Consider the following 112,244-nt stretch of genomic DNA (forward strand, 5'->3'; position numbering starts at 1 on the left):
CAGATTGCCCAAGGGACACAAACTAGATATACCACTTAGACCCACTGTGGCAATTCCAGGAACTCCATCTCATGAAGTTCTTTTGCCACTTTAACAAAAACTGAAACATCTTATCAGCATATCCAAACACTCCATACAATCACCCACAGGAATTCCTAGACAATATCAAGAACATAAACATAGACAAGGATGAAGCCATGGTCTCAATTGATTTAACAGCACTATTCATTTCAATTGACAGAACTCAGAATGATCCAAGTAGTTGGACCGTTCCGTATCACCTGTCCTTCGTGGAGAAATTTATGAAGTAAAACACCTTTGACCACAAGTCCATCAGGAAGTGATTAGCACGTAGTGTCCTTGAGGCCCTTCGGGAAAAGGAGAGGGTGGACCCTGTCGAGCAATTCCCTGGGCAGACTGTCAAAGCCATTTGGCAGAATGCCTCATCGCCAGAACTTTCCAACAAGCATCAAGACATGGCTTGGCTGGTGGTGACTAGGGCTCTACCTGTGAGATCCTTTATGCATGCTCGGACTTTCTGTTGCACCGTACATTGCCCTCGAAGCTGCTGTGGAGGGGATGAGACTGTCACACACCTCCTTCTGGAATGAGCCTACGCAAAGGAAGTCTGGAGAAGAATGCAGTGGTGTTTGTCGAAGTTCGTCCCGAGCAGCTCCGTGACGTAGGACTCCATGCTCTATGGTCTGTTCCCCGGGACGCACACCGAGATGAACATTAACTGTGCCTGGAGGATTATCAACTCGGTCAAAGACATTCTTTGGTCTGTCCGAAACCTGTTGATCTTCCAGTTAAGGAGCTGATCCCGACTGAGTATTGTGGACTGGCACATTCCAAGGTCCCAGATTGGTGGTGCCATCAAGGCCTGATGGGGAAAGACCATCGTGTAACATCTGCCTGCCAAAGAAGAACAGGGGTCCACTCAATAAGTGGGCTCCACTGAAGCCTCAGCTAAATATATGGATAGTAAATGTACAGACTTGTATATATGAATGATTAATTTCGATCTCTGTATGTAAAGAAATGCAAGGTGCGCCTATGAATGGCACCACCAATTGTACAGATCATCAAAATATTTTATGAATAAAGTATAAAAAAACTCTAGCCAGAGAGACAACAGGCAATCTTCTGGACAAACACAAACTACTAGACCTGTGCTTGGCGACACACATCACATTCAACAGCCAAATAAATGAACAGATCAACGGAACACCTACAGGCGCACCCATCTCTGGGCTCATAGTAGAGGCAATGATGCAAAGACTGCCCTCCCACAAATCCGATCCAAACTCTGGAACAGAGACATAAACGACACTTTTGTAATTATTAAAAGAGAAAGCTAGAACACACACTGGATTTTCAACACCATGCCCACAGTTATCAGATTTACAAGAGAGGATTCTTGGAAATCAACTCCCATTCCTGAATGTGATGGTAGAAAGAATGGTGAATGCACAAGAGTATACAGAAACGCCACACATGGACCAGATCCTGAACTAAAACCACCACCACCCAAACACACACAACAGAAGCTGCATTAGGACATTATTCAAACTGACGAAGACACTGCAGCAGTCCCAACCTTTGAAGAAAAGATGACGACCACCTGAACAGATCATTTGGAGATGCCGGTGTTGACCAGGTGTACTGGAAGTTTTTTTAAAAAAATCACACAACACAGGTTATAGTTCAAAAGGCTTATCTGGAAGCACTAGGTTTTGAAGCGCTGCTCCTTCATCAGGTGGTTGTGGGGTATAAGATCATAAGACACAGAATGTATTGCAAAAGTTTACAGTGTGATGTAACTGAAATTATGTATTGAAAAAGACCTGTGTTGTTAGTTAAGTCTCTCATCGTTTAAAATGACCATGTTGGTTTTAGTTCTTTCCTATGTAAATCTCAGAACTTTTTTAAAAGTTATATCCTCAAGTGAACTTTAGCAATTGGTGCCATGTCAGCCCAGATAATGCATTTAAGGTGAGAAATCCCTGTGTGAGACTGTCTGTGCCACAATGGTCAGACTGATTCTAATCTTAAAAACAGACTTACAGAATCGTACATGGATTCGTGCAGTTTTTGAGCAAAATAAAATGTAACTCTGCAAGTACAAATTCACCCCACAAACCTATGTATGTATGTATATGTGAGTGTGCCACGATCCGCCAACCCCCAACACACACCCACATGCACTTAAGTTTGTGGGATGAATTTATACTTGCAGAATTACATTTTACTTTGCTCAAAAATTGCTTGAATTCATGTAAACGTATTATCTGGGCTGACATGACACCAATTGTTAAAGTTTACTTGAGAATGTAACTTTTAAAAACATTTTGTGATTTACATATGAAAGAACTGAAACCAACACAGTCATTCTAAAAGATGAGAGACTTAACAAACAACCCATGTCTTTTTCAATACATAATTTCAGTTACATCACACTGTAAACTTTTGTTATAAATTTTGTGTCTTATGATCTTATACTCCACAACTACCTGAAGGAGCAGCACTCCGAAAGCTAGTGGTTCCAAATAAACCTGTTGGACTATAACCTGGTGTTGTGCGATTTTTTTAAACTTTGTACACCTCTACAGAGTTACAAAATTCTGTCAAAGGTAATCACCAACCGGGTCAGGTCTGCTCTGGGGTCGGTGATTCACCCTGACCAAACCTGTGCTGTTCCGGGTAGGAAGATCGCTGAAAGTCTTGCACTCCTCAAGGATACAATCGCCTACGTACAGGACAAAGGGTTGGACACCTTGCCTGATCAGCCTGGACCAGGAGAAAGCCTTTGACAGGATATCACATACGTATATGAGAGATGTTCTCTCCAAACTGGGCTTTGCAGAGGGAATCTGCAATTGGATCAGACTGCTCTACACCAACATCGTCAGTGCAGTCTCAATCAATGGATGGGAATCAGATAGCTTCCCAGTCAGAGCTGAAGTCAGGTAGGGCTGCCCTCTCTCTCCTGCCTTGTTTGTGTGCTGCATAGAGCCATTTGCTGAGTCCATCAGGAAGGATGCGAGCCTGAGAGATGTGACTATTCCTGGCAGCGGGGGCCTGCAGGTCAAGGCCTTCTTGTACATGGATGACGTCGCCATTTTCTGCTCGGATCCGCTGTCCGTACACAGACTCAGGTGTATATGTGACCAGTTCGAATGGGCCTCGGGGGCCAAGATAAACTGAGGCAAGAGCGAGACCATGCTCTTCAGGAACTGAGCCGACCAATCCTCAATCCCCTTCACCGTCAGGTCCGACCACCTGAAGGTGCTGGGCATTTGGTTCAGGGGGGGCTGGGCATGTGCCAAGTCTTGGGAGGATCGTATCAGCAAAGTGAGGCAGAAACTGGGCAGATGGAAGCTACGGTCGCTCTCCATCGCGGGAAAAAACCTGGTCATCAGGTGTAAGGCACTCATTGCTGTTATACGTGGCACAGGTCTGACCTATTCCCAGAACCTGAGCCGCTGCAGTCACCCGGGCCAACTTCCAATTTATATGGAGATCAAACATGGACCGGGTCCGAAGAGACTCGACGTATAAAGATCGGGGCAACGGGGAAAAAAATACACCCAATGCCACCCTCATCCTGATGGCCACCTTTGTGTGTGGCTGCATCAAGCTGTGCGTGGATCCCCGGTACGCAAACACCAAGTATCACTATGTACTGAGGTTCTATATGTCCCTGGTGTTGCGAAGGATGGGCCTGGCCTCGCTGACGCAGAATGCTCCGAGTAGTTGGACCATTCCGTATCATCTGTCCTTCGTAAAGAGATTTATGAGGAAAAACACCTTTGACCACAAGTCCATCAGGAAGTGTGTCCTTGAGACCCTTCAGGAAAAGGAGAGGGCGGACCCTATCGAGCAATTCCCTGAGCAGACTGTCAAAGTCATTTGGCAGAATGCCTCATTGCCAGACCTTTCCAACAAGCACCAAGACATGGCTTGGCTGGTGGTGAGAAGGGCTCTGCCTGTGAGGTCCTTTATGCACGTCTGGACTCTCAGCCGCACCGCACGCTGCCTTCGAAGTGGCTGCGGGGGAGGGAGGGGCGGAATGAGACTGTCACACACCTCCTTCTGGAATGTGCCTACGCAGAAGAAGTCTGGAGAGGAATGCAGTGGTGTTTGTTGAGGTTCATCCCAAACAGCTCCGTGACACGGGACTCTGTGCTCTATGGTCTGTTCCCTGGGATGCACACCGAGATGAACATCAACTGCGCCTGGAGCATCATCAACTCGGTGAGGGACGCTCTCTGGGTGGGCCGAAACCTGTTGATCTTCCAGCTGAAGGAATTGACTCCAACTGAGTGTTGCAGACTGGCACATTCCAAGGTCCAGGATTACATGTTGAGGGACACGCTGAAGCTCGGGACAGCTGCCGCCAAAGCGGGGTGGGAAAAGACCACCGTGTAACGTCTGCCTGCCTAAGCACAGGGGTCTGACGCAGTAAGGGGGCTCCGCTGAACCCCCCTGCTAAATATGTGGATAGTAATTGTACAGACCTGTATATATGAATGATTACTGTCTCTGTTTGCAAAGAAATGGAATGTTTACGTATGTATGGCATGACCAATTGTACAGATCAAAATATTTTGTGAATAAAGTATATTTTTGAAATTAAAAAAATCACCTTTACAGAGTTTTCACCAAGAATGAATATTCCCGCAATGGATATCATACACTATAACAAACAACAGACACCAGCAACCAGAAGCAGCAGGAACGGAAATAAATAAATTCCACAAGACATAGTACCGCAGCATTTCACTGGAAGCTCAAAAACCCTGAAGATGTCACCGAGACAGGGGACAACATGTCTGCAAATCAACTTCCCAGCTCAGCCACAACCACGGCAGGTCTATGACTGCTACAGCAAGTCTAGCACATTCCAGTGCAATATCTTCTGACTCTGGTTTTGGGATGTGGTGAGGAGAAAAATCAAAACTCAAATTAGCATTTATTACTAGAGGAATAAAGTACGAAAGAAGGGAATTAGCTGTAACTGTACAAAGTATTAGTGAGGTGGCAACTGGGATATTTTATACTGTTTTGGTCCCTCTATTTGAGAAAGGATGTAATTGCATTGGAGGCAATTCGGAGGAGATTCACATACTGATTCCAGAGGTGAAGGACTTGTCTTATGAAAAGTAATTTGACATTTCCACAATGGAGTTTTGAAAATTAGAGATCGAATTCAGGTAACGAGATACTAAAGAGGGTTGACAAAGTAGACATAGGCAGGATGTTTGCTCTTGTTGGAAGTCAAGAAAGTAGAGTGGAGGCCAAGATGAGATCAACCATTGTAGTGAATGCCAGTGTAATTCTGAGGGGCAGAATTGCCTATTTCTACCCCTAGGTCTTAGATTCAAGTCACAGAGTCAGAGAGATGTATAGCGCAGATATAGATCCTTCAGTCTAACCTGTCCATGCCAACCAGATATCCTAAATTTATCTAGTCCCATTTGTCAGCACTTGACCCATATCCCTCTAACCCCTTCTGACGCATCTACCCATCCAGATGCCTTTTAAAGGTTGTAATTGTACCAGCCTCCACCACTTCCTCTAGCAGCTCATTCCATACACACACACACACCACCTTTTGCCTGAAAAGGTTGCCCCCGATCCCTTTTAAATCTTTCCCCTCTCACCCTAAACTTATGCACTCGAGATCTGGATTATCCCACCCAGAGAAAAGATCTGTCTATTTACCCTATCCATGCCCCTCATGATTTTATAAGCCTCTAAGATCACCCTTTAGCCTCTGCGCTCTTGGGAAATCAGCTCCAGTCTATTCAGCCTCTCCCTATAGCTCAAACCCTCCAATTCTGGCAACATTATTGTAAATCTTTTCTGAACTCTTTCAAGTTTCACAACATCATTCCTATCGAAGGGAGATCAGAAATGCTCATAGTATTTTAAAAGTGGCCTAACCAGTATCCTGTACATTCATAACAAGACCTCCCAACTAATAAACTCAATGTTCTGACCAATAAAGGAAAGCATACTAAATGCCTCCTTTACTATCCTATCTACCTGTGACTCCACTTTCAAGAAACTATGAACCTGCATTCCAAGGTCTCTTTGTTTATCAATAGTTCCCAGAACATTGTCATTAAATGTACAAGTTCTGCCCTAATTTGCCTTTCCAAAATGCAGTACCTCACCTTTATTTAAATTAAACTCCATCTGCCATTCCTTGGCCCATTGGCCCATCTGATCAAGATCCCACTGAACTCTTAGGTCACATTCTTTGCTGTCCACTACACCTTCAATTTTGGTGTCATCTCCAAACTTACTACTACACCTCCTATCTTCAGATCCAAATCATTTACATAAATGAGGAAAATTGTGGACCCAGCACTGAGCCTTGTGGCACACCACTGGACACAGGCCTCCAGTCTGAAAAGCAACCTTCCACAATCTTCTATCTTCGAGCCAGTTCTATATCCAAACAGCTAGTTCTCCCTGCATTCCATGTGACCTAACCTTGTTAACCAGTGTACCATGAGAAACCTTGTTGAATGCCGTAGTTTTTCAAACAATTTTTGGAAAATAGAACATGTGATTTGTTCAATTTAAATGGCAACCAATTAATTCTAAACCCAATTGCATACCCTTACAAATCACACTGACCAATTAAAGAATTTAAATGGCTGAATTTGTCAATAATTTAAGTTTTGGAAGATATTCAAATCATCTGGTTCACCGTAGTAAGTTATTTGTCTAAAAACTCACATTGTGACTATTTCTTGTTTTATCATTCAAGGAGCTAAGTATTATATTTAATTATTAATGTTTGTCACTGACATTATTCACTTCAATTTGTTTGATAAATCGTGTTGCAATTTAAGCAATAAAATTAGATTCAATGTTTCACAACCAAACAGAAATACTGAAACAAGACTATGTGACTGGCACAAAATGAACTCCAAGAATTACTTCCTAAGACGGTGATAGAATATAGACTATTTACAAATTCTATGATCTGATCTTCATACCTGGGACTTTTGTGCACCGAAATGTTTTTAAGAGGGGAAAAAGGACTGATTTAAAATGGCCACAACAATCACATCAATACCTTAATAAGAATTTTCACAAACTGGCAATGGAACTTTGTCTACAAACAGTAAACCTAAAAATAACTTCCACAAATAGAATGCACAAAAAGAACCCTGTGTTTAAAGAAGCTGCTCAAAGCAGAAAAGAGGTGAATTTGGGATTGCAGAATTTAAATTGGAGAAAAGTCTCTCCTTCCCTCTATCTCTCTATTTCTCAAAGAGGAAAAGTACTCAGTGACAAGATAGATTAAATGCAATGTCAGAGCAATGAAGGCTCAAAGGACAAATGAAACATTCATACTTAAGTTGCAAAACATGGAAACAGACCCTTTGGTCCAACTCAACCATGCCAACCAATTATCTGAAATTAATCTAGCCCATTTAGTCATAGAGATATACAGCAGGGAAACAGACCCTTCAGTCCAACTCGTCCATGCCGACCAAATATCCCAACCTAATTTAGTCCCATTTGCTCGCACTTGGCCTATAGCCCTTTAAACCCTTCCTATTCATATACCTATCCAAATGCCTTTCAAATGTTGCAATTGTACCAACCTCCACCACTTCCTCTGGTAGCTCATTCCATTTACCCACCACCCTCTGTGTGCAAAGGTTGCCCCTTAGGTACCTTTTATAACTTTCCCCTCTCACCCTAAACCTATGTCCTCTAGTTCTGGACTGCCACCACCCCAGGGAAGAGACTTTATCTATTCATCTTATCCATGCCCCTCATGATTTTATAAACCTCTACAAGCTCACCCCTCACCCTTCAATGCTCCAGGAAAAATAGCCCCAGCCTATTCAGCCTCTCCCTGTAACTCAAATCCTTGGAAATCTTTTCTAAACCCTTTCAAGTTTCACAATATCCTACCAATAGGAAGGAGACTATAATTGCATGCAATATTCCAAAAATGGCCTAACCAACATCCTATACAGCCACAACATGACCTCCTAACTCCTATACTCACTGCTCTGACCAATAAACGAAAGCATACCAAATGCCTTCTTCACTACCCTATCTACCTACAACTCCACTTTCAAGGAACTATGAATCTGCACTCCAAGGTCTCTTTGTTCAGTAACACTTCAGAGGACCTTATCATTCAGTGTATAAGTCCTGCTAAGATTTGCTTTCCCAAAATGCAGCACCTCGCATTTATCTAAATTAAACTCCATCTGCCACTCCTCAGCCCATGAAATCAAGATCCCCTTGCAATCTGAGGTAACCTTCTTTGCTATCCACTACACCTCCAATTTTGGTGTCATCTGCAAACTTACTAACTATTCCTTCTATGTACAGATCCAAATCATTTATATAAATGACAAAAAATAGAGGATCCAGCACCGATCCTTGTGTCACTCCACTGGTCATAGTTCTCCAGTCAGAAAAACAACCCCCCATCACCACCCTGTTTTCTACCTGCGAGCCAGTTCTGTATCGAAATAGCTAGTTCTCCCTGTATTCCATGAGATTTAACCTTGCTAACCAGTGTCCCATGGTGAACCATGTCGGATCTGAAAATGTGTTGCTGGAAAAGCGCAGCAGGTCAGGCAGCATCCAAGGAACAGGAAATTCGACGTTTCGGGCATAAACCCTTCTTCAGGAATGAGGAAAGTGTGTCCAGCAGGCCAAGATAAAAGGTAGGGAGGAGGGGCGATGGAAATGTGATAGGTGGAAGGAGGTCAAGGTGGGGCTGATAGGCCGGAGTGGGGTGGGGGCGGAGAAGTCAGGAAGAAGATTGCAGGTTAGGAGGGCGGTGCTGAGTTCGAGGGATTCGACTGAGACAAGGTGGGGGGAGGGGAAATGAGGAAACTGGAGAAATCGGAGTTCATCCCTTGTGGTTGGAGGGTTCCCAGGCGGAAGATGAGGTGCTCTTCCTCCAACCGTCGTGTTGTTATGGTCTGGCGATGGAGGAGTCCAAGGACCTGCATGTCCTTGGTGGAGTGGGAGGGAGAGTTAAAGTGTTGAGCCACGGGGTGGTTGGGTTGGTTGGTCCGGATGTCCCAGAGGTGTTCTCTGAAACGTTCCGCAAGTAGGCGGCCCGTCTCCCCAATATAGAGGAGGCCACATCGGGTGCAGCGGATGCAATAGATGATGTGTGTGGAGGTGCAGGTGAATTTGTGGCGGAAATGAAAGGATCCCTTGGGGCCTTGGAGAGATGTAAGGGAGGAGGTGTGGGCGCAAGTTTTGCATTTCTTGCGGTTGCAGGGGAAGGTGCCGGGATTGGAGGTTGGGTTGGTGGGGGTGTGTGGACCTGACGAGGGAGTCACGAAGGGAGTGGTCTTTTCGGAACGCTGATAGGGGAGGGGCGGAAATATATCCCTGGTGGTGGGGTCCATTTGGAGGTGGCGGAAAAGACGATGGATGATACACTGTATATGGAGGTTGGTGGGGCGGTAGGTGAGAACCAGTGGGGTTCTGTCCTGGTGGCGGTTGGAGGGGCGGGGCTCAAGGGCGGAGGAGCGGGAAGTGGAGGAGATGCGGTGGAGGGCATCATCGATCACGTGTGGGGGGAATCTGCGGTCCTTGAAGAAGGAGGCCATCTGGGCTGGAATTTGTCTTCCTGGGAGCAGATGCAGCGGAGACGAAGAAATTGGGAATATGGGATGGCGTTTTTACAGGGGGCAGGGTGGGAGAAGGTGTAGTCCAGGTAGCTGTGGGAGTCAGTCGGTTTATAGTAAATGTCCGTGTTGATTCGGTCGCCCGAGATAGAAATGGAAAAGTCTAGGAAGGGGAGGGAGGAGTCTGAGACGGTCCAGGTGAATTTGAGGTTGGGGTGGAAGGTATTGGTAAAGTGGATGATCTGTTCAACCTCCTCATGGGAGCACGAGGCAGCGCCAATACAGTCATCGATGTAGCGGAGGAAAAGGTGGGGGGTGGTGCCAGTGTAGTTGCGGAAGATGGACTGTTCCACATATCCTACGAAGAGGCAGGCATAGCTGGGGCCCATGCAGGTGCCCAGGGCAACTCCTTTGGTTTGGAGGAAGTGGAAGGATTGGAAAGAGAAGTTGTTCAGGGTGAGGACCAGTTCAGTCAGTCGAAGGAGGGTGTCAGTGGAAGGGTACTGGTTGGTACGGCGGGAAAGGAAGAAGCGGAGGGCTTTGAGTCCTTCGTGATGGGGGATGGAGGTGTACAGGGACTGGATGTCCATGGTGAAGATAAGGTGTTGGGGACCGGGGAAGCGAAAATCACGGAGGAGGTGGAGGGCATGGGTGGTGTCCCGAACGTAGGTGGGGAGTTCTTGGACTAAGGGGGACAGGACCGTGTCGAGGTATGCAGAGATGAGTTCGGTGGGGCAGGAGCAGGCTGAGACAATGGGTCGTCCGGGGCAGTCAGGTTTGTGGATTTTGGGCAGGAGGTAGAAACGGGAGGTGCGGGGTTGTGGGACTATGAGGTTGGAGACTGTGGATGGGAGATCCCTTGGGGTGATGAGGTTATGGATGGTCTGGGAGATGATGGTTTGGTGGTGGGAGGTGGGGTCATGGTCAAGGGGGCAGTAGGAGGTGGTGTCCACGAGCTGGCATTTGGCCTCAGCGGTGTAAAGGTCAGTGCGCCAAACTACTACCGCGCCTCCCTTGTCTGCCGGTTTGATGGTGAGGTTGGGGTTGGAGCGGAGGGCTGCACATTCTGAGGGTGAGAGGTTGGAGTGGGTAAGAGGGGTGAACAGGTTGAGGCGGTTAATGTCGCGGCGGCAGTTGGCTATAAAGAGATAGAGGGCGGGTAAGAGGCCAGCATGGGGCGTCCAGGTGGATGGGGTGTGTTGGAGGCAGGAGAAGGGGTCGTCAGAGGGTGGGCGAGAATCTTGGTTGTGAAAGTAGACACGGAGGCGAAGGCGGCGGAAGAATTGTTCAATGTCTCGCCGCGTGTTGAACTCGTTAATCCGAGAGCATAGGGGTATGAAGGTGAGGCCTCTGCTGAGGACTGAGCTTTCATCCTCAGAGAGGGGGAGGTCATATACAGCGTATCATCTGCCGTCATTTCCGCCACCTCCAAACGGACCCCACCACCAGGGATATATTTCCCTCCCCTCCCCTATCAACGTTCCGCAAAGACCACTCCCTCCGTGACTCCCTCGTCAGGTCCACACCCCCCACCAACCCAACCTCCACTCCCTGCACTTTCCCCTGCAACCGCAAGAAATGCAAAACTTGCGCCCACACCTCCTCCCTTACTTCTCTCCAAGGCCCCAAGGGATCCTTCCATATCCGCCACAAATTCACCTGCACTTCCACACACATCATCTATTGCATCCGCTGCACCCGATGTGGCCTCCTCTATATTGGGGAGACAGGCCGCCAACTTGCGGAACGTTTCAGAGAACACCTCTGGGACACCCGGACCAACCAACCCAACCACCCCGTGGCTCAACACTTTAACTCTCCCTCCCACTCCACCAAGGACATGCAGGTCCTTGGGCTCCTCCATCGCCAGACCATAACAACACGACGGTTGGAGGAAGAGCACCTCGTCCTCCACCTGGGAACCCTCCAACCACAAGGGATGAACTCAGATTTCTCCAGTTTCCTCATTTCCCCTCCCCCCACCTTGTCTCAGTCGAATCCCTCGAACTCAGCACTGCCTTCCTAACCTGCAATCTTCTTCCTGACCTCTCTGCCCCCACCCCACTCCGGCCTATCACCCTCACCTTGACCTCCTTCCACCTATCACATTTCCATCGCCCCTCCCCCAAGTCCCTCCTCCCTACCTTTTATCTTGGCCTGCTGGACACACTTTCCTCATTCCTGAAGAAGGGCTTATGCCCGAAACGTCGAATTTCCTGTTCCTTGGATGCTGCCTGACCGGCTGCACTTTTCCAGCAACACATTTTCAGCTCTGATCTCCAGCATCTGCAGACCTCACTTTCTCCTCGAAGATTTTAACCTACTGCAGAACCATGTCGGATGCCTTACTGAAGTCCATATAGATCAGATCCATGCTCTGTCCTCAATCCTCTTTGTTACTTCCCATAAACAAAGCTATTTTGACAATCCCTACTCAGCCCTTGCCTTTCAAATACTAGTAAATCCTGCCCCTCAGGATTCCCTCCAACAACTCACCCACCACTGATGTCAGGCTCACCAGCCTATAGTTCCGTGGCTGGTCCTTACCACCTTTCTTACCACGTTAGCCAACCCCCAGTCTTCCAGCACCTAACCTGTGACTATCGATGATACAAACATCTCAGTAATGGGCCCAACAGTTACTTCCCTAGCTTCCCACAGAACTCCAGGTTACACCTAATCAGGTCTTGAAGATTTATCCACTTTTATACATTTCAAGACATCCAGCACTTCCTTCTCGGTTATATGGACATTTTCAAGATGTCACCATCTATTTCCTTACATTCTGTAACTTCCATGTCCTTTGCCACAATAAATGCTGATGCAAAATACTTGTTTCGTATCTCTCCCATCTTCTGCAGCTTCACACAAAGGCTGCTTTGCTGATCTTTGAGGGGCCCTATTCTCTCCCTAGTTACCCTTCATCCTTAATGTATTTGTAACAACCCTTTGGATTCTCCTTAACCCTATTTGCCAAAGCTATCTCATGTTCCCTTTCTGCCCTCCTGATTTCTCTCTCAAGTATACTCCTACTGCCTTTATACTCTTCTAAAGGATTCACTCAGTCTATTCTGTCTATACTTGACATATGCTTCCTTCTTGTTCTTAACCAAACCTTCAATTTCTCTAGTCATCAAGTACTCCCTACACCTACCAGCCCTTCCTTTCACGTTTACAGAAATTTATTGTCTCTGGACTCTCGTTATCTCATTCTGAAGGCTTCCCATTTTCAAGCCATCCCTTTACCTGCGAACGTGTGTCCCCTATCAGCTTTTGAAAGTTCTTGCTTAATACTGTCAAAATTAGCCTTCCTCCCATTTGGAACTTCAACTTTTAGGTTTGGTCTATCCTTTCCCATCACTATTTTAAAACTAATAGAATTACGGTCACTGGCCCCAAAGTGTTCCCCTACTGACACCTCAGTCACCAGCTCTGCTTTATTTCCCAAGAGTTGGTCAAATTTTGCACCTTTTCATCCACATACTAAATCAGAAAATGTTCTTGTACACACCTAATTTCCTCTCCCTCTAAACCTTTAATGCTATGGAAGTCCCAGCCTATGTTTGGAAAGTTAAATTCCCCTATCATAACCACCCTATTATTCTCACAAATAACTGAGATCTCCATACACATTTGTTTCTCAATTTCCCTCTGACTTTTAGGGGTCTATAATACATTCCCAATAAGGTGATCATCCTTTCTTATTTCTCAGTTCCACCCAAATAGCTTTCCTGGATGTATTTCTGGGAATATCCTAAGTATAGCTGTAACACTATCCCTTATCAAAAATGCCACTCCCCCTCCTCTCTTGCCTCTTTCTATCCTTCCTGTAGCAATCGTATCCTGGAACATTAAGCTGCCAGTCTTGTTCATGTTTCTGTAATTGCTAAGATATCCCAGTCCAATGTTCCTAACCATGCCGAGTTCAGCTGCCTTGCCTGTTAGGCCTCTTGCATTGAAGTACGTGCAATTTAATTTATCAGTCCTACCTTGTTCTCTGCTTTGTCCCTGACTGTTTGACTCACTTCTTTTCTCAATTGTACCAGTCTCGGATTGATCTCTTTCCTCACTATCTCCCTGGGCCCCACCTCTTCACCTTAGAGACTTAAATCCTCTCAAGCAGCTTTAGCAAATCTGCTTACCAGAATATTAGTCCCCTTCCAATTCAGGTGCAACCCATCCTTCTTCTACAGGTCACTTCTACCCCTGAAGAGATTCCAATGATCCAAAAAAGTGAATCCTTCTCCCATACATAAACTCCTTAGCCAGCATTCATCTGCTCTATCTTCCTATTCGTATCCTCAATAGCTCATTGTACTGGGAGTAGTTCAGATATTACTACCCTTGAGAACCTCCTTTTTAAATTCCTGCCTAATTTTCTATATTCTCCCTTCTATATTTCATCATTTTCCCTTCCTATGTCATTGGTTCTGGTATGTACAATGACCTCCTGCTGGGCCCTCTCCCCTCGGAACATTCTGCATGCTCTCTGAGACATCCTTGATCCTGGTACCAGGGAGGTAACACACCATTCTGATTTTTCGCTACTGGCTGCAGAAAATTGTGTCTCTGCCTCTGACTAGACAGTCCCATAACACAAATGATTGCTTGGAACAAGTTAGTGAGACATGATTTCTCACAAACAACATATAGAGCCTGTCCCTCAGAATCCCCTCCAACAGCAACACTGAGATCAGGCTCATCAGTCTACATTGCTCTGGCTTTTAGTAATCCAAAACACCAATTAAACAACCACAGCCCAAGGTTAAAACTTAATTTACAACTCAAAACACACTAAAGACTTAAAACTCTATATTCATTTCATGTTTCTCTAGTACTGCACACAATCCCTTTTTAACTTTGCACTTCTGTATTCCAATACTTAATATTGCATGTTTGTTTATTTTCCTTAGGGTTAGCATATAATAAGATTGCTCTTTCATACAGGAAAATCTTGCAATTGACTCCTCAGTGCGACAATAGAAATTAATCAATTACATTTTGTGCATAATTAATGACTAGATTAAATGTCACAAGTAAAGATATGGATGTATAACTAGAGAAGCTGCTCCTTTCCAGATGGCTGAGATGTGGTGTCATCGAATGCACAAGGAACCAAATGAACATCAATCCCAGAAATCAACCATTCCCCAACAAATGCAATGGATCAGGAGAAAATACTGCTGCACTAATCCTGACCATGATAACAATATTTGGATGAGGTTGGGGAAGAGACACAGGATGAAGAAGCAACAACTTCCACCATTACAAGACCTGAAACATTTAAGACTGTGTATGCAGCATGCATTTAGGGACAGAAGACAACAGGACAGAACACAGAATCACAGAGGGATTACAGCACAGGAGGCCATTCGACCAATGGTTTTGATACTAGCTGTCAAATGAGCATCATTATCTAATGCCAATCTGTTATTTTTCTCCTCCCATATGTCTGCACTTCATTTCTATCTATATAGATATCCAATATCCTCTTGAATATTTCAATTAAGCCTGCCTCCATCATACCTCCAGGCAGTGCATGCCTTTGCCTAAATACTCGCTGCATGGAAACGCTTTTCTCACATCACATTGCTAATGTTGCAACCATTTTATATCTGCACCCTCTACTTCTTGTTGCTTTTAGAAGTGGAAACAGTTTCTCCTCCACATTCTACATCACGTTCATAATATTGAATAACTCTAACAGATCTCTTAATCTTCACTACTCCAAAGAGAACAAATTATCCCAATTTCTTCAATTTATCCTCTTAAATGAAGTTTGTCATCTTTCCTATAATGTGGCACACACAAGTGTGCACTATATTCCAGTGAGGTCTAACACGTATCATGTACAAGTTTAACATAATCTTCGCTATCAGTTATTGTACTCTAAGCCCCAATTAGTAAAGCCCAAAATACTGTACGCATTATTAACTGCTCTCTTCACCGATCCTGAAACCTTGAATGATCTATGCACATTTACACCCATGTCCTTCTGTACCTTCATGTCCTTTAGATTTGTACCATCTATTTTCTGGTCTTCCAACATTCTTCCTATCAAAATGCATCACTTCATATTTCTCTATATTGAACTTCATCTGTCACTCCTCTGTCCACTTCAATTTATCCTCCGTACTTAAGGGGTAACTTTTTCACGCAGAAAGTGGTGGGTGTATGGAATATGCTGCCAGAGGAAGTGGTGGAGGCTGGTACAATTGCAACATTTAAAAGGCATTTGGGTGGGTATATGAATAGGAAGGGTTGAGAGGATATGGGCCAAGTGCCGGCAAATGGGACTAGATCAGGTTGAGATATCTGGTCGGCATGGACATGAGCATGTTTCCATGCTGTACATCTCTATGACTAAATGGGACTAGATTAATTTTGGATATCTGGTTGGCATGGTTGAGTTGGATCAAAGGGTCTGTTTCCATGCTTTGCCACTCAAGTACCCATGTTTCATTTGTCCTCAGCTTCCAATGCTCCCAAATTTTGTGTCTCTGCAAATTTTGAAACTTTCTCCTACACACAAAAATCTAGATCATTTATATTAGGAAAATCGAACATCTCAATACCAGCCCCATGGGAACGCTACAACTTCCTCCAGCCTGATAAATGACTATTACACTCAATTCTGAACAGTCACTGACCCCAAAACATCAACTCTCCACAGATGCTGCCAGACTTCTGAATCTTTCTAGCAATTTCTGTTTTTGTTTCTGATTTCCAGCATCCATAGTTCTTTGTTTTCTTTTTACTATTACACCCTGTTTCCAATCACTCAACCAATTTAGTATTCATGTTGCTTTCCTCCAATTGCCAATAACCTTCCAGTCTGTTGTATAACACTGCATCAAACATCTTCTGGAAGTCCATGTATACCACATCACCCTCAAGCCTACTCCTTAAAACAATTCCAGCACGTTAGTCAACCATGTCTTCCCCTTCAGAAATCCATGCTGATTCTTCCGAGTGAACCCACCATTTCCATATGACTATGAATTCTAAACAAGCTAAGTGGTTTAGGAAGCTTCCCTACAATTAAAGTTAAACTGACTAATCTGACAGAGCAGAACATATTTTCTGCTCGAGTGGTAATTTTCTTAATAGATCACTAGATGGTTTTTAGGTAAATTACAGCTGTAAATAATAGTGCATGAACTATTTTTAAGAATGATGTGGAGTTGGACTGGGGTGGACAAAGTTAAAAAGCACAACACCAGCTTAAAGTCCAACAGGTTTATTTGCAAGTACTAGCTTTCAGAACACTGCTCCTTCATCAGGTAACTAGTTGGGCAAGATCATAAGACACAGCATTTATAGCAAAAGATCACAGTGTCATGCAATTAAAATGATACATTGAACAAACCCGGACTGCTATTAAGTCTATCAATTATAAAGGATAAAATTACGACACATCTAGATAGCAGTAACAGGATAGGTCGGAGTCAGTATGGATTTATGAAAGGGAAGTCATGCTTGACTAATCTTTTGGAATTTTTTGAGGATGTAACTCTAAAGATGGACAAGGGAGATCCAGTGGATGTAGTGTACCTGGACTTTCAGAAAGCCTTTGATAAAGTCCCACATAGGAGGTCAGTGAGCAAAATTAGGGCGCATGGTACTGGGGGCAAAGTACTGACTTGGATTGGAAATTGGTTGGCTGACAGGAAACAAAGATTAGTGATAAACGGCACCCTTTCGGAATGGCAGGCGGTGACCAGTGGGGTACCGCAGGGAGCAGTGTTGGGACCGCAGCTTTTTACAATATATATTAATGATATAGAAGATGGTATTAATAGTAACATTAGCAAATTTGCTGATGATACAAAGCTGGATGGCAGGATGAAATGTGAGGAGGATGTTAGGAGATTACAGGGTAACCTGGACAAGTTAGGTGAGTGGACAGATGCATGGCAGATGCAGTTTAATGTGGATAAATGTATGATTATCCACTTTTGTGGCAAGAACAGGAAGGCAGATTACTACCTAAATGGAGTCAAATTAGGTAAAGCAGTACAAAGAGATCTGGGTGTTCTTGTACACCAGTCAATGAAGGCAAGCATGCAGGTACAGCAGGTAGTGAAGAAAGCTAATAACATGCTGGCCTTCATAACAAGAGGGATTGAGTATAGAAGCAAAGTGGTTCTTCTGCAGCTGTACAGAGCCCTGGTGAGACTGCACCTAGAATATTATGTGCAGTTCTGGTCTCCAAATTTGAGGAAAGATATTCTGGCTGTTGAAGGAGTGCAGCGTGGGTTCACGAGGTCAATTCCTGGAATGGCGGGACTATCTTATGTTGAAAGATTGGAGCGACTAGGCTTGTATACCCTTGAGTTTAGAAGACTGAGAGGGGATCTGATGGAGACGTATAAGATTATTAAAGGATTGGACACTCTGGAGGCAGGAAACATGTTTCCGCTGATGGGTGAGTCCCGAACCAGAGGACACAGCTTAAAAATAAGGGGTAGGCCATTTAGGACAGAGATGAGGAGAAACTTCTTCACCCAGAGAGTGGTGGGTGTGGGGAATGCTCTGCCCCAGAAGGCAGTGGAGGCCCAGTCTCTGGATTCATTTAAGAAAGAGTTGGATAGAGTTCTCAAGGATAGTGGAATCAAGGGTTATGGAGATAAGGTAGGAACAGAATACTGATTGAGGATGATCTGCCATGATCATAATGAAAGGTGGTGCAGGCTCGTCGGGCAGAATGGCCTACTCCTACACCTATTGTCTTTCAACTTTTAAAATGGGTTGTGGGTTTCAGTTCATTAATATGTAAATCCCAGAACTAATTTATCTTGAACGTGACTGATACCTGCAACCCATTCTAAAGATGAAAGACTTAACAGCAATCGAAGTTTGTTCAATATCATTTTAGCTGCACAGATCTTTTGCTATGAATTGAGTCTTCTGACCCTGCCTACTCGTTATCTGATGGAGCAGCATTCTGAAAGATAGCACATCCAAATAAACCTAATGGACTTTAACTCGACATTGTGCGTTTTAATTATATATTTATAAATGCAGGGATGTTTGGAGAAATGAATTTCCACATTTTGTACAAAAGATAAACATACATTTTCTAGCTTGTACATTTTTAGAGCATGAATGTATATTAAAGTTAGCACGTAATAGTAAGAAGCAAACATATCAAAAGACTGGTTGTTGTAGTGGGGTATCAAATGGAGGACAAAATTCATGTAGAAGGTGCGTGCACACAATGTTGAGTGCAGAAAGATCTAAACATCCCAATTTCAAACTCCTCTAATTCGCTTTGGGCTTCACTGTTGAGGGCATTCATACACATCAGCAAAGTCAAACGCAATTCTGAAGAAACAACTTCAAGCCACTTAGCCAATTTCCCCCTCACTTTAATCAGGATATGTTTCAACTCATTTTTAAGCTTCAAATCATGCTCCCAATCAAATAATTAATGTTTCTCTCTCTGAAGACGTTGCCAAGTTTCCGCAGCATTCTATTTTTCGAACAATAGGTTACTAGACTCGAAATGTTAAGTTTTTTTCTCCACAGATGCTGTCAGGTTCCCCTTATAGGACTCAGGTTTTTGTTTTCTTTAATCCTCCAGCACCCACAACTCTATATTTCACCATCTTATTATTTCATATTTCTATCCTTCACTTTACCTACCTTACTTCAACAAAAAAACAAAACCTCATCGATAGGAAATACCTCGAACTAAAGGGTAGTTGTAACACAATCTCTAAATTTGTTATAATAGTGTCACTAACAAACGGTAGGTCTCGCCTCCGGCTTCCAGAATATTCCAAAAGAGGCTACGACACCGGCACGGCCCAGCCAACCAATCAGATTCGAAAACTCCGTCTAACGGCTCTTCATCCGGGTGATTGGTGAAATGGGGGTCCCGCCCACTCCTTGCCCATATTAGGCGCCAGTGGTCACTCTTGATTTCTGATTGGTGAAAGTTGGTTAGTAACAGGGTTCTGATCGATTCGTATTGGAGAGTGAGCGCTCTGCCCTTTTGTCGGGTGGTCTGTGAGGGGGGGGAGAGAGGAGGAAGAAGGCGATCGTCAGGTTCGTTGTTGAGGGGAGCCATGGGAGTGCAAGTGGAGACTATCACCCCCGGAGATGGTATGCAGTACCGAGCAACTAACGCTCTATCACCTCAGGTGGTGACTACTTTATCGCGGACAGGGGTGTGAATGAGAGACCTGGTCTTCTGCGTTTCGTGAGGGTGAGGGGGAGGGGGGTTCGCGGTTGGGCTGTTGTTTTATAATGCAGCAGTAGCCGAATCTAATCAACGCCTTTCTCTCTTAGGGCAAACCTTCCCCAAGACCGGGCAGACCTGCGTTGTTCATTACACAGGTGAGTCGAAGCATGGGCTCCGAGCCTAGAGATAGCGGAATTCGGCGCGGCGCCATGGTGCGTGGGTGGTGAGGGATGAAGGTGGGTCCCCGCGGCCCCTCGGAGAGGGGTGATCCTTACAGGGGCTGGCAATGTGGGTCCTTACCCCCCACACACCCCACCCCCACAGCCTGCTGGGGGTGTTGTGAGTCCCTACCGCGGAGGGCTGGGGAATAGATCCCTGTTGGCGAGCAGGAGGCTAGTGGATCCCTGTCATCGAGGGATCTGGTGGGGTAAAGGATCCTCGTGAGGAGGAACTGCAATAATGATCCTTGTGAAGAGTATTGCAAGAGTGCGGGGGGGTGGTGGTGGTGGTGGTGTGGAGTTATGGTAAACGGGGAATCTAAAGGCGTTTGATAGTTTGAATCTTTGGTGAAAGGGTTACAAGTGGGGCTGCCAGAATGGATTCTAAATTCGGGGGGGAAATAGGACTGAGAGTAGATCCTGCGGATGGGGGTTGTAAGAGTGGATTCTTCTTGGGAGATAAATAGTCTAGAGAAAAAAAGCAAATTACTGCGGATGATGGAACCTGAAACCAAAAGAGAAAATGCTGGAAAAGCTTTGACAAAGAGTCAGTTGGACTCGAAACGTCAGCTCTTTTCTCTCCTTACAGATGCTGCCAGACCTGAGATTTTCCAGCATTTTATCTTTTGGAAGCAGTCTAGAGGCCTGAGGATGGTGCTGTGGGTTTTGATTCCAAGTGGAATAATGTGCAGGGATAAGGAATCCTTGTTAAAATTATACAGGATGTCTTTTGGTAAAACCACACCTACAGTAGTGTCAGCAATTTTGGATGTCATATTAATAAAACAGTATACCTGCATAGGAGGTAATACAGTGAAGGTTCACTACACTTGTCACTGGGATAAAGGGATTGCTGTATGATAGGCTGAAGAAGCTGACTTTAAATTCTGTGGAGTACTAAAGCGTAAGATGCAATGTAATTGAACTATTCAAGATTCTGAATGGGTAAAGTGAATGATAATCAGGGCATCTAAAATGCCAGAGCATAAGAGGCTTTTTTTTGGAACTGAACTTTATCCTTCTCTACCTAGAGGGTTGAGTTTCTATCAATGAATAGTTTTAAACTGGTACAGACAGAATTTTGATCCCTCACTAATTTGGTCTGGGGAGAAGCAAGAGAGTGGAAAGAAAGCTTGAGATCAGCCATGATATGTACTGAATGGCAGAACAGACTTAAAAGGTCTATGATCTTTCCTATGAGAGGGGGTTGCCTCCCCCTGTGGAAGTGGGTCTCTGGAGAGGGTTGGGCTGTTGGAGAGGGTCATTGTTTGGAAGAAGCTCAGCTGTTATGGTTGCCTGTGTGGGTCTGAGTGATATACTGAAGATGAGATTAAGACTTGGTGAGCATTGTGAAGCTGGGTTATGAGCTAATCCTTAGAGCAGCCGAAGGTCGGGTTGACAGCTGAGTAAATTCCTGGTTTGGGATAGTCAGCCTATCTACAAGGATAGTCAGCCTATCCCAGTAATTGTGTGGAGCCTGGGTACGTTATCCTGCAGCAGGTTGGAGAGACTGGCTTTGAGCTGACAAAGGGGTCTTGAGGATCCTTCTGCTGTTTCTCTGGAAAAGCCGTCCTCACCTCAGCCTTAAATGGTCAGCTCTTATCCTGAGGGCGTGCTCGGTGTTCTAGATTCCCTAGCCAGGAGAAACAACATTCAGAAGTTTACCCTGTCAAGCCTTTCCAATATTTATTCCAATTGTTTTGGAAAATGTAGGGGCTGATGGATTCTCAGGGGAATGTAGCACAAACAGCCAAGTTGACTGGCTATAATGCAACGAGGGGTACATTGGCTTCCAAGAGGTCAATTGTGTTAGGGGATTCTGTAGTCCAAGGTACAGGCAGACGTTTCTGTGGCCAGCAGAGAAAAAGCAGAATGGTGTGGTGTTTTCCTGGTGCCAGGATTAAGGATGTCTGAGGGCGCAGAATGTTCTCACGGGGGAGAGGGGCCAGCAGGAGGTCATTGTCCACATTGGAACCAACGACACTGGAAGGGAAAAGGTTGAGACTCTGAAGGGAGATTAGAGAGTTAGGTAGAAATTTTAAAAAGGAGGTCCTCAAGGGTAGTAATATCTGAATTACTCTCCGTGCTATGAGCTAGTGAGGGAAGGAATAGGAGGATAGAGCAGATGAATGCATGGCTGAGGAGCTGGTGTATGGGAGAAGGATTCACATTTTGGATCATTGGAATCTCTTTTGGGGTAGAAGTGACCTGTACAAGAAAGACGGATTGCACCTAAATTGGAAGGGGACTAATATACTGGCAGGGAAATTTGCTCGAACTGTTTGGGAGGATTTAAACTAGTAAGGTGGGAGGGTGGGACCCAGGGAGATAATGAGGAAAGAGATCGATCTGAGACAGTACAGCTGAGAACAGAAGTGAGTCAAACAGGCAAGGCAGGCAGGAACAAGGTAGGACTAATAAATTTAAACTGCATTTATTTCAATGCAAGGGGCCTAACAGGGAAGGCAGATGAACTCGGGGCATGGTTACGAACATGGGACTGGGATATCATGGCAATTACGGAAACATAATGGGCAGGACTGGCAGCTGAATGTTCCAGGATACAAATGCTACAGGAAGGATAGAAAGGGAGGCAAAAGAGGAGGGGGAATGGCCTTTTTGATAAGGGATAGCATTACGGCTGTGCTAAGGGAGGATATTCCTGGAAATACATCCAGGGAAGTTATTTGGGTGGAACTGAGAAATAAGAAAGGGATGATCACTTTATTGGAATGTATTATAGACTCCCTAATAGTCAGTGGGAAATTGAGAAACAAACTTTTTGTAAGGAGATATCAGCTGTCTGTAAGAATAATAGGGTGGTTATGGTAGGGGATTTTAACTTTCCAAACATTGACTGGGACTGCCACAATGTTAAAGGTTCAGATGGAGAGGAATTTCTTAAGTGCGTACAAGACCATTTTCTGATTCAATATGTGGATGTACCTACTAGAAAAGGTGCAAAACTTGACATTCTCTTGAGAAATAAGGCAGGGCAGGTGACTGAGGTGTCAGTGGGGGAGCACTTTGGGGCCAGCGACCATAACTGTATTCGTTTTAAAATAGTGATTGAAAAGGATAGACCAGATCTAAAAGTTGAAGTTCTAAATTGGAGAAAAGCCAATTTTGACAGTATTGGCAAGAACGTTCAAAAGCTGATTGGAGGCAGATGTTTGCAGGTAAAGGGACAGCTGGAAAATGGGAAGCCTTCAGAAATGAGATAGCAAGAATTCAGAGAAAGTATATTCCTGTCAGGGTGAAAGGGAAGGTTGGTAGCTATAGGGAATGCTGGATGACTAAAGAAATTGGATGTTTGGTTAAGAAAAAGAAGGAAGCATATGTCAGGTACAGACAGGATAGATCGAGTGAATCCTTAGAAGTGTATAAAGAAAGTAGGAGTATATTTAAGAGGGAAATCAGGAGGGCAAAACGGGGACATGAGATAGCTTTGGCAAATAGAATTAAGGAGAATCCAAAGGGATTTTACAAGTATATTAAGGACAAAAGGGTGACTAGGGAGAGAATAGGACCCCTCAAAGATTAGCAAGGTGGCCTTTGTGTGGAGCCACAGAAAATGGGGGAGATACTAAATGAGTATTTTGCATCGGTATTTCCTGTGGAAAAGGATATGGAAGATATAGACTGTAGGGAAATAGATGGTGACATCTTGCAAAATGTCCAGATTAGAGGAGGAAGTGTTGGATGTCTTGAAACAGTTCAAGGTGGATAAATCCCCAGGAGCTGATCAGGTGTACACGAGAACTCTGTAGGAAGCTAGAGAAGTGATTGCTGGGCCTCTTGCTGAGATATTTGTATCATTGGTCACAGGTGAGGTGCCTGGAGGTTGGCAAGTGTGCTGCCACTGTTTTTAAGAAAGGTGGTAAAGACATGCCAGGGAACTATCGACCAGTGAGCCTGACCTCAGTGGTGGGCAAGTTGTTGGAGGCAATCCTGCGGGACAGAATGTACGTGTATTTGGAAAGGCAAGAACTGATTCGGGATAGTCAACATGGCTTTGTGCATGGGAAATCATGTCTTACAAACTTGACTGAGTTTTTTTTTGATGAAGTAACAAAGAGGATTGAGGGCAGAACAGTAGATGTGATCTATATTGACTTCAGTAAGGTGTTTGACAAGGTTCCCCATGGGAAACTGATTAGCAAGCTTAGATCTCATGGAATACAGGGAGAACTAGCCATTTGGATACAGAACTGGTTCAAAGGTAGAAGACAGGGTGGTGGGTGGAGGGTTATTTTTCAGACAGGAGGCCTGTGACCAGTGGAATGCCACAAGGATCGGTTCTGGGCCCTCTACATTTTGTCATTTACATAAATGATTTGGAGTAAAAAATGAGGTCTGCAGATGCTGGAGATCACAGCTGCAAATGTGTTGCTGGTCAAAGCACAGCAGGTTAGGCAGCATCTCAGGAATAGAGAATTCGACGTTTCGAGCATAAGCCCTTCATCAGGAATAAGAGAGAGAGAGCCAAGCCGGCTGAGATAAAAGGTAGGGAGGAGGGACTAGGGGGAGGGGCGATGGAGGTGGGATAGGTGGAAGGAGGTCAAGGTGAGGGTGATAGGCCGGAGTGGGGTGGGGGCGGAGAGGTCAGGAAGAGGATTGCAGGTTAGGAGGGAACGGGTCTGTTTGAGAACGTGGCTGAAGAGCTTCTGTGCAGAGGAGATGACCTGGGGGTCTGTGCAGAGGAGATGACCTGGGGGTCTGTGCAGAGGAGATGACCTGGGGGTCTGTGCAGAGGAGATGACCTGGGGAATGATTTGGATGCGAGCATAAGTGGTACAGTTGTAAGTTTGCAGATGACTCCAAAGTTGGAGGTGTAGTGGACAGGTGAAAAGGGTTACTTCAGATTACAACAGGACCTGGACCAGATGGGCCAATGGGCTGAGAAGTGGCAGATGGAATTTAATTCAGATAAATGCACGGTGCTGCATTTTGGGAAAGCAAATCTTAGCAGGACTTATACACTTAATGGTAAGGTCCTAGGGAGTGTTGCTGAACAAAGAGACCTTGGAGTGCAGGTTCATAGCTCCTTGAAAGTAGAGTTGCAGGTAGATAGGATAGTGAAGAAGGCGTTTGTTATGCTTTCCTTTATTGGTCAAAGTATTGAGTACAGGAGTTGGGAGGTCATGTTGTGGCTGTACAGAACATTGGTTAGGCCACTGTTAGAATATTGTGTGAAATTCTGGTCTCCTTCCTATCGGAAAGATGTTGTGAAACTTGAAAGGGTTCAGAAAAGATTTACAAAGATATTGCCAGGGTTGGAGGATCTGAGCTACAGGGAGAGGCTGAACAGGCTGGGGCTGTTTTCCCTGGAGTGTCAGAGGCTGAGGGGTGACCTTATAGAGGTTTACAAAATTGAGGGGCATGGATAGGATAAATAGGCAAAGTCTTTTCCCTGGGGTCGGGGAGTCCAGAACTAGAGGGCATAGGTTTAGGGTGAGAGGGGAAAGGTATAAAAGACCTAAAGGGGCAACTTTTTCACGCAGAGAGTGGTACGTGTATGGAATGAGCTGCCAGAGGATGTGGTGGAGGCTGGTACAATTGCAACATTTAAAAGGCATTTTGATGGGTATATGAATAGGAAGAGTTTGGAGGTATATGGGCCGGGCGCTGGCAGGTGGGACTAGATTGGGTTGGGATATCTGGTCGGCATGGACGAGTTGGACTCAAGGGTCTGTTTTCATGCTGTACATCTCTGACTCTATAACTCTGTTCTGAAATCCATAGTATCTCTTCAAAGTGTTAAGAAAAAAGTTGAATGCGTATGGGAAATGGACTAAGTGAATGAATCTGTTTTGGGATCCAAAACACACGTGCTGAAAGGCCACCATTTGTTATAAAGTTCCATTGCTTAATGCAGTCTATGTACAAATAATTGTACATTCTGCTCTCTTTGAAGCGTAACAGGGCATGGTAAGTGCAGTAGTTCTGTTAGCAAACTGAAAGGCAAAAAACAGATTGCGAGATAAAGTCTTTCATTGGAACTCAAAATCAATTCATTTTTAGAGTATTGTTTTTGCTTAGATTGCGACATTAGTCAGATTTGTGAATTGACAGCTGTTTCTTAGTGTCAGCTGCAATAAATGTTAGAAGCTGACAGAGCAAGCTCGGAGATGGGCAAGATATGTGGATATCAGATATCTGGCCCTAATCCTGCACAAATTAAATGCTGCCATGGTTGTCTTGCCTACAGTTGTGACGTTTCAGCTGCTAAAATGCTAATGGTTTTGTCACTGATTCAAGCAGTTTGTTTTTGTTTCCTCTTTGAGAAATGTTAGTGGATTGCCACTTTATGTTGAAGTAAACTTTTGAACCAGGAAACCTCCCAGTTCAGACAAGACGCCAAGTCCTATACGTGTACCATTCGAATATTACTTTTAGAGAAGCAACACTGACATTCAAAGTGTCTGAAATTCAGGATTAATTGGTCTGTTTAGGACTCTGCAGAATAGAATATTACTTAAACATTTCTGAAACTGGACAACCATTTTGAGGTCAGAAGGATGGAGCCCATGTGACATGATTTCCTTTGATCATTTGATATCATGAGAAAGGGTCATATTGTTCTTTTTCCTGAAACCATAACTTGTTTCCTTTTCGTCACAGGATTGTATAACTTTTGTTACTTCCTCAGGGTGTGACTGGAAAATGTTGCTGATTTTTTTTTTAACGTTTTATCTCTCTTTCCATATCTAAAGTTTACTCTGCTTTTCTGTTTCTCTATTTTCTCAATAGATTTGTTGCAACAAATCAAAATTTTATACAATGATTCCTTTGATCTGAAGCATTTCACATTTTTGCAGTTTCTGTTGTTTGGATCAAATACAATGGAAGTCCAGTACAAATTGATGTTAATCTGAACGATGCTCGTCAGTGAACAACTGACAAATGGTATTTATTGCGCATGTCTGTTGTAGCAAAATATCCCTAGCATTAACAACTCAGATAATCAGAAAAATAGATATGGCTAAGAAGATGTGAGGAAGGATCAATGAAAATGAAATATGCAAAAATCAAAAATGTAATTAAATACAAACAGCAAATGCTACTAAGTGATAGAGGGAATGTTAAGCACTGCATCCACAGACAATCGAGTGCGCTGCTTTCTCCTGCCTGGAACCAAGCTTCTTGATTGAGAGCTGCAGTCACCCAGGCAATTGGGTAGGATTCTGTTGCAGTTCTGAATTGTGCCTGTAAAAGTTGAACAGGTTCTGGAAAGTCAGGAGGTGTTATTGCAGCAAGATTTCTAGTTTCTGGCCACAGCATTTGAGTTGTTCAGTTCGGTTTCTTGTCAGTGGCACCCCCAGGATGTTGTTAGTGTGGTATTAAGTGATGGTAATCCATTGATTGCAATGGTTAGATTATCTATTGGTTGAGCAGCACCATTCATTGGCAGCTTACCCCCCCCCCCCCCCCCCCCCCCCCCCACAAAAAGAGGGGGAAGACTGTCTTCAACTGAGCCCAAGGGTTGCTGCACAATGCTGTTTCTGCAAACTCTGTAACGCTTGGAGCAGAAGGTGGCCATGGGAAGGAATAAGTTAGGCATTGCTGTGACAGCGAGCCCTTTACGTTGTTTTTGCCTGGCTTCCCGGTTGCTGCTGCTCCTCTTTGGACTGTCTTGGACCAGTGATTCCCAAGTAACAATGGGAATGTTACGCTTCACCAGTGAGCCCTTGATGATATCCCTGAAGTGCTTGCTTTGTCTGCCTGGGGCTTACCTGTCATTTTGGAGCTCCATGTGGATTCGTGAGTCCCTTGTCAGTCATGCTGCCCAGCACGTCAATTGATCAAGGGTGGTCCGTGCCTTGATTTGTGGGATGTTGGCCTGATGTGTTAGTGTCTTCCCAGCGGATTCACAGGAGCTTGTGCATGCAGCATTGCTGGAACTGTTCCAGTGCCTTGAGTTGTCAGCTGTAGACAGCCCAAATTTCATCCACAGAAGATGGCAAGAGCCACCACCGCTCTGTCTGCCATGAGCTTGGTATTGGATTTGATGATCTCAGGCAGCCAAAGGCTGTGCTAGTACACTGGATATCATTAATAACTGCTTTGGACAAAAGAACACTCAAAAGGTATTGCAAGTGGGCAGTGTTCTCTAAGGCTTCCCTTAATGATTGGAATTTACTCCACAATGCCAGTCATGCTGGTAACATGCCTTCATCTTGCAGATATTTAGGATGAGACCCATGCTATCACATGCTTATGATCTGGCGTTTGTCCTCTGATATTGTATGTACACAAGCATCAGCTTGATGATATTGGTTAGGGTGACTTTGGTTTTGGCTAGAAGATGGTGGAGTTTCTATAATCTGCTGGTTCTGTAGGTAGCTCCGCTCAAGTGGGGAGCTTGTCACCTGTGAGGTGAAGCATTGCAGTGAGGTAGATTAAGATTTGGGGTGATGATTCAGCCCTGCTCGGCTCCTGTCTGTATGGAGAAAGAGTTGGTGGTGGAGCCATTTGACATTACCACAACGTCCATGTTGGCATGGTGCAGGTGGAGGATATTAACAGACTTTGTGGTGCAGCCAAAGTTAAGAAGGATGCTCCATAATGCTTCCTGGTTGGTATCACAGCATCCAAGGAATAGGAAATTCGACGTTTCGGGCCAGAGCCCTTCATCAGGAATGAGGAGAATGTGCCAGGCAGGCTAAGATAAAAGGTAGGGAGGAGGGACTTGGGGGAGGGGTGATGGAGATGTGATAGGTGGAAGGAGGTCAAAGTGAGGGTGATAGGTTGGAGTGGGGTGGGGGCGGAAAGGTCAGGAAGAAGATTGCAGGTTAGGAGGGCGGTGCTGAGTTGAGGGAACCGACTGAGACAAGGTGGGGGGTGGGGCCTTCCTAGACCTTTCCATTTCTATCTCGGGCGACCGACTCAACACAGACATCTACTATAAACCGACTGACTCCCACAGCTACCTGGACTACACCTCCTCCCGCCCTGCCCCCTGTAAAAACTCCATCCCATATTCCCAATTCCTTCGTCTCCGCCGCATCTGCTCCCAGGAGGACCAGTTCCAATACCGTACAGCCCAGATGGCCTCCTTCTTCAAGGACCGCAGACTCCCCCCAGACGTGATCGACGATGCCCTCCACCGCATCTCCTCCATGCCCCGCTCCTCCAACCACCACCAAGACAGAACCCCACTGGTTCTCACCTACCACCCCACCAACTTCCGCATACAGCGTATCATCCACCGTCATTTCCGCCACCTCCAAATGGACCCCACCACCAGGGATATATTTCCCTCCCCTCCCCTATCAGCGTTCCGCAAAGACCGCTCCCTTCGTGACTCCCTCGTCAGGTCCACACCCCCCACCAACCCAACCTCCACTCCCGGCACCTTCCCCTGCAACCGCAGGAAATGTAAAACTTGCGCCCACACCTCCTCACTCACTTCCCTCCAAGGCCCCAAGGGATCCTTCCATATCCGCCACAAGTTCACCTGCACCTCCACACACATCATCTATTGCATCCGCTGAACCCGATGTGGCCTCCTCTACATTGGGGAGATGGGCCACCTACTTGCGGAACGCTTCAGAGAACACCTCTGGGACGCCCGGACCAACCAACCCAACCACCCCGTGGCTCAACACTTTAACTCTCCCTCCCACTCCACCGAGGACATGCAGGTCCTTGGACTCCTCCATCGGCAGAACATAACACGACGGCTGGAGGAGGAGCGCCTCATCTTCCACCTGGGAACCCTCCAACCACAAGGAATGAACTCGGATTTCTCCAGTTTCCTCATTTCCCCTCCCCCCACCTTGTCTCAGTCGGTTCCCTCAACTCAGCACCGCCCTCCTAACCTGCAATCTTCTTCCTGACCTCTCCGCCCCCACCCCACTCCGGCCTATCACCCTCACCTTGACCTCCTTCCACCTATCACATCTCCATCGCCCCTCCCCCAAGTCCCTCCTCCCTCCCTTTTATCTTAGCCTGCCTGGCACATTCTCCTCATTCCTGATGAAGGGCTCTGGCCCGAAACGTCGAATTTCCTGTTCCTTGGATGCTGCCTAACCTGCTGTGCTTTAACCAGCAACACATTTTCAGCTCTGATCTCACTTTTTACTACTTGATGGTATCACAGGCCTATGTGAGGTCGAAGAAGACCGTGTACATGGGATAAGTTCTTTTCTCTGCATTTCTGCTGCAGCTGTCACGTGGTGAAAATCATTTCCGTTGTGCATTCCGTGGACAAAGCCACTCTGAGACTCTAGGAGGAGTTTCTCAGCCACAGGGAGGACACCGTTGAGGAGGGTCTTGGTGATGACCTTTCCAACGGTTGACAGCATTGGCCAGAATTTGTATAACATGAATGTCACTTGCCACCAATTAGCCCAAACTTTGATTTTGTCTAGGTCTAACTGTATTTGGACATGAACTGTTTCTTATCTGAGGACTCTTAAGTGGTGCTGATCAATGTGGAATCATCAGTGAACATCCCCACTTCTGACCTTATGACATAATGGGTCTGTTCTGAGCAGATGTATGCTCCAATTTCAAAATTGAAAGGATTTGTCCTTTCGTTGATTGTGGGAGAAGATGATGTTCTTGCCTCTATTTATCAGTCTGTTTGGCTGTACACAGTGTGTCACCTAAGGAAAAAGCTGATTTGATTTAGGAAGGATATCGGTTGGATTTCTTAAAAACCATTCATCTACTAACATCAGGATATTGGGCAAGTTAACATTTAACATTTTTCCTTTTGTTGTCTAATTTGTTTAGAATGTGTTTGTTTGTTTGTTTCTGTGATTTAAAAAAAATTCTTGGTTTTCACAGCGTGGGCATAAATTTCAAAGCAGATTGAGGTGTGTGGATTTGACATGAGGCCTTCTTAATAAAGATTTCTGTTTTGCAATTTTGTAGTTAGTCATAGAGATGTACAGTACAGAAACAAGCCCTTCAGTCCAACTTGTTCATGCCTACCAGATATCCTAAATTGATCTAGTCCCATTTGCCAGCATTTGGCCCATACCCCTCCATATATTTCCTATTCATATACCCATCCAGATACCTTTTTAAATGTTGTAATTGTACCTGCCTCCTTCCATACACACACCACCCTCTGCGTGAAAAATTTGCCTTTTGGGACCCTTTTTATATCTTTCTCCTCCCATCCTAAACCTATGCCCTCTAGTTCTGGACTCCCTCAGTCCAGGGAAAAGACTGTCTCTTTTCCCTAACCATGCCGTTCATTTTTTTTTTATAAACCTCAGCATAAAATGTCAAACCCATTAGTCAGGAAGCTGGTAGAAAGGTAGAGTCAAAATTCGATTACAAAGATTGTTTCAATTTTACAAATCCGCTACTATTGGTCCTAGATTTAGTAGCCAATCCAAAAAAAAAGCCTTTATTCATGATGACAAAATTAAGCAGAGAAGACTGTAATAAAGCATGGAAACAGACCCTTCAGTCCTACTTGTCCATGCAATCCATTTCCCCCCAGACTAAAGCATTATAACATTTTCCTGTGTTTGGCTCACATCCCTCTAAAATTTTCTTATTCATGTACCTATACAAATGTGTTTTTAAAATGTTTAACTCTATTTGCATCTACTACTTCCTCTGGCAGTTCATTCCACACATTAATCACTTGTGTGAAAAAATTGCCTCTGGACACTTACAACTATGCCCTCTGGTTTTGAGCTTACCTACCCTAGGAAAAAGACCGTTGCTATTCATCTTACCTATACTCCTCGTGACTTTTAAAACTTCCAAGAACACCCCTCAACCTGCTAAATTCCAGTGGAAAGAAGTCCTAACCTACTCCATTTATACACATTTCAACCACACTATTAACTACATAGCTCTTCCATAAGGTTTCTCCCTGCCTGGCTAATGCTCTGTAAGTGGATTCTAGATAGTCGAAGGTGGAGGACAGGAAAAATAAATTGTGGCTGAAAGAGCTGCTCCTTTTGTTTTGAGGTCTTTTCAGTGTTGGAGCAGTAATTGCTGTTTTATAAGCTGTTTGAAATGTTGGAGGGGAAAAAAAAAGAGAGATTGAAACAACAGCACTTTAAAAAAGAGGAAGACCAGCAAAGGCAGTGACCATGTGGGAAGTGAATCAAATAGAGAAATAAACAAACTTGCACCGCTATGTGACCCAGCAGTGAACCTACACAGCTGACAGTTAAAGTTAAGAGGGGCATGGATAGGATAAACAGACAAGGTCTCTCTGGGGTGGGAGGTCCAAAACTAGAGGGCACAAGTTTGGGGTGAGTGGGAAAAGATTTAAAAGGGACCTCTGGGCAACATTTTCATGCAGACAGTGGTGTGTGTATGGAGTGAGCTGCCAGAGGAAATAGTGGAGACTGGTACAGTAACAATATTTAAATAGCACGCACACAATGTTTTACTGCAACTTTTTGACAGGTCCCACCTTTGCCCTGTAGAGGACAATGTTGGAGAGATTATCTGGGGAAGGGGGTTTAGGGTACACCCCTGTGTAGAACTCCAGGGAAAGTGTGGGAAGAGGGTGGGCAGTCAGTCATTTGGAGACGGTGTCTAGGCTCCCATCAATGTCCAGGACTGTTCTCTACAGCATTTCAGTAAACAGAGTTCACTTTTAATCACTAAACAAAAGACGTGATCGGTGTTAGAAACAATCTTTCTTGTAATTTTTCTGTCAGGACCTTGATCTTTGGATAATCTGAAATTCGGATAATCTGTTTCTGTATAGGTCACAGCTATGATAAATTCTACTTCAGCATTAAGTTTTCAGCTATAACTGATGGACAAATTAAAGAAAAAAAACATGGCGCAGGGCACTTGTCTTAACTGAACCAAGTTTTATATTGCTGTTGTTTTGATCGACCAGTTAATTTACTGACTGGACTCGCTCAATATTTTGCTGGTTACCATTTTCTAACAGGATCACTGAAGGATGGAACAAAGTTTGATTCTTCCCGGGACCGATCTAAACCATTTAAATTTAAAATTGGTCGAAATGAGGTCATCAGGGGCTGGGACGAAGGATTAGCTCAGGTAAAACTGAACTTGAATTCTATCTTTATGCCACCATACTGCCAAGGTTCTGACTCTTGTGGGATTACATTTGCAGAGGTTGTACCCACTCTCCCATGGATTACCCAAACAACAATTCATTAGAGAATGTACACAGTGAGTGCTGTGAGCAATTTCACTGTGGAGCAATACATCAGAGTTTCTTCGTCTTTGCTAAATATATGCATGGTCTCTTTTCCAACAAGAGTTACTGGTTAATGGTTATAACTTGTATCGTAACTTGCAGCAAGTCCTTTTTTCCCTGGTGTCTCTGTGCTCATGACTTTAGTGTCAGTCAAGCAACATCTTGATTTTAAAATTCTTATCTTTGTTTTAACATTCCTCAATGGCCTTGTCTCTTTCTAATCTGTATTTTACTCCAGTCCTGCACCTTCCTGAGATCTCTGGATTCTCCAAATTGAAGATTTAGACCTTTTTTACTTGTTCATCCTTTCGGACACTTTTTTTTTAAAAAACAACCTCTTTCATCAAGTTTTACATGATAATGTTTGACTGTCATTGGATGATATCTGCATGTATGATTTGGTGCAGCATTTTTTTTTTGCAATGCTGGTGTGAAGTGTAAAATGCCCTTTGGCATGTTTCATTTGTGTAAATCAAAAATGTTATAAGGTGAACAGCATTGTCTTCTGCTTTCGTCCTGTTGAACTCTGAGCTAAGGTATAGAGGAAGGTTGTCTTGTCTGCTTCTCACATTTTAGTCATCCTATCACTCTTGGATTGTTGTTGTTCAAAATTAATTGATTTATAGGCAATCCGAACACCTTTTTTTTTACTCCCCTAGAAAGTACTTTGTACCCATACATGGTATCAATTCATACACAAATTGGAACATGATTCAGCATTGTCGTCATCATGGCAATAATGTAAAATGTTTGCTTCATCACTGTGTCTAATGGGAAGTTTAAAACATTTATAGATACTGAGAGAAATCATCTGGCTGTGTTGCCAAAATACAATGCAGGCATTGAATGAAGGTAGGGTCAGGCTTGATGAAAGTCTGTCTGCTCTTCTGCCCACATAATTTGCTGATATCACTGCCTGCCCTCTGATATAATCTGGTCACTTGGATGATGTGCTAAACAGCTGCTGTCTGTCTAGGAACTGTACCTCAGCAAGAATATGTACCTTTTAGAAAGACTTTTCAAACTGAACATCAAACCTGAAACCAATATTTTTGTATAAAATGCAGTTTTGTGATGCTCTCAATAGTGTGAAAATATCAACAATTATTTTTGTATTCTTAAGTGGAAGATTATTGTCCTGAAACATTAGCTCTTCCATCTCCTCTTCGGCATGATAACAACATTGGAGTCTGGAATGTGCGTGACTTACATTTCTTCACAAATGGAGAGTGCTGGCATTTGGTGAGGGAGGGCAGTGGTTTTTGTAAATACTGAACTAAAAGATACTAATTAATCTTAAGTACCAGAACCTGTTCAAAGTACTAGACACTAGATTGCAATTGTCCTAAAGTCAAATGTTTTTCAATGAACTGTTTGTAATCCAGACATATCTCTATATGTTTTGATTAAATTCACCCAAATTTGGCTAACGGGTGCAAGATTGATCATTGTGTAGTTGTTCTGAATTTATCAGTGGCTATTTTCAAACAATGACAGGGAGAACCCAATTCTGTTCAAACAGGTGGTCCCAAATCTGCTTTGTAGAGGGGTTATCGTCTGGAATTAAAAATTATCTTGTTTGTTAGAAATTCTGTGGGATTCCTGCAGTTAATTTAATAGCAGAAGTGCTTAACACAAACTATTTACAGATTAAAATGTTCTATCTATTCACAGAGTATGATTGTGCCCTACACCCTGCCTTGAAACCATGAAGAGAAACTGACTTGCTTTCTCCCTGATATTGATCTTAAATGGCCAAATTCTGAATTTTAGGAATGATGGTGGGAAGCATTTTTCATACAAATGACAGCAGATATTGCAATTTTTTTTCCCCAAAACACTATGAATACCTATATTCTTGTCCAAGTGGTGATAATTCTTTTGATAGGTGTAAATAGATGTGGAACAAAATCAAGTAAATGTGTTTAAGGTGCAGATCGACTAACATCTGATTGTTCAGCATTGATAATCTGATTCAATCTGCATCTAGTGACTGAGTCACAAAGTGTGGCACCGGGAAAACACGCCGAGCAGGCAGCATCTGAGGAGCAGGAGCGTTGATGTTTTGAGCATAAGTTCTTCATGAGGAATGGAAGGGTGGGCCAAGGGGCTGAGATAAATGGGAGAGGGGTGGGGCTGGGTAGGTAGCTAGGAATGCAGTATTTAGTTGAAGATGGAGGTGATGGTGATAGGTTGGAGTGGATAGGTGGGAAGGAAGATGGACAAGTGGGACAGCTCAAGAGGGTGGTGCTGAGTTGGATAGTTGGATCTGGGATAAAGTGGAGGGAGAAAAGATGAGGAAACTGGTGAAATTGACATTGATACCATGTGGTTGGAGAGTCCCAAGGCAGCAGATGAGGTGTTCTTCCTTCAGGCATCATCTTCTGCCTTGGGACCAAATCCTAGCAGCCGACATCTGGAGGAAGAGCTCCTCATCTGCCTTCAGATCCTTCAACCGTCCAACTCGGCACCACCCTCTTGAGCTGTCTCACCTGTGCATCTTCCTTCCCACCTATACACTCCAACCTATCACCGTCAGCCACCTTCATCTACCTATTGCATTCCCAGCTACCTTCCCCAGCCCCCATCCTTCTCCCATTTCTCACAGATTCCGCCCCCTAAGCGTTCCTGATGAAGAGCTTATGCTCGAAATGTCAACTCTCCTCCTCAGATGCTGCCTGACCAGCTGTGCCTTTCTAGCACCACGCTTTTTGACTTTGATCTCCAACATCTGCAGTCCTCATTTTCGCCTCCATGTTTAGTGGCTGTAAGGAGACATGCAATGAGCAGTCACTCTGGGTTTAATGAATAAAATCTGTCTCTCATCTTTTTTTGAGAAAAGTAGAAATTTTTAGAAACAATTCTAGCCCTATGACACATGCATACCTGAGATGTTAAGATTTTAAACATCATATCCTCTTTTGCAGAAACTTGCATTACTTGGAGTGGGGGGGAGCTTTTTGCCTATTTCGATGTTAGGTTTGTGAAAAAAACAATTCTGAAGCTAGGCTGGGGTAGATTTTTATTGCTTTTCATAGAATCACAGTGCAGGAGATTCTCTTTGGCCTTTATGTACATACCATTGTTATTATAATAGAGGGCACTGGTATTTAATTCTTCCTGGTTTTACTGCTTCTAATGTAGTTTCTTAAAACCAATGTAGATTTATGCTCTTATGTTACTTCTCAATTTTAGATGAGTGTTGGACAAAGAGCAAAACTGACCTGCACTTCTGACTATGCTTATGGGGATTCTGGCCACCCTGGGGTCATCCCACCCAATGCTACTTTGATCTTTGATGTAGAGCTCTTGAGACTCGAGTGAAAGCATTACTTGGTAGGTGGAATTGCAATATGGCTGAGAGGTTTTTTTTAATAAAGGTTAGATATTATTATCTGTAACCCAACAAATTTGGGATGCAAAATAACATCTTTTTTATTTTGACAGGTTTGTTTCCTGCTTTTGGCACATACACTTGGGAGAGTTTGAAGATTTGTGCATTGAATGTGCAGAACTTGGTTATAAACACACTACATTTACTTTCCCCATCTACAATCTGCATTTTGTAGGCAACACATTTGCTTCTCTCCTGTTCCTTTTGGGCTGTAACTTAATCTGATGTTAATCCTACAGTGTTTTTCAAAATTGTGCTTTGCTTTCTAAATCTTAAATTGCATGTGATCAAGTATTAATACTAAGGTGCCTGTCATGTCAAAAGGAAAGCTGATCATTTATACCACACCACTTTTAACATTAAATTGTTCAAGCGTAAGATAATAGTTTTCAATTGACTTGGTGCATTAAAACGCCATAAACTGAACGAGAACCAACAACATTGGCCATACAGGTTGCAATCTTCTTAAATTTGCCAATCTTGGAATAGAAGTTGCTGTTGTGATCTGCTTGTATTGTATAAACATTCATGCCAAATAGTCAACACAAACTTATCATTGGGAATTATCCAAAACTGGAGGGTCAAATTGATCCATGGTTAACTAAGAGGTTTATTTGTGGAGGTGGGAGGGAAAGTGGGGTCAGTTTACCTTTGCTAATTCTTGCTTGAGTTGTTTTTTAACACCATGCTTTTCCCTGCTTGCATGCAGGCCCAGTTGCCAAATTTTAACTTTGCATGTTGTTTTCATCAAGACGTCATCCAGATATTTGATTCTACATGTAAGTATCTCAACATGATCGAGGCTTCAATGCTATTTAACTTGGGACAAATGATCATTGTTCTCCTAAATGTTTAAAATCTGGTGCTGGGTAGGGATTGATGCTGATTTTCATCTTTTTATTTTGCGAGGAGAGGATGTGTTAACTTGTACATTTTCCAAAAATCATCAGATGCTAATGGATGATTCTCTCACCTCAGCTGTAGAGGATGCCCAATGATGTTTTTAGTTTAGTTGTGAATCAGGAAGGCAGCAAAATCATTGGAGACTGATAAACTGATGATTAATGTTGGGACCATAGAAATGTAAGTTGTGCTGTTAATACTGGCAGAGGCCCAGCTTTATATCAGTGCAATAGATATACAATACCTGTTGCAGAGTTCACATTAAGCTAGACACTTCTCCCTCTGCCATTCTTGCCTCAGCCATTCTTGGAGGATCAGCCAGTATATCCCTTTTTGTAACAAGTTAATTAGGTGCTAGCAACACATTTGTAAGCAGGACATGCTGATCATCACTACTGTCATCCCATCTCTATCTATTTAGTGTGGCTTATGATACTTTTATTGCATGTAGCTCTGATCAGCAATTCATTTTGGAATTCATGGCTTTTACAATAAAATGCTTTGTGCCAGTTTGTGGTGTGGTGCTTGTTTTTGGATATAAAACCTTGGAAAAAATGAAGTACACGAAAAGGCCAGCTAATGTCTCCACCAGTTGAATAAATAATTCTTCCCTTCTGTTTCCGCTTTCCAGAACCTGGTCCATATCCTTGCATATTAGTGCTTCAAGTACAGATACAGCTTTTTGAATGAGTTGAAGGTTTATGCCTCTGCACCAAACTAGATAATAAATTCTAAATTCCCACTACACCCAAGGTAAAAATGTTTGTTCTTGTCCACTCTAATCCTTCTTGCCAATCAGAAGGATGCAAGTCTTCATTGATTTATTTATTGTCATGTGTACCACAGTACAGTGAAAAGCTTTGTTTATGTGCATAATAAGCAAAAATGTACAGATCAAAAAGCTATAGACAGAGGAATACAGGTTACATTATACAGGGCTTGCCCTAAGCGACATCAGCCTTAGCAAAATCAGCGTTATTTGGCTAGAGAGTCCATTCATCAGTCTAGAGATTGCTGGGAAAGTGTTCCTGAACCTGCTGGTGTGTTCAGGCTTCTGTATCTGCCAGATGGAAGAGATTAGTGGGGTGTTAAGTTATTTTACTCCTGAGGTTCTTACACATTTGATGCAACTGCAACACACCAACTTCTGTGTTGGTTGTTGCAACCAAATTTATTAAGCACAGTACAGGTTTTCTGGAGGAACCTTTAGCAGAGCTTACATGGTCGTGGCCAAAAGTGCTGTCTGAACAAAGGAAATAGTCTGTCAACATCAGTTAGTACTGCCTACAAGACAACCCTCAGCCATCCCCACATAGTCACATGCCACTTAAGATACAATGCAGTGACCTCCCCACCTCCCAGAAGCAATGTAATGCAAATCAGTCCTTAAAACAATTTGCAACAGATTTGACCATTATGTAACTGTAGGGAAGTAGTTACATTCCAACTATAATGTTCTTATTGATTTCTGGATGAAAATGTAAATCTTCCCTGAATGGCAAGGAAATGGTCATGCAAACCTCGTACATTCCACCTATAAGACAAAGACACACCCTGCCTTACCCCCAGGGATTCAGTTTCTTGCATGTCAGTAGAGCAAATTAACTCTTTAGTATCTCAGGGCTGCAATGGGTCTCTGCTGGTATCCTTTTCATGGCAGCAAGCTGTGTAATTGGAGTCCATGGATGGAAGGTTGGCTTCTATGATGGTCTGGGCTGTACACACCAGCTCTGTAGTTTCTTGTAGTCCTGTCCAGTTGCCATACGAAGCTGTTGTGCATCTGGACGTACGGTTTCAATGGTGCATCTATAAAAGTTGTGCATTCTTTATCCAAACCCCTAATCGTTTTGAAAAAAGTCAAACTGATTTATTTAAAATCACTAGCTTTCAGAGTGCTGCTCCTTCATCAGATGAGGTTACTTCAGCCAATATTTGTCGGCAGCATTTTGCTCAGGACAGTCACTCTTGCTCCCCATAACAATATGCCGTCCTCTAAGCTGGTCTCTCCAGGTTCACAAAGATCTTAATTCAAGTTGTGACGGCTCATTTGGTTTCCCCAATTCTTTCAGTTTGGAAAGGACTGGATCCTGCAGTGTCCAGAATCTGACATTGTTAGCTGTTACAGATTCTTCCAGTCTGGGTACCACTGATTGTGTATTTGCAAATGGGAGATGGCTCAATGCATCTGTGTTCACTACTCAGCCTCAGATGGTGTTCTAACTTTATAATTATAAGCACTTAGCTTTGGGCTGCATTCAGTGAGCTCTGAGTGGCATTGTGTTGTCTTTGTTAAGCAGGCCAGGTAAGGGTTTGTGATGTGATGATCATGAATTTGTGTCCATGATGCTATCAGTGGAATCTCCTGACTCCAAATATGATTGCCAGTCCTTTTTTTTTCTATTTGGCCATAATAATGCTTTGCATTATCAAAGTCCTAGATGCATAAGCCATTGATCATTCCTCTCTATTGGGCCACTTACGAGCAAATACCACTCTGATGCCATTTGAAAGGCCTCCTGTGTCAATACCAAATCTTTCTTGGGATCATAGTGTGCTAATGCCTTAGGATTGTAGCTGTTTCTTTACTTCATTGAAAGTTGGGGCTTGTCTGAGACCAACTCCAAGGCTGACCTTTTAGTTTTGAAAGCGTTGATGCAAAGATGCTACAACCGGCTAGGTTTTGTATGAACTTTTTAATAACTTACAAGATCAAGGAATGATATAAGCTCCTGGACAGATGTGGGAGCCCAGGCACCTTTGATCACCTTCACTTTGTCTTCCAATAGGTGTTACCCAGTCTTGTTGACTCTGTAGCTCAAGTAGGTCATTTGGGGAGGTCTGGAATGCACATTTTCTCCTTAAGCCTTTGGAAAATTACTGTAGAACTTGGGTGTAGTCCTAAGTGTTTCTTACTAGTTATCCCTGTTATCAGGATGTCATCTAGGTAAATGGTGACCTGAGGTGGACATTGAAAAATGTTCTTCGTGACTCGGCAAGAAGGTGGCAAGATTTTGTAGGTTTGTTGTGGACACGTCTGCCTAACAGCCAAGGCATGCTGGTGATTTTTGCCATCCCTGGCCAACTTATGTGGTGCAATTTATTAGTTTAAATCTTACAGAACATGTATTTGGCATCCTTCCCACTCCCAAATATTAACAAAGGGAAAAGGTGCAAGTAAACAGCAGCAGGGACACTCCCCTGCAGCACCAACAGCCTCTCCTGAACCACCTGAGGACCAGACCGACACTCAGGATGGAGCGATGAAGAGACTTACCTTGAAATTTGGGGCTGCGATTGAGGAAATCCATGGGGAAATTCATGCCCAGGTCCAACCTATCACATCCATGCTGCAGAAACATGAGCAGGAGATCCAGAGCCTCTGGGAGGCTGGAGGAAGTGGAGGGTTGAACTAAAGCCTCGGAAGCTGCGATGGAGTCCTTATTCAGTTGGATCCAGGTGCTGGAGCGAGAGATGCGGGCCTTGCGAGACCATATCGATGACCTCAAATTGAGGTCGGAGGATAAATCTCCAAATTGTTGGGCTCCCTGGAGGTGAGGAAGGTGAGCAGCCAGTCAGCTTCTTTGAAAGCTGGCTGTCAACGTTTTTGAGCCTTCGTGTTGAGCCCAGCAGGCTTCAGATTGAAAGGGCTTATTGAGTTACAGTGCACAGGTCAGGCCCAGTGCAGCGCTCCGCTTGGTCCGAGTGCACATCCATTCATACAAGGACAAGCAAAAAGTCATAGAAGCTTCCAGATCCCTGGGAAAAGATATGCAGGCACTGCTGCACGGGGGGTCAAAAATCATGTTTTTCCAGGATTTCTCTGCAGCTGTAATTCGAAAGAGGAAGTCCTTTGATGAAGTTAAAAAGAGGCTGAGGAATCTGGGCATCCAGTTCTCCATGAGATACCCCGCAGTACTTCATTTCAGCCACGAGGACTCAGTTTATAATTTGACTCAGTGGATAAGGCTAAAAACTTTGTGGATACTTTAAAATAGACAGATTAACCGTATTCTTCAGGCCAATGTTTGTTCTCTTTTCGATCTTTCCCCATGTTTTCCCTTTTTTTTTCCTTCCTTTCTTTCTCCCTAATAATTTCCTTTTCTCCCCTTTTCCAAAAAGACTTTGGAATAAGTTTTTTTTTAATAACTGGATTTTCTCCTTGGAAATTTTGTGAATGTTCTTTGTTGTGTCTCCCCTTTTTTTTTGTTCTGCTTCTCTTTTAGTCACAGTTAGGGGTGATATGAAGCCTTAATGCCCCCTTGACAGTACAGGAAATACAAGAGGCAGCTAGGCAACTTCAGAGTGGGAAAGTGCCTGACCCTGATGGTCTTGGTGAACTTTATAAGGAGTTTATAGGGATTCGGTCAGGGCTGATGTTGGAGATGTACAATCACTCCTACATGCATGAATGCCTACCACCATCTTTGAGAGAAGCTAATATTTCCTTAATTCTTTAAGAAGGCGAGGGTTCCTGAGGATTGTGCCTCATATAGGCCCATTTCTGTAATAAATTCAGATGTCAAGATTCTGTCCAAGATCCTGGTGCTGAGATTGGAAAGGGTGTTGCCCTATGTTATTAAAGAGGACCAGACAGCCTTTATAAGGGACCGGAGGTCCTCTAATTATATTAGAAGGTTGCTGAATGTGGTCCAAGTTTGTCAGCAACCATCGATTCAGGGGTTAGTGATTTCCTTAGATGCAGGGAAACCATTTGACTGGGTGGAATGGCCATATCTTTTTATGTCTTAGAACAATTTGGGTTGGGTGGGGGCTTTGCTAGGTGAGTGGACGTTTTATATCGCCACCCTCTGGCCGTGGTCATCACCAATGGGGTGAAGTCTGAGAATTTTACGATTGGTCGGGGTAGTCGGCAAGGCTGCCCCCTCTCACCGTTTTGTTGTTTACTTTGGTGATAGAGCCGTGGCAGAGGCCATTCATCAGGACGTCCACATAACCGCTCCGGAAGTGGGATTGAGGGTACACAAGTTTACACTGTATGCAGATGATGTCCTTCTGTTTTTATCGAACCCGATGACCTCTGTATCCCGTTTGATACAAGGTATCAATTCATTTAGGACTATTTCAGGATATAAGATTAACTTTGCAAAATCGGAGGCTATGCCTTTGGGGAACCTTAGGGTCATCTTCAACTTCTGGTACATCCTAAAGTTTCCTTTTAAGATGTCACGGGCAGAGCTCCGGTATGTAGGCATTTTTGTTACCCCCAAGTTTGATCTGTTACTTCGGACTAACTTTGCTCACTTGCTCGACAATATTAGGTGAGATCCCCAGAGATGGGAGGCTGTTCCAATTTCATGGCTGGGCCGAAAATCTCTCGTTAAGATGAATGTTCTTCCTCGTTTGCTTTATCCCATGCATATGCTACCTATAATGTTTCCCAGGTCCACGCTGCGGAAGCTTATGGAGTGGTTTGGTTCCTTTGTCTGGCATCGTGGGCGGCCCCTCATCAAACTTACTAAATTGCAGTTGCCTCAAGGAGGGGGAGGGGTTGATTTCCCTGACATCAGAAGGTATCAATTGAGTTGCCTGCTGTCCTTTGTCTGCGATTGAGTAGGAAACGATCCAAACTCAATATGGTTGGATATTGAGGCCTCCCAAGCAAAGTGCCCTTTTATTAACCTTTATTCATGGATAAGATGAGAACAGTTATGAACCACTGCCAGAATCCCATTGCCCTCCAAGCCCTGACTACTAATGACAATGTGTCAAGAGTGAGGGTTATTTATCCAAAACTTCGCCACATACACCTATAGTTGGGTTCAGACCAGGGATGATGGACTCAGGGTTCAAACTATGGACAGCGAGAGGAGTTTCTAGTTTGGGAGACTTGTTTGAGGGGGTGGTCATGATGTCTTTGGAGCAACTGAGCTGCAAATGTGGGTTGCCCAGCAGAGACCTTTTCTGTTTTATTCAGGTTAGGGATTTCATCCAGAAGAAGACTACGCTTCTCACTAAGCCCTATAAGCCCGATACAGAGAGATTATTGCTACGTTCCCAAGTGCCCTTTAAGTTAGTACCCTCTATCGCCTGCTGGGTGGCAGGGCCTGGCAGGATATTAACCGGTTCTGAGAGGTCTGGGAGCAAGAGCTAGGAGTGGAGATCTTTTAAACGTGCGAGAGTACTCAAAAGATCTCAATCTGTAATAGGACATGCACTACACAGTTAAAAGTTCTGCACCGGGCTCATCTGGCATCTGACCATTGGTGAAGTTTTAAAAAGTGGCAACTTCAGTGTGCTCCAAATGTAAAATAAGTGTAGGTACTCTTACCTGTTGCTTCTGGACATGCCACAGGCTCCATGTTTATTGGAGTGCTGTGGCGGGAGAGATGGGGAGGGTATTGAGAGCTGACGTCAAAGTAGACCCGATATCTCTCCTCTTAGGTCTACCGAATTTACCATCTTTAGACAGGCATAGGAAGAAACTATTTAATATTCTTGCATACTGATGAAAAATATTCTGTTGAATTGGGTGTCCGAGAACCCGCTGGGCTTGTTGGGATGGCAGAAATTAATTATGGAGCACATTCCCTTGGATTTTTTTGTTTACAAACATGGTGCACAACACAACAGACCATTTTTAAGACATGGCAGCCCTACTTGAGTTATTTGGAAGTAGATTTGTCAGTTGTCTTAACTAGGGTGTTTGTTTTACCAGGATGGTTAGATTTGTTTAAGCCCTGGGCCCTGGAGGGGGTCTCCTGAGTTGATATGGGTGTCTCTGGTTTATTGCCTGTGCATGTGCTAGTGACGCAAGGATAGCGAGAGAGAGGAGTTGAACACATGGCTACAGGGATGGTGCAGGAGGGAGGGTTTTGGATTCTTGGATAATTGGGGCTCTTTCTGGGGTAGGTGGGACCTCTACAAGCAGGATGGTCTTCATCTGAACCGGAGGGGTACCAATATCCTGGGGGAATATTTGCTAAGTCTATTGGGGTGGGTTTAAACTAATCCAGCAGGGGGGTGGGAACCAAAACTGTAGTTCGAGTATAGAAAAGGTTGAGAGTAAGGAGGTCCAAAATAGAGTTTCAGGGACACAAGATGGCACCGGCAAGCAAGAAGTTGGTTTGAAGTGTGTCTACTTCAACGCCAGGAGCATCTGGAATAAGGTGGATGAACTTGCAGTAAGGGTAGGTTGTGCCTCACAAACCTTAGAGTTTTTTGAGAAGGTGACCAAACAGTTAGATGAGAGTGAACCAGTTATGTGGTGTAAATGGATTTCAGCAAGGCGTTTGATAAGGTTTGCCACAGTAGGCTATTGTACAAAATGTGGAGGAATGGGATTGTGGGAGATATAGCAGTTTGGATCAGTAATTGGCTTGCTGAAAGATGAGAGGGTGGTGTTTGATGGGAAATGTTCATCCTGGAATCCAGTTACCAGTGGTTAGATTAGACTTACAGTATGGAAACAGGCCCTTCGGCCCAACAAGTCCACACCGACCCGCAACCCACCCATACCCCTAACCTAACACTATGGGCAATTTAGCATGGCCAATTCACCTGACCCGCACATCTTTGTGACTGTGGGAGGAAACCGGAGCACCCGGAGGAAACCCACGCAGACACGGGGAGAACGTGCAAACTCCACACAGTCAGTCGCCTGAGTTGGGAATTGAACCCGGGTCTACAGGCGCTGTGAGGCAGCAGTGCTAACCACTGTGCCACCCACGCTGTAAACCACAAGAGTTGGTGTTGGGCCCACTGCTGTTCCTCATTTTTATAAACTACCTGGATGAGGGTGTAGAAGGCTGGGTTAGTAAATTTGCAGACGACACTAAAGTTGGTGGAGTTGTGTATAGTGACGAAGGATGTTGTAGGTTACAGAGAGATGTAGATAAGCTGCAGAGCTGGGCTGAGGGGTGGCAAATGGAGTTTAATGCGGACAAGTGTGAGATGATTCACTTTGGTCGGAGTAACCGGAATGCAAAGTACTTGGCTACTGGTAAGATTCTTGGTAGTGTTGATGAGCAGAGAGATCTTGGTGTCCAGGAACACAGATCCTTGAAAGTTGCCACCCAGGTTGACAGGGTTATTAAGAAGGCATACAGTGTTTTAGCTTTTATTAATCGAGGGATCAGGTTCTGGAACCAGGAGGTTATGCCACAGCTGTACAAAACTCTGGTTGGCCGCACTTGGAGTATTGTGTACAGTTCTGGTCACCGCATTATAAGAAGGATCTGGAAGCTTTGGAAAGGGTGCAGAGGAGATTTACTAGGATGTTGCCTGGTATGGAGGGAAGGTCTTACGAGGAAAGGCTGAGGGACTTGTATTCATTAGAGAGAAGAAGGTTGAGAGGAGACTTAATAGAGACATATAAGATAATCAGAGGGTTAGATAGGGTGGACAGGTAGAGGCTTTTTCCAAGAATGGTGATAGCGAGCACAAGGGGGCGTAGCTTTAAATTGAGGGGTGATAGATATAGGACAGATGTCAGAGGTAGTTTCTTTACTCGGAGAGTAGTAAGGGTATGGAATGCTTTGCCTGCAATGGTAGTAGATTCACCAACTTTAAGTACATTTTAAGTCGTCATTGGACAAGCATATGAACATAAATGGAATAGTGTAGGTTAGATGGGCTTCAGATTGGTATGACAGATCAGTGCAACATCGAGGGCCGAAGAGCCTGTACTGCGCTTTAATGTTCTACGTCCTATATACAATGCTCCCGTTCCTTTGTTTGGGAGCTTTCCGTCAAGCATAGCAGTTCTGTATTTGTATTTTTCTTTTTCATTTTTTTTTGTTTTGCTTTGCTTTTCTTTTATTTGGTCTTGCTTTGCAGTGTTAGGGTTTATTTTGTATTAGAGGGTAGGTTAGTAGTTGAGAGATAGTAGTTGTATTGTAATTTATGGTTTTTTCTTTATTATACTGATTTGTATTTTTCAATAATTTTATAACAATCAATATGTTTGTAAAGTTTTAAAAAAATTTGCTAATAAATATACAAAAGAAAGTTCTTCATTTGCTGAAAAATTGACAATACTCCAAATGGCAGTCTCGTCTAAGCACTTTATGGTATTAGTTATAGCATACATTCTGACCAGGATTCCCAGAATTATTTGCAAGTAAATGTAGCTTATGCCCAGCTGTGTGAAAGGCAGAACACCTGCCAGCTTTGCATCTAAATCCTCTTTCTGGGGGATTGGGTATTTATCCAGTTCTAAAGCATTTACCATTTGTTTAAAACCCCCACAAAGGTGACTGACCCATTGGGTTTCAAAATTGGTATGATCGGTGCTGCCCATTCCACAAATTGGACTGGTTTGATGATTCTTTCACTTTTAGCCTGATTTCTGCCTCTACCTTTGCCCATAACATAATGGTACTGGGCAGGCCTTGCAATGTGGCCTTTTCTTCTCTGGTAGTCCCTTGATCTTCCTGGAAGATGGACATGAATTTAATTGAAAAATGTTGAGCCAATTTAGGTGAATATCTTGACCAATTTCACCCCATTAGCCTGAGGCCTGGGCCTCTTACTTTAATCATTGAGTCAGCTACCTTTTGTAAGAGACCAGAACTGAAGTTGTACCCATAATCTGTGATGGTTGCTTGACATAGGTTTTCAGCCTAGTTGAGGTATTGCCCAAATTTAATGCTGGAGTCAGAGCAAATTTTGTTACAAATTTGTTCTGTGATCACTGATATGGCTGCACCAGTATCCACCTCATTAAAACCAAATAACTGTTTAACCAGGTGTATACTTTGCTTAGCAACATCCCAATCAGAATCAAACAATTTAACAGTCCCAAAGCAGATGGAAGTGGAATTTCCAGGATATGAACTCTCCTAGATACCAGCCTATGAGTTGTCCTACTTTATTTAGGTCTAGGAGGACTCTTTTACTGTCTCAAGTCTGCATATTGGCAACAACTACACTGGCTTGCTGGCCAAGATCCTGAAGAAAAATGTAACCATTTGCCTGAGGCTTGGCTTTGTTTTAGGGTTTTGTTGTGGGCTGACCTAAGTGAGGCTATGCAATTGCCTGCATTCAAGTGGTGTTCCCCAAGCTCAGTCTGGCTCGTGCAGGTGTCCACTTCCACAAGAATACCTTGTAACTTTTATGTTCCACTTATCATCTTTTCAAATGATAAAGCCAGTTGTAGCCCCTGTTAGGAGTCCAGATAAGTTTCAAGTAGCAGATGTTTTTGAATGGTTACATCATTAACAGTCAGGACCATATGATATGTGGGATTAAACAAAACTACCATGTTTCTGCCAATCATTTTAACCAAATCCCTATTACTGATTCCCATGTTTCCTTAATTGCTAGGTAAAAGCGATAGCATCTTAAAATTAGAGGAGACTTGAGTTCATAATATTCCTTAACTATGTCCATCAATTCTTGAAAGGTTTTAGTATGTGGTGTCTCAGGGAAAATTAGGCTCCTAATGACAGAAAAAGCTGCAACTCCACAGGCTTCCAGGAGAATTATTCATGGTGACAGGAAAAACAATGTTGTTTTCCCAAAAATATGATACATGCTATCTACATGGTGAGCCCAGTCCTTGACAAAGGGGTAAAATAAGCCAAACTTCCCAAACAAAGGTGTGATGTGAGAAAATGTTTATATCAACTCCAAGACTGCTGCAAGCAAGTTTTTTCAGGATATGCTTTCTTCTCGTCACCACTGAAATAGCTCTCCGGAGGCCAGTATCTCATCATCAAGTCACCCTTTATTTACACACCAACAGTCTTTGAGTAGAGCACTGCCTCATACAGAGTCACGCAGCAAAGTGTCAGTATTCTTGACAGTCAACCTTTTATACCAGCCAGGGCTCCCAGATTGGACCAATTTAACAGCCTCGGTCAGCGAACTCATATTCTAAACAGTCAACAGCCCTCGTTGCAGTTACTACAGGGAGTGCTTAGCAGAGGTTAAAGTTTCCAAAACATCAAGATTCAGACACAGCAAAATTAATAACTGAGAAGGGATGAAGTCAATGGAGGATTGAGGGTGTTGTACTTCAAGCATGCAGCATACAAAACAAAGTAAATGAGTGCGTAGGAGCAGATTACTGCAGATGCTGGAATCTGTACTGAAAACAACAAATGCTGGAGATCAGAGCAGAGCAGGCAGCATTCAAGGAGAGCATGGGGGTCAGGCAGCATCCATGGGGAGTGAGGGGGAGATGTGTTTGGTGGTGGCACCCGCCTGGAATTGTCTGAAATGGCATAGAATGATCCTTTGAATGTGGAGGCTGGTGGGATGGAAAGTGAAGACAAAGGGAGCCTAATCTCACTGCTGTGAGTGATGGGAAGGGGCAAGGGTGGAAGCATGGGTGATTGATTGGGCTGTTAATCGCATCTGAACAATCACCGGGTGGGAGAGCACTGTTATGGACGAAGTCGGTCATGTCAGCAGCACTGATTTGGAAGGTGGCATCATCCAAATAGATACAATATAGGTAAAGGAACTGGGAGAATGGGATGGAATCCTTCTAGGACCTGACATATGAAGAATTGTAATGAAGGTAGCTAGGGGAGTCCGTGGCTTTGTAGTGGATGGCAGTGAATAGTTTATTACCCAAAATGGAGAAAGCGGTCAATGAAAGGAAGGGAAGTGTCAGAAATGGATGATGTGAAAGTATTAGAAGGGTGGAAATTGGAGGCAAAATCTAGATAGTTTTCAAGCTCCTGGTAGGAGCATGAAGCAGCAGTGAAACAGTCGTCGATGTACTGAGAAAAGAGTTATGGGAGAAGGCCAGCGTAGGACTGGACCAATGATTTTTCCATATACCCCATAAAGAGGCAGGGCATAACTGGAACCCATGCAGGGGCCCATAGCCACTCCTTTGACTTGGTAGAAGTGAGGTGAATTCAAGGAGAAATTATTCAGTAAGAGAACAAGTCCAGCCAGGCAGAGGGAAGTGGTGGTGGATGGGGAGTGTTCAGGCTTCTGGTCATGGAAGAAGCTGAGAGTTCTTAGACCATCCCTGGTGGGAATGGAAGTATAGAGGGCTTTGATAACCATGGTGAACAGGAGGTAATTAGGGACAGGGAACTGGAAATGGTCAATATGGTGGAGGCATGAGAGAATCACGGGTGTAGGTCAGCAGGGTCTAGGCAAGTGAGTTTGTAGCGCAGATTCAAATTGGCCAGTATGATATAGGGACATGGCTACAAGGGGATCAGGGCTTGGAACTGAATATCCAAAAATACATCTCCTGTTGAAAAGACACTCGGGGAGGTAAAGTTGCCTTACTAGTAAGAAATAAAATTAAAATGATAGCAAGATGTGATGCAGCGTTAGGAGGCATAGAATATGTGTGGGTAGAGTTAAGAAACTGCAAAAGATAAAAGACCGTGAGAGGGTTTGTGTACAGGTCTCATTCCACTAGTCATGATATGGGGAGGAAAATAAATCGGGAGATAGAAAAGCCATATAAGAAGACCATAATCATCAGGTGCAAGTGAACTGTGAAAATCAGGTTGCCTTTGGATCCCAAGAAAAGGAATTTGTGGAATGTCTGAGATTTATTTTGGAGCAGCTTGTAGTACTGCCCACCAGGGAACAGGCAATTTTGGATTTAGTGATGTGTAATGAGGCAGAATTAATAAGAGAGCTGAAGGAGAAGGAGGCCCCTGGGGACAGTGACCATAATATGATAGAATTCATCCTGCAGTTTGAGAGGAAGAAGCTGGAATCAGATGTAAAGGTATTACAATTGAATAAAGGAAACTACAAAGACATAAGTGAGGAGTTGGCCAGAGTTCATCGAAAGGGGAGCTGAACACGGAAGGTGATGAAGCAGCAATGGAGATGTTTCTGTCAATAATTCAGGAGTTGCAGCAGAAATTCATCCCAAGGAAGAGAAAAAAAAACATACTTGGGGAAGACAAGGCATCCATGACTGATGATGGAAGTCAGCATACAATGTGGTGAAGATTAGTGGGAAGCCTTTAAAAACCAGTAGAGGATAATAAAACAAAACAATAAGGGGAGATGAAGATGAAATATGAGAGTAAGCTAGCTAGTAATATTTTAAAATTTGCAAGTGTTTATTTAGATATCTAAAAGACAAGAAAGAGGCAATAGTCAACATTGGACTGCTGGAAAATAAGGCTGGAGAAGTAATGGGATCAACATGATGGTGGAGGAACTGAATAGGTACTTTGCATCAATTTTCACACTGGAAGACATCAGCAACATATCCAAACTTCAAAACAGTTCGGGGCAAAGGTGAGTGTAGTGGCCATCACTAAGGAGAAGGTGCTGGGGGAGCTGAAAGGTCTGAAGGTGGATAAATCACCCATACTGGATAGACCACACTCAAGGATTCTGAAGGATGTAGCTGAAGAGCTAGGAGAGGCAATGGTGGCAATAATTCCGGAATCTCTGGAGTCAGGAGGTGTCCCAGAGGATTGGAAAATGGAAAATATAACAGTCCTGTTAAAGAAGGGAGGGTGGCAGAAGACAGGAAACTATTGGCCATTTAGCCTGATTTCAGTCATTGGTAAGATTTTCGAGTCCATTATTAAGGTTGAGATTAGAGAGTTCTTTGAAGTGCATGGCAAAATAGGGCTGTCAGCAGGGGAGGTCATGCCTGACAAATCAGTTGGAATTCTTTGAGAAGGTAACAAGCAAGCTAGACAGTGGATAGTTAGGAAGCCCAATGCAAGGTTAGTGTTCATTTCAAGACGGCTAGAATATAAGAGAAGACATGAACTGCTGAAGCTGTAGAAGGCTGTGGTGAGACCATATTTAAAATACTGTGAGTAGTTTTGGGCCCTATATCTAAGGAAGGATGTGCTGGTGTTGGACAGAGTTCAGATGAAGTTTATAAGAATGATCAAAGGAATGAAGGATTTGTCATATGATGAGCAATTGGGTACTCTGGGTCTCCACTCAATGGAGTTCAGATTGATATGGGGGGATCAGATTGAAAATGACAGAATACTGAGAGGCCTGGACTAGAATGGACGTATTTCCTCTAAGAAAATGTTTCAATCCAAGAAGATGTTTCCAGTATTAGGATAGAGTAGGATTCAAGGGCACAGTCTGAGAGTGAAGGAATTTATCTTTAGAACTGAGGTGAGGAATTTCTTCAGCCAGAGGGAGGCGAATATATGGAACTCATTGCTGCAGAAGGCAGTGGAGTCCAAGTTATTGAGTGTATTTAAGATAGAGATGGATATGTTCATGATTAGTAAGGGGATCAAGGGTTAGAAGAAGTCAGGACAATGAGGTTGAGGAATATATCGGCCATGACCGAATAGCAGAGCAGACCCAATTGGCTGAATTACCTAATTCTGCTTCTTTATCTTGTGGTTTCTATTATAGCTAACATGGCTCCATAAATTCACCTCAGTTTGTCTACAGATTTACTGTATTTCAATAATTAAAGCTCTTTCATTGTTATCTTTCGCATCACAGGAAGAAGGAATCAAGCATGTTGCAGCCAAATTTGCTACAAAGATAGGTAGAAAACAAGTAGTGCAACAGACATAAAGAGTTTACAAAGATATATAGATAGGTTAGGCAAGTAGATAAAATTTGGTAAATAGAATATAAAATAATCTGAAGTTATCCAATTATATACATAGAACATCACAGCGCAGTACAGGCCCTTTGGCTCTCGATGTTGCTCCGACCTGTCATACCAATCTAAAGTCCATCAGACCTATAGCAGTAGAGATGACCCAGGTAATTATAGACCAGTGAGCCTTATATCTGTTGTAGGAAAGGTTTTGGAAAGGATTATAAGAGATAAGATTTATAATCATCTGGCAGGGAACAGTTTGATTTCAGATAGTCAACGTGGTTTCGTCAAGGGCAGGTTGTGCCTCACAAACCTCATTGAGTTTTTTGAGAAGGTGACCAAGCACGTAGATGAGGGTAGGGCAGTTCACGTGGTTTACATGGACTTCAGTAAAGCCTTTGATAAGGTTCCACATGGTAGACTGATGGAGAAAATGCAGAGGCATGGAATTGAGGGTGATTTAGCAGTTTGGATTAGAAACTGGCTTTCTGAAAGAAGGCAGCGAGTGGTGGTTGATGAAAAATATTCAGCCTGGAGTCCGGTTACTAGTGGTGTGCCACAAGGATCTGTTTTGGGACCACTGCTATTTGTTATTGTTATAAATGACTTAGACGCAGGCATAGGTGGATGAATGAGTAAACTTGCAGATGACACTAAAGTCGGTGGAGTAGTGGACAGTGTGGAAGAATGTTACAGGTTGCAGGGGGACTTGAATAAACTGCAGAATTAGGCTGAGAGGTGGCAAATGGAGTTCAATGCAGCTAAATGTGAGGTGATTCACTTTGGGACGAATAACAGGAAGGCAGAATACTGGGTCAGTGGAAAGATTCTTGATAGTGTGGATGTGCAGAGGGATCTTGGAGTCCATGTACATAGATCCCTGAAAGTTACCATCCAGGTGGATAGTGCTGTTAAGAAGGCATACGATGTGTTCAGTTTCATTCGTAGAAGGATTGAGTTCCGGAACCGCAATATCACACTGCAACTATACAAAACGCTAGTGCAGCCACACTTCGAATATTGTGTACAGTTCTGGTTGCCATATTTCGGGAAGGATGTGGAAGCATTGGAAAAGGTGCAGAGGAGATTTAACAGGATGTTGCCTGCTCTGGAACGAAGGTCTGATGAGGAAAGGCTGAGGGATTTGGGTCTGTTCTCATTGGAAAGAAGACGCTAAGAGGGGATTTGATAGAGATATACAAGATGATCAGAGGATGAGATAGGGTAGACAGTGAGAGTCTTTTTCCTAAGATGATGACAGCTTATATGAGGGGACATAACTACAAATTGAGGGGTGATAGATTGAAGACAGATGTCAAAGGCAGGTTCTTTACTCAGAGAGTGGTAAGAGCGTAGAATGCCCTGCCTGCTAATGTAGTCAACTCAGCCACATGAGGGAGATTTAAACAATCCTTGGATAAGTACATGGATGATCATGGGATAGTGTAGGGGGACGAACTGAGAATAGTTCACAGGTCGGTGCAACATCGAGGGCCGAAGGGCCTGTTCTGTGCTGTATTGTTCTATGTTCTATACTATTCCATGAACGTCCATATGCTTGTCCATTGACGACTTAAATGTCCTTAAAGTTGGCGAATCTACTACCATTGCAGGCAAAGTATTCCATGCCCTTACTACTCTCTGAGTAAAGAAACTACATCTGACATCTGTCCTATGTCTGTCACCCCTCAATTTAAAGCTATGTCCCCTTGTGCTCGCTGTCACCATACTTGGAAAAAGGCTCTCCCTGTCCACCCTTTCTAACCCTCTGATTATCTTATATGTCTCTATTAAGTCACCTCTCAACCATCTTCTCTCTAACTAATACAAGTCCCTCAGACTTTCCTCATAAGACCTTCCTTCCATACCAGGCAACATCCTAGTAAATCTCCTCTGCACCCTTTCCAAAGCTTCCACATCCTTCTTATAATGTGGTGACCAGAACTGTGCACGATACTTCAAATGCGGCTGCACCAGAGCTTTGTACAGCTGCAGCATAACCTCATGGTTCCTGAACTCAATCCCTCTACTAATAAAAGCTAAAACACTGTATGCCTTCTTAACAACCCTGTCAACTTGGGTGGCAACTTTCAAGGATCTGTGTACACTTTGCCAGGAAAAATAAAAAACGGAACATTGTTTATCTGGAGAGAGACCCAGAAAGCTGTGGTGGGCCCTTTTTCTATTCATTTGGGGTGAGGGCATCACCAGTGGGACCAGCATTTATTGTTCATCCCTAATTGCCCAGAGGGCAGTTAAGAGTCACATGTAGGCCAGACCAGGTAAGGATGACAGTTTCCTTCCCTAAAGGACATTAGTGAACCAGGTGGGTTTTTCCTGTCAGTCGGCAAAGGATTCATGGCCATCGTTAGATTCTTAATTCCAAATTTTTACTGAACTCAGATTCCACCACCTGCCATGGCAGAATTTGAACCTGAGTCCCTAAGACAGTAAGGAAAAAATGAAAGAACTGTAGGTGCTGTAAATCAGAAAACAAAAACAGAAATTGCTGGAAAAGCTCAGTAGGTCTGGCAGCATCTGTGGAGAGAAATCAGAGTCAACGTTTCAGGTCAAGTAACCTTTCTTTCAGTTCTGAGGTCATTCAACCTGAAACATTAACTCTGATTTCTCTCCACAAAAACCATCAGATCTGCTGAGCTTTTCCAGCAATTTCTGTTTTGTCCCCAGGACATTACCTGGGTCTTTGGATTAACAGCCCCACAATAATAACACTATTGTTATTATCATCTGTCCTAATAGCCTGGATGTCATTGTATATAGATCACAAGTAGCTAGCATTAATTAGGAAAACAGATAGAATGATAGCCTTTAATGCAAGGAGATTGAGCTTAAAAGAAAACAACTTGAGAAAAATCACAAGCATTAAAAAAACACAATGTTTTTCTTTACTTGTTTTGAACTCTCATTACAACTGTTTAGGGTATTGGAGAGCCTGCTCCTAAAATCCAGCATACAACTTTTGATCTCCCAACCCCAGGAGAGATAGACTGGCATGGAAGGCAGCTGAGAGGTTTACACTGAAGGTAAATGGGGTTCCTTTCAGTTATTGGATCCTCCTTGCCCCTCAAATATATGTAAATATTAGTATTGTGTAAGAAAGGTCTCTGTATGTTTTTGGGAAAGAGTCAAAGTTCACAGTTTTGTTTGGTTGCTTGATATACAACAGTGTAGGACCAAATTGCTTTTGCGACAATGTACTGTATATATGTACAAAAAGATTCTTTTATGAATAAAATATATTTTTGAAATTATGAAAAGCAGCTGTTTTACAGAACTGAATTGCTTTAATGTAATATATACTTGTATATAATGATATTTTATGAATAAAATATAATTTTGAAATTTAAAAGTGACTGAGAGGTCTTTATGCACTGCCACACGCTGCCTTCAGTGGCTGCTCTGGTGAAGAGACTGTCACAAATCTCCTTCTGAAATGTGCCTTTGCAAAGTAAGTCTGGAAAGAGAAGCAGTGGTGTTTATCGAGATTTGTCTGGAGCAGGACTCTGGGCTCTACAGGTTGTTCCCTGGGATTCACACCAAAACAAAGATTGACTTTACCTGGAGGACCACTAACTTTGTGAAAGATGCTTTTTGGTCTGCCCAAAGCACATTGGTCTTCCCATGCAAAGAGTTGACCTCAACTGAACTGCAGATTGGCACATTCCAAATTCCAGGATGCACTAAAGCTAGGGCGGTATCCGCCAAGGCACAGTGGGGAAATGTCACAGGCTAAGGTCTTTTTGTCAAAGTGTCATGAGGGTCTGTTCAGTTACCAGACCCTCTCATTGCCTCAATGTATGTAAGTAGTGGCCTACATGAGTAAAAAATGCCTTTGGTTTTTGCAACAGCAGGAATGTCAAATTCTAATGTTTGTTTTTCTTGATCAGAAATCACATGATTATAGTCTCAAACATGTTTATTTGAAATCACAAGCTTTTGGGGCTAGACTCCAAAAGTTTGTGATTTCAAGTACTGTAAACCTGTTGGACTATAACCCGGTGTCATGTGATTTCTGACTTTGTCCACCCCAGTCCAACACCGGCACCTCCACATCATGTTTTTCTTTATACGCAAAAACTGTACAGAACTGCTTTGGTACCTGTGAATATAGATAATTTTTATTTTAAATCAAGATTTTTTTTGTGCAAGAAAAAATGTTGATGTTTATGGGTTGATAAAACTGGGATGAATGGATGTCATATGATGAAACATTGAGCAGGATGCACTGTTATAGGTGAGAACTTAGAAGAATGAGTGAATCTGTTTTAAGACATAGGGACTCAAAATGGTCACTGGTGGGAGGATGTTTCATCTCGTAGGGAAAATCTAGTAGTGGGGTCAGAGCTTCAAAGTAATGACTCTCTCCCATTTAAGATGAGTAATTTCTTCCTTGAGGTTAAAAATCACACAACACCAGGTTCTAATCCAACAGGTTTATTTGGAAGCACTAGCCTTCGGAGCACTGCTCCTTCATCAGGTAGCTCTTGGACAGGATCATGAGACACAGTATTTATAGCAAACGATTACAGTGTCATGCAACTGAAATGATATATTGAACAAACCTAGATTGCTGTTGCATCTTGCATCTATTAGAATGGGTTGCAGGTTTCGGTTCATTAATATGTAGATCCCAGAACTTCTTTTATCTCTCATTCTCAAGATAACTTAAGGTTTTATGAAAAAAAAGGCAACATCTCAGCTCAGACAATTCTTTAAAGGTGTTAGGCATGAGAGAGGGTTTGCATGAGTGTGTGTGTATGTGAGAGAGAGTGTATATCATGTAGTGGGGTCACCTGCAGTGTGACATGAACCCAAGGTCCTGGTTAAGGCCATCATCATGGGTTCTGAACTTGGCTAACAGCCTCTGCTTGGCCACTGTGCATTGGTATGTATCCCAAAGTCGTCCTTGGAGGACTCTTGTAACGCAGTCTCTCATACACATACACCCCCCCACACTCACTCTCACAGACTTATATTCCATCTGCGTGCAATTCTGGTCTCTTTCCTATTGGAAAGATGTTGTGAAACTTGAAAGGGTTCAGAAAAGATTTACAAGAATGTTGCCAGAGTTGGAGGATCTGAGCTATAAGGAGAGGCTGGGGCTGTTTTCCCTGGAGCTTCGGAGGCTAAGGGGTGACCTTATGGGGGTTTACAAAATTGAGGGGCATGGATAGGGTAAATTGACAAAGTCTTTTCCCTGGGGTCAGGGAGTTCAGAACTAGAGAGCATAGGTTTAGGGTGAGAGGGGAAAGATATAAAAGAGACCTAAGGGGCAACTTTTTCACGCAGAGAGTGATACATGTATGGAATAAGCTGCCAGAGGAAGTGGTGGAAGCTGGTACAATTGCAACATTTAAGAGGCATTTGGATGGGTCTATGACTTGGAAGGGTTTGGAGAGATATGGGCTGGGTGCTGGCAGGTGGGACTAGACTGGGTTGGGATATCTGGTCGGCATGGACGGGTTGGACCGAAGGGTCTGTTTTCCATGCTGTACATCTCTATGACTCTATTACACTCACATACGTGTGCACACACGCACACTTTACCAAGCATGCACACATGCAAACACACACTCTCTCGTGCACTCAAATGCACACATACACACGCATATAAGTCTATGGGATGAATTTGCATTTGCAGATACATTCTATTTTGCTGGAAAAGTGCAGCAGGGCAGGCAGCATCCAAGGAGCAGGAGAATCGACGTTTCAGGCATAAGCCCTTCTTCAGACAGCCAATCTATGTAGTATTTTATAAATTCCTACTTTGGAAATAGAACCACTCTTACTCAAGATTGTGATACAGACAGACTCTAACCTCACACCTTTAATGCATTGTCTGAGCTGAGATGTCACTTTTTAAATAAAACCTTGTTTTCTCGAGAATAGGGCTGAAAAGAAATTCTGGGATTTACATATAAATGAACTGAAACCTGCAACCCATTCAAAAAGATGAAAGACATAACAATGATCTAGGTTTGTTCAATATATCATTTCAGTTGCATGACACTGTGGTCTTTTGCTATTAATTTTATTCTTATGATCCTGCTTCACAGCTACCTGCTGAAGGAGCAGCGCTCCAAAAGCTAGTGCTTCCAAAAGACCTGCTGAACTACAACCTGGTGTTGTGGGATTTTTAACTTTGTCCACCCCAGCCCAACACTGGCACCTGCAGTACCCACTTTTGCCTCCACCATATCATGACTTCCCTGAGGTGGTCATTAATCTTTGAATTTTTCTACCCTAGCAAGCAGAGGTGGCCTGGGTTAATGAATATATTCGAGGCTGAGGTAAGCAAACTTTTCATCTTCAAGGAATTAAAAAGTGGGTGGAGGGGGAGAAATATATGAAATTGGGTATGATCAAATACCCCATTATCTTACTGTATAGTGGGGTAAACCGAAGGATTCAAGGCAATTGAAATGAGCAACAAATGCTGCCACATACAAAAAAACAAATGGCTGGAGAAATTCAGCAGGTCTGACAACATCTGTGCAGAGAAAGCAGGATTAACGTTTGGGGGTCTGCACTGGGTTCACGTTTCCAGCATCCTCAGTTATTTTTGTTAAATGGTGGCACACATCGTTTATAGAAAATTATTTTTTTTCATTTGGAGAGACAAACTAAAACCATGTTTTTATTTGGAAAAAAAAAGGCATGTTTATTCTCCCTGTTTTGAACCCTTGTTTACAAGAATTAAAAATCTGACGAGTTGGGGTAAAGTGTTCCCTAACGTGGCGAGGTCAGGTGACGGAATCTCCAGGGAGGCAACTTCAGTTTCATTTGAAACGTGAGTCCCAGTGGATTCCAGGGGGAAAAGCTGGTTGTTGTTCAGGGAGGGGAGGGAAAGTTCTTTTTGCCTATTGGTCACTCACCAAGTCCTACCTGGCCTAGAGAGGTACTGTAACTGACTTAAAGGTTTTAAATGCTCCCCTCCATCACTAACCCAACCTGATCGAGGGTTGAAAGCTCCTTTTCGAGTTTTACGGACACATTCCGAATGCATGAGTAGTGGAGAATCCACCCTAGCCAATCCCAAGATCTGTTTTTCAATTGTTCTCTTCCTGCTTCCTCCTTGCTCTCTGTCAGTGGATCCGCCTGCTCCCCACGACATTTTCCAGGCGTTCACCCCGGGTTCACAGTTACAGTGGGAGAAGCGAACTGTCTTTCTCAAACTAAACTCTTCTCTGAGGTGAGTTCACTTCTTTCCATTTCTTTGGCCAGGATTGTTTTTATTTTGAATCTGTCTCGTTCTGGCTGAGAGTTTAGTTTCCTTCTCTTGGTAAATTCCTCTCTGGTTTCACCGTCCCTTCCTGAGCGTCAAACTGAAATCTGTGCTCTTTAAACCTAGAATAACATTATTTAAACTGACCAACCAACCTATGGTACGAAATTACTTTTGACCCTCGGATGAAAATTACCAACCAAAGAGAATCTGGCTGCAAAGGGTTGAACTCATAAACCAGTAAATGAAATGGTTAATTGAGAAACATATACGTACTTTGTGGAAGACTTGACATCATATTATGACCCACGCCATGTATATCTGTAAATGTTTCACTCCGGGCTCACCAACAGTCTGTCCCCTCTTTAAACTGCATCGATTTCGGTCGTTTATCTCTTTTTATTCCAGTTTGCAAATATCTGATTAATCGAAATGAAGCGGGGCTGTGAAGCTGGTTTCCACCCTAAGCCCCACTGGATGTATAATACTTTAAAAGTGTTAACAGCTTTTATTTATTTATTAGGCGGGGGCGCAGTCACAGGAACAGGGAGCTTGTCTGGTTCCATACAGTTACACTTTCCCAGTATGTGCTCAATGAAGTGAATTGCAACAGACCACCTTTGTCATTTCACAGAAGGTTACCCACTTCGTTTGGGGACCCAACCCGGACGTTTCCTGGTTTAGATGGTGCGTTTGTAGGGAGGTTATAAATAATCCAGTGCTGCTAATAGGAAAATGGAGGAAATAAGAGTCCTAAAGAAGATTACACCCGAAACGTCCACCTCACTGCCTGGTGCTGCCTGGCTTGCTGTGTTCTTCCAGCCTCCTGTCTGTTTTGGATTCCAGCATCTGCAATTTTTTTGTCTCTAACAGGAAAATGGGAGCAGGTCTAGACTATGAAATCCTGACAGCCGATTCCTCAGCAAATGAGATTCTTGCTTTCTGTATCATAACTGCAATCCACTGCCTGCCTCTGTTTCCTATTATCATTATTGTTCAGTAAAAAATGAGGTCTGCAGATGCTGGAGATCACAGCTGCAAATGTGTTGCTGGTCAAAGCACAGCAGGTTAGGCAGCATCTCAGGAATAGAGAATTCGACGTTTCGAGCATAAGCCCTCTCAGCACCGCCCTCCTAACCTGCAATCCTCTTCCTGACCTCTCCGCCCCCACCCCACTCCGGCCTATCACCCTCACCTTGATCTCCTTCCACCTATCCCACCTCCATCGCCCCTCCCCCTAGTCCCTCCTCCCTACCTTTTATCTCAGCCGGCTTGGCTCTCTCTCTCTTATTCCTGATGAAGGGCTTATGCTCGAAACGTCGAATTCTCTATTCCTGAGATGCTGCCTAACCTGCTGTGCTTTGACCAGCAACACATTTGCAGCTCATTATTGTTCAGTCAACCTGTTCAGAGGTGTTACTACACCCTGGTCGAGAGGTAGTGACCTATCACTGCACCACAAGAATCCTACCATTCCCTGTACATACCTGTCCAGCACAAATCTATTTCAGATTTTATAGCCAATTAAGTTATCATCTACTGTATTAGATTAGTTTACTTAGTGTGGAAACAGACCCTTCGGCTCAACAAGTCCTTACCCACCCGCCGAAGCGCAACCCACCAGACCCATTCCCCTAACACTACGGGCAATTAGTGAGTGTTTCACAATTCCACTATTCTGTATGATGAAGAGTTTCCTAACTTCTCTTTTAAATGGTCCATCTCTGACTGTAATATTATCTCGCCCTGTTCTCAACCTCTACCCCACCAGAAAATGCTTCCCTCTATCTAGGCCATTAATTCTTTTATTTAAAAATAACTAAAAAATATCTATATCAAGGCATCCCTCAATCTTTTACATTGCAGGGGATACGAACCTAATTTGTAACATAATACTGCATTTGTGTTACACTCGAACTGTTTAGATTTGGTGTCCTGAAGAATAATCTGGGTACTATTCTTTGTAGTTAATTTTAGTTTAGGGATGATCGGTAGTGACACATTTTTTAGAATCATACAGCACACGAGACAATTTTGCTCTTTGTAATCCTGCTGGCTCTTTGAAAGAGCTACTCAGTTAGTTCCACACTTAAGCTCTTTTCCCAAGTTCTGCGACTTTTCATTTTCCAAGTATGTCACCTCCCTCCTTGTTGTTTGTCGTTATTTGAATCCATTACACAGTGCACCTTTGAAGCTGTGAGGCCTTGATTTTAAAAAAAATCACTCCACAAAGAATCGCCAGCCCTGAGCTTTAGTTATTTTTGACCCAGAGAGTGGAGGGATGGATCTCTGCTTTCACAGTTTCATGAAAGGACACTCAAAGATACATTTTTGTTCCAAAGTCTTTCATAGTCAATAAATTACATCTGAAGTGTACTTGCTACTGTTACACAGGCACATAGATCTGGAGCCAAATTATTCATGCCAAGGTCCTGTAAACTATAAATGTGGTTCAAGCAATATTGATTGAGGGTTGAATGCATTCACCTGAAGCTAAAAGGAGTTTCAGATTAATGTGGAAAAGCAGTGTCAACAATGCAGAGCATTCAGAATACTACACTGAACAGTCATGCTTTGAGCTCGTGGGGGGGGTTTGAACATATAACCTTTTGCCTCAGATGCCAATGAGTAATATAGCTAATCTAAATTGACAGAACGGTAGCAGGGGAGACTGTGGCACCAGACTAGTAATCCAGTGGCCTGGGCTAATGGCCTGAGAACATGGGTTTAGATGACAGCTGATGAAATTTGAATTTGATTAATAAATCTAGAGTTATGAGCAAGGTTTTGATGACTGTGAAACGATGATACATTGTCTGAAAAATCCACCTGGTTCACTGTGATTTTTTTAGGGGAGGAAATCTGCTGTTCTTGCATTGTCTGTCTCATGTGACTCCAGGTTAATCTTAACTTTCCTCTGAAATGGCCCAGTGAGCCATCCAATTGTACCAAAACAGCTACAGATACCAGAAGGACTGCAGCAGTTCAAGAGGTAGCTCACCACTACCTTCACAAGTCGAGTTAGGAATGGACAACTTGTTTTTTTTTAAGTCACTATAAAATAACTAGGATTAAACAGCTTGTTCAACCAGTTTGACCTCATGAGATGGGACAGAAATTAATGCCGCCCAATCCAATATTTTTGTAATTCACTAAATTCAGGTGACATTCCTAAAGCTTAAGAAGTGATTAACTGGATATTGATGGAAGAGCCATAAAATTTCAAAATATTAGGCATAGGGTTTGATAGTGACTTTTTGTCTACTGAATGACTCATCTAGAGATGACTTAACGTAGCTTCTGGATTGGGTTTGGGTGGAGGGATGGGGGTGGGCGGTGAGTGGGGGCATGTCCCTTTTGACCTCAGGAGAATCATAGAGATGTACAGTACGGAAACAGACCCTTTAGACCAACCTGAGCAAGCTGACTAGATATTCTAAATTAATCGAGTCCCATTTGCCAGCATTTGGCCCATATCCCTCCAAACTCTTCCTATTCATTTACCCAATCAGATGCCTTTTAAATGTTATAATTGTAGCAGCCTCCACCACTTGCTCTGGCAGCTCATTGCATACATGTACCACGCTCTGTATGAAAAAAGTTGCCCCTTAGATCCCTTTTAAATCTTTCCCCTGTCACCTTAAACCTATGTCTTATAGTTGTGAAATCTCCCACCCCGGGGAAAAGGTCTTATCTACTTACCCTATCCATGCCCGTCATGATTTTATTGATGTGCGAGGGGAAATAGCCCCAGCTTATTCAGTCTCTCCCTATAGCTCAAACCCTCCAACCCTGGCAACATCTTTGTAAATTTTTTTCTGAACCCTTTCAGGTTTAACAATGTTTTCCCTATATCAGGGAGACCAGAATTACACACAGTATTCTAAAAGTGGCCAAACCAATGTCCTGTGCAGCTGCAACATGACCTCCCAACTTGGATACTCAATACACTGACCAATAATGGCAAGCATACCAGATGTCATCCTCACTTTCCTATCTACCTGTGGCTCCACCTTTTAAGGAACGATGAACCTCCTGACTAATAATTTGTTGGGGGGGGGGGGGGGGCGCGATGTGGGGAGCTAGAATGCAAATGCCACATAAGCATTAATCTCATTAATTGTCAGATTTACAACATCTCTGACTTTCCATGACAATGTTCCACAGACAGCAAAAGAGTCATATTTGATATACATCTGACAGTTCAATATTCCCTCTGTACACCATTGAAAAGCCAGCTGATTTATTTTGGAACAGAACTTGGAAAAGGTAAAGGATACAATGAATGTGCATCTTTCTCCATCTCTGGCAATTTTTTCTAGAGTCACCAGATGGTGTAACAATTGAAATATAACAACAAAGTTTCAAAATATTTGATCTTGTGGTGGTGAGGTGTTAAATTACCATGTCGGGTTTTCCACAAGAAAATATCAACTGACTGTCTAGGCTGCACACGTTGCCTACAAATGTACATTAATGACGTTTGACCTCTGACCTAGAGTCAGCTTAATGAACTAACCAGTTAGACATATGCAGGATTAATCAATATGATCAATTTACCTTGGTCGAATGAGACACGATAGTCTACACATTTTTCCAATATCATTTGCTGTAATTACTATACCATACTAACTGTAATCTGTTCATTCGCACTGTACTTCAAGTCAGTGGGCTATAACAGATATCAGTCCCTACCAAGGTTGCATAGAGGAATGCCAGAAAGAGATGTAGAGGTGCTGGTGTTGGTCTGGGGTGGACAAAGTTTAAAAATCTCACAACACCAGGTTATAGTCCAACAGATTTTAGAGCGCTGCTCCTTCATCAGGTAGCTGTGAAGCAGGATCATAAAACACAGAATTTATAGCAAAAGACCACAGTGTCTTGCAATTAAACAAACCTAGATTGATGTTAAGTCTTTCATCTTTTAGAATGAGTTGCAGATTTCAGTTCATTAATATGCAAATTGCAGAATTTCTTTAAGTCTCATTCTAGAGATAACTTAAGGTTTTACTTAAAAGAAGGTGACATCTCCGCTCAGACTGGTTCTAATTCCAAAGTAGGAATTTGTAAAATATTACATAGATTGACTGCTTGCATTGACCGCCTGCAGGTTTTGTGCTTTTTAGCAAAAATAGAATGTATCTGAAAATACAGTTGTGCAAGTTCAAATTCACCCCATAGACTTATGAGTGTGTGTGTGAGAGAGAGAGAGAGTGTGTTTGTGTGTGCATGCTTGGTTGAGTGTTTGCGTGAGTGTGATGGAGTATTAGCGTGTGTGAGTGTGTGTCTGAGTCTGACTGACTGAGAGAGAGTGTATAGTGTAGTGGGATCACCTGTAATGTGACATGAACCCAAGGTCCCAGTTGAGGCCCTCCTCAAGGGTACTGAACTTGGCTATCAGTCTCTGCTCAGCCACTCTGCTTTATTTCATAACCCAAAGTCAGCCTCAGAGGATGGTCACCTGAAGATTCAAGGCCAAATGTCCTGACTGCTGAAGTGTTCCCCGACTGGGAAGGAACATCCCTGTCTGGTGATTTGTTCCAGGGTGACCGTTTATCCAGGAAAAGTTAAGAGATGGGCCATATAGAAGTTATAGGTTAAATGTGTGAACCATAGTTAATGCAATTGTTTGTGTAAGTGTGTAAACAAGGACAAGATTGACACAGTATGAAATGGGAGTATGAGACCGGTTAAACAGACTCCGATCAAATAAATCCTCAGCAGAAGAGAATATCTATCCCACAGAAACAAAAGTAGAGATTTGGGACACACTGATCATTATTCTGGACTCCGATGACATTGTGGGAGGTGCCAGTGGATCAGAAACAAACCAATGTGACATCTCCATGTGGACCCCAAAGAATCCCCTTCACCCCAACCCCTGTAACCCCCATTCCAGAAGGCAGTTTGTAGACAATACAAAATTAGGACTGTCCACTTGGATAAGGAAACTCAGCACTAAAAAAGTGGAGTTGGAAATTTTAAAGAAGTCACCATTGTCATACTGAATCATGGGAGGTTGCTCTGTCATTGGAGAGATAAATGGGGCTGAGGGTCACCATGTCTGAGGTAACAGGAGAGATTGAGAAGGAGTGTGCTTCATGGCAACCTCAGCCAATGTGGGCATTGAACCCACACTGTTGGCATTACTCTGCCTCACAAACCAGCCATCCAGGCAATGGAGCTAAATGATCCCTGAGTTGGAGATTGTGTATCTTATTGATTGTGAAAATGGAGATGAGGAAGTCATATGCTAGAAGTAAATTTCAAAAGTTTAGTTGAATGAGCTACTTCAAGGCTGGAGTATCAAATAATTTTATTTGGCTTTGATCAGAGAGGCAACTGTGATCTAATGATTACTGAATGTTGTGATGTTCAGTGAGTTGATCCCTTCTAGAATTTGGAATGAGCTACAAAAGGAGTTGTTTGTGTAGTCGTTAGGGTACTGTGGCCCTAGAGCATTAATTGTAATTTGTTCACTGGGAGATGTTTGTATCTCAGGAGACAACAATGACAAATTGTAAAATGTGTCACTCCCTTTTAGGAGTCTACCTCCTCTTTGTTATTGAACAAAGCCATTTTGATTTACAGTTCAATTATGAAGATGTGACTTAGCTGTTTTGAGTCACTGGGTGGCCGTAGGAAAGAGCTGTTGGGTTGTCAACTCTAATTCAATTAATTCCTGGAGATTTCATCATATAATCTGCTCCAACAGTGCTACATTTAGTGAGTAAATGGATCTACCATGCTGCACGTTGCTGTCCCATGCCTATTTAATACTCAGTTCTCCTGATTTGCTTTTTTGTTGTTTTCTCCCTCTGGTGTAATGGATTGATGAGTCGTAGTCATACAGCACAGAAAGAGGCCCCTTGGTCAATTGTCTCTGTGCCAGTCATCAAGCACCTATCTATTAGAGTCCTGTTTTCCAGCACTTGGCCCCTAGCCTTGTCTTCTATTTGATGGCTCTATGATCACTGAGGAGATGACAGCACTAAGTGTTATAAATGGAGAAAAGAACAAAAAAGAAGTACAGTAGGAACAGGCTCTTTGTGCGCCCCCCCCCACCAAAAAAAAAGCCTGTGCCGATCATCATGCCCTAACTAAACTAAAAAACAAACCTCCTGCCCTTATTCGGTCCGCATCCCTCTCTTCCCTCCCAATCCATGTTACCATCCAGATGTCTCTCAATTGTCACCAATGTACCTGCTTCCAACACCTCTTGTAGCAGTGTGTTCCAGATTCCTAATACTCTCTGCGTGAAAACTTCCCTTGCATGACTCCCTTAAACTCCACCCCACCCCGGTCACCTTGAACCTGTAATTGAAACTTTGACCCTGGGAAAATAGCCTCTGACTTTCCACCCTATCTATGCCTCTCATAATTGTGTAGACCTCTATCAGGTCTCCATCAAGCTGCCATCTTGCTAATGAAAACAATCCTAGTCCTTTTAACCTTTCCACATAGCCAATGCACTCGAGACCAGGCAACATCCTGGTGAACTTCCTCTGCAATCTCTCCAAAGCTTCCATGTCCTTCTGTTAATGTGGCGATCAAACCTGTGCACAGTACTCCAAATGTAACTTAACCAGGGTTTTATATAGCTGCAATGTAGTTTGCCAACTCCTGTACTCCATGCCCTAGCTAATGAAGGCAAGCATGCATCATGCTTTCTTAATCGCTTTGGCCACCTGCGTTATCTGTGACACAATCAAAAAGGGATCAAGCTTCCAATTCAAGATGTACAGAGAGAATAACAGAATAAAAGCATATTAACAAGTACTATGTCCTCATCCTCCCCAGCGATCATAGCCTCATTGCTAATGTCCTGAGTCCATGATGAGCTGAAAATGTGTTGCTGGAAAAGCGCAGCAGGTCAGGCAGCATCTAAGGAACAGGAAATTCGGCGTTTCGGGCATAAGCCCTTCATCAGGAATGAGGAAAGTGTGTCCAGCAGGCTAAGATAAAAGGTAGGGAGGAGGGACTTGAGGGAGGGGCGATGGAGATGTGATAGGTGGAAGGAGGTCAAGGTGTGGGTGATAGGCCGGAGTGGGGTGGGGCCGTCGCTCCTCCGCCAAGTCCCTCCTCCCTACCTTTTATCTTAGCCTGATGGACACACTTTCCTCATTCCTGATGAAGGGCTTATGCCTGAAACGTCGAATTTCCTGTTTCTTAGATGCTGCCTGACCTGCTACACTTTTCCAGCAACACATTTTCAACTCTGATCTCCAGCATCTGCAGACCTCCACTTTTTCCTGAGTCCATGATGAGCAAACTAGGGTGGGACTATAATATCTGACTGAGATTGGGAAGAATCAAAGGTTGTGAAGAATATAGGAACATAAGAATTAGGAGCAGGAATAGACAATTGGTCAACTGCATCAGAAAATAGAAGCTTTATTAAAATACACATCAGATTAGGTAGTGGCATGTATCTCTTGCATTGTTCAGATATGCAAAGTATCATTTCGTTGGTCAGATACTTCAATGGGACAAAAATAGATTCATATTCAAATTGAATAATTTGTTTCTGGAAGAGAAAGTGATTAGGAATTAAAATGACCCGAATTGCTCTGTCAGAAACAGGAGCTTTAAGAGCAGCAGGAGGCCAGTCAGCCCCTCCAACCTATTCTGCCGTTCAGTTAAATCACCACTAATCTTTCCCTCAATTCATTTATCTGCCTTTGCTCTGAAAATTGAAAATAATTGATGTCCCAGGGGAGTGTAGAAAGTGCAGGGAATTTATTTTTAAAAAATATTAGGAGAGTGAAGAGGAGATATGAGAAAGATTCAATGCATAACATGATTTGGAAATGCTGGTGTTGGATTTGGGTGTACCAAGTTAAAAATCGCACAACACCAGGTTATAGTCCAACAGGTTTAATTGGAAGCACACTAGCTTTCGGAGCGATGAAGGAGCGGTGCTCCGGCAGCTAGAACTTCCAATTAAACCTGTTGGACTATAACCTGATGTTGTGATTTTTAGCGATGCATAACATTAAGGGAAATCCAAAAGTGTTTTACGAAGTGTATTAGAGGAAGGGGAATAACCAGAGAAAGAGTAGGGCCCTTGGGCCCCACTGCCTAAAAAGGTGTTGGAGATGGGGATACTTGAGATTTAAGCAATACAGAGGAACCTCGATTATCTGAAGGACATGAGTGGGGAGTATTTCATTCAGTTAATCAAATTCCAGATGATCGAACGCCTGATAACATAGTTTAACCAAGCATCGGGTCCTTGTGATGTTGCCGGATAATCCAATATTCGGATAATCGAGGTTTCTCTGTATTTAGATAAACACTTGAAGCACCATAAAACTATAAGCCAAGTGCTGGAAAACAGGACCAGTGTGGACACAATGGACTGATTGGCCTCTCTGTGTTGTAGCAATTCTGATTAACGATTCCCTCAAAAACAAGGAAATAGTTTCTTTGTATCTATGTTATAAATTGCTCCTAACAGTTTAAACAGCTCCGTCTGATCACCCCTCAATTGTTTATACCCTACTCCCCAGCAAGAGAGATTGCACACATCTCATTTGAGTGCATTGAGCATCCTTACTTCCCTGTTGTTGGCCATGCCTTCAGCTGCCCAGGCAATAAGCTCTGGAATTTTCACCCTAAATCTCTCCACCATCAATTATTTCTTTTCACAGCTCCTGAAAACTCAGCTCTTCAACTCTTGTCATCTCCCCTTGTTTCTCTTCTTGTTCTTCTGTCATATTTTGTTTTATGATGTTCCTGTGAAGTGCCTCACAATGTTCCATTATGTTAAAGGGCCACATCAGCGCAAGTCATTGTTATTATTGGAATACAGACAAAGTCTCATGTTCTAATACACCCCTCAATACTATGGTATTTAGTTCTTTCTCATGAATTTTGTCCCGTCTTGTTAAAGAGACTGCTTCCTGTGGGGAGATGATTCCATGGCCAAACCTCCTGCGTCAGACTTCAGGGAAATCTTTCTAACACCAGGGCATTAAGGACCACTTGCACAATCACAGAGAAGAAGCGAATGCAAAGGCTCATGTGCCTTTGGAGAACCAATATGCTTATCCTTCTGTTGAATGGAGATGAGGTTGAGCTTTCTCTCTCAACTTGATACTGCACCCTGGGAGCCAATGGCAGAGCGGTAATGTCACTAAGCTAGCAATTCAGAATGACACTGCCAATATTCTGGTGACATGGGTTTGAATCTTACCATAAGAGATGGTGAAATCTGAACTCAATTAAAGGCTAGCCTAATGGCAACCATGCAACCATTCACAAATGCAGTGATGGAATTTATTTTGAGAGGATTTAAGTATGAAAGCAGGGATGAATTTCTGAGGCTCTAGAAGCTCTGGTCAGATTACAATTGGAGTATTGTGCACTGTTCTGGGCCCGATATCTCAGAAAGGATGTAGTGGCCTTTGTGCATGTTCAGATGAGGTTCATGAGGATGGTCCCAGCAATGAACAGCTTAACGTATGAGGAACATTTAAAGACTCTTGAGTTTATACTCAATGACATTTAGAAGGATGGGGTGGGGGGGGGGTGGGATCTAATTGAAACATTCAGAATACTGAATGGCCTGGACAGAGTAAATGTTGGGAAAATGTTTCCATTGGTAGGAGAGACTAGGACCTGTGGGCACAGCCTTAGAGTAAAGGGAAGACCTTTCAAAATGGAGATAAGAAACTACTTCAGCCAGAGAGTGGTGAATCTATGGAATTCATTGCCACACAAGGCTGTAACGGCCTGGTCATTGAGGATACCTAATACTGAGTATCAAAGTGATCAAGGGTTATGGGGAGAAAGCAGGAAAATGGGGTTGAGAAACATTGCGGCCATGATTGAATGGCAAAGCATTCTTGATGGGCTGAATGGCTTAATTTCTGCTCCTATGTCTCATGGCGTTATGGACTGTTATAAAATTTGGTTCACCAGTATTCTTTGAGGTAGGGAATCTGCCTTTCATAGATGATCTGCATGTGACTACTGACTCACTACAATGTGGTTGACCCTAACTGCCCTCTGAAATGAACAAGCAAGCTACTCAGTTCTATCAAAACTGCTACAAAGTCCAAGGATGGGAAACAAACCAGATCGACTACCTAGTATCAACTTGGGCACCTGAAAAGATAAGGACAACCACAGGCCTGATGACACTGATCTTCCTTACTAACAACTGGTGTCTTGTGACAAATCTAGGAGAACTGACCCACAAGCTAATCAAACAATAGCCTTGCACGGTGTTTGGGACATTGTCTGTCTGTGAAGTATGATTCCACGAGTATGACTGTCCCATCCCCATCCCCATCCCCATCCCAATCCCATTCCTGGATATGTCCTTCCCCCTGGCAAGACAGTTCTATCAGAGGTAGTGGAACAGTGGTACAAAATCTGGAAGAAATTGCTCTGAGAATCCTCAATATTTACTCCAGACCTCATGAAATGATATGGTATCAAGGTCAAATGCAGGCAAGGTAACATCCTACTGATTATCACATACTGCCCCTTGCCTGATGAATCAGTACTCCTCGATACTGAATGCCCATCAAGAATGCTTTGCCATTCAATCATGGCCGCAATGTTTCTCAACCCCATTTTCCTGCTTTCTCCCCATAACCCTTGATCACTTTGATACTCAGTATTAGGTATCCTCAATGACCAGGCCGTTACAGCCTTGTGTGGCAATGAATTCCATAGATTCACCACTCTCTGGCTGAAGTAGTTTCTTATCTCCATTTTGAAAGGTCTTCCCTTTACTCTAAGGCTGTGCCCACAGGTCCTAGTCTCTCCTACCAATGGAAACATTTTCCCAACATTTACTCTGTCCAGGCCATTCAGTATTCTGAATGTTTCAATTAGATCCCCCCCCCCCCCCACCCCATCCTTCTAAATGTCATTGAGTATAAACTCAAGAGTCTTTAAATGTTCCTCATACGTTAAGCTCCTCATACGTTAACCTGGAGAAAGCACTGAGTGGTCAGGGCACAAGTTGTACTCCGAATGGAGGATTTAAATGTCTGTCACCAAGAGTGGCTCAGCAGAACCCCTACTGACTGGACTGGTTGAGTCCTAGTGGTCATGGCTGTTATACTGGATCTACAACAAGTGGCAAGGGAACCAACAAGCGGGGTAAATCTTCTTGACTTCATCCTGACCAATCTGCCTGCTGCTGATGACAGGAGGAGTGACCACTGCATAGTCCTTGTGCTGATGAAATCTGTTCACATTCAGGTTCCCCTCATTGTGTTGTGAGGCTATATTACCATGATAAATGGGCCAAATCTCATAATAGTAACTTGACCAAGCATCCATGAGGTGCTGTGGGCCATCAGCAGCCACAATCTGTGACCTCATGTGCTGGCATTTTCCCCACTGCACCATTTACCATCCAGCCAGCCAGCAGCAAGCAATGATCCCACAACCAACGAATCAGATCAGATCTCTACAGTCCTGCCACATCCAGTCATGAAAGGTGACAGACAACTGAACAACTCCTGGAGGGTGAGGTTCCACAAATATCCACATCCCCAGTGACTGGGGAGTCCAGCATATCAGGGCAAAAGACCAGGCTGGAGCATTGACAGCAATCTTCAGCCAGAAGTGTTGAGTGGACAATCCATCTTGGCTTCCTCCAAAGGTCTCCTGCAGGAATCCTCAGCAAGAGGCGAGTAATGCACCTCCTGAGTCCCCAAAGCCTGTCCCCCACCTACAATGTACAAGTCAGGAGTGTGATGGAATACTTTGCAATTTCATGGATGAGTGCAGCTCCAACAACATTCAACAAGTTTGACATCATCCAGGACAAAGCAGTCAATTTGATTAGCCACACATCCACCATCTTTAACATTCACTCCCTCCACCACTGACATACGTAGCAGCACTACGTACTATCTGCAAGATGCATTGTAATAACTCAGTAAGGCTCCTCCAACTGCAGAATTTCCAAATTTGTGAATTCATCACCTCAAAGGAAGAGGGCAGCAGATACATGGGAATACCAGTACCTGCAAGTTCCCATCCAAACCACTCACCATCCTGGCTTTGAAATATATAGTCGTTCTTCGGTGTCACTGGGTAAAATCCTGGAAATCCCTTCTCAACAGTATTGTGGGTGTTCCTACATCCTATGGACTACTGCAGTGTACGAAGACAGCCCACCACCTTCTCAAGGGCAGTTTGAAATTGGCAATAATAGCTGGCCTACTTGGTGATGTCTACATCCCGTGAACAACTTTTAGAAAAAAATTTGAATTCAAAAGTTATCACTGTTCCTTGAAATACTTAGCATATATTTTTCATTTATTATTGTTTCATAGCTATCATCTCCAAATACTATACCAAAAGGGTCTCGGAATCCAGAGATGTAACCCCCGAACAGGTCTCTGAAACATTTGCCACGCTTTCTCTTCAGGCCTCCTGACCTGCTTAATGCATCAAACATTTAATGCTTTTATTTGCGGTGTAAGAAGGATGTGTTTTTTTTTGGGTCAAGCTATTGATGACACACTGGGCTGGGCATTGCTTCTCTGGACTGCTTTGTGCAGTAATAAATAGTTGATGTTAAACAAAGCATTTTATATACGTGTAACTAACAACTCTGTCCATTTCAGTGTCAAGGTTGAAATAGACAATGTCTCTGTATCCATCACTGGAGGATCTGAAGGTCTCCAAAGTACTTGAGGTCAGTTCTAATGATTTTTAATGTAGTTTCTACATTGCTTATGGGGTTGATGATTGGTCAGTTGCTTAAATTTTGGTGAATTCAAGCCAGACCAGTAGGATAAAAGTATTTTTCTTAACTGGTTACATAAAAGAATACAAAACTAGTGGCTAAAACCAGGCAAAGTGATGATCTTTGGTTCATTAAAATATGACTCTGAATTGGTCGTAAATTGGAATTATGTTAAAAATCACAAAACACCAGGTTATATTCCAACAGGTTTATTTGGAAGCACTAGCTTTTGGAGCGCTGTTCCTTCAGGTGGTTGTGGAGTATAAGATTGTAAGACACAAAAGGTTTACATTGTGATAACTGAAATTATGTATTGAAAAAGACCTGGATTGTTTAAGTCTCTCGTTTAGAATGACCATGTTAGTTTCAGTTCTTTCATATGCACTTGGAACTATGTAGTCAGTGTTCAAGAGCTCTGATGTCAGTCATCACCTGGATTATAGGAATGGAATAGGACTTAGCCATGTACCAATAAACATTCTAGGCAAATAAGAACAAGCTAGGAACAAGGAAAAATGTTTGCAGAAATACTAGTCAAAAGATCAAGGTCAGAGGCGTATTGTTACTATTAAGTTAAACATTACATAAAAGGAAGCATGTCCAATGAGCTCGAACTGCACCATACTGAATTATATTATATGCAAATATTTATCTAGAAAGAAACAAACCAAGATGGCTGCTGGAGAGATGTCAGCCACTGATAGTGATGAATATTTTTACATCATGCAATAGATTTGGCATTGTCAAGTCTAATGGTTATTTATGGTTTGAGATGACAGATGAAGAGAGTGATGTGTGTATACTATGAGTTTCTCAGATGTCTTAAATGGCTCAAGATGATGATCCAATAATGAAGCCCTTGAAAATAAAATTGATCCCACATGATGGAACAATACTGAAGCCATAAGAAAAAATGAAGTGGAATCACCAAAGCAATTATAAGGATGAAGATATGGAGTTCCATATAGCAGACTTTAAGCAAAATCTGCTCAACACAACTGAAAGAAGCTTAATGCTTTGATTCTTAATCCGGCATGTGCTAGAAGATATTTGTAGTGGTCACTAAGTCATTGACTGCTGAACAGATCCTAAAATACTACTGATATGTTTTTTTTCAGGTCGTTAATGTAACCTTGATAAATATCATCCTGATATAGATGACAGTGTAATACCAACTCTTGGGACATCGTATTGAGGTTGTGCAGGATGTTGGTAAAGCCTCTTCTGAAATACTGTGTGCAGTTTTGGTCTGTTATAAGAAAGATATTATTAAAGCAGAGAGGGTTCAGAAAGGATTTACAAGAATGTTGCTGGGAATGGAGGGTTTGAGTTATAAGGATAGATTGGAAAGGTTAGGACCTTTTTCACTGGAGCTAAGGAGACTGAGGGGTGACCTTTATAGAGGTTTTTGAAATAACGAGAGGCATAGACTAAGTGAATGACACAAGCTTTTCCTGAGGAGAGTTCAAAACTAAGGGCCATATTTTTAAGGTGAGAGGAGAAAGATTTAGAAAGGACGTGAGGCGCAACTATTTTACACAGTTTGTGTGTGGAATGAACTGCTGGAGAAGATGATGGATGCAGGTATAGTTACAACATTTAAAAAAAACATTTGGATAAGTACATGAATTGGAAAGGTTTGAAGGCATAAGGGCTGAGCACAGGCAGGTGGGACTGGTTTAGTTTGAGAACATGGTTGGTCTGTTTCCGTGCTGTATGACTCACTTGTGGAGTCCACCAGAAAGCTATAATGAACAACATCACATTGGAGCAGGAGGAAACAGAGCAGAAAGAGAGGTTTACTCTTCATCCAAAACACATTGTGTCTGAGCTTGGATTCCCAGAATATACTGATAAGCAATGAATGTAAATTATAACCTTTACAGTAACATAACATGGAGGTCACAGTTCACCACGAGATTCAACAACTTGCTTAATGCAAACAGATGGAGCCACTTGGAATAATTTACTGATTCCTGCACAAGAATAAAGAATACAGAAACAAAGGGCAGGAGAAAGAAATAAAGTGAAAGGGCTGGATTACCTGTTGGTTGTAATGATGTTAATAGAAGACTGAAAGGACAAAAGGAATGCAAAAGTGGCTAAAATCTAGCCAAGTGGACTAAATCATATCAAAACAAAACTAAAATAGGAACCATGATGGAATGAGGTCTTTCCTATATTCCGGAGTGACCTGATGACTGACTTTATTGTCATTAGAAAATAATTATACTATAATTGGACATTACATTTTAATGTTTATTTTCTTTAGGCTCAGGCCACCATTGCATCCAAGATGGCCCCACCAGCAATTGAAGCTCAGGAGCCCAGTGTTGGAAGTGGTGAGTCATTGCAATTTGTGTTGTGTCCTTATTCTCCATTATTCTTCAGCCTCCAGTTTCAGCGTCTCAGGCATGACTCTTCTTGGTATTAATATCTCCACTTTTTTCCATGCCCTTGCCTAGCTTTATTGTGGTAACCTTCTCCAGCCTCTCAATCCTCAGAAGGTCATGATCCTGGCACAAGGGCCATAACATGTAGAATTTCAGGGCAGTCTTGTTCAGACAGAATGGTAATCCCATCACTGGCTCAGCTGCATGTTCTGGTTTAAAATAGGGCAGATTGAAGGGGAAATGAGACAGATAGAAACTTCCTCCCATCCTTAATAATTGGGTTACAGACTGTGATGATGATGCTCCTTTAATAAGGTTATGTTTTCCTTGGTTGTTTTTTTCAAAAAGGGGTTGTAAAAGGCAGAGGTTCCAATTTGGCTGGGGTTAGCCCTTATGGCTAACAGATACTGCCTCAGGCAAAAGACTTCTAAGTTTTCTTTAAACCACTTGTACAATGAAAGTGGAGTGGCCAGTTCTCCTTGCTCAGGATTTAGCAAGAAGTGTGTTCAAGGCTGCTGGTCAGGTTTTGAGCTGGGGAATCCAAAGGAATGGCTACAGTGGAAAGATGTTCCATGCTGATTCTGTCTCTCAGATCTCTCCTGTAAGAACCTGTGTTTGACTTTACCATTTGTATTTATGGGGATGTTGCAGGTATTTGGAAAGACATCATTAAATTGCGATAGAATCGATTTGGTTAAGTTGTTCTGTATTCTGTTCTGCATCATTCGGTAGTCTGTTAATTTTTTTTAAAATACTGAGTGGTTGGGGCAGCTGCATCACTCCTGGAAAAGCCACTATACACCTACTTAAAACAACTAGAAAAATTAGGGTCTAGGCTATCCTGGTAATGTTTTGAGGGGGTCTGGCCTGGTTCATAACACAGACAGATAGTTAACAGCTAACTGTTGTTATGCAAGTTTCCATCTTCCGTTGTTCCACTGGTGGTGGTTGTGCCTCCTACTGGCAAGGCTCTGAGCTTTGGAATTCCTTCCCTAAATCTGGCTGCCTCTCGAGTTTTACATTGTCATTGTCCCACTGACTCTGCCATCATGTCCATACAGATGTTCCACTTCTCAGGTTGACTTGCAGAAGGGGTCCAGGTTTGGCAGAATGGCGATGATTAACCTGAGGCTAGCTTGTCTTGGCCTGGAATATGTTCCCTTGAGTTCAGAAAGTTTAGGGATGATCCAGTCAAGGAGTTTAAATGTTTTAAAGGGTACATTTAGAGCCAGACATTCCAAAGGGAAATCAGCAACACTTTCCTGTGTAAAGTCTTTGGGAGAATCTGATATTTTCTCTCTCTGGCGTCTCTGATGCTGGGGGACAACTGGAACCTTAAAGACTGAAGTTGATAATTTTTTATTGTGTACAGGTTTTGAAGAATTATGAAAGGCAAATAGTTGGAAGTGCAAATTGATTGTGATCTAATTTAATGTTGGAACCAATCCATGGGATTGAATAGTCACTTCCTCATCAGAGATCCCGAACCAGATCTCTGCCAATTTGCACATCACCTTGGCCCCACCCTGTATAGGTGCTGATACTTGCTTTAAAAACCTGTCTGATTTGTTTCTCTTCTGCTTCAGGTTTATATCCAGACCTGCAGGAACTGGGGGACTATATGGGGCTGGACCTGAACAGTGAGGATTTGAGGCAGAACATGGCTGTCGTGCCAGTTGCTGAATCTGGAGTAAGCATCTGATGGAATTGGGTGACTACAATGGGCTACACAAAAACTCTCCTCCTTACACAAACCTCCTGAGAGGTGGTTTTTTTTTAAAGTAATATTAAGATAAAACATGAATTTAAGGTTTTTGATATTAATTTGTATCCGTCTTTAATTGGGAAGTCAGCTGTGGCTCAGTAGGAAGCTGGTTGAGTGTTCAGGTTCCCCTCAAACTGCACAGACAGTGTCGGCCTGGACTGAGGGGATGCTGAACTGTCGGAGGTACAGTCTTCAGGATGAAATCCTTGGTTCTAGACTCCCTGACCAAGAGCAACATCCTCCCTGCATATAGTTTGTCCTGTTAGAATTTTACATATTTCTATCATATCAAAGAAACATACAAAATAAGAACAAGAGTAGGCCATTCAGCCCTTGAAGTCTGCTTCACCATTCAAAACTATCATGGCTGATCATCCAAGTCAGTACCTTGTTCCCACTTTTATCCTGCTTTTTTGATTCCTTTAGCCCTATGAAACTCCTTCTTGAAAATTAACGACTGAGTCAGAGAATTCCACAGGGTCTCTACTCTCTGGGTGAAGAAATCTCTCTTTATCTCAGTCCTCTACCCCATCCTTAGACTGTGACTGTTTGAGACCCCCTGTTCATTGAGATTGTCTATCCTGTGTTTACTCTGTCTAGACCTGTTAGGATTTTGTAGTTATCTGCAAGAGAGTCCCTCATTCTTCTAAACTCCAGTGAATGTAGTCCTAACTGATCCAGTCTCTCTTCTTATGTCAGTGCTGTCAGCCCAGGAGTCAGCTTCACTGCACTCCCCCCACAGCCAGAACATTCATCCTCGGGTAAGGAGACCAAAACTGCACACAGTACTCCAGGTTTAGTCCTAAAAGGTGCTGTGCAATTGTAGCAAGACATCCCTGCTCCTGTACAGATCATTCTGTGACAGTTGTGTTCCCCTGTAAACCCTGTGCTATGGAAAATCACACTGTAGAAGGTCACAAATAAAAAAAAACTGCCATAACCATTCATAGAGTCGCAAAGTTTGTGAAGGTTCGTAGCTCAGGTTGAGGTTTATGGTGTTGGTTTGCTCGCTGAGCTGTAGGTTTGATATCCAGACATTTCATTACCTGGCTAGGTAACATCATCAGTGGTGACCTCCAAGTGAAGTGAAGGGCTTCACTTAGAGGTCGCTACTGATGATGTTACCTAGCCAGGTAATGAAACGTCTGGATATCAAACCTACAGCTCAGCAAGCAAACATACAGCCTAAATTCATAGTCATACAGTCATAGAGATGTACAGCATGGAAACATACCCTTCGGTCTAACCCGAACATGCTGACAGATATCCCGACCCAATCTAGTCCCACCTGCTAGCACCTGGCCCATATCCCTCCAAACACTTCCTATTCATATACCCATCCAGATGCCTTTTAAATGTTGCAATTGTACCAGCCTCCACCACATCCTCTGGCAGCTCATTCCATACACGTACCACCCTTTGCGTGAAAACGTTGCCCCTTAGGTCTCTTTTATATCTTTCCCCTCTCACCCTAAACCTATGCCCTCTAGCTCTGGACTCCCTGACCCCAGGGAAAAGACTTTGTCTATTTATCCTATCCATGCCCCTCATAATTTTGTAAACCTCTATAAGGTCACCCCTCAGACTCCGACGCTCCAGGAAAACAGACCCAGCCTGTTCAGCCTCTCCCTGTAGCTCAGATCCTCCAACCCTGGCAACATGCTTGGAAATCTTTTTTGAACCATTCAGTCGGATGTTTATCCAAATAACATCCATAATTTGTCAGTCATGTTATAGCCAATTCATGCTGACGATACACACATTATACCAGAACTGTACTCTGTCTCTATGAAGGCCAACATAGTATTTGTCTTCACCACCTGCCACATCTGCGCAGTTGCCTTCAGAGACTAATGTACAAGAGCACCAGGTCTTGTTGCTCCTTCCCCTTTCCCAATGTATCATATAATAATCTGCTTTCTTGTTTTTGCTCTCAGTTATTATACTTCATCTGCCTATTCACCGAACTTGTCCAAATCACACTGCGGCATTTCCTCATTCTCCTCACCATTCACTCCCCTCCCCACCACCCAGCATTGTGTCACCTGCAAACTTTGAGTTATTACATTTAGTTCTTTCATCTAAATCATAAATATATAGCATGGTTCCTAACACTGATCCCTGTGATAACCCACTGGCTGCCATTTGGAAAAACCTGTTTATTTCTAGTCCCTGTTTCCTGTCTGATAGCCAGTTCTCTATCCATGTCAGTACACTACCCCTGATTTCTACCGCAAAGCCTCATCTTTCTAAATCTTCATAAAAATAGGCCAGTCTCTTCTTACAGTACAGTCCTGACATCCCTAGTATCTGTCTAGCAAACTTTCACTGCTATCCCTTTATGGCAAATATACCCTTTATTAGGTAGGGAGACCAAGACTTCCAAACAATACTTCTGATGTGGTCTCACCAAGGCCCTGTCTGACTGCAGTAAGATATCCCTACTTCTGAATTCAAATCCTCTGTAATGAAAGCTAATATACCATTTGCCTTCCTAATTTCCTGTTGCCCCAGTCTATCTACTTCCATTGACTGATGGACAAGGACACCCAGGTCCCTTTGCATATCCAAACTGTTCAGCATATCACCATTTAAATAATACTGTTTCTTTGTGTTTTTCACACCAAAGGGTATAACTTCACATTTGGCCTTGGTTTCGCCCACACACTCAACATGTCTTATCTTATGAAGAGAGGTTGACTGAGCTTGGACTTTTCTCATTGGAGAAAAGGAGGAAGAGAGGGGACCTAATTGAGGTATACAAGATAATGAGAGGCATAGATAGAGTCGATAGCCAGAGACTATTTCCCAGGGCAGAAATGGCTAACATGAAGGTCATAGTTTTAAGCTGGTTGGAGGAAAGTATAGAGGGGATGTCAGAGGTGGGTTCTTTACACAGAGTCGTGAGAGCATGGAATGCGTTGCCAGCAACAGTTGTGGAAGCAAGGTCATTGGGGACATTTAAGAGACTGCTGGACATGCATATGGTCACAGAAATTTGAGGGTGCATACATGAAGATCAATGGTCGGCACAACATCGTGGGCTGAAGGGCCTGTTCTGTGCTGTACTGTTCTATGTTGAAGTCTCCTTGCTTGCTCCTCACAACATTCAGTCTTGCCCATTTTGTGTCAGAAGTAAACTTGAAAATATTTCATTTAGTTCCATCATCCTGGTCATTTGTATATGTTGTGAATAACTGGGGTCCAAGCACTGATCATTGCGGTACCTCACTAGTCGCTGTCTACCACTTAGAAAAAGTTATTCCCAATCTGTTTCCTGACTGTCAATCCACTTAATCTATGCCAATGTATTACCCCAATCCTGCGTGATTTAACTTTTCCCACTTGCCTCTTATCAAAAGTCTTCTGAAAATCCAAATACATCACATACACTCCCTTATCTGTCCCACTAGTTATATTCTCAAAAACTCTGGTAGAGTTTTGGAAGCTAATGCTTCCAATTAAACCTGTTGGACTATAATCTGGTTTTGTCTGAGTTTTAACTTTGTACACTCCAGTCCAACACCGGCACCTCCAAATCCAGTAGATTTGTTAAGCATGATTTGTTTTGCATAAACCCAAGCTGTCTTTGTCCAATCTTGTAATGCCTTCCAAATGTTCTATTATCACATCTTTTATAATAGACACTAGCATTTCCCCACTACTTGTGTTAGACTAACTGGAATATATTTCCCCGTTTGCTTTTGTCTGTTCGTCTCTTTTTAAATAGTGGGATTACAGTTGCTGCCCTCAAATCTGCAAGATATGCTCCAGAGTCCATGGAATTCTGGAAGGTGACCATCAATGCTTCCCATGTTAATTCTTATACACCATGACATAGCAACTTGTACAAAGAGCAAGGGCATCGCCCACCAGCCCCACCTTCCATAGGAAAGAAATGCCAACTTTGTCAAGTATTGCCAAACTCACCAGAAAGACAGTGAAGTTGATCTTGACATAGGTGATGGAATAGAGTGATCATGAGTCTGCAGCAGCCTGTGTTAAGTCTTTTTCCATACCAAAATCTCCAGGAATAGAAGTCTGGAGAGGTAGAAAGCAGTCTACTGATTAGCTCTCCACAGAATCGTAGAATCACACATTAGAGAAGAATCCTTTGGCCCATTGAGTCTGCACCTACAAATAACTGCCCTATATCTACATGGGTCCCACTTTTCCACACTCAGCCCATAGTTCTGAATGTTGTGACAGTTCAAGTGCTCTTTCAAGTACTTTTGAAAGATTGTGTGGTTTCCTGCTTCAATTATCCTGCCAGGCAGAGGATTCCTGATTCCCACCACCCTCTGGGTGAAAAATATTTCCTTAAATCCCTTCTAAACCTCCTGCTTTCCACTTTAAAATTATGCCTCCTTTAACTCAAGGGAGCTGCTTTCTATTTACCCTGTACATGTCCCTCATAATCTTACACACCTCAGTGAGGTCCCCTCTCAGCTTCTCTGCTCGAAGCTTATCCAACCTCTCTTCACCGAAATGCTCCATTCCAGGTAACACTCTGGTGAATCTCGTCAGCCTTCCTATAGTGCGGTGACCAGAACTGCATACGACATAACCAAAATCCTATACAACTTCAACATAACATCCCTGTTCTCATAATGAATACCACGACAGATAAAGGCAAATTTCCATTATGCCAGTTTAACTATCCTATTAATCTGCCTTGTTGCCTTCAGAAAATGTGTTCAAACCCCCCAAGATCCCTCTATCCCCGAGTTCCTAGTGTCCTTCCAATCATTTAGTACTCCCTTGTCTTGTTACTTCTTCCAAAATTCACCAACTCTCTCAAATCAGGATTAAATTCCATCTGCTATTGACCTGCCCATCTGACCAATCCACCTATCTCCTCCTCACTAGCAACCACTTGGCTAATCTTTGTTACATCTGCACACATATCATCTGTCCTCTGCTCCTCCTGCCATATTTTCTACTGTATTGTTTATGTATATCACAAACAAGGGACACATCACTGATCCCTGCAGTATGCCACTGAGCACCAGGCACCACTCTCTCAAACACCACCCTCTGTCTCCTGTCACTAAACCAATTTTGCATCGAACTTGCTAAAGTATCCTGGCTCCCATGTGCTTTATCATCATTGACAGTCTTCCATGAGGTAACATGGTGGCTCAGTGGTTAGCACTGCTGCCTCATAGCGCCAGGGACTGGTTTGGCTTCCACCCTTGGGAGGGTGTCTGGGTGGAATTAGCATATTCTCCGTGTCTCCACCTGGTGCTCTGGTTTCCTCCCACAATCCAAAGATGTGCAGGATAAGTGGATTGGCCAGGCTAAATTGCCCCATTGTGTTCAGGGATGTGCAGGCTAGGTGGGTTAGCCATGGGAAATGCAGGGTTAAGGGTAGAGGTTTGGGTATGGGTGGGATGCTCTTAGGGGGTGAACTGAGTGGGCTGAATGGCCTGTTTCCATGCTACAGGGATTTTGATTCTGATGTGGGACCTTGTTAAAACTTTGCTGAAAGCCATATAAACTGCATCAACTCCAACTGTAGTTTCCTGCTTCATCCCCACCACCCTCGTGAAAAGGGGAACGACATTAGCTTTCTTCCAGTCCTCTGGCACCCTTTTGCAGCCAGAATGGAATTTAAAATTTGGGTCAGAGTCCCTGTAATTTCCTCCCTCATCTCACATAGCAGCCCGGGATACAATCCATCCTGATCTGGAGATTTGTCCACTTTTATTCCTGCCAAATATCACCTCGCTTCCTATATCAAACTGCTAAAGAACCTCATCTTCTTGAATTCTGATTCTACATCCATCTTCTCCAAAGTGAAGACATGTGAAATATTCATTTAACACCCTACCAGTGTCCTCGAGTATTACACACAGATTGCCCTCTTGTCCCTGATGGGCCTGTATGCTTTCCGTGCTTAACCTCACTCCCTTACAGAATATCTTGGGATTGTCCCTGATATTTCGTACCCCAATTTGCTCTCCTAACTGCTTTCTTAAGTTCCTTCCTGCACAATCGATACACCACTGTTGATTGCTCCCTTTGTGCCTGTTAAAATCTTCCTTGTCCTCCTCATCCACAGACTCAGGAGCTAACTGTATCAGCAGTCTCTAAGCTGCCTTTAAGGCTTTCACTGCTCATGACCTCGTTGACTGGCAGAACTGGCTCAAGGGAGCTAAATGACCTATTCCTGTTCTTCTGTAAAATGTATGTTTTTGTTCAGCCAAGTGAAATCCACCAACAGAATTGTTCAATACTTTGGCGAGTTTACAAATGCATAATAATGATAGCACCTGATGGGATTTCTGAGGTAGTTAGTGACCAAGTTTACAAAAAAGCTGACTGCTCCTGGGGTGTATTCACTTTGTCAGTGCTTCCAGCTTTAGAAGCTTTCCGTTTGGGGTACAGAGCCAATTTATGGTTAACTGCTTATCCATTTCACCTTGGATTTCCCATTCTTTCTATTTTTGTGCTTCACTGTCTAGCAAGTTGACAGCAATCAGTCAACCGCAAATAACATGGTGGCCCCATTGACTGGAAACAGTGTGGGGCTTCACCGAGCGGAGATCAAAGCTGGAGTGCGGGAGGTGATCCTCTGTAAGGACCAAGATGGGAAGGTTGGCCTGCGGCTGCGTGCTATTGACAAAGTAAGTACCTAAGGTGCAAATACATTCATAGTTCCCATTGTGGAATTGTACAGCACAGAAAGAGGTATTTGGCTTTTCCATTGTGCCTGGGCCAGATCTTTGAAATAGATATTTATATAGTCCTACTCCCCATAATCATGGTGTCTTTCAGTTCTCTCCCAAGTCAGGAACTTCCTTGAGGTCATGTCTATGTCAGTTAGGTATAAGTGAGGACTGCAGATGTTGGAAATAAGATTCTAGATTAGAGTGGTGCTGGGAAAGCACAGCAGGTCAGGCAGCATCCGAGGAGCAGGAAATCGACATTTTGAGCAAAAGCCCTTCATCAGGAATGAAGGCAGAGAACCTCTGGGGTCAGAGAGGAAGGTGGAGCGGATAGGTGGGAAGGGAGATTGGCAGGTGGGACAGGTCGTGAGGATGGTGCTAAGCTGGAAGGTTGGAACTGGAGTAAAGTGGGGGGAGGGGAAATGAGAAAACTGGTGAGGTCCACATTGATGCCCTGGGGTTGAAGTGTTCTGAGGCGGAAGATGAGGCATTCTTTCTCCAGGCATCGGGTGGTGAGGGAGCGACGGTGAAAGAAGTCCAGGACCTCCATGTCTTCAGCAGAGTGGAGGAGGAGCTGAAATGTTGGGCCACAGGGTGGTGTGGTTGATTGGTGCAGGTGTCCCGGAGATGTTCCCTAAAGCGCTCTGTGAGGAGGCGTCCAGTCTCCCCAATTTAGAGGAGACCGCATCGGGAGCAATGGATACACTAAATGACATTGGTGGATGTGCAGGTGAAACTTTGGATGTGGAAGGCCTTTGGGGCCTTGGATGGAAGTGAGGGGGTAGGTGTGGGCGCAGGCTTTGCAATTCCTGCAGTGGCAGAAGGTGCCAGGAGGGGAGGATGGGTTGTTTGGGGGCGTGGACTTGACCAGGTAGTCACGGAGGGAACGGTCTTTGCGGAAAGTGGAAAGGGGTGGGGAGGGAAATATATCTCTGGTGGTGGGGTCCGTTTGGAGGTGGCAGAAATGTCAGCAGATGATGCGGTTTATGTGAAGGTTGGTAGGGTGGAAGGTGAGGACCAGGGATCTGGTCCTTGTTGCGGTTGGAGGGGTGGGATTTGAGGGCGGAGGTGCGGGATGACATGCGTTGGAGGGCATCTTCAACCACGTGGAAAAGGAAATTGAGGACTTTAAAGAAGGAGGCCATCTGGTGTGTTCTATGGTGGAACTGGTCCTCCTGGGAGCAGATACGGTGGAGGAATTGGGAATACAGGATGGCATTTTTGCAAGAGGTCGGGTGGGAAGAGGTGTAATCCAGGTAGCTGTGGGAGTCAGTGGGTTTATAAAAAAATGTCAGTGTCAAGTCGGTTGTCATTGATGGAGATGGAGAGGTCCACGAAGGGGAGAAGGTGTCAGAGATGGTCCAGGTGAATTTAAGATTGGGGTGGAATGTGTTGGTGAAGTTGATGAATTGCTCATCCTCCTCGTGGGAGCATGAGGTGGCGCCAATGCAGTCATCAATGTCGCGGAGGAAGAGGTGGGGAGTGGTGCCGGTGTAACTACGGAAGATCGACTGTTCTATGTAGCCAACAATCTATGTCAGTTAGGCGTAACTGCATAGATTTAAGGTAAGGGGCATTAAGTTTAGTGGGGTTATGAGGAGAAATTCCTTGCACCTTTAATGTTTCACTTGCAATGTCAAGGCATAAAGGCTATGGGCTAAATACTGGAAAACGTGATTAGAACAGTTGGCTGTTTTTGATTGGCACCTCCGAAGGGCTCTGTGCTCTAGATGTCTATGATTCTATGATTGTTGATAAACATTTCCGTGTGTGAAATAATCTGTTCCCAATTTTCAATAATTCAGTCCACCCTAAAGATTAATTTTTGGCATTCACCATGCTGGATGGGTTGACGTTCATTCAGTTGCTCAAAAAACAAATCACAGTTCAGCACAGGAATAGGCCCTTTGGCCCTCCAAGCCTACACCAATACATTTTGCCCTTCCACATTAAAATTGTCTTCACTTACGGGATCTACATTCCTCTATTCCCCTCCTATTCATGTATTTGTCCAGGTGCTTTTTGAATGCTTCCAGCCTCTCCTCTGGCAACACATTCCAGGCACTCACCACCCTTTGAGTGAAAAACTTGCCTCACACATCTCTTTTAAACCCGGACCTCCATAAACACACACCCCTTGAGCCTGTGTCCCCTAACAATTGACCCCTCCACCCTGGGAAAAAGCCTCATACTCCCCACTCCATCCATGACATTCACAATCTTATAAACATCTATCAGGTCGCCCCTCAACATCCTTCATTCCAGTGAAAACAAATCCAGTCTGCCCAACCTTTCTTCATTGCTAAAACCTCCCATACCAGGCAATATCCTGGTAAACCTTTTCTGTACCCTTTCCTAGGAATCAACATTCTTCTGGTAGTGTGATGACCAGAACTGTATGCAATATTCCAAATGTGGCCTAATTAAAGTTCTCTAAAGCTGCAGCATAACTTGTCTATCTGTACACTCAATGCCCCTTCCAGTGAAGGCAAGCATGCCATAGGCCTTTCTTTACTACGTTTTCTACCTGCGCTACCACCTCCAGTGATCTGTGGACCTGCACACCCAGATCCCTCTGCATGTCAATACCCCTAAGGGTTCTGCCATTCACTGTATAATTTCCACCTGCACTTGATCTTTCAAAATGCATCATCTTATATTTGTCTGGATTAACCTTCATCTGCCATTTTTCTGCCCATGCCTCCAACTGATCTATATCCTACTGAATCCTTTGACAATCCTCCACACTCTCCGCAACTCTACCGTTCTTTTTATCATCCACAAGCTTACTAATTAGACCAGCTACCTTTTCTTTGAAATCATTTGTTTAGATTGCCAACAGCAGAGGTCCCAGCACTGATCCCTGTGGAACACCATTAGTCACAGCCCGCCATTCTGAAAAGCATCCTTCCAATGCTACCCTCTGTCTCCAATGACTAAGCCAGTTCTGTATCCATCTCTCCAAGTCACTCCTGATACCATGTGACTTCACCTTTTGTATGAGTCTGCAATGAGGGACTTTGTCAAACTCTTTACTGAAGCCAATGTAGACAACATCACCTGCTTTTTCCTCATCAATCATCCTCGTCCCCTCTGAAAACTCAATCAAGTTAGTGAGGAATGACCTCTCCCACACACAACCATAGTCCATCGCTAATCAGTCCATTTGTTTTTAAATGCGTATAGATCTTGTTCCTGGGAATCTTTTCCAATAATTTCCCTACCACCGACGTGAGGCTCACGGGTCTGTAATGTCCTGGATTATCCCTGTTATCTTAAACAATGGGACAACATTGGGTATTCTCCAGTTCTCTGGGATCTCATCTGTGGCCAAAGAGCACACAAAGATGTTTGTCAATGCTGTAGCAGTTTGTTGCTTTGCCTCTCTCAGTATTCTGGGATAGATCCCATCAGCGGCCGGGGACTTATCTACTTCAATACTTTTTAAGTTACACAACACTTCTTCCTTTCTTATAGCAACTTGGTTTAGAAACTCGACACTCCCTTTCCTGAGATTATCCTCCACCAATTCCTTCTCTTTGGTGAATACTGACATACCGTATTTTTTTAGAACCTCACCTCCCTCTTCTGGCTCTACACATGGATTCCCTCATTTATCCACTTACCCAGCAATATCTTCCAAGATGTCCCTCAGTTTTGGTTTCTGAGTTTGGTTGTTAAATTTTTTGCAGATGGGGCAGCAGGTTAGCCTGTCTGTTCACCCCCTTGATTCCCTTCAGAACAGGCTGCAGTATTAACCTGGTATAAGCTATCTTAATTGCACTTGTCCTTGACTGACCAAGGCATTACTGATCTTAGGGCAGGACTGTGGGAGTGCTACACGGTCAGAGATGCAGTCTTTTGGATGACACACCTAGCTGAGTCTCTGTTTGCCCTTTTTCTAAAACTCAGACAGATGTGAAAGATTCCATAGCACCATGTGGGGATCCCCCTGTACTGCTCGTCACTTCTTATCTCTTGATCAACATCAAAATTGATCTAGAATAGTGGGAACTGATGTAAAAATAGATTTATTGTCACATTTGCTAACTCACAGCAAGATGTTTCTATGCATCATTTCAAAATGTATTTAATAGACAGTAAAAATGATTTTAAAGTCCATGAAACATGCTTGAGTTTTAAAATTTTTTTTCTTTCTGTTATGCTCTCTTTCCTCTTTTCACGCATTCCTTCCTTGTTCTTTTCCTTTAGGGGATCTTTGTCCAGTTGGTTCAGGCCAACTCCCCTGCTTCTCTCGTTGGGCTGCGTTTTGGGGACCAGATCTTGCAACTGAATGGACAGACCTGTGCAGGCTGGAGCACTGACAAAGCACATAAGGCACTGAAGCAGGCACCACAAGACAGGATCACTGTCATTGTCCGTGACCGGTAGGTAGCTCTTTCAACTCGAGTGGCTCTGGTTGGAATGTGAAAGGGACAGGATCCTCAAGGGTTATGATTTGAAATAATTGACTTATTTATTTCATTTTGAGATTTATGTGCTGGCTTCTCACTGTTGGATAAATTCATGGGGAAAATTTGTCCCAAAGTCCGGTCCAACATTGAAACCCCTCCCATTTGCGTGTTACATTTGAACATGTGAATGTATGAATTGAGCAGGAGTAGGCTAATCGTTGCTCTCAGCTGCTCCACTGTTGGATAGGATAGTGGCCAATCTGACTGTAAGCTTAATTCCACTTTTCTGATTGCTCCAATACCCTTTTGATTCCCTTCCAGCATCAGAATTGATTTAACCCTGCCTCCACTGCTCTTTGGGGGAGACCAGTCCAGAGGCTAATGACCCACTGAGACAAAACCTTTCTCCTCATCTTTTTCTTAACTAAACAGTACTTTACTTTTAAACTATGACTCCTAGTATTAGTCTCTCTCACAAGGATAAACATCCTGTCAGAATTCACCCTGAAAGTCCCCTCAGGATCTGATATGTTTCAATAATATTGTACCTCATTCCTCTAAACACATTTGGATGACCATCCATCTTGTGCAACTTATTCTTATGAGACGATCCCTTCTTCTCAGGAATGACTCAAATGAGCCTTTTATGAGCTGTTTTTATATATCTCAAGTAATGAGAACAAAGCTGTATACAGTGCTTCAGATGTGGCCTCACTAATATCCTATATAACTGTGCTATATTTCTCTTTCATATCCCTTTCCTGTTTCAATAAGTGACAACATTCCTAATCACTAGATGCATCAATGTGAATCTGGCCTCAGCTTAATACCAAGTATCCTCTTCACTGTATAAAAGTGCCTACTTTCACCTCTATAATATCCTTGTCCCATCAATCCTCCTTCAGTCAATCTGCTTTTGAAAATTGTTTCCATCTTCACTTTACTGTCAGTCAAAGGACAGGAAAGGCAAAGCACAGAAATCAAAGACAAAAATCAAAAAGGACCATGTTTCATAATGATTCTAAAAGGGCAATAAAGGTCAAAAAAATGAGCCTGCAGGCTCTGTCTCTCCATCCGAGGAGCACTTGTAACTGGACGGATGAACTAACTACACAAAGTTATTAATGGATATGGTGTAATTGGGCTCTAGAGTGACCAAGAATGGCAACTCCACGTCCAGAGTTACTCAATTTTCAAAAAAAAGGTAGATGGAAAGGAAAGGGAGGGGGAGTAGAATTGCATGTTAAAGAGGAGATTAACACAGTAGGAAGAGACGACATTAGCCTGGACAATGTGGAATCAGTATGGGTGGAGCTGTGTAACACCACATGAAAAAGACATTAGTGGGAGTAAAATACAGACCACTAAACAGTAGTTATGAGGTTGGGGATTGTCTCGAATAGGAAATTTGAGGTGTGAGTAGTAAGGGTCCAGCTGTTAATCTGGGTGACTTCAATCTGCATATTGATTGGACTAACCAAACTGGTAGCAATGCGATGGAGGAGGATTTCCTGGAACATGTGAGGGATGGTTTCTTCAACCAATATTAAGGAACCAAGTAGAGAACAAGCCATCCTAGATTGGGTATTTTGTGATGAGAGAGGATTAATTATCAACCTTGTAGTGCAAGATTCTTTGGGCAATAGTGACCATAATATGGTAGAATTCTTCAAGGTAAAGAGTGACACAGTTAAATCTGAAACTTGGGTCCTGGACTTAAAGAAAGCTAACTTTGATGGTATAAGGCCTGCATTAGCTAGGATAAGCTGGCCAAGGACACTTCAGGGGTTGGCAGTGGATAGCCAATAGCAGACATCTAAAGAATATATGGATGAACTTCAACAATTGTGCATTCCTGATTGGCATAAATGTAAAACAAGGAAGGTGGCTCAACCATGGCTAACAAGGGAAATCAGGAACAGTGTTAAAGTCAAAGAGGAAGCATATAAATTGGTCAGAAAACAACACTAAACCTGAGGACTGAGGAAAAATGTAAAATTCAGCAGAGGGGGACAAAGGATTTAATTCAGATGGGGAAAATAGAATAATGAGCGTAATCTTGTGAAAACATAAAAACTAACTGCAAAAGCTTCTATAGATATATGAAGAGAAAAAGACTGGTGAATATAAATGGAGGTCCCTTACAGTTAGAATCAGGTGAATTCATAATAGACAATAAACAGATGGCAGACCAGTTGAAAAAATACTTTGGATTTGTCTTCACTAAGAAACTTTCTGGAAATGCTCAGTGTCAGAGGGTTAAACATGAAGGAGGAACTGAAGGAAATCTTTATTCATCTGGAAATAGTATTGGGAAATTGATGGGATTAAAGCCCGATAAATCCTAGGGCCTGATACTCCGCATCCCAGAGTACTTAAGGAAGCCCTAGAAATTATGGATGCGCTGATGATCATTTTGCAGCTTTCCATAGTCTCTGAAAAAGTTCCAATGGAGTGGAGAGTAGCTAGTGTAAAATAGGAGGGAAAGAGAAACTAGGGAATTATTGGTTGGTTAACCTGACATTTGGTTGTGGGGAAATGGTGGAATCCTTATTAGAGTGGCAGGCAGTGATGAGTAGGGTGTTGCAGGGTTCAGTGCTGGGACCCCAGCTGTTCACAATATACATTAATGATTTGAATGAAGGAACTGAATGCAATTTCTCCAAATTTGCAGATGACACTAAGGGGATGACAGTGGATGCTCCGAGGAGGATGCTAAAAGGGTGACTTGGACAGACTGACTGAATGGGCAAATACTTGGCAAATGCAGTATAATGTGGATAAATGTGAGGTTATCCACTTTGGTGGCAAAAACAGGAAGGTGGATTATTATTTGAATGATGATAATTTAGGAAAAGGTGAGATGCAATGAGACCTGGGTGTCATGGTGGAACAGTTGCTAAAGGTCGGTATGCAAATAGTGAAGAAAGTTAAAGGATAATGTGATTGGGACAAAAAGGTGACTTCGGTCTAATTGTTCCAAAGGTTCTCCATAATAAGATTTTCCTCTGGGAAATGTCTCCTCTGTTGTAGACAAATTGTTGGGGAACAGTTATAGAGTCATAGATTCATCCAGCACAGAAAAAAGTAATCTAATCTAAGAAGCAGACCCTCAGACCATACCGACCAAATTTCCTAAACTAGAACCAGTCCTTCTTGCCTGCGTTTGGCGCATATCCCTCTGAGCCTTTCATATACATGTCCTTATCCAAATGTCTTTAATGTTGTAACTGTACCCAAATCCAACACTTCCTCTGGCAGTTCATTTCACATAGAAACCACCCTCAGTGTGAATAATTTACTCTTCAAGTTCCTTTTAAACTTGAAAATATGCACGTCCAGTTTTTAAATCCGTTACTCTAGCAAATATTCCTTGGCCATTCACTTTATGCATTCCCCTCAGGATTTTATAAGCCTCTATAAGGTCAGCCCTAAGTCTCCTATGCTCCATGGAAGAAAAGCCCCAGTCTACATAGGCTCTCCCTATGACTCAAACATTTCAATACTAGCGACATCCTTATAAATCTTTTTTGCACTCTTTCAAGTTTAACAACATCGGTAGTGGGATAGTCAACACAGTTTTATGAAGGATAGGTTGTGCCTCACAAACCTTGTTGAGTTCTTTGAGAAGGTGATCAAACAGGTGGATGAGGTTAAAGCAGTTGATGTGGTGTAAATGGATTTCAGTAAGGCGTTTGATAAGGTTCCCCATGGTAGGCTATTGCACAAAATACAGGCATGGGATTGAGGGTGATTTAGCAGTTTGGATCAGAAATTGGCTAGCTGTAAAAAGATAGTGGGTGGTGTTTGATGGGAAATGTTCATCCTGGAGCTCAAGCCAGTAATGGTGTACTGCAAGAATCTGTTTTACTGCCACTGCTGTTTCTCATTTTTATAAATGACCTAGATGAGGGAGTAGAAGGATGGGTGAGTAAAGTTACGGAAGACACAAAGGTCGGTGGAGTTGTGGATAGTATGAAAGACGTTGCAGGTTACACAGAGACATAGATAAGCTGCAGAGCTGGGCTAAGAGGTGGCAAATGGAGTGTAATGCAGAAAAGTATGAGGTGATTCACTTTGGAAGGAGCAACAGGAATAAAAGGGACCAGGCTAATGTTAAGATTCTTGGTGGTATAGATGAGCAGAGAGATCTCGGTGACCATATACATAGATCCCTGAAAGTTGCCACCCAGGTTAAAAATCACACAACACCAGATTATAGTCCAACAGGTTTAATTGGAAGCACTAGCTTTCGGAGCGTTGCTCCTTCATTAGGTGCCACTTGATGAAGGAGCAGTGCTCCGAAAGTTGGTGTTTCCAATTAAACCTGTTGGACTATAATCTGGTGTTGTGATCTTTTTTAACTTTGTACACCCCAGTCAACACCGGCATCTCCAAATCATGGCTACCCAGGTTATAGAGTCATAGAGATGTATAGCATTGAAACCGACCCTTCAGTCCAACCTGTCCATGTCGACCAGATATACCAACCTCATCTTGTCCCACCTACCAGCACCCAGCTCATATCCCTCCAAACCCTTCGTATTCATATACCCATCCAAATGCCTCTTAAACGTTGTAATTGTACCAGCCTCCACCACTTCCTCTGGCAGCTCATTCCACACACAGGCCAGCCTCTGCGTGAAAAATTGATAGAGTTGTTAAGAAAGTATATGGTGTGTTAGCTTTTATTGGTGTAGGGATTGAGTTTCGGAGCCATGAGGTCATGCAGCAGTTTTACAAAGCTCTGGTGTGGCTGCATTTGAAGCATTGCATACAGTTCTGGTGACTGTATTATAGGAAGGAAGTGGAAGCTTTGGAAAGGATTTAGAGGAGATCTACTAGGATGTTGCCTGGTATGGAGGGAAGGTCTTATGAGGAAAGGCTGAGGGACTTGAGGCTGTTTTTGATAGCGAGAAGAAGGTTGAGAGGTGACCTAATTGAGACATACAAGATAATCAGAGGAATAGGTAGGGTGCACAGTGAGAGCCTTTTTCCTAGGATGGTGATGGCTAGCATAAGGGGACATAGCTTTAAACTGAGGGGTGATAGATATAGGATAGATAGTTTCTTTACTCAGAGTAGTAGGGGTGTGGAATGCATTGCCTGCAACAGTTGTAGACTCGCCAACTTTAAGGGCTTTTAAATGGTCATTGGATATTCATATGGATGAAAATGGAATACTATAGAATAGATAGGCTTAAGATGGTTCCACAGGTTGGCGCAACATCAAGGGCCGAATATCCTGCACTGTGCTGTTATGTTCTATGTACTGTAAACATTTCAACTCATGCCTTTATATGACTATTAATTGATTTTTTTTCTCTATTCTGTAAATAAATCCATGTTAGTTTTTGAAGGATTGTGTTTGTTTCCTTTCCCAAGACCTTTCCAGAGAACAGTCACCATGCATAAAGACAGCACTGGACACGTCGGATTCATCTACAAACGTGGAAAAATCACCTCCATCGTGCAAGATAGCTCTGCAGCCAGAAATGGATTGTTAACTGACCACTATGTCTGTGAGATCAATGGCCAGAACGTCATTGGACTGAAGGTAAGAGGCAATCCACAAAACCTCAATAGTTTCACTAATCAGTAAGTTTACTCACAACCTGCAATAACCTCAACAGTCACAGTTCACCAATAAGCTACAATAGTTTACCAATAGTCTGTAGTAATTACAAGAATTGTAATACTTCCAGAATCTTTAAGAATTTTAACAACAGCCTGAATCAGGAATAATTCCAATAATACAATATTTGATGAGCCAATCACCCACAAGTTTGCTGATGAGAACTCTAATCCAGATGTTGTGTTCTGGTGAAGTGGGATTGAAGGACAGCAAATCATTTGAACAGATATAACAGAGTCTCTATTTTAAAGTCAGACCTGTGAAGCAGGATAAATCACAGCAAGTATTTGTCGATTTATGTTTCTAGTCTCCTCTGTTTCTAAAATTCATTCAAATTTTTATCATTTATTTCATAATGCTTCCCTTTTCTCCTGGACTGTTCATCACTTTAGAGAAAGTGAGGACTGCAGATGCTGGAGATCAGAGCTGAAAATGTGTTGCTGGAAAAGCGCAGCAGGTCAGGCAGCATCTACGGAGCAGGAGAATCGACGTTTCGGGCTTAAGCCCTTCTTCAGGAATCCTGCGCTTTTCCAGCAACACAGTTTTCATTTTCATCACTTTGGTCTCATATTTGACCCTGTGATAAATTTCCAATCAGCTTCCCATGCCATCATTAAGGTGACCTACTTTCAGTTCCATACCTTTGTCTCATTCAGTCCCCGCCTCACCTCATCTGCTGCTGAGAGCTTCATCCAAGCCAAGCGAGTATCACCTCATCTCTCCTGATCTCTGTAACTCCTCCATCTGCACAACATATCAAATAAAATTCTGAAAATGTTGGGCATCTCCAGAAGCTGTAGAGTTCTCTCTTTCCATCTTACTGATAAGCAATGTAGATTATTTCAATGTTTCTCAATGCAAACGAGCCCGAGTTTTCAATCCTCATTGCTAATTGGCCTGATTTATTTTATACTCTGTTCATATGTCAACCTGCATTTTTCTATGATGTGGAGGTGCCAGTGTTGGCATATGAACAGAGGTCATGACACCAGGTTATCGTCCAATAGGTTTATTTGAAAATAATAGCTTTCAGAGTGCTGCACCTTCATGAAGTGCTAGTGAGAAAGGAGGAACTTAGAGACAGAATTTATAAGGAAAAGATCAAAGAGTCAAAGAACATCATGTGAATAAATTGAACACACCTAAGATGGCTCTTCAGTCTTTGATCAGTTAGAATGGAGGTGCAGTTTTGATTGATTTAATATGCAAATCCCCAAAATTTCTTTCAAGTCACTGCCCTGAGACTTGAAAGAAATTCTGGGATTTACTGTACATACTAAATCAATATATAAATTGATTTAAAACTGCACCTCCATACTAAGTGAACAAAGATTGAAGAGTTGTCTTGGTGCATTCAGTTCATTCACATGATGTTGTATGACACTTTGATCTTTTCCTTTATGAATTCTGTGTCTAAGGTGGTTGTCTTCTCTCGCTAGCACCTCATGAAGGGGCAAGGCTCCGAAAGATAGCATATTCAAATAAATCTGGTGGACTATAACCTGGTGTCATGTGATTTTTGACCTTGCATTTTTCTAAGCTTCTAAGTTCAGCTTGGATGCCATCATTAGCAGCACACGCAGATATTATCATATTAAGCACAGTGTCAAATTCTGTAGTAATTATGGATTAAATAAAATTTGACAAATAACAGCATGTCACAAACAAATGGAATTATGATGTTAAACATTTGGTTGTGTAACTTGCTGCCTGTTAATTTGCTAACTTACAATGACTGCATGTTCTGTTGATTGCTGCAGTAACCTTATCTTTAAGTTCAGATTTCCAGTAGCTTCAGTATTATGATTTTGTTTTTGTAATGTTCTGTAATTTTCCTTGGCTAAACCATTGTCTCCAGCAACAGAAACAGGAAACTTGTATCACCAGTTGTGACACACTGATTTATTGACTCTACCCTTAGATACCAGCGACTGTGGTTGCTGTTTTACTTGCATTTTCTGCTTCTTTCACCAGGTGGTGCTATGATACACCAACATAACTGCTGTTACCTCTTTGACTCTCTGCCCCATCATGAATCCTGACTGGATCTTTCAGTCAATAGATGCCAATGACTCATATATCTTGTTTTGTCACTGAATAACATTTCCTATGGCACTGGAAGGACTGCTGGGCCATATTCTGAGAGATTTCTAAAACTGTTAGTGCAGGTCTAAATAGAAAGGGCTGATCACGTAGAATGCAGGAATTGTGACATCTAGTGGTCTATGTTTGAATATCTTAATCAAAGAATTGAATATAGTCCCTTTTCAAAGACTCAGAGTCATAGAGATGTACAGCACGGAAACAGACCCCCTTCATCCACGGTGACCAGATATCCCAATCTAATCTAGTCCCATTTTCCAGCACCCGGCCCATATCCCTCTAAAGCCTCCCTATTCTTATACCCATCCACAAGCCTTTTAAATGTTGTAATTGTACCAGCCTCCATCACCCCTCCTCTGATAGCTCGTTCAATACACGCACCACCCACTGTGTGAAAAAAGTTGCCCCTTAGGTCCTTTCTAAGTCTTTCCCCTCTCATCCTAAACCTATATTCTCCAGTTTCGGACTTCCCCACCCCTGGGAAAAGACTTTGTCAATTCACCCTATATATGTCCCTCATGATTTTATAAACCGTTATAAGGTCATCCCGCAACCGCCGATGCTGTAGGGAAAGCAGCCAAAGCCTATTCAGCCTCTCCCTATAGCTCAAACCCTCTAACCCTGGCACCTCGTAAATCTTTTCCGAACCCTTTCAAGTTTAGGATACATTAGAGGTTTGGATTAGGAATTGGCTGGCTGGAAGGAGACAGAGGGTAGTAGTTGATGGATTATGTTCATCTTGGAGCGCAGTTACTAGCGGTGTACCACAAGGATCTGTTTTGGGACCATTGCTTTTTGTTATATTTATAAATGATCTAGAGGAAGGACTTGAAAGCTGGGTAAGCAAGTTTGCGGATGACACAAAAGTCGGTGGAGTTGTGGATAGTGAGGAAGGAAGTGGTAGGTTACAGCGGGATATAGATAAGTTGCAGAGCTGGGTGGAAATGTGGCAAATGGAATTCAATGTAGCTAAGTGCGAAGTCATTCACTTTGGTACGAATAACAAGATGATGGATTACTGGGCTAATGGTAGGCTACTTGGTAGTGTGGATGAGCAGAGGGATCTTGGTGTCTATGTACACAGATCTCTGAAAGTTGCCACCCAGGTAAATAGTGCTGTGAGGAAGGCATATGGTGTACTGGGCTTTATTGGCAGAGGAATTGAGTTCCGGAGTCCTGAGGTCATGTTGCAGTTGTATAAGACTCTGGTGAGGCCTCATCTGGAGTATTGTGTGCAGTTTTGGTCGCCATACTATAGGAAGGATGTGGAAGCTTTAGAACGAGTGCAGAGGAGGTTTACCAGGATGTTGCCTGGAATGGTAGGAAAATCTTGAGGAAAGGCTGAGGCACTTGGGGCTGTTCTCATTGGAGAAGAGAAGGTTTAGGGGAGATCTGATAGAAGTGTATAAGATGATTAGGGGTTTAGATAGGGTAGATACTAAGAACCTTTTACCGCTAATGGAGTCAGGTGTTACTAGGGGACATAGCTTTAAATTAAGGGGTGGTAGGTATAGGACAGATGTTAGGGGTAGATTCTTCACACAGCGGGTTGTGAGTTCATGGAATGCCCTGCCCGTATCAGTGGTGAACTCTCCTTCTTTATGGTCATTTAAGCGGGCATTGGATAGGCATTTGGAAGTTATTGGGCTAGTATAGGTTAGGTAGGATTCGGTCGGCGCAACATCGAGGGCCGAAGGGCCTGTACTGCGCTGTATCCTTCTATGTTCTATGTTTCACAACATCTTTCTGCAGTATTCCAAAAGTGGCCTAACCAATGTCCTATACAGCTGCAACATGACCTCGCAACTCCTGTACTCAATATTCTGACCAATAAAAGTAAGTGTACAAAACACCTTCTTCACTATCCTATCTACCTGTGACTCCACTTTCAAGGAGCTATGAACCTGCACTCCAAGGTCTCTTTGTTCAGATCTTTATTCAATCCCCAGAGCTTTACTTTTAAGTATATAAGTCCTGCCTTTAACTGCCTTTCCAAAATGCAGCATCTCACATTTATGTTAAGTAAACTCCATAGAAAGGATAGATTAATAACTAATTGATAGATTAATAACTACTTGAGTGTGGTAATCTGAACGTGGGTAATGATCTGTAGCATTTAGCATGTAAAAGCTGAACAAATCTTTGGTAGTGACTGTGTGTGTCAAAAACGTTGAGTGGATGGTAAGCTTGGTCTAAGGAGGGAGTTCCAGGATTTTAACTGAATGATACTGAATAAACAGTGACATATTTTTACCCCTACACTGTGAGTGGCTTACAGAGGAACTTGCAGGGGGTGGTGTTCCCATGTATCTGCTGCCCCTGTCCTTCTAAATGGAAGTGGTTGGAGTTTGGAAGGTGCTGTTTGGGGATTTTGGTGAATTTCTGCAGTGTATCTTGTAGAAGGTGCATACTGTTGCTACTGAGTGTCAGTGATGGAGGGAGTGGATGCTTGTGGATATGGTGCCATAGCTTTGTCATGGATGGTGTCAACCTCCTTGAGTATTGTTGGAGCTGCAAACATACAGGCAAGTGGGGAATATTCCATCACACTCTCTGGGACAGTCTTTGGGGAGTCAGGAGGTGAGTGACTCACCACAGTATTCATAGCCTCTGACTTGCTCATGTAGCCACCCTACTTATACGATCCATTCAGTTCAGTTTCTGGTCATTGCTAACCCCCATAATATTGATAGTGGGGGATTCAGTGATGGTAACATCATTTAATGGCAAGGGACGATGACTAGATTCTTTTTTGTTGGAGATGGCCATTGCATAACATTTGTGTGATGTGAATGTTACTTGGCTTTTTTCAGCCCAAACTCTGAAAAGATTGACCGCTTTCTCACTGATGTACTGTTTTGAATTTATTCTGTTCAGATACATGTGTTCTGTGGTTCTACTGTTTGCACCAAGTCTGATGGTTTATCACTGTAATTATGCAATAATCCTATCAACTTCCACCTTCTCTTCTATGTTCATTTAATTATTTGTCATAATCCCTCCATCCCCACAACCATTCTGATTTCTGTAACTGATATCCTATCAGTAACTGTGATTTACAAAGTGAAGAGGTACCTTGAATATTTCTTACACTTGAGCCTTTATGTTCATAGTTATTCATCCTTCTACAGGACTCGCAGGTCAGTGATATCTTAGCCGCTGCTGGGACTGCAGTCACCATTACTGTCATGCCGAGTGTCATCTATGAGCACATGGTGAAGAGGTTAGTAAACAAATAAGGTGCATCTGCTGCAAACTTGTGGTTGGTGGTTACCGTCAAACAGTTCTGTGGATAGTATGATGGAGGTCACCAATAATCACAAATGCTAACTGACCTATCCTGATCTTCAATCTGTTAGCTGGGAAGATGGTGGAGTGGTAATCTTGCTGGGCTGGTAAATCAGAACCCCAGGCTAATGTGCTGGAGACATGGATTCAAGTCCCACCACGGCAGATGGTGACATTTAAATTCAATAGAAACCTGGTATGAAAAGAAGCTAAAATCATACTGCACGGAAACTGACCCTTTGATCCAACTCACGGCAACCAAACATCCCAATCTGGCCTAGTCCTATTTGCCACCATTTGGCCTATATCCTCTAAACCTTTTCTTTTCATGTACTCATCGAGATGCCTTTTAAATGTCATAATTATACCAGCCTCCACCACTTCCTTTCGTAACTCATTTCATCTCTGACCTTACCATTTAGTTGCTCTCCCAAAACTCTCTCCTTTCTTGCTTCTAAAGATCTTTATTTTAGATCTTTTTTAAAAATTTCCAAAAGCAACGTGAAAACTGCAATTATTGCCCCAAGGAAGTGAGTGAATGCAGCTGATCACTGAAAAACCTCAAAACCAAGAGCAGCTCTCACTGCCACAATCTTCTCCGTCCAACATTTTTTTCTGTAGCTGCTCTAATTAATGATAATCATAACTATGGTAAAAACCCATTTGGTTTACTGATGTTCTTGAGAAAAGAAATCTCCCACCCTTACCTGGTCCGGCCAGCATATGACTCCGTACTCTCAGCAGTGTCCTTAACTGTCCTCTGGGCAATTAGGAATTGGTAATAAATGCTGGCCACATGACCACATCCCATTAACAAATAAATAAGAAATCCACCCGGTCCTCAAAAGTAAAATTCCTGTCCTGCTCTCAAGTACCTCCATGATTAGAGTCATAAAGCTGAATGCCATGGAAACAGACCTTTTGGTCCAACTCACCCATGCCAGCTGGATATCCTAAATTAATCTAATCCATTTGCCAGCATTTGAGCCATATCCCTCTAACCCCTTCCTATTCATGTACCCATCCAGATGCCTTTTAAATGTTGTAATTGTACCAGCCTTCTCCACTTCCTCTGGCAGCATATTCCATACACGCACCACCTTCTGCATGAAAAGGTTGCACCTCAGGACCCCTTTTAAATCTTGCCCATTTCACCTTAAACCTATGTCGTCTACTTTTGGACTCCCCCCACCTCCGGGAAAAGACTTTGCCTATTTATCTTGTCCATGGCCCTCATGATTTTACAAACCTCCTACAAGCTCACCCCTCAGCCTCCAATGCTCCAAGGAAAACAGTCCCAGCCTATTCAGCCTCTCCCTATAGCTCAGATCCTCCAACCCTGGTAATATCATTGTGAACCCTTTCAAGTTTAACAACATCCTTCCTATGGCAGGGAGACCAGAATTGAACACAGTATTCCAAAAGTGTCCTAACCAATGTCCTGTTAGCCACAATATGACCTCCTAACTCCTATATTCCAGTAAAGGCAAGTGTTCCAAATGCTGCCTTCACTATCCTATCTCCTGTGACTCCACTTTCAAGGAGCTCTGAACCTGCACTCCAAGGTTTCTCTGTTCAGCAACACTCCCCAGGACCTTATCATTCAGTGTATAAGTTCTGCCCTTGCCAAAATGTAGTACCTCCCATTTATGTAAATTAAACTCCATGTCCTCCCCTGATGGGTTCCTCCATTTCTGGCCTTTTGTCTATCCTCACTTACTGTGCGCTGGGATTGCACTGTGCTGCCTTCTGCCTGGACCCTAAACACTGGAAGTCCTGACTCAAACTCGCTCACTCCTCTCTGCCACTCTGGTAAACCCTGACTTTGTTGTTTGGTCACTGGTCTTAATCTTTCTTCTTGTGGCATGTTGTCAGTTTTTGTCTGGTTTCCACTCCTGTGAAGTACCTCAAAACATCTTACTACTTTTTCACGGCGCTATATAAATGTTAATTATTGTAATGTTGTTCTGATCTGATCCCACATTTGTTCTTCCTGCAGAATGTCTTCGGGTCTTGTGTCCCGGATGGATCACTCCACCCCGGAAGTGTAAGAGGATATTCATTAAATAATTTACAATATCGATCCAACTCTTCAGGCTGGGATTTTGCCTCGGTTAAGCAGATGGGTTCCAGCTCTCTTTTCATCTCGTGTATATTTTGCTGATTTGGCAATTCCCTCTGGGGTTTGCATTGTTCCACATTTGCTCTCTGTTTGTTTATTATTGTCATTCCCTATCAATAAGCTCATGCATGCCCTCTCCATGTTTAAATATTCTTGAGTTAAACTCTTAATGACTATGCTATCGGTTGGTGTAACTGTAAATCGTAAATCCTTCAAGCTTCTATGTAGTTTCATTGTTGTGGGCACTGGTTAGTGAATAAAGTCATGGATTGAGAGTCATTCAAGATTCTAAATAAGTTTGGGAACTCTATGTAACAAAATGGAATGTAGCATATTGTGAAACAGCGCAGACAAATTGGATTCCAGTCAATGTTGTGCTCGCTACAAGTAGTGGCTAATGTCACTGGGCTAGTAATCAAGAAGCTGAGGCTAATCCTCCAGGGACATGGGTTCAAATCCCACCTTGGCAGTTGGTGGAATGTAAATTCCATGAATAACTCTGGAATTGAAAGCTAGTCTCAGTAATTGTGACTAGTAGACTAATACCAATTGTGGTTAAAACCCATAGGGTTCACTAATGTCCTTTAGGAAAAGCAATTTATTGTCCTTACCCAGTCTGGCTTACACGTGACTCCAGACCCACAGTAGTGGCCTAGCATGCTATTCAGTTTAAAGGAAATTAGGATTGGTTGGGCAGCAAATGCTAGTCTTGTCCACAGCCCAAGTCAGGTCACACCAGCTTGAGCCCAGCTATTGGCCAAGCTCTTTGGTTGGAGCCCAGCTATTGGTCAAGTTTGTTGGCTGGAACACAGCTATAGGTCAGGGTCAAATGGGCTGAAGCTCATCTATTGGCCAATGGGGGAGGGGATGAGAATGGAATTGTAGTAATACAGGTCCACATTAAGTACTCTCAGTTCCTGAAAAATAGGCTTCCTTTGTGAGAATGAACAAGGAAAAAAAAAGAAATTAAAAGCACAACAAAGCTAGAGAATCCAGGATAAAATTACCACCCCCAAAACCCAGTGTGAGCATCAGGCAGATGATCATGGGCTAAACGTGAAACTCCATTGTTGTCGTTAATTCGGACAGATGTAAACATAAGTAGATGTGACCTCCTGTGATATCCCCCACTGGAATTAGCTCATGTGACTGTGAAGGAGTTCAGTTTCCCCTGATGGAATCCTTCTGGCAAGTTTAAAATGCCTTTTGAAGCTTCTGGTTTGTAAAATCCCACCTCCCCTCCAAAGAGCACCTAGATTTTACACTGTTCTCAATCCTGCAGCTATAGGGAATAACTTGCAACTCTTGTAACACAAGACAGCTTGACCAATATTATGTGTTTTTATTCTGTGCCTTCAGGCAACTGCTGTCTGTGAGGTTACATCAGGATGCGGGGATGTGATGAGTCCAGAATGAGTGAATTGAGGCCAATGTTTCATCATATCTAATGTTTGGTTCATCAACATTCCATTGTAAATTCATCTTTTCTACGGACTCAACTGGGGGTTAAAGTAAAAAAAAATGAAGTTTTAAGCTGCAGATCTAAAACAGAAACAGAAAGTGGAGAAACTCAGCAGGTCTGGCTGTGGAGAGAAAAACATAATTGATCTTTTGAGTCCAGTATGACTGTACTCTTTGGAACTAAAGAGATAGTGAGCTTTATACTGTTGGAGGAATGCGCTGGGGTTCAGTTGGAACAAAAGTTCACTAATGCCCTTCAGGGAAGGAAATCTGCCACCCTTACCAGGTCTGACCTACACCTGACTCCAGACTCTCAGCAATGTGGTTGACTGCCCTCTGGGCAATTTGGCCTCACCAATAAGTGCTAGCCTAGCCAGTGAAGCCCTTGTCCGGTGCATGAATAAATTTTAAAAAAATCTTTTTAGAGTGCAAGCAGGGGAGGGGACAGGAAGATTTATTTAGTGGTGCCATCCTGCTGGAGGTGGCAGAAATGGTGGACAATGATTGACAGAAAATAGAGGCTATTTGCTGTGGAAAGTGAAGACAAGGAGAATCCTATCATCTTCCTGGAGAGCGGGCACAGGGTGAGGGTATAAGTGTGGGAAATGGTTCAGATATGGGTGAGGATCTGTCAACCATAGAGAAGTCAGGGGTTTTGGGGAGTTGGGGGGATAGGGATGTGGAAGGAAATCTCTGAAAGAGAACACTGGGAAATGCCATAATCAGAACAGAGACGATGGGAAGTGTGGGGTTAAATTAAACCTGGAAAGGGATGCAGCAACAGCAAGCCAGCAGACCATTTACGCTCTCTGACTTTGTTTTCTGTTGGCAGTGACTCTCTTGAGCACTAAACCAATTTTATCCCCAAGTTCTTAGTCCTGAGTTTGTGACACTGCCACTCTTTGTAATTAAGTTAATCTTTAAGCTTTATTTCCTGGTGATTACTTTCATTAAAATCACTTCACACTGCACAAACCCCAGGAGAGTTTTTCTTTTGACTGTAGCTGTGGTCAACAACAACCAGCATTTATAAAGCACTTTAAATGTAAAACATCCCATAATGACTCCACAGGAATGTTCACAAACAACATTTGATAGAGAGCCACACAAGGAGATAATTGGATCAGATCCCTATGTTTCATTTAAAAAGGGGAGGTTTGAAGGTGAAGTAGGAGGGTTATGGGGTGGGCATTTCTGAGTTTGGGGTCTAGGTGCTGAAACCATGGCCATCATGGGGGGGTGAAAGGTAGTAGAGAAATGAATGAGGCAAGGCCCAAATACACAGCAGTGGAGGGAAAAAAATGTGTCTCCCATTCTATCCCATGCTCCTACCTGGACCAAAATGTGAATATGGGGGAGTGAAGACCTTATCTTGGAAGCAAGGTCTCTGAAGTTCCACAGATTGTGAATGTGACGTTGGGACATTTTTATTTTAGTGCTCTCCTGGGTCTATATAGGCTGAGGGGGTCATCAGCAATTTAAGTGCCTGCAATATCCTGGGGATCTGAATTGTTTGGTGCAATTTCCCATATTTGGCTGAAGGATTCACAGCTGAGGACCACAGCACCCCCTCCCCATCACAGCCCATTGTGGGTGAGGGGGAGGGAAGATGGGAGTAATGCCATTAATCAGTCCAAATGGCCTGTGTGACATCCAGTTCTTGTTGCTCCACATTCCCAATGTGATTACCTCCAAGGTTACTCTGAGCCTTTGAGGACGTGAGTTGGGAATTCAATGGTCTTGTTTGGCTCAATCACAACCCATGAATCCTGGGAGTAGAGCCCAGAACTCCGCTCCGTTATCAGCATTGTTACTGAGATAGGAACTGGAGCCATTGGTCAGCTGAAAGACACGTTTTGCAATGCTAGTAATTTTCAATCAGTATTTTGAATTCCCTGCTATTCTTTGCAGAGATTACACAATCTGCCCAGAGTTTAAATGTTTTATTTCAAGTATAGTTCAGTCTAATGGCTACAGCAACAGTGGTACAAGGAATTAACAGAACACAGAACAAAGTGTCTTAATTATCTGCTAGACACCAACTGGTTCATTTTCAGTTTGGGTGTCTGGATGATTCCAACAGGTGTTGATCCTATCAGCCAGTGTCTCTCTCTCTCTCTCTCTCTCTCTCTCTCTCACACACACACACACACACACACACACACACACACAAACAACAATTTGAACATTGTCTCACATAGACAAAGACATAATCACACTTATAAGTTTCTGAGCTCCAATGCATGATCCCTGCCTGGATTTAACACCCTCTCCGGGAGGGGGGGGGGGTGTGCAAAAAGAGACCTGGTTTATGCAAAAATAGAACAATGAAACCCTCCCAAGTCTACAACACCATCAGCCACAGCCTGTGCCAGACTCTGACGGGTACTGCTATTCCTTCATGATGAATTGATTCAGTATGCCATTCAAAAGTACCATGACCACCAGGACCTCCAACAGATCAAGAAGGCGTCCTACCACCAACTCAGGATTGATAGTAGAAAATGAGCATTAAATGCCAAACTTGCCAGCAGTGTCAAGGTCCTAAGAATTAATTAAGAGATGCTAGCCATGAAATGTAGAAAACAGTTACTGTCCTACCTTGAAAGCAAATAAATAAAAGCAAAACACTATATTTGTGGAGATCTAAAACAAATGCAGAACTCTGGAGAAACTCAGCAGATGTGTGGTGAGAGAAACAGAGTTAACATTTTGAGTCCAGTGACACTCTTCTTCAGAACTCAAGAATTCTGATTTGGAATTGGATAGGTACTGAAGATCCATTTCAGACTTTAAGCATTAACTCTGTTTCTCTCTCCATAGATGCTGCCAGACCTGCTGAGTTTCTCCAGCATTTTCTCTGCTTGTCTGAAGTAGCCAATTAAAATGGAACAGTCAGAACTTTCTACACCAATTGGAACACCACTCACTGCACAGATTGACTTTATAGTTTTCACATTAAAATATGTAGTCTATTGTTACTGAACAGATAATTGCTTCTGAACACATCCAAATGATTCTGAATTCATTCATGCTCACTGGACTGATTCGACATTTTGTTCTCTTATTTGCAATAGATACTCTACTATTTAAGATTTTTATTTTTTGAACTGATGACACAGTGCTGTCCCCCTCTCCCCTTCCTTGACAGCATTGATTCTCATTGGATTCCACTGTCAAGGGCTGCTCCCCATCCCACCCCCTCATCCTCCACCCCCACCCACTACCTCTCTCCAGCACCATGGACCAGTTTGGGTTATTCAATCAGCTGATCATATGACACCCACTCCATCCTAAACCGGAGCGTGAACGATCTTTCAAGCATCACAAGGCACTGATACAGATTCATTCTTCCCCTCGCTTATCCCTAGAAACATGATCCAATGCAATTACTTTAGCAGTTAATCTAGCACAGGTTTGAAGTTGGGTGTCTCTCTATTAATCTCTGCATAGTTAAGTGTTTGCTTTTTACCAGTACCCCACAACATTAGGAGACATGGGGTCACTGAATATTGGGAGCATTGTTCTTATGAGTATTTATACAAAATATATTTAGGTTTAGTAGTTGATCTGCTGGAAGTTGACTGTACAACATTTCATGAAAGAATGGGGAGGCCATGACTTAGTGGTATTATTGAGACACTATTAATCCAGAATCTCAGCTAATGTTCTGGGGACTTCGATTTGAATCCCACCGTGACAGATGCTGGAATTAAGAATCTACTGATGACCATGAAATCACTGCCAACTTTCGGAAAAACCCATTTGGTTCACTAATGCCCTTCACAGAAGGAAATCTGCTATCCTAACCTGGTCTGGCCTATATGTGACTTCAGAACCACAGCAATGTGGTTGATTCTCAATTTCCCTCTGAAATGGCCTAACAAGCCATTCAGTTGTACCAATTGCTACAAAGTCTCAAAGAAATAAAACCGAACAGACCACCTGGCATTGACCTAGGCGCCTAAAAAGACAAAAGCAGGAACAGCCCTGTTCACCCTGAAAAGTCCTCGTTACTAACAGCTGGAGGCTAGTGCCAGAATTGGGAGAGGTCTCTCACAGAATAGCCTGACATAATCATACTCACAGAGTCATACCTTACAGACAAAGTTGAAGACACCAGCATCACCAACATGGGATATGGCCTGGCAGCACAGTGGGATATAGTAAGGAAGTTATCCTGGAGATCCTCAACACTGACTCTTGACTCCATGAAGTCTAACGGCTTCAGGTTAAACACGGGCAGGGAAATCTCCTGCCGATTACCACACACTATCCTCTCTCAGCTGATGGATCAGTACTCCTTTAAGTTCAGCAACACTTGGACAAAGCACTGAAGATGGCAAAGGTACAAAATGTACTCTGGGTTGGGGAATTTCAATGTTCTTCTTGGTATAAAGTCCTAAAGGACATTGCTGCTAGACTGGGTCTGCAGCAGGTGGTGAAGGAACCAACAAGCAGGAAAAACATACCTGACCCAATCCTTACTAATCTGCCAGCTCCAGATGTATCTGACCATGATAGTATTGGTAAGAGTGCCCACCGCACAATCCTCGTGGAGACAAAGTCCCGCCTGCACATTGAGAATAACCTCCATCGTGTTGTGTGGCACTATCACCATGCTGAATGGGACAGACTTCAAAGCAGCCCAAGCAATTCAAGACTCAGCATCCATGAGGCACTGTGGGCCATCAATAGCAGCAGAATAGTACTCCAGCACAATCTGTGACCTCATGGCCCGGCATATCCTCCACTCAACCATTACCATCAAGCCAGGGGATCAACCCAGGTTCAACGGAGACTGCGGGAGGGTCGTCAGGAGCAGACATATCTTAGAATTAGTTGTCAACCTGGTGAAGCTACCAGATAGGTCTACTTGCATGCCAAACAGCAGCAAGTGCTAACAGAGCTAATTGATCTCACAACCAATGGATTCTCAGCTTCCTGCCCCATAGACCATATTCAGGGGCGGCACGGTGGCACGGTGGTTAGCACTGCTGCCTCACAGCGCCAGAGACCCGCGTTCAATTCCCGCCTCGGGTGACTGTCTGTGAGAAGTTTGCACATTCTCCCCGTGTCTGCGTGGGTTTCCTCTGGGTGCCCCGGTTTCCTCCCATAGTAAGATGTGCAGGTCAGGTGAATTGGCCATGCTAAATTGCCCGTAGTGTTAAGTAAGGTGCAAGTGTAGGGGTATGGGTGGGTTGCGCTTCGGCGGGTCGGTGTGGACTTGTTGGGCCGAAGGGCCTGTTTCCACACTGTAAGTAATCTAATCTAATTTATCGGCCTACCTGCTTTCTGAAAAAAAAAGAAAAGAAGAAAAAATAAGAAAAAAGAAAAAAAAATAGACCATATTCAGTGCAGATAGACAACAGCACCTTCTCCATAATAATGCTCAATACTAGAGCTCCTCAAGGATGCATTCTCAGTCCCATACTATACTCCCTGTCCACCCACAACTGTGTAGCCAGATCCTGCATGAATACCATCTACAAGTTTACTAATGACACCAGGCTGAATATCAAACAACGATGTGTCAGAATACAAGGAGATAGAATGCTTGGTGTCGTGGTGCAATGATAACCGTCTCTCAATGTCAGCGAAAAAAAAACTGATCATTGATTTCAGGAAGAAAAGTGGAGAACATGCCCCAAACCTACATCAATGGAGTGGAGGTGGAGAGGGTCAAGAGTGCCAAGTTCCTAGGAATGACAATAACCAACAACCTGGCCTGGACTTCCCACGTAGATGCGATGGTCAAGAAGTTACAACAAAGCCTCTTCTTGCTCCTCAGGCAGCTCAGGAAATTCAGCATGTCCATAAGGAGCCTCACTAACTTTTACAGATACACCGTAGAAAGCATTTTGTCTGGGTATAATGGCCTGACACAGTAACTGCTCTGCCCAGGACCGTAAGAAACTACATAAACCAGATTCTGGAGTAGAGTAGTGCTGGAAAAACACAGCAATTCAGGCAGCATCCGAGGAGCTGGAAAATTGACGTTTCGGGCAAAAGCCCTTCATCAGGAATAAAGGAAGAGAGCCTGAAGGGTGGAGAGATAAATGAGAGGAGGGTGGGGGTGGGGAGAAAGTAGCATAGAGTACAATAGGTGAGTAGGGGTGTGGATGAAGGGGAAAGGTCAGGGAGGAGGGTGGGGAAAGGTAGCAAAGAGTACAATAGGTGGATGGGGGTGGGATGAAGGTGATAGGTCAGGGAGGAGGGTGGACTGTATAGGTGGAAAGGAAGAGAGGCAGATAGGACAAGTCATGGGGACAGTGCTGAGCTGGAAGTTTGGAACTGGGGTGAGGTGGGGTAAGGGGAAAATGAGGAAACTGGTGAAGTCCACATTGATGCCCTGGGGTTGAAGTGTTCTGAGGCGGAAGATGAGGCGTTCTTCCTCCAGGCATCGGGTGGTAAGGGAGCAGCGGTGAAGGAGGCCCAGGACTTCCATGTCCTCGGCAGAGTGGGAGTTGAAATGTTGGGCCACAGGGCGGTGTGGTTGATTGGTGCGGGTGTCCCGGAGATGTTCCCTAAAGCACTCTGCTAGGAGGCATCCAGTCTCCCAAAGAAACTTCAGTAAGTTTGTATGTACAGCCCAGACCATTATAGAAGCCAATCTCCCATCCATGGACTCCATTTACACTTCTTGTTGCGAGTTTTGAGAAGATTTGTTGCTGCAGAAAGACTGCAACATCATCAAAGACCCCTCCCATTCTGTTAATGCTCTCTTCCAACCTCTTCCAGGAGAAAGTGAGGACTGCAGATGCTGGAGATCAGGGTCAAAAAGTATGGTGCTGGAAAAGCACAGCAGGTCAGGCAGTATCTGAACAGCAGGACAGTCAATGTTTTGAGCATAAACTCTTCATCAGGAATGATGAAGATCTTATGCCCAAAACATCGAATCTCCTGCTCCTCGGATGCTGCCTGGTTTGCAGTGCCTTTCCAGCACCACACTTTTTCACTTCCAACCTCTTTTTTCAGGCAGAAGATACAGAACCTTGAACATGCCCACATGCTTCTTTCCTGTTGTTAATAGACTTTTGAATGGACTTGCTAACTTCAAATAATGTTGATCGTGTTGATGTTGATCTTGCTTTGAGCACCTGCTGTGCAGTTTTAGCTTCGTATCCCTCACTCTGTCTAAGCACCCTAAGATCTGTATGTCCTTGAACAAAGCTATTCACTGTGACTCCAATAAATCAAACTAAATCTAAGCTCTGCCGCATCCAGTTGTAAATGGTGTTGGACAATTAAATAACTCACTGGAGGATAAGGCTCCACCAATATCCCCATCCTTAATGATGGAAGAGCCCAACACATCAATGCAAAAGATCAGGCTGAAGCCAGAAGTGCTGAGTGGATGGTCCATGTTGACTTCCTTCAGTGGTCTCCAGCATCACAGAAACCAGTTTTCAGACACTTCAAGTTACCTCAGGTAATATGAAGAAACAGTATACTGCAAAGGCTATGAGAACATTCCAGCAATCGTATTGAAGACTTGTGCTCCAAAACTTGCTGCTCCTCTTGCCAAGTTCTTCCAGTACAGTTACAACACTAGTATCTACCCTACAATGTGAAAAATTGCTCAGGTACGTCCTGTACATACAAAGCACGGCAAATCCAACCAGGCCAATCACTGGCCCATCAGTCTAGTCATGATCATCAGTAAAGTGATGATCGGTGTCATCAACAGCACCTGCTCAGCAATAACCTGCAGTGATGCTCAGTTTGGGTTCTGCCAGGGCCACCAGCTCCTGACCTCAGTACAGCCTTGGTTCAAATATGATCAAAAGAGCTGAATTCCAGAGGGGAGGGAAGAGTGACAGCCCTTGACATCAAGGCTGCATTCAACTGAGTGTGGCATCAGGGTGTCCTAGCAAAACTGGAACCAATGAGTGTCAAGTGACAAACTCTCCACTGGCTGGAGTCATACCTGACACATAGCAAAATGGTCATGGTTGTTGGAGGTCAGTCATCTCAGCTCCAGGTCATCTCTGCAGGAGCTCCTCAGGGAAGGGTCCACGGCCCAATCATCTTCAGCTGCTTCATCAATGACTTTCCCTCCATCATAAGGTCAGAAGTGGGAATGTTCGCTGATGATACCACAATGCTCAGCCACATTTGCAACTCCTCAGATACTGAAGCAGCCCATGCTCAAATGCAACAAGATCTGGACAATATCCAGGCTTGGGCTGACAAGTGACAGGTAACATTCACGCCACACAAATGCCAATCTATGACCATCAGCCATAACAGATAATCTAACCACCACTCTTGACATTCAGTGGTGTTACCATCACTGGATTCCCAACTATCAACATCCTTCATTGTCCAGAAACTCAGCTGGACTCACCTCATAAACACAGTGACTACAAGAACAGGGCAGATAGTGCGGCAAATACTTCACCTCCCGACTCCTGAAAACCTGTCCACCATCTACAAGGCACAGGTCAGGAATGTGAATGGATACTCCTCACTTACCTGGATGGTTGCAGCCCCAACAAAACTCAAAAAGCTTGACACCATTCAGGACAAGGCTGCCCATTTAATTGGCACCACATCCACAAGCATGTACTCCCTTCTCCAATGACACTCAGGAGCAACAGTGTGTATTATCTACAAGATGCACTGCAGAAATTCACCAAAGATCCTCAGACAGCATCTTCCAAACCCACGACCACTTCCATCTAGAAGGACAAGAGCAGGAGACACATGGGAACACCAATCCCTTCAAGTTCCCCTTCAAGCCACTCACTATCCGGACTTGAAAATATACCGCCGTTCCCGAACTGTCGCTGGGTCAAACCTTGGAATTGACTCTGTAATGAGGGTCAACAATGGACTGCATTGGCTCACCCTCACCTTCTCAAGGGCAATAAATGCTGCCCACATCTCACAAATGAGTTTTTAAAAATGTGGACAACAATATGCTGAAATAAATTCTCAGTTATTAAAATATGATTCTGTGGAGAGTTTGCTGACTGACAAAATGAGCTAAGTAACTGGTCTGGAATGAGTTCATAGCCATTCCAAACTGATTTGATGATACCAGCAACTTAGACTGATTATAAGGAACTTTAAAATGGGAAGAAGGCCATTCAGCCCCTTCATTTAATTAAATCATGCTTGCACAGTCTATCAGACACATTTTCTTGCCTTGGCTCCATATCCTTCAAAACTTTTGGACAAAAATTGTGGTTCTGTTCGCCGAGCTGGAAGTTTTTGCTGCAAACGTTTCGTTCCCTGGCTAGGAAACATCATCAGTGCTATTGGAGCCTCCTGTGAAGCGCTGCTTTGATGTTTCTTCCGGTATTTATAGTGGTTTGTTCTTGCCGCTTCCGGGTGTCAGTTTCAGCTGCAGTAGTTTGTATGTGGGGTCCAGGTCGATGTGTCTGACCCGTCGACCTGGACCCCACATACAACA

At 43.3% G+C, this 112,244-nt stretch overlaps 2 protein-coding genes across 2 annotated transcripts; both read left to right on the forward strand.

Moving 5' to 3' along the window:
• Nucleotides 1-19,635: 19,635 nt before the first annotated feature.
• On the forward strand, nt 19,636-38,019 carry LOC132822819 (peptidyl-prolyl cis-trans isomerase FKBP1A-like). The gene is made up of 5 exons (XM_060836172.1): nt 19,636-19,748; nt 19,935-19,982; nt 32,935-33,047; nt 36,406-36,546; nt 36,658-38,019. Exons 1-4 carry the CDS (start codon nt 19,712-19,714, stop codon nt 36,532-36,534), a joined length of 327 nt encoding a protein of 108 aa, XP_060692155.1. The 5' UTR covers nt 19,636-19,711; the 3' UTR covers nt 36,535-36,546; nt 36,658-38,019.
• A 20,955-nt stretch (nt 38,020-58,974) lies between these two features.
• Nucleotides 58,975-101,641, forward strand: LOC132823014 (syntenin-1-like). Its single transcript, XM_060836545.1, has 9 exons — nt 58,975-59,214; nt 72,849-72,919; nt 75,243-75,312; nt 76,950-77,053; nt 83,596-83,757; nt 88,012-88,187; nt 93,600-93,771; nt 99,084-99,175; nt 101,240-101,641. The coding sequence occupies exons 2-9, from the start codon at nt 72,869-72,871 to the stop codon at nt 101,289-101,291; spliced, it is 879 nt and encodes a 292-aa protein (XP_060692528.1). The 5' UTR covers nt 58,975-59,214; nt 72,849-72,868; the 3' UTR covers nt 101,292-101,641.
• Nucleotides 101,642-112,244: the final 10,603 nt, after the last annotated feature.

The sequence above is a fragment of the Hemiscyllium ocellatum genome, chromosome 15 (genome assembly GCF_020745735.1).
Source record: "Hemiscyllium ocellatum isolate sHemOce1 chromosome 15, sHemOce1.pat.X.cur, whole genome shotgun sequence".
NCBI classification, from domain to species: Eukaryota; Metazoa; Chordata; class Chondrichthyes; order Orectolobiformes; family Hemiscylliidae; genus Hemiscyllium; species Hemiscyllium ocellatum.

What these genes read in the sequence shown, in the direction of transcription:
- LOC132822819 (XM_060836172.1), top strand. Translation starts at nt 19,712, where the DNA reads ATGGGAGTGCAAGTGGAGACTATCACCCCCGGAGATG. An exon ending in GACTATCACCCCCGGAGATG is followed by an intron (nt 19,749 to 19,934) that starts GTATGCAGTACC and finishes TTTCTCTCTTAG; the next exon opens with GGCAAACCTTCCCCAAGACC. An exon ending in GGGACGAAGGATTAGCTCAG is followed by an intron (nt 33,048 to 36,405) that starts GTAAAACTGAAC and finishes TCTCAATTTTAG; the next exon opens with ATGAGTGTTGGACAAAGAGC.
- LOC132823014 (XM_060836545.1), top strand. Translation starts at nt 72,869, where the DNA reads ATGTCTCTGTATCCATCACTGGAGGATCTGAAGGTCTCCAAAGTACTT. An exon ending in AGAACGTCATTGGACTGAAG is followed by an intron (nt 93,772 to 99,083) that starts GTAAGAGGCAAT and finishes ATCCTTCTACAG; the next exon opens with GACTCGCAGGTCAGTGATAT. An exon ending in TATGAGCACATGGTGAAGAG is followed by an intron (nt 99,176 to 101,239) that starts GTTAGTAAACAA and finishes TTCTTCCTGCAG; the next exon opens with AATGTCTTCGGGTCTTGTGT.